Consider the following 140779-nt stretch of genomic DNA (forward strand, 5'->3'; position numbering starts at 1 on the left):
CCACCTCGAACGAACAACACGTATGTTTATACTACCCAAGAAACCCCCCAGTTTGTAGTTGCTCCTGCAGTCTCATTAATTATGACACTAGAGTCGCTTTTTGTGTGGTTTATACACAGATTTAGGGATTTACGCGGATTTTGAGATAACGGGGTTTTAATTTACGCGATTTACTTATCACTCGTGTTTATAGTTTTGACTGATAAAGGATGATTGCACTAGAATTATCATTCAAAGTTGTAACTTTTAATTCAATTCAGATGATAACAAAAGAAATAAAATCGATGAAGAGGAATCGATCAATGCAGTGACGCCTTTATGAAACTAATCGCGAAATATGCCAGGTTTTATTTTTCTCTTGTGTTATTCCAAATATAGTATATTAACAATATGATTCACTCTCACGAAATTCAGGCGACACCACATGTGGCGCCAACTTGCGTCCAAAAAGGTCGATACACGTTATAATTAAACTACCCAAAATATGAGGATCGTTATACACACGCACTTCAAAATGTCATAATGAAAAAAATAGGGATGCCGGATGTTTCTTCTGGGAAATTAATCGATTATTTTTTTTTGAATTCTATCCGACAATCAAATGTTGTAGCTGAAGTGTGGTAGCCATTATTTTTGTTAAAAGCTATATATATATAAATGAAATGGTCTGTGTTCGTATCCGCATAACTCGAAAACGGCTGGATGGATTTTCTTCATTTCTTCAGCAGATATGTTCGTTACCGTTTCCGACGGGTTTATATGACATTTCCTCATGCGAAAATTACACTTAAGGTTGTGCAAATCGTAAAAAACTAAAATTAGGATTCGTATGGAAATTTCGCATGGGCATTTTCGCCTACTACGCAGGACAACGTCTGCCGGGTCGACTAGTGTATAATAAATTTGAAATTGCTCGTTGAGCTGTACCCGACGGAATGGTACCACTGCTGGTGTACCATATCGAAGGCACGGTAAAACAGATTGCTGTTAAAGTTACCATTCTTTATTCACTTCTTGCATTGTAGTTGCTCTCTGCTCTTACACCATTTTGCTGTTTGCCTGTTTTGTTCCTATATCTGCAGCTCGCCTCGATGCAACACTTTTTTGATGTTTGAGATTTGATTTTTTTTAATAGTTAGAAGCATCAAATAATATGGTTCTTTGCGAAATTTGACTTTAAATAAGTCAAGGACTCGACTGGTACAAAAAATCTAAATATCGACTCGGAACACTAGGCGTGAGAGAAAAATCATGTAGCTGAATAAACAGCGACTGTCCGGTAAAATAATTGCGGAACAATTCGCTCATAAACTCGGCGAGCGAATCGAAAAACATCATTTTGGGGAGAATCTGAACGCATTTAAGGTAGCAAGTCCGCGAGGTGGTCAATACAAAAGCCTCAGAAGTTCTTGGTATCATTCATACTCTGAATTTAAATGATCTGGCAGAGAGAAACAAACGCCTCAAATCTGGCCTTATGGCGTCATATTCATACCTAGAATAAAGGGTGCAGTCTCGATTTACGAGATGTACGATCAACAACGATTGAAGCAAAATTGTAGTTTCTGCATTGCACAGCTTCATCGCAATATTTACAGTAGTGTTTGCATTTAACAAAGTCGATATTCCGGTAATCGATTTATTTAAAAATGTATGGACATCCCCACACTGTAAAATGTCATCGAACAAATGTGTGACTACTCACCGGAAGATGGCAGGAGGGTTTTCCCGCACAAGCTAGAAAAAAAACATGTTTAGATTCCTCTTTGCTCGCTAGATGATGTTGTTATCACCGGCAAATTGTTCGCCATTTCGATGTATGGGAAAACTCGAAGTGAACCATATTGTTAATATAATATATTTGGTTATTCTGAATATTTTTTTCTGCATGAAGCATATTTTTCCCTAACTGTTCAACAACCATCCGACTCTGCTTCATTTTGCCCACATGTAGCACATACTCCAGAAGGCAACTGAGAAAGGTTCATATTTACTGTCGATACAAAGAGAGTCAACAGAGAGATTAACAAATGGGTGGTAATGCCTGATCTGGGCACATATAAAGTATCGGAACAAATATCACTTTGCTATGCATATTTTGTAAACATTGAATAGAGGAGGTTGCAAAAAGACATTACTTAGAGGGAGTAAATCTTCGGCACTTTGCATCCTATTTATGTTCCGAACAATGAAGTTTTCACAAATCGCATTATTATAATACGTTTGGTGACGCTGGTAATAACAAGCACAAACTGGAAATCAGTCTAGAATACGTGTTGAAGTATTTCCATTTTAGTTAGTTTGTTTACAAATGCGAAAAAATGAGTAGCGAAGCTGCATTTTTTCGGATTTAATCGTTAAACGTTATATCGACACTAATATGCTGAATAGCGCTTCACTAGATGGAAATAAGGATACTGGGTACTCACTGTGTGGTTCCTTCCAATTTTGCAATTCCACTTTTTTTTAACATCAACTGAGTAGGGGAAGGGAGGGCATAGTGAAGCAAAGGCTGCTTCAATGTATCAGTCGTAATGATTTCCATGGGCATTATCGCCTTATGTAATAGTTAAACAACATAGCTAGCTGATGCTATCTTAGAATGATAGAAAATCAGTGCTAATATTCTGTTGCCGAAAAACTCACTAGACAAAACGTTTTTTAGCGGGCAGCTCTTAGAGAACAACGCATTACAACAGAGACGAGCCAGCCTAAGGTTGAAAGTCTCCTTAATAAAGACAATAAAAAAGCAACTCTTCACGCGTCAGCTAGTCATCATTTTGGTACGGACAGTGGGTGGAGGCGCGTAGTACATTGTAGGTTAGTCGTTTTGCCTCGCCTCGATATTTTATCCAAACGTGGCGTTATGGGGCCGCTTCTCCTAGAAAACATTAATATCACAGATCAACAGAAGTAACAGAAGAAGACAATGCCAATAAAAGGCGTCAATGTTAATGTTTAAGGTCACTCCTGACGGAATCCAATTTTCAAAGTACTCGTGTTTTCAAGGGCACACCATTCGATACGGAAGCAACGCACTACTGTCATTTTTGACGTAAACTACGTCTAAGGGAAAGACTCTGATACAGGGTGTAAAATGAAAATTTCAAAATTGGGGACCGTCACGAAATCATGTAAGATTTGTAACATTAATAAGTCCTTTATCTTTCAATAGATTTTAAAGATTTATATATCAATCGATTCGCAAACTCTTCACCAATTTGCCAGTAGTATTGAAACTTTTGAGTATCAACGCTAAACTATTGAAAATTTTAGTTCTTTCATGCATCATTCATCTCCTATGCAGCGCGTTCCCATCCTTGGCAATTGCCTATTTTTAGGGTATTATCAATTTTTGAACTGGGGTGGCTCAGCTGCTAGACAGTGGGGTCCCTACTCCCTCACAGAATGGGAGATGCTGCTAAAGCTGGGTAGTAGTGTCGGTGGGATAATTCCCTGTCTTCTATATGGATCGGAATAATTGGTTCAGTCTACTCCATTTGGTTTCACGTAGTTTACGTCGAGCGGTCGTGTCTTGTATACAACCAGGGCCGGATTTAACCGGAAGGGGGCCCCGGGGCCGGCAGTATGTGGGGGCCCCAAAATGTACGTCAAAAAAGTTGATTTTGGTACATAAAATTTGTGAGGGGCCGGGGCCACGGCCTCCCCGCCCCCCCCTAAATCAGGCCCTGTACACAACCCTAACATTTTTTATTTTTTCACGCATGCTGCCACGCAGCAAAGCTAAAAAAATAAAAATGACAGTTGTGCGTTGCTTCCGTATCGAATGGTGTGCTCTTGAAAACGCGAGTACTTTGAAAATTGGATTCCGTCAGGAGTGACCTTAACATTAAGATATACAATGCGCGCACCTCTGAATGTGGCCGTTTAACTTAATTTAAAACGGCCGTTGTATTTATGGTCGATGGGAATTTCTCCAGTGTAACGTCTGTTTGTCTGTGCTGATATTGTATATTGGCGAACATTAGTTGAAGCTGATGGTCGGCTCATTTCTAGTTCAGCGAAGATAACTAATGGAAAATTATACCACCAAGCCTGGAGCGAACCGATCAGCGAGAAAACACATTACGAATGCATCGGGGGCGGCAACCAAGACATAATTATCATCATCGTCAAAAGGGCCGATTTAATGAGCCCCCAATTACCTTGCAGCTGAGTCATGTAGGCATCGCTGTTTTGATTGTCGAAATCGCCCCCACCGCCGGTGTCGTGGTGGTGATAGGAAGACGCCGGAAATTGCTCGTACAGCGAGTGGACGTGGTTGTTCACGTTGAGGCCCACCGGTGATGCGGATGCTGATGCCAGCATATTGGGCCGCTCGTCTTCTAGGGTCCGCTCGGTGCGCTGGTCGTACACATTGTAAATTCTGGCGACGCACGTGAACTGCCGCAGCATCCGTTCGGGTGGGTGGTTTATGATGGCGACGATTAGTGGCCAGATGTTAGTTGGGGACAAGAAGAGAATTCATTAGGACAATTGTTATTATAATCGGGTGAAATGTAAATGGTATGAAAATTATGGTGATCTGAACCGTTAAAGCTTGTTGGGTGAATATCTTGAAAGTACACGCATTTCGACCTCAACTATTAAGTCTTCTAAATAATTACCTAAGCACTCGTAAGTATGATATTCTGAGAGTCAAAGAGTCAAATGATGTAGATGTAGGAGTATCTGTCAAACAAAAAAAATCATATTTGTCCTTCTGGTTGAAATGGCTTAAAGCAATTTTGTAAATGTAATAATAGGACTTTATTCAAAACAGTTATTATCCTAGCATCTTATAACTTGCACAAATTCACTAACTTTTCAGAGTATTGTAATAAAAAGCTGAAGGTTCCAACATTTGATAGGTGTGATTATATTGATCAAAAAGTCACAATAAAGCACTTCGTTGCTTAATTATACCAAGTTTAAAATTGAATAATTCTATTTTGCATCTTCTAATGAGTGGTCAGCAGCGTGCCCAATCTGCAGTCGGTTAAATTACCTTCAGCTTCGTGCGTCCCATATAGTGGTTTGTGACTTGGAAGAACAACCCGAGCGTGGATGTTTCCAGCCCATTGTCGGGATCCCGGACGATGGAATACAGGACCGTCTGTTTTGGACTGACCTGTGGAATGATGGATTCAAGTCTAGAATAATATGGAAACACGCATACACGCACACGAACATAGCTGCAGGGTTCCGATGAAATCACTGCAGTTGTAATTGTGATTAAAATGGAATAACAGCCTGCGCTAGTTGGGACGATGAGGAACACTCACGTACTTTACCTCATTGCTATTGACGAGCCACGTCAGATTGGCCGCAGGTTTCGAATAGTAAGATGTGCAGTTTCCCATTAGCAGGTCTCCTATCCGATAGTAGGGCTTCAGTCCCGATATGAGTGGTTTGCTCATTGGAATATCTGGAAAAGCAATAATGACATTGTATTAGCACACGGTTGCAGTCACATCATCATTCATCGTGGGACTAATGCCATACGGTGACGTTTATGTTGTAATGAATTTGTTGGTGCACGGATGTGGAATGGATTAGAAGAAATGACCTCAGGTTGTTACGTGAATTTACGTTTTCATAACCAATGTTTATATAACTTGCTTTCTGTTCAGTATTATGATATCTGATCATTCGATAATGTTTAAATTCCGTTGTATTGAATTATTTATAAATATTATCAAATAAACAGAATGATAGGTTGTGAAGTTACACTTACTTCAACTTTCAATATTTCATCATGAATTGGGAAATATTATTTTCCCTTTTTATTCATTTGGCATTTTTGAAGAAATTCAAAATATAAAACATTCTTGTTATTTTATGAAAAACAAGCACAAACGAAGCACATAGCACCAGTTAATGCACAAATGTAATTAGAGATTCTTGAAAAATCTAGTTTATCTAGTGGTTATCTTTCCAGTTTTAATTAAATTTCAGGAGATTTTTAGGCGATCTGAATTCCAATTCAGGTCACTGCCAACGCCTCTCTTCCTACCACTTACAAGAGGTCACGATGGCGTTATGATGCCGCCGAATGGGAATCCTTTGGTAGCAGCATTCGACACGCGTTGGAGCACACTACCCCGCTTGAGCTTCCCAACTTCTCCAAGGTCGTTCTCGACGCCGCTGATCTATCCATCCCATAGACCAGTTCTCGGCCAGGACGCAAAGCCCTTCGTTGGTGGTCGGACGAAAAACTCCGAGCTGTTAAAGCCAGACGGAAAGCCCTCCGCGCGCTCAGGAGGCTTCCCCCTGGGCACCCGAGAAAGGTAAGTGCATTGGAAAACTACAAACAAAAACACTATGAGTGCCGAACGGTTATCCAAGACGCCAAAAAGAAGCAATGGGAAGACTGCTTTGACTCCACCAATTCGGCCCAATCCACCGCCGAACTATGGGGGAAAGTCAATGCGCTTAGTGGCAAGCGTAGATCTTCCCCCATCCACATCGATTCGCAAGACAGTACTATTTCCGACCCGCTGGATGTGGCCAATGCACCCGGGGAGCATGTTGCATCATTCGCATCAGTAAGCGGCTACCCAGCCGATTTTCGAAGGCTCATAGCCACCAGGGCTCTGACGCTGCAGAACTTTCGAGTCCCGCCGGACTTGTTAAGTTCCCCAATAAACCAGCCTCTTTCGTTCGCCGAGCTTTCGTTCGCTCTTGCTAGTAGCAAAGGGAAGTCTTGCGATCCGGATGGAATAAGGTATCCGATGCTGAAAAACCTTCCCCAAACCAAAATAGTATTCCTTGATCTGGTGAATCAAGCCTGGACCAATCAAACTTTTCCCGACGAGTGGCGCTCAGCCACGTTATTCAGATATCCAGGGCCGGATTTAGGGGGAAGGGGGCAATCGGGCGTGGCCCCGGGCCCCCACAAATCTTATGTACCAAAACCAACAGAAATACGACTGGAAGATTTGGTGTTTTATTGTGTGGCTTTCTCAGTCTAATTTAGTCAAAACGTTTAGTTTTGTTTTGCCCGACGTTTCGGCCTGTATTTTTGGCCTTTTTCAAGGGTGAAACAGTCTACCTTTTTTGTTATTAACTTAATAACGAAAAACGGTAGACCGTTTCACCCTTGAAAAAGGCCAAAAATACAGGCCGAAACGTCGGCAAACAAAACGAATCGTTTTGACTAAATTAGACTGAGAAAGCCACAATAAAAACACCAAAACCAACTTTTTTTGTACATTTAGGGGCCCCCACATACTGTCGGCCTCGGGGCCCCCTTTCGGCTAGATCCGGCCCAGCAGATATCTAAAAACAATATCTCCTCCCGCGACGCCGCTGATTTCCCTATCTCGCTGACCTCCTGTGTATCAAAGGTCGTCGAGAGGTTGGTCAATCGTAGGCTGCGTGAAAAGCTTGAGTCTGACGGACGACTTGGTTTTCGCCAACACGCCTTTCGTATGGGGCAAGTTCGTACTCTGCCGGATTAGGAGACGTACTCTAAAGCGCTTTTGACCAAGGTAACCATGTCGATCTACTTTCCCTAGATATTTCGAAGGCGTTTAATCGCACTTGGACCCCACTAGTGCTAAAAGCAGCTGGTGGACTAGGGGTTCCACTGGTAACATCCTAGCTTTTGTGCACAACTTCCTCACCCGCTGCTCTTTCCGGGTCTTTATTGTCAATTCTGCCTCCAGAACCTTCCCAGGGGAAACTGCGATCCCGCAGGGGTAACCCTGTTTCTGGTTGCCATGAATGGGGTCTTCAATGGCCTCTCCAAGAACATCTACATCATCGTCTACGTGGACGACATCCTGCTTGTGGTAGTCGGAGACACTCCGGCGCGAACGCGTATCCGAACCCAAGTAGCGGTTAGTGCAGTTCACCGGTGGGCCTCGTCGGTTGGCATCACCATGTTGGCCGGAAAAGCGTCCGCGGACATGTGTGCAATGGACGGCACCATCTCTCCGGCACTAGTCTAAATTCCAAACCGGAAACTGTCAAGGTCCTCGGAGTCACCATCCTCATTTCCAAGCGGTCAAAGTCGGCTGCAAATCAAGGATCAACCTAGTTAAAACATTATCAAGACCGCATAGGACGAACAACAGGGCCACTCGGTGTCGTTTCGGCCAATCGCTGATTGACTGCAGACTGCTGTATGGACTAGAACTGACTTGTGTAGGACGTTGTGAGCTTGTCAACATACACCCGATTCTCATTTTCAAAATTCGAAAATCCGTGTAAAAAAAGTTTTATGATTTCTCGACGAATCGTGCAAAACGGAGCAACTTTGCAAAAAAATTGTATGGGATTTTTTTTACATGGCCGTGTAAAAAAAATCCGTGTAAAAACAGAATCGGGTGTACTCTCCCCAGTCTTTAACCAATACCTCCGCATAGCTTCTGGACTTCTTCCTTCCACACCCACTGAGGCTGCCTGCGCCGAAGCAGATGTCCTTCCATTTCGCTATCGTGTGCAAGTGGCTATTTGCCTAAGAGCTGCCGCATTCGTTTCCGTCACATCTGGAAACCATAGGAACCCTCTCCTTGTTCAAGGGGATCGGATCATGCACATGATGGCCGGTGTCGATCTCCCCCCAGTGGCTTGGGTCCACTGGCATGGAGCGAGGAGCTGGCACTCCTCCACATCCAACATAAATAGCTCCATTGCAAGGCACTTTAAAAGAGGGGACAACACGGAAGCTCTTCGAAGACCGGTAGTCGAGCTGCTACACACTGAGTTTAGGGACCATGAATATCGATACACTGCTGGTTCCCTTTCGAGAGAAGGGGTCGTCTTAGGCGTTACCGGGAGCAACTTAACGGTCTCGGACAGCCTTCCTGCTCAATGCAGCGCCTTCTCGGCGGAAACCGCAGCTCTGTTGATTGCCGCTACTCCTCCGACAAACCAGTCCTAGTTCTGACTGATTCCGCTAGTGCCATCGCTACGCTACAAAGTGGCCACCCGAAACATCCATGGATCCAGGCCATCATCGCTGGTGAACTACAATCGACAACCTTCGCCTGGATTCCCGGGCACTGCGGGGTGCCAGGCAACGTCACTGCGGACATTCTGTCTGGAGCCGGCCACCAAGGCCAGCGTTTCACAACAACGATTCCCTTGGCTGACGTTAAAGCCTGGATCAAAAAGATTGTCAGCCAGGATTGGGAAATCCAATGGGCTGCTTCCAGAACCACGCAATTGCGGAAGGTCGAGAGATCCACGGCACCCTGGAACGACATGCCCAATCCCAAGGACCAGCAAGTAATCTCCTGCCTCCGCACCTCCGGCCCTTTCGTACCGTTTGTGACACCTGCGGAGTACAAAACTCAGTGGAACATGTGATCTGCCGATGTCCAAAGTTTGACATTCCTCGCTCCAGCTACGGAATACCGACAAACATACGAGATGCCCTAGCTGACGATACCGCTAGCCTATCTGTCCTCATCTGCTTCCTCAAAGATGGAGGACTGTACCACCAGATCTAGATCCAGCTTGACTTTCCGGGCACCCCTACCCGGAAACAATTTCCACCCATGGGGAGATGCGAGCCTCCCTGGTCTTTCCAGGGCTGTAAGTTATCACGCTCCCCACAGTCCCCATGTCTGCGTTTCCTCTCCAACTTCGCTAACATCGTATCCTCATCTTGATACCAACCGACCAAGTCTTGTGTAGCAGGAATACGGAAGCTGTTGCTCTCAAAGCATGCCACGCTTTCACCGAAGTTTTGACGTAAACTACGTCTAAGGGGAAGACTCTGATACAGGGTGACAAATGAAAATTTCCAAATCCGAGACCGTCACGAAATCATGTAAGATTTTGAACGTTAATAGCGCATTCATCTTTCGATGGATTTTTGAGATTTATATATCAATCGACTCGGAAACTCTCCACCAATTTTCCAGTTATATTGAAACATTTGATTATCAACGTTAAAGTAGGGTATTGGACCATTTTGGCAGCACCTCTTTTTCCCGTTCGCAACGTGAGTCTCATTCGGCCGTCGTTCAGTGTAGGGGAAGAGGCCCCAAAACGCCCCCCCGATGCAAAACGCCTTTTGTGGTTTCCCTCATATTTACCGTCATTAATATGTCCGTAACAAAACTAGATCTAAAATTATGTAGGATAGGCGAAGAAAGTTTCAAAATAGTGCATGGGAAGGTCGGAAAAACCGAAGATTTCCACATTTTGAAGAAACATCTAACATTTTGGCGAGGCAAAACGCCCTAGTGGCAATAACCTACAAAGTACTTGCGTCTCCACGGACTATCCATACTAGAATGCTGATTTGCCGACGCGTGGTACTTTGTTCCCTAGGAGCCGCCAGCTGAAAGGCGTTTTGCCTCATGAGTTTTCCGGCAACAAAATATCACCACTTTTTTGAAATGTGAATATTATCAATATGATTGAGATTTTTGACAATTTTTGAATGGCATCAACTAGCTATCTTGTTTAACTGATGCATAATGTAAAAATACTCATGAATAGCGTTACAAATAAGACAATAGAGCAGTGTTTGCTTAGCTAGGGCATATTGCCCCTCCTTCCCCTAGTTGGTTTTTGGGCTCTTCTTTTTGTGCGGTGCTTCGCACCAGTTTGCCGCAAAAAGTAGGGCCAGAGCAATGACCGCAGTCGGCGATATACATACAAGCGCATATTTGTGCAAAGATAGGATGATCAATTGTTAGCAACGGCAATGCAATGTCATAATGCGATAATCGCAATGCAAATGAACAAACATGTTCGATTCAAAGATAACTTAGGAAAATGGTAAGCCATTTTATGATAAACTGCAAATTGTTAATTATATGTTTATTATTAAATATGCGCCAAAATCAAAAGATTTCAATTTTAATTCAGGAACTTTGAATGCACTTCAGATACTCTGTGGGTACAATTATGCGGGGCTTATTGTATACGGCTATAGCTTCGGAACGCATACTTTATTGAAACGGACTATAGGTTACAATAGAACTATTACTTTCTAGCTCCCGGATCTAAGATTCTTGCAATTATATTAATAATATGGTTGCACGAATATGTTATCCATAATGCCACTGCCAGATAGTGGGAGTTAGATTGTAATAAAATAGCACAAATACCCTATTCTCGTCCGCAGCGTTTACTATTCTGGCGCATCTCAACCGAATGGCTTGGTTTTTGGTACCGTTCTGACTCAAATCCCGAATATGACTCATATTCCGAACACTGACGTTTTAGCGCCCTAAAACTAAAACTGTCATTGGTTTTCCGCCCTGAAGATCAAGATAACAAAAGAATTCAAACTCCTGTGGAGAAAATTACACGAATAAAGTTAAAATGGGCTTTTAAAAGCTAAAGTTCGGAATATGAGTCATGTTCGGAATTTGAGTCAAAACGGTACATGGCTAGTATTTGTTGATTTCTAGTTGGCGCAACCGGGTTTTATCGACTCGCTCTTCTTTGTCGGACTCAACAATACAACTATCCCTTCTCTGCCAACTATTCCTGGTCACTCCAAATAACAGAAGGCGGAGATTCTGCCAAAGGTCCAAGGCTCGTATTCTTCCACCAGTCATCACTCGATGCTCTGACTACCATTGGACAGAGGCACCTGTTTGTCCGTAGCCAGAGCAGAGATTCTTCTGTCTGTCGTAAAATCGCTAAATCGTGGTACACGCACTCACCAGTATACACCCCCAGCAACAATCATATTGCACATCGATCACAGTAGCTTATATGTGCCCGAATTCTCTCACAATATGGTTACTGCAACAAGATTGGCTCAACGTTATTTTTATTTCAGAATAGTATTACACAAGATTTTGTTTTTACACGATTTTTTTTCGCTCGTATTTTTGATCGTGTGACTTCAATTTGCCACCAAACTCTTCGCAAAATGTTTCAAAAAATCCAGAATAAATCAAAGAAAAATCACATGATAATTAATATACGTTAAACATTTAGGATGAGTGGAAAATTGAGAAAATGTAAATCGCGTAAAAACAAAATCCAGTGTATTTAATAAACATACTCCACTATATCCACCTATATATTACTACAAATAAACTAGAATAGTGGTCGAAAATTTGGAATGAAACTGAATCCCTACTAATTTTACTCTAAGTCGAATGCAACAATTGGAATTGCGAAAAGCATTATTACCACTTAGGGTTTTAAAGTTAAAATTTTAAGTTATCGTACCGTCGTCGGGGATACAACGGGTCAAATGAAGGTGAGAATGGGCCACTGTTTCAACTAAATAGAATGCTTGTAGAATAGATTTAATGTATCTGAGAACAATAAAACTGAATTATAAGTGACTTTTTTGAACGATTTTGTTATCCTACCTCCAGACTGTCGGTGAAGGCTCGGACGTCACCCCTGACTACGGTATCCAACAATTTTTTTATATTTTAAGTTATGGTAATTTTGTTCTAAACCAGTGACATAAGTAATCGAATGAATTATCTTAAAATATGACTACATTCCTCAATGCACCAGACTGTTCTACGTAGTTTACGTTGGGCGGTCATGTCTTGTACATAGCCCTTCAGATTTTTTGTTTTATTTTTAAATACAATCTGAATTTTCTCTGAAGTGGGTTTGAGCTATTTTCGTTTCTTTTACCTTTGAAAAGAAATAAATTCACCCCTACAACACTCCAGTAAAATGCTAATATCTTTGCCTAACAAACTCTTATCTTCTTGCGATTTTCAACATAACATTCTGTATTTAATTCTACAAGAACTGAATGAGTATCATGGTTCTTGATCGTAAATTGTGCCGTCCAACTGAAAATCACTGTTTTTGGATGTTTCTGCATACATTTTTTCCATATAAACTTCAACGAGTTTAGCACTGCCCAAACGTTGACCGATTTGGCTGGAATTTTGTCCAGAGCATCAGGGCATCAAACAGAACCGAATAAAAGGGCGGCCCATCGAAAAATTTGAAAAAGTGTTTTTTGAGCCACCCTACTGTCTATAGATATTATTGACCCCCATACTTGTATGCTCCTAACTCCAGGCAAATGGAGTTCAAACGATAATTCTTTTGTAAACCTTTCCAAAATTGAAATTATAGATTAGAATCTATTGGATATCATTCAAATATGCGTCTATCGCAAAACAGTTGATCAAATTCTTATAAAGTACAGATGTTTAGTGGTCTCTTATAACATAACAGATATGCCTTTTCCAGTCTTATTGTTGAGATCGGAGAAAGTAGATCTGAACAGATATAAAGGTGTGGAATAAGTTTTTTAGATTAGAATAGTTTTTCAATTGACTACAATAGTTTTTTCTTTTATAGATTAGTTGAATGAATAGTAAAGAATTTTAAAAAATAATAAAGAATCACTCTATTTAAAAAAAAAGTTGAATGATGTCAAGATTTGTTCATTTCCCACTAACTATGCGTAATCACAGAATTTGATGAAAACTTACAAGAATTTCTCACAATATGTTCCCCTTTACGGATATTTCGGCTACTTCACGAGTAGTTTGCATGATGAGGCATAGATGTACACTACTTGCGATGCAGTTGCGACATCCGAAAATAAGAAGAAATTCGAATATCGGCAGGGCTCTTTTCGGTTTTCAGTGGAATAACAGTATCATGTTTATACACGGAATCTCATTAAAATCCGGTTCTCACGTGTCCATCATTCAATACATCAATAACACCTTCCGGAATCTCAATAACTATTTCAAAAATCCTTAAAATATTTCTAGAATTATAAAACAAAGATGAAATTTACAAAAATCTCACAGAATCTCGAAAATTAGGATTTTGCAAATATTAGGATTTTTTCAACTAGGTTTTTTATTTGGTAGGCTCAGTCGTGTATGACGCTTTGTGGAGCCGCAGCTCTTTAGTATGGAAATACAGTGAACTCTCTCTAACTCGATGTTTTCTCTTACTCGATGAAATTCAAAGTCCCTTGAATTTTGCATACTGCGTTAAGGTGCAGCGAGAAGTGAAGAATGAGACATTTCGCAAATCGCATAATAGGAAATAGGAAGTGAATAGTGAAAAGTGATAAGTGAAAAGTGAAAAGTGAGAAGTGTGAAGTAAGAATTGAGAAGTGAAAAGTGATAAGTTAGAAGTGAGAAATATGATAAGTGAGAACTGTGAAGTGAAAAGTGGAAAGTGAGAAGTAAAAAATAAGAAGTGAGAATTAAGAAGTGAGAAGCGAAAAGTAAGAAGTGAGAAGTAACGAATTCGAAGTGAAAAGTGTGAAGTGAGAAGGGAGAAATGAAAAGTGAGAAAAGAAAATTAAAAAGGAAAAAGTAAATTGTGAAAAGTGAGAAGTAAGAGTTAAAAGATTTATATTGTCATTACTCACTATAGTAGTAGGAATTACATGAAATGTGCAGCGAGAAGTGAGGAATGACACATTTCGCACATCTCATAATAGGAAATAGGAAGTGAATAATGAAAAGTGAGAAGTATGAAGTAAGAATTGAGAATTGAGAAGTAAAAAGTGAGAAAGGAAAAGTGAGAAGTGAGAAATTTGAGAAGTGAGGACTGTGGGTGAAGAGTGAAAAGTGAAAAGTAAGAAGTGAGAAGAAAGAAGTTAAAGATAAAAAGTGAGAAGTGACAAATTCGAAGTGAGAATTGTGAAGTGAGATGTCAGAAGCAAAAAGTGAGAAAAGAAAAACAAAGAGTGAAGAGTCAATTGAGAAGGAAGAAGTGTGAAGTAAGAAGTAAGAATTGAGAGATAAAAAATGAGAGGTCAGAAGTTAGAAGTGAAAAGTTTGAAAAGTGAGAGGTCAGAAGTTAGAAGTGAAAAGTTTGAAAAGTGAGAGGTGAAAAGTAAGAAGTAAATGGTGAAACATGAGAGTAGACAAGTGAGAAATGCGAAGTAAGAAGTGAAAAGTGAGGAGCGAGAAGTGCGAAGTGAATGGTGAGAAATGAGAAGTACAAAGCGAGTAGTGAGAAGTGAAAAGTGAGAACTGAGAAGTGAGAGGATCAAGTAGTGAGAAGTGAAAAGTGAGGTAAAAATAGGATTTTTCCAACTTAATATTTATTCATCATCATTCCTACTTCTTCCTTCCTGCTTTCCTTGAGAAAAAAGAAGTGAAATTTTCCTGAAATAAGAGTTGCGAAGTGAGAAGTGAAAGGCAAAAGCTGAGAAGTGAGAGATGCTGATTCCGAGCATTTCATTTCATACTTCTCAATTCTCACTTTTCACTATTTATTTCGAACATCTCACTCGTCACTTCACTTAATAAATATGCCCTTAACCATATTTCTACATGTTATGAAAAAATGTTTAATATTTTGGAAGAAAAATATAAATGTGTTCTCTATCGCGATACCTCCCTAACTCGATGGTCCCTTCAATACGGAGTAAGGGAGAGTTCACTGTATTAGGATTATTAAAATCTCACAATGATGGAGATAGCATTTATTTTTTTCATGAACCCCACAATATCAACAAATCATCTTCAGACTTTTTAAGTAACCGTCTCACCATATAAGATTTTCTATTCAAAATAAGGTTTTTATTTATATGGTGCACTAAAAGCCGAGTACAATGTAAAGAAATTGATCAGAGTACACCGACTGATGTGCTTACGTGTCGCGAGCGCATATCGCACCATATCATATGAGGCGGTGTGCGTTATAGCTGGAATGATGCCGATCGACACACTCCTAGAGGAGGATGTGGAGTGCTACAACGAAAGGGACTCGGTGCAAGTGCGACGTGTCAAGAGAGCAGCTTCGTTGCTCAAATGGCAAAGAGCATGGGACACCGCAGTCAAAGGTCGTTGGACCCACAGACTGATTCCAGATGTGTCCAACTGGGTTGATAGGAAGCATGGTCAAGTCAACTTCCACCTAACACAGGTGTTGTCTGAACATGGCTGCTTTAAGAAATTCCTACACAGGTTTGGCTTCGCAGATTCTGCGGAGTGTCCTGAATGTGTAGGTGAGGTAGAATCGGCAGAGCATGTGATGTTCGCATGCCCGCGATTCGAGGTAGAACGCAATACCATGCTGCTTATTAGTTGTATGGATACAATCCCGGACAACCTCGTCGAGAGGATGTGCCGGGAAGAAGCTATATGGAATGCGGTGAACACAGCATCTCAACAGATTATGTCGAAACTGCAGCGGTGGTGGCGTCTTGAACAAAACCAACGAGTGCAGTAAGGGCACCTGTGATGCAGTGAACACTTTGCTCACCCCGACAACCAACATGTCGCGGGTGGGCTGCGGGGACCTCAGTATGTAGATATAGAGGTCATTGCGGTTCGCGCGCGGTGGTTGTTGTCGGGGTGCTCGTCTCCAACGTGAGATTATGATACGGACCGCTAGGTTACTATCATAGCTTGCGATCGACAGGTGGTGAGGTAGCCACCCTTGAAGTCGATGTTGTGTGTATTGACGTCAAGTGCGTTAGCATAGGCGTGAGCGTTCTCAATAGTCCCCCCCTGATGTATTGCTTAATTGCGGGCCGGGGGTACGGACTGGCGAAAGGGTTTTGGTTTTAGTGGGTCGGGTAAGAGTTACATGACATACCCATCCCCACACTACCTGAGTACCTCCTCAGGTGTCTGGTTGCAGATTTCCGTTAACCCTTGCTCAAGAAAAAAAAAAAAAAAAAAAAACATGTAGTCGCACAGTCAAAAGTCATGACAATTTCCGTAGTCACTCCTTCACATAATTGATCGCACGTCACTATAGACGGACTACTTAAAAATAAAATGGCGTCTCAAATTAACAAATACTTGGAACACCGGTATCATAAATATATCGATAACATTTATGACGCCTTCATACGTTACTTCCAATTCATTATTATAAAGTTTTTAAAAAATCTTTGCTAAACAGCTGCCGCTTGAAGAATAAAAGTATGAAGTCTTCGTACTTCGATGTCGTCATGACGATTTGGTTGCGAGAAGATAGCTAATGTCGTGCGCGTCATCGACGATGCGACTAGTTGCAGTGAAGACCCTGCAACTCGTCACTACTGTGGCATTGCAGGCTGCTACGATGACTTTTGTGAGCAATGATTGGCAACTCATTTGAGTTGCATAATGGTCATTAAGGCACTCATTTCATTGGTATGCAAAAGTAGGCCGTTTTTATCAGTCAAACACGAACTGTAAATAAGGTATTATGATCAGGAATTGCAAAATAAAAAATGAATCCCCATTCTGATTCATCCATTTGAACACACATGCGAGACTTCTTCTTCTTCTTCTATGGCTCTACATTCCAACTGGAACTTGGCCTGCTTTTCAACATTCTATTAGCATTTCTTCAGTTATTAATTGAAAGCTTTTCTTTGCCCGCCATTGCATGACTATGTATCTTGTGTGACAAGAACAATGGATACACTATGCTCAGGGTGCCGGACCGAGAATCGAACTCGCCATTTCCGGATTGGCAATCCTACGTCTTTGCTCGCAAGGCTACCTGGAGATCCCCTTGCGAGACTACCCTATGAACGATATACCACGCGCCTCCACGCACACATATCCATGTCCTGCCAAATAAACTGACTAAAATGTGCGCCTCTTAATCCAGTTTAGGCTTTTCAAACAGTAAAATATTAATTAATCGTATTTCACTTGTCGTAAAACGAGTTAGTACTACTCCATAAAGTTCTACCACTTTATATCTTTACAGATACGTATTTCGACAACAACAGGAAGGCCGTCTTCAGTGTCTCGTACTTGAATCAACTTTATTAATTATGTGCATATATCGATACAGCTTCAAACATATTTTCATTTAAGGTTCGCATCAATTTTGTTTTTCTTCAGAGAGCTAATTCCATTGTATTGACCTTATACAGAGCGGAAATCAGCCCGTAGGGGTTTCAATTGCCTTACCAAAGTCGGGTCCATGTTTTTGTTGATTGATACGAGCTTTAGTTTGAAGAACAATAATGTCGTCGGCTCTGAAAACATGCTACGTAATCTGACCATCTCCATATGAAAATCTGAATTGAAATATTCGATGAAATAACAAGATTTTACAACAGAATCAGCATTAAATTTCCAATTCAACAATCTGCATTGTAACTACTCAGGAATGATAATTTATTGAATGTTCAATATCAATATCAATAACACATGGTCGCAGTTACGGTACTAGACTACAAACGGTCATGCGGACGAAACATTGCGATGACTCAAGGTACACTTTCAAACCCATCCAGTTAGTACGGTGCAATGTGGTAAACCTTCTGCTAACATTGGTAGGCAATAGTGAATAGTTGGGACACCACAGACTGCAAAGGTTGATATGAAGGCAGGCTGCTACCTGCCGGTACTAAATACTCACTCACTACTTCCATCTCGCTGGACACGATCATCGTGTGAAATGAGGGCGAATCTGCGGATACTTCACAGCTGTACTTGCCGGACATCGTTGGCTCCACTGCGGTCAGCGCCAAATGGCTTCCGTTGGACTGCGAACGCTGTGGGGCGATAGGAAATTGAGAAAACAACCAGAAGGTCAGTTGTTGTTTGCATTCGTCGTTGCGCTTTCATAGGTGGCTAACTGGTTGCTGTTATGTGTTGTGAGGACTGCGAAAAACTACCTTTGCATCATGTTGATAGGATGTTCTACATTTCTAATTAAGTTTTGCGTTTCTCGTACAACAAAACTGTACCGAAAGACTATCATTTCGATTTAAATGTGAACTGTTCATAGGTTGGCTCAGAGTCCAAAAATAGTTTTATTCACCAACCCACAATTGGAACATAAGCGTTCATGAAATTCAAGTAGATGGTTTCAAAACTTTGACGTGAATCTAAACTGATTAAGCTCAAATTTGACAAAGTGACATATTTTGAGCTAATAAACCGAAAAATGTCCGAATCTATTTTCTACTACAAAAAAAAAAATGGAAGAGAAAAGCAAAATAAGAACATCATATTTCGAAGTTTCATGCACTTTTAAGTCAGTTGACACCTAAAAAAATCGTTTAAAACTTATAACAAAAAGAGTGTACCACAAAGGTTGGTATCTTGGTGATTTACAAGAAACGAATAGTAATACTACTAGATGAATGCATTGGTGTTTAAACTAGAATCCGTATGCCAACAACACATTTTCCATTTTGCAGAATGATTTTCCAAATAAAAAAAGATAGTGCCTACGTTTCTGGGAGTTGTTCTAAAAGATAATATGGTGGGCTTTATTTAGAATGCTATTTAGAGAGGCTTTTTCTTTGAAAAAAAAAAATTGGGGGATTTTGTTGATTAACTGTTGTGTCACTCAATTTATGCCTTTCAACTAACTATTGTTCACAACGAACTACTTCAAGCGACAAACTTTATTAGTAGGATGCCAAAATGTTCCACACGTATTGTGATGGTATCGTCATCATCACCTTTGTTTAGGTTCACGGAATTGGTTTCTGGACGGTGTTCGCAATATATGTATGTACATGTCCCTACACTCCATGAAACAGATTCTCCTCCGTAGTTTCCCCATATGACTTTCGCTTGTTTATCTTGCCCTGACCCACACAAAATATGTTTCGAATATAAGCGGATGGAAGCCGACGGAGCGACAGAAAGCTGAAAGATGCTGTCGTCGGTGTTGTCCTCGCTTTCAGTTGTGAGCCTGTCGGCGTTGGACAGCGCAGTGGTCAAGGAACAACGATCGGATAACTGGTTAAAACCTTAAAATAAATAACTGCAATTATTATTATCTTTACAAATATATTTTTTACATTCCGAGAGCACGAAGCCGTATTTTTAAATATGTTTCGCGCCGGATTTACTCGAAAAATAGATTCCATTTCATGAGGTATTTTTGAACTTATACCTGAAGACTATACTTGATTAACTTAACTATTCAAAACTGTTTTCCTAATCACTTTTTAAGTCGTTTTCATTTTCTGTTTTCTGGACATAAAGACACATACAATTTTTGTGGTTTGGTTTCTGCTTCATTGGTTTAATGGATAACCTCTCTATACTCCTAGGCTAATCGAGGAGAAGCTGTAGAGTGGTATGACGGCGAATGTGAGCAGTTAGTGGAGAAGAAGAATGCAGCATGGGCGACATTGCTGCAACACCACACAAGGGCGAAGGAGGCATTATACAAACGGGCGTGCAACAGTCAACACAGAAGAGTTTTTTTTAAACTTATTATTGTGATGTTTTACACTTGAGATAAGTTCATCACATAGTTCTGTTATGTGCTACTTTGAGAAGATGAAGGCAGCCTACATCAGACTGAAGATAGAAGCTAAGCGAATCAGACTACTCGTCAACTTACTACTGATACTTGTTGAGCTAAAGCTCTTCCTCGATGAACTTACACCGAATGGAGTATTCTTTTTCTCCAATGGACTCGGTCCAGCCGCCCTGAACGTTGAGCCCTCTCAGGTCCTATTCAGCAGCAAAAAGCCATTGTGTACGAGGCCTTTCAGGAAGACTACACGGCCTCTTCCGGGTTATCCACTGAATTATTCGCTTGACGCAATTCTGGCATACGAATAACGTGTCCAGCCCACCGTACTCTGCCGAGTTGTATAAGCTAAACAATATCTAGCCCTTGATACACCTGGCATAACCTGTGATTCATGCGACGCCGCCAGATGCCGTTCTCTTGTTTATCGCAGCACTTATAGCTCAAACACTCCAAACGCTCTCCGATTTGCCTCCTTTGGCATCCATGTTTCACTGCCGTATAAAGCCACCAGAAGAATCGGAGTAGTATATAGCGCGAATTTTGCTGGTTATGAAGCCCGTAATAAGCCCTATTCGCAGATGTAATACGCCTTTTCACCTCGCGAGTAACATTATTATCGCACGTCACAAATGTTCTAAGATACACAAATTCTTCTACCTCTTTCACTTTTTTTCACCATCCAGCACCATATCACTATCACCACCAATAATGAACCCACGTTGATTACCAGCTTCGTTTCGCTGGTGTTGGTCGTGAGTCCAATCCTCGCAGTCTCCCTCTTGAAAGGGAACAATTTTTTTTCCACGGCAGGGGATAATGTGGGATAATGGTACCGCTTCTTTGCACACCAGCTCTCCTAATCGCTCCCTCGGGCGCTATATTGAACAGTGGATTCGAGAGTGCATCACCCTGGTTCAATCCATATAAGGTAACAAATGATGTCGAAATTTCATCCGTAATCCTTACACTTAATTTCGATCCGTCCAACGTTACACGAATCATCCGTATCAGTTTCGCCGGAAAACCATTTTCTAGTATAATTTGCCATAATTAATTCCGTTCACTGAATAGTACACCGCTTTGAAATCGATAAAGAGATGATGTGTCTGCAAGTTGTATTCCAGGAGCAGTTCCCCTATGACTCTCCATAAAGTTGGTTGAAATTTTCATTATATCGAACTCTTAGAGAGAAGTTTCCGAGCATCTTGAAAGGCGGCTTTCGAGCCATTTAAAACGAGCCTTCTGAGCATCTTGGAATGATGCCTCTTGTACGTTGGTTTCCAAGCCTCTAGAAAGATGAACTCCGAGCCATTTGAAGAGAAGCTTCGGGGTCTCTTTAATGGACGCTTCCGGGCCTCTTGAAAGGAGGCTTCGGGGCTTCTTGAAAAGAGGTGTCTGGGCCTCTTGAAAATATGTATCTGGGCCTCTTGAATAGAGGCTTCTGGGCCTCTTGAATGAAGGCTTCTGGGCTTCATGGAAGAAGTCTTCCGGGCCTCTTGAAACAAGGCTTCCGGGCCTCTTGAAAGGAGGCTTCTGGGCCTCTTGAAAGAAGGCTTCTGGGCCTCTTGAAAAAGGCATCTGGGCCTCTTGAAAGGAGGCTTCCGGACCTCTTGAAAGCAGGCTTCCGGGCCTCTTGAAAGGAGACTTCCGAACCACTTGAAAAGAGGTTTCTGAGCCTCCTGAAAGTAGGCTACCCAGCCTATTGAAAGAAGTTTTCCGAACCTCTTAAACAAAGGCTTTCGTGGCCTCTGGACCTCTTGAAAGTAGGCTTCTGGGCCTTTTGGAAGCAGTCCTCCGATCATCTCCGAGCTGTTTAATAGATGGCTTTTGAAGCAACAGAGCTTTTCGGAAAAAGCTTCATGTTTTTTAATTGGAGGCTTCCGAACGTGTAGACTCTAAATTTTAGTTCAGAAGCATATTCATATTCATATTCTTATCATTCAACATTTTGTTTCAATCAGGTAGATAGCATAGAAGATTTTTAAAATTTATTCATTCATCGTTCTGTCCTTTTGATCTTTTCTCCCACAGCCTTTCATCCATTACGTTGGTTGTGGAGGGAAGGATTCAATAGTCTTTGAGTTACTGATCGCCATGCATATTATGTACAAGACAAAATCTTGAAATTAAAAAATATATACATATATCAAAACTTTATCAATAAGTTTTGATTAAAATCCGACATTATGCATTTTTGTCCGAGGTACCCCCTGGACCGGCGAAGGTACCCCAGGTTGAGAACCGGTGCCCTATTATAAAGAGAGGGCAAATGAGGCCGTTCAACCAGCTAGCAGGCAATTCCTCGTCTTTCCATATGTTCGACATAATAAAGTTGGTTCTTCTCCGCAGCCTTATTGTTTTTCAGCTCTTTAATGGCTTTGCGAGTTCAAAAAATATATGAAAAAAAACAGGTAGATAAGTGAACGCACCAAAATCTAACGTGAAATCTGTACCGTTATACGTAAGTAAGTAAGTAAGTAAGCAAGGCAAATGGCAAGTGAAGGCAAGGGCAAGGCAAGTAGGCAAGGGCAGTGGGTGGCAAGTGGCAGGCAAGCAGGCAGGCAAGCAGTGGTGGTGTGGGTGTGTGGGTGGGGGTGAGTGGGTGGTGGGTGGCAGGTGGTGGGGTGGGTGGTGGGGTGCAAGGTGGGTGGCAGGCAGGTTGGGTGGTGGGTGGTGGGGTGGGTGGGTGGCAAGGCAGGTGGGTGGAGGGTGGGTTGTGGGTGGGTGGGGTGGGTGGGTTGGCGGCAAGGCAGGTGGGTGGGGTGGGCAAGGGCAAGTTGGGGTGCAAGGGGTGGGTGGGTGGGTGGGGGTGGGTGGGTGGTAAGGTGGGTGGGTGGGGTGGGGTGGGTAGGGTGGGTGTGTTGGGTGGGGTGGGTGGGGGGGTGGGGGGGGTGGGGGGGGTGGGTGGTGGGGGGTGGGGTGGGGTGGGTGGGTGGGGTGGGTTGGGTCAAGGTGGGTGGGGTGGGTGAGGTGGGAGGGGGGGTGGGGCGGGTGGGTGGGGTGGGGGGGGTGGGGGGTGGTGGTGCGGTGGGGTGGTGGGGTGTGGGGGGGGGGTGGGTGGGGTGGTGGTTGGGGGTGGGGTTGGGGTGGTGTGGGGTGGGTGGGTGGGTGGTGGGTGGGTGGCAGGTGGCAGGTGGGGGGTGGGTGGTGGGTGGGTGGGGGTGGGGGTGGGTGCAGGTGTGGTGGGTGGGTTGGGTGGGGGGTGGTGGGGTGGGTGGGGTGGGGTGCAGGTAAGGGTGGGTGGGGTGGGTGGGGTGGGTGCAGGTGCAGGTGGGTGGCAGTGGGTGGTGAGGTGGCAGGTGGGTGGGGTGGGTGGGGTGGTGGTGGGGTGGGGTAGGGTGGGTGGGGTGGGTGGGGTGGGGTGGGGTGGGTGGGGTGGGGTGGGTGGGTGGGGTGGGTGGGTGGGTGGGTGGGTGGAGTGGGGTGTGGGTTGGGGTGGGTGGGGTGGGTGGGGTGGGTGGGGTGGGTGGTGGGGTGGGTGGGTGGGGTGGGTGGGGTGGGTGGGTTGGTTGGGGGGGGGTGGGTGGCAGGTGGGTGGGTGGCAGGTGGGTGGGGTGGGTGGGTGGGGTGGGTGGGTGGTGGGTGGTGGGTGGGTGGCAGGTGGGTGGGTGGGTGGGTGGGTGGCAGGTGGGTGGTGGGTGGGTGGTGGGTGTGGGTGGATGTGGGTGGGGTTGGGTGGGTGGGTGGGTGGGGTGGGTGGGGTGGGTGGGTGGGTGGGGTGGGTGGGTGGGTGGGTGGGGTTGGGGTGGGTGGGTGGGTGGGGTGGGGTGACAGGGTGGGGTGGGGTGGGTGGGGTGGGGTGGGTGGGTGGGTGGGGTGGGTGCAGGGTGGGTGGGTGGGGTGGGGTGGGTGGGGTGGGTGGGGTGGGTGGGGTGGGTGGGGTGGGGTGGGTGGGTGGGGGGGTTGGGGTGGGTGGGGGGTGGGGTGGGTGGGGTGGGTGGGGTTGGGTGGGGGGGGTGGGGTTTGGGTGGGGGTGGGGTGGGTTGGAGTTGGTTGTGGGGTGGTGGGTAATTATGTGTAAGTTGGTAGAATACAGTAAGTAAGTAAGGGCACATACAGTAAGTACAGTAAATAATGTAAGTAAGTATACATGTATATGTAAGTAAGTAAGTACAATAAGTAAGTGATAAAGTAAGGCAGGTGGCATTCCGCCAGAAAATTCTTTGTAATTCTTTAGGTGAATATTTAAGGATTTTTCAAAAGACAGGTATCCCTTTGGACATTTCTCCGGTAATTTCTTCGAAAATCATACAGTAGGTAATTCCTCACAGAATTTCTTCTGAAAACCTAGAAAAAAAATCTTGGAATTTCGTCGAAATTTTAGTCAAGCATTTCTGCAAAACTTTCTCCAGGAATTTCTTTAGAACATTCTTCAACAATTCTTCCAGAATTTTTTCCAGGAATTCTTTCGGATATTCCTCGGCAAATACCTCCAGAACATTTTCCAGAAATTTCTATAGACCTTCGGAAATTAATTTCGGAATTCTTTTGGGAATCTCTTCAGAACTATTTTCTGAAATTATTTTAGGAATTCTTTGAAAACAAAACCTTCGGAAATTTCTTTTGGAAAATCCATGCGAAATTCCTTAAAAAATCTTGAGAAATTCCTTAAAAACTGATCTTGAATTTCCATCTGAAACTGTTTTTTTTATTTAAACTATTAATTATTCGGATAACTTCCGTCAAGAATTACGGTTAGAATTGCTAGAATTTTCAAATGATTTTCCAGGTGAACCGTCCGAAGAAATTTTTGGAGAAATTTACAAAAAAAATATATTTAGAATTACTGGAAGAGCTCTCGAAAGTTCATTTATGAAGGACTATCGGAGGGAGAACTCGAAAGGATTTTCGAAGAATTGCTAAAGGAATTTTCGAAGGAATTTCTGATATAACCTTTCAAGGAACTCCCGGATGCGATGCATTTCTAAAGGAATTTTCTAAAAAATGTTAAATGGAATTTCCGAAGAAATTAGAGATTTCTTCAGGAATTGCTTCGGGAATTACTTCAGGATTTTCTCCAGGAGTTCCTCCAAAAACTTTCTCTAAGATTTTCTTCGGAAGTTTCCCCGATTTTTATAAAAAAATGACGAAAAGTCACTTTTTATCAGAACTATCAGCGTGTATATGGGTCATGTGCACCATCTTTTTTTTAGAGGGATGAAGGCAAATTACACCTGAAATTATCACTGGAGTGGGGAGTGGGGTTGACAAAAGGCCGACCCACTAAATCCACCCAAGTAGCGGAAGGTTACTTGAGTTACCCTCTCTGCTAATACCCTGATTCCCCCAGTAACTACTGCCTCCCTGCTTTACTTCTGGAGTATAGATAGTACTTAATGTACTCGCTCATCCACGCTCACACAGGCACTCATCCCGTATGAGGGTTACTTGGGTGCTCTCTCTAACGGACCATCTGACACATACTGACACGCCATAGTCGACATGGCTGGCGAAGGTCAGCTTGTCGTCTATTACGACCCCAAGGAGCTTCAAACTCCGCTTTGATGCGATCGTGACTTCACCCACATGAATCACTGCATGTTGAACCGACTTGCGGTTGTTGACGATAACCACCTCCGTCTTATGTTGAGTGAGCTCCAGGTCTCTAGCGCTCATCCAATCCACCACCGTGCTGATCGCGTGTGCTGTGGTCAGTTCTACCTCTGGAATTGACCGTAGACCTTCAAGGTTACGTTAGTGGCGAAGCTGACGATCTTAACACCAGGATGGAACTTTAGCTTTATAATACCGGGCCCAGTATTGAACCTCCTGCGGTAATAGGAACGCTTCTCTGACCGGCATCGGTCTCGTATAATAGTACACGATTCTGGAAATAGCTTTTCAAAATCCGGTACAGGCCCACCGGCAGGCTAAGCCGGTGTAACGGGAACCCGATGGCATCCCAGCTTGCGCTGTTGAATGCGTTCGTCACATCAAGTGTCATTAATCCACAGTATCGAGTACCTCGCCTTTTCCGTTATATCGCTATCTCGGCGGTCTTTACCACCGAGTTAATGGCATCCAACGTGGACTTACCCTTGCGAAAACCGAACTGATTGCTTTCCATGCGGTTCGTACCCTCTGAGTACGAGGTCAGCCTGTTGAGGATAATCCTCTCTAGCAACTTGCCCGTCGTGTCTATAAGGCAGATTGGTCTATGCGCCGATGGGTCGCCCGGCGGCTTCCCGGCCTTCGGCAACAACACGAATTTTCTTTGTTCGTTCCCAGGGATTTGGCCAACGCGAGTAACTCTTCGTTCGTCACCGGAGCCACCATTTCGGCCGCACCCGCTGCCTTGCGGACTTGTGGCTCGGGACGGGAAGAGTACCTCGATAATCCTTGCCAACCTATCCGGGGACTGTCCGGGGGGTGACCATCCTGTCCCAGCTAAACTTCACCAGTGATAGTCGTCGTTTTTGCTTCTTTGTATTTGATTGCACATTAGTGGATTAAGTTGTGCTGCTTGCGACAACTATTGGCTCAAAAGTATAAGGGAAAGTATAGCTTTTTAGAACAACTGGCAACACTGCCCAATAAGCTCACTGTGTTTACATTCTGTGCTGTTTCAAATCATTGATTCATCGCCTTCGATCGCTTCCAAAATCCTCTGCTCACCGATACGCCTGCATATAAACCGCCCTCCAATCGCCGCTTCATTAAGTACAACAATTGTGATCAGGTAGGATTGTGAAATTAATATATTTCCGAGTCGGCTCGATGCGGAAGAATCACTAAAACCGCGCCACTTGCCAATATTCCCACCTCGCCGCTCTCCCCCTGCATCACCTGTCGATCAAGCTAAAACCCACCACCGCCAATCGCTTACTGCACCAAACAAATCATCAAGCTGCGCACCGAACCAAAAGCATTTGACAAATCTACCAACCTGCACCGCACCATCCAAACATCAATAAATGCTCCTTTTCGCTGCTGCTGTTCTCATTCATCCAAGCCGAAAACACCCCATATCCTGGTCATCATGCACAACCACCGATCGTGAATTGCCATCTCCGATCATTAGCAGCTTGTTTATATTTTGATCGTCGTCGCGCCGTGTTCAAAGTTAGCCATTCAATGTTACATGCGTTTTGTTGGCTGAAGAACATCAACTTATAGGTGAGATATAGTAGTGTGTGAACCTGTTAGTAGCCACTGTCATCCGCTAAACCTGTCATCGGGAGCTGTCTTGTCATCGCCTTTGAACTAGTGGCGCCATCTGGTTAGCCAGCATATGCCATTAACTTTTTAAGAGCATCTCCATCGTTCACTCTGTTTGGTCAAGTTGCATAAAGTGTAAGATGTCTCCGCTGGGAAGTTTGGTCATAGTTGCGCTTGCAGTTTGTCAACTGTAGAAGTTTCTCTTTGCGGTGGTTTCTGCAAAGCAACTTTCATTACAACTGCGCGGGCATTTCTGGAAGATCTGTACAAGGGAAATATGCGGCACATCTTCTATTTTCTGGATGTGTACAGGATGTCGCGACATAATGAAGGCAATGCTCGATTTAAAATCGCATTGGCATCTATGAATGCTGCCACGGTTGAACTGAAGGATACGTATCAAAAATCGTCGAAGAAGGGAAATAAAGAGTGAGATTAAGAGGACAGCCTCATCGCTGAGATCAGGCAAGAGATCAAAAGGTGGTTCAACAAGCTTTCGCCTGCGGTACTATCTCCCGTTTCAGTTGTTCAGGTTCGGTAAAAATAATACGCCGAAAAGAAGCCGTGATGACGAAGCTGCACCATTTGATCAATCAGCCCAAAAATTCTTTCGCGGTGCCGGACCGTCGAAACGCCAACGTATCATCAGCTTCTGTAGCATCGATCAACTGACTCAAGTTCTGGATCTATCTTTTGAAAATTTCACCCGATGTATCGGAAGCCGATGTCGAGGAAACTTGCCAAGGATTGCTTGAATGTGGACGAAGCTATCTGGTGAAATCTCCTGATACCGAGAGGCAAACAAGTGTCGACGAAGTCATTCATCTCTTTCATGGTAGAGTCAGTCTAGCATCAGAAACGAAAGCTATGGATCCTCTGTCGCTGGCCATACAGGGATCGAATTCCGTGAGTTCATTGACGATGATACCGCACTCCAGACTTTTGGAAACCAGCCCAGAACGTGGATACTGGGCCCTGTTATCAGCATTTCAGAAGCTACACCGTTCGTGAGAGTCTCTCCAATTGTCGTATCTATCCTTCCTCATTCCGCTACCACTTGTTCTCCGCTCACCGTCTACTACCAAAACGTCCGTGGATTGAGGGACAAAAAACAAGCACTCTACTCAATTCACTGCTGTCCTGTGATTTTGATGTCATCGTATTCACAGAAACACGGCTCCTATTCCGACATCTCCGAACTCCGAACTGTCAAGCCAACTACACCATTCATCTACCGGTGCAATAGAAACACTCGCACCAGTGTATTTCAGCGTGGAGGAGGTGTCCTAATCGCAGTGAGAGCCCAGCTGAATTGAAAGCCGTATTTCTTGAAGAAGCAGCGATGATCTTGAGCGTTATTGTGAAAGTTATATACTGGCTACCATAAGGAGTCAACTCTGTCTGTGTTGCATCTATATTAGACCGCGCAGTCCCGCCGATATTTATTACGCTAAGCACGGTGAATCCCTGACCCTCGTGAGGTCACCCAAGGATAGTCATGCGGGCGATTACAACCTTCCTAATTCTGGCCCACTGGGAATTCGATGATGAAGTACATGGGTTTCTGCCTCTCAACGTACCCTCGTCGGAAACAAGAACTTGCAGTAGTTGCGAGTCTTTATTACCCACCAGGATTGCAGCAAATCAATGAGTTTGGTTAATGCGAATGGTAGGCTTCTCGATTTAGTTTTCGTGCCAGTGATTCTGATCGAATTGAACTGCTGTTTGAGATCACCTGATGCCATTTTGAAAGTCGATCCTTACCACAAAGCCAGAATTTGTTGCTCAGAATGCAGGCCTCTGAAGCACTTGCAACTCCCGCAGTCAGAATTCAGCTGCACGGGAATGAATATAACTTGCATCGATGTGACTCTTGATGTAATCAACGCTAGATTAACTGCATTGGACTGGACAGTGTTTATCAAACCTCAGAAACGGTGGATGATGCTGTGGACTGTTATGTATGACAATGTTTACCAAAGTAATTCGTGACAATGTCTTCCGCTGAAGAAAACCCGAAGAAAGTCTACACAAATGCCAACAACCATGGTGGAACCCGCAGCTACTGCGCAGACTACGGAACCGTCTACGCAAGGCCCGTAAACGTTATTTTTCGTTCCAGGACAACTGAGAATAAGTATGCTGTTCAACTTGCGGAAGCTGGAGTACAACAGCGCGTGCATGCGAAGTTCGTTTCCGTGAGTATATTGAACAAATGCAACGGAACCTCAAAAAGAACCCTTCATCGTTCTGGTCTTTTGTGAATACTCGCAAAATAACGTCTTCTATGGTAACTGGCATAATTCTTCCGCCGCCAACACTTCTGCTGCAAATCTGTTTGCTGAGTTCTTTTCACCAGTGTGTTTCGGAGTCAGACGTATCACCATTCACCGCCACAACAATATTTTAGATGAGTTACAAAGCTTCCAACATCCATCTACCGCAGCTAAACCTCAGTATTGACACGGTTTTTGGACGCTCTTAATGCAAAGTTGACGTTTCGAAGGGACCTGGTCCAGATCAGATTCCACCGTCGTTCATAAAAACTGTGCAGCCACTTCACTGGCTGTCCCAGCCCCTGACAATTTTCAACCTGATCACTCGCGGATGGCGTGTTCCCCTGATGCCTGGAAGCACGCATCAATTACATTGATTTTCAAATCTGGCAACATACATGAAGCGTGGAAAATTATCCGACCCATTTCGATCCTGAACTGTTTGGCCAAAGTATCAGAAAGACTGTTGCATGAAGCAAAGAATGCTTTATCCAGCCGTGCCAAATCCGTTATATCTGAAGATTTCCAGCATGGATTCGTATGCAAAACACGTTCGACGATCTCTAATTTGATGAGCTTCACCAATAGTGTTATTGCCGATGCATCGAGAAGCGGCAACAAGTAGAGTGCTGTGTATATTGACTTTTCAGAAAGCATTTGAAGTTAAAGTTCCGCATGATCTTGCTATTTTGAAACTGAACCGTCTTGGTCCACCGTCGTGGATCGTCAACTAGATTCATTCGTACTTGACTTCAAGAAAAGCCTTACGTCGAAGGTTCGTGGACGCCAGTTCTGGATGAATTCGAAGTTCCAGTCTGGCGTCTCCACAAGGGAGTCACCTAGGATCTTTAATTTTTGCGCTATTTATCAACGACGTTTGCGATCAGCTACACTCGTGCAAGCTGCTTTTGCGGATGACCTGAAAATTTACCGAGTCGTGAAGTCAGCCTTTAGATTGCTGTGCATTTCAAGAAAGCCGACATTGTGCGCTTATCATCGTGGTGCGTCAGATAAACGGAATGTAAGCTAACGCTTTACCAAATGCCAGAATCGTGCATTACTTTTCCCTGTGTTCACTCATCAATCAGATTTGACTATTCGATGGGACCAATCACCGCTTATGAGAGTTAACTCCATAAAGCGATCTTGGCTCATACACCTTGGACAGTAAGCTTCGGTTCAACGAGCGTAGCATCTCAAAGACAATCTCCAAAGCTTTAACCAACACTATGCTTGGCTTCCTGGCGCCGCAACTCTGCACAATTCGATGATGTTTATGCTCTGGAAAACATTATACTGCTCATTGGTCCGAAGCATTCTTGAGTACGGAGTTAAAATATGGGCTCCTTACTATGCCCGGATTCATGCATCACGCATAGCAAAGCATCCAGAAAACGTTTCCTGTCAGATCTGCCATTACGATAGTGCCGCCATGGACCAATCCTGATAACCTGCTACCGTATGGAGCACAGATGTACGCTCATTGGCTTGGGCAAACACTCTCCAAACGCTGAACGTATTTACAACGACTTCATACATTTTTTACATGATTCGTGATAACATTGACTGCAGTAGCGTGCTCCGGGAAATCAATTTCCACGGCACCTAGCCGCCAAGATTACGCAATCCCCCAATTGCTTTTGGACCCCAGCGCATCGTGTACTTTTGCTTTACGGTTACAATACAGACCACCGATGACAGATGTTGTAGATTGTTTAACGATGTATGCGTGATATGTTTGATTATAATGTTAGTGTTTGTCTTCAAAAATAGGATTAAGATACTGTAGTCTGTGTGGTTTTGAACCAAAGATGAAATAAATAAATAAATAAATAAATATGTTTAAATAGGTTGTGCGAGAAAGGCAAACATATTATGTGCCAGTTAGACACGCCTCTTAATCATGCCCAAATATTAAATTGTAAACTTGTACAGTATAAGGATGCAACAATAGTGCAAATTCCTTCTTCAAAGCTTCTGTGCTGAACTTGAAAATTTTTTTTTTAATTTTACAAAAATAAGGTTTAAAAATCTTTAAAGCTTGTGGAAGTACTTGTCCCAGTTGTGCCCATATTCCATTCAGTTCCGACCACAGTACAATGATGGACCCAAAGAGCAAGTGTTTACCGCGAGTACACCTACACAAAAAAATGCAGTTCATATAGCAAGCAATTCCCGCTGGACCGCCTGAGCCAGTTCCCTGATTGCGTTGCACTGTTGGTTGACACAGAAGCTGGAGATTGGTCCGGTGCCAAACGTTGCTGGTTGCTACATATCGAACCACGGCTGTGGAAAGTGCACGTGAGGAAACGACGACGAGGCACGACGAAAAGATGGAATAACGCTGGACGGATGCTTCCGAGCTCGGTATGCGTCACTGTGGCAATATACGGTGTGGAGACTATAGGGAGTGGATTCAGCTGGGCTGGGTTTGGGAAAATATTTGAGGAAATGTGTTTTCCAAGTAGACATCTATGGCGAAACTGAACACAAACATTTAGGACAGCTTACGCTCGCATCGATGCAATGACAGTTGTATATGGGCTTTGAAAATTCATAAATCAACCGGTGTGCAGTGTGGTGATGTAGGAAATGTCTACGAAATTTGTTCAGGTTCGTAAAATCATAGGGTTTTTTTAATGAATAGGAAGGCTTCGAGTACAAATAGTTGAAAGGCTATGGGAAAGCAACACATACTTCTTAAAATTTTCGTTTGAAATGTAAGAAGACTGATTGATCCGTATACGTATGAAATTATGGTCTTGTTTGTCGGCTCTAGGAGGAATATCTATTTGCGAAGCCCCCTATTTTCATTTCCATTGTGTATTACTGTATTTCAACGGAATGATTTAATTTTTAATACATGGGTAGTAAACTGCTAATGATCGCATATTCGTTTCATCTTTCCTGGATTTCCTATTCTTATGGGACAAATATGCGATTGTGGGCAATACATCTGTTCATTGCTAGTGATGTATAAAAAAAATCAAGTCATTTAGTAGGAATGCGGTAATAACTGAAGATAGTCAGATCTTCATTCTACATAGTTTGAACATAACGTGATAGAGAACCAAGTTAATATTTGCTCTTTAACCCCGTTGACTTGTATGAAAAAATGATAGATTCTTATACGAATAATAGAAAAGAGAGTAGTTTTGTGTTAGATCCATTGATATTTGCCAACCAAATCTGCGCATATTATTTCGTTTCATGCTTCTTTTCGCTTTAGAACTTCATAGCTACATCTATTTTTTTATATGAACTGTCTCATAGAACTACAGAATTTGGCGCTCTATTATTTCATTTTAAGATGAGATGAGTATGTGAGTGTTAGATGGAAAATGAAAAAGTTCACCGAAATAAATCTTCAGTCAAACATTCAGCCTTGATAAGAACTGTATTTCAATAAGGTACTGATTTTATTTCCTAAAGTGTTAGGAATTTGTTGGAACCAAAGAATCTTTGCATATGCGAAACATATTTAACTTTTGCCGTCTGCTTCACTACCACTCTCAGCTCCAGTGTAGACTGATTTCTTGTTTGAAATTTTGCATACAGCCCGTTGCCGCCGGTTGGTCGTTGGTCTAGTTTATGTTGCTGTTGACTGGCTGTTGAATCGAGCAACAAGATTCATATAGTCGAGAAGTGGCACCTTTTTGCAAAGTCAGAGCAAAATGGGTTCTCCGCTCCAGAGTCGGGCCCGAGTGCTAGCCTCATTGCAGTCGAGTGGTAAAAATAGCACACTACAGTGCACACCAGTTCGTTTAGAATTAGTTTTGTGCCAGTTTAGCCATCAGTGTTTGTTAGGAAGGATGGGCTAAAGTGCTGCATTGTGAAACATCCGAAAGATACAATCAAATTGTAATTTTTAAATCCTTCAAGCTTTTAGCCTTTCTCGTATACAAAGTATACGCAAAGGCTATTTTTGAAACTAAACATCATGTTAAAATGATTAATGTTGAACAATTTTGCACTATTGGACTCAACTGCAAGAATTTAACACATATTTAACAGATAAATATTATTTTTAAGAAAACCCAATATGATGACTGTATTTTCAATTGATTTCATTTTAAGTACTTGATAAGTTTTGGATTTGGTGACGACTAATTACTGCATTCGAAAACTATGACGATAATGCTCAAAGAACTGTGTTCTAGCTATCGAGAAAGTCATCATTCTCGCTAGATGAATAAGTCGCGGTTTATTTCAGTTGGGTATTCAGACTGTGGTATTTTATTAAACTATCCTCCCCCAACAACTTATTCTGCGGAAAGTTTTTTTTTCACTTTCTCTAGTGTCGTCTCTGATTCATACACACGGTGTGCCTAGTCGGTGTGGTCAAGTGGTGGGTGTCAGTTTTGTGAACTTTTCTGAACCAGCCAGCGTCAGTGTTCCCCTTCCGCCCTTTGAACGATGTCGGTGGGTTTGTGAATAACAGAAAAACGAGATGATGCCATTGAGAGCATTGAAGAGGCCGTTGGTTTGCTGTAAACGATAGTTAGTTGGATGGGGCCAGGATTTTTCTCGAGTGTTCCTGGTACTGAACCGGGTAGTGGATGCCATATGCTGTTGTAGTCTTTTTTATGGTCTATGCAGGTGAATGCTTCCATGTGTTGCAAATGTTGTATTGTGTCGAAGTTTCCGACACCAGAGAGATATGTGGTCAGTACCTGTTGTTCCTTGCTGAATGGATTATTGGTACATTGGCTTTGTGGCAAGGCAAACACTGATACTGATTGCTTTCTAAGCGATTGTGTTGTGTTTTTTTATTTTGAAAATGTTGTATCCTTTTTTATCTTTTTCTACACTAGATTTATTAGACCATGCTCGAAGTGGCCAGAGCAGAATGTAGCAGTCATCTTCATTCGGACCGGTTTATAGTCGCATGTCGCCAATTACGCAGTCTACGTATACATAGGAAGGATTCGCATTTGTACACCACGTATTTTTAAAACATCGTCGGATCGCTGTCGAAATGTTTGCCCCTTAGCTGTTTGATTTTTGCAGTACAGAGAACAAGAGCCGATGCAAATAATGATAACCATTAAACACAAGCTGCAGCCTACAACAGAAGACACATAACTTTTTTTTAAATGTAACCAATTGTACCAAATGTACGTTGGTTAGGAATTCCTTCGGGAATTTCACCGGAAGATTCTCCAGGAATTCCTCTAGAAGTTTCTCCAGAACATCCCCGGAAGTTCATCCAAAAATTCCTCCGGGAGTTCCTCAAGGAATTCCTCCGAGAGTTTCTCCAGGAATTCCTCCGGAAGTTTATCGAGGAATTGCACCCGAAATATTCGGAATTCGTCTAGAAGATTATCCAGGAGGTTCTCCGGAAGTTCATCCAAAAATTTCTCCGAAAGTTCCTCCAGGAATTCCACCGAAAGTTCTTCCAGGAATTCCACCAGAAGTTCCTCCAGGTATCCCGCTGGAAATTCCTTCAGAAATTAAACGACAAGTTCATCCAGGAATTCCAGCGGAAGTTCATCCAGGAATTTCTACGGAAGTTCTTCCAGGAACTCCTACGGAAGTTTCTCCAGGAATTCGTACAGAGGTTCCTTCAGGAATACATACGGAAGTTCCTTCAGGAATTCCTCCAGAAGTTCTTCCAGGAATTCCTTCAAAAGTTCCTCTAGGAATTCCTCCAGATGTTCCTCCAGAAATTCCTCTAGAAGTTCCACAAGGAATTCCTCTAGAAGTGCTTTCAGGAGTTTCTCCAGAAGTTCCTCCAGGAATTTATCCGGAAATTCTCCAAGAAATGCCTCCGGAAGTTCCTCCAAGAATCCCATTAGAAGTTTCTCCAGGAGTTCCTCGGAAGTTCCTCCGGGAATTTCTCCCGAAGTTCCTCCATGAATTCTTCCGGAAGTTTCTCCCGGAATTTCTCTGAAAGTTCCTCCAGGAATTCCTCAGAAAGTTCTTCCAGGATTGTTTTTTTAGAAAATTTCTCCAGGTATTCTTCACAAAGGAATTGACTTTTCCCGTCAAAAATTGTATCTCGTTTTATTGTCTCAGTCGATTCTTTGGCTTATATAAGGTCAACTTTTCCAAAGAACCCATATTTTTTTAAGCCTCTAACTATTTAAAAAATCAAAAACAAAATCCGAAAAAGCGTTGCACGTGTGAACCGGCCTGAAAATTTCACCCGATGTTTGTTCAAAATCGGACCAATCTTAAAAAAAGCAGCACTTTTTGATTTTTGTTTTTAATTTGAAAAATACTTCTTCTTCTTCTTCGATGGCTCTACATTCCAACTGGAACTTTGCCTGCTTTTCAGCTTAGTATTCTACTAGCATTTCCTCAGTTATTAATTGAAAGCTTTTCTATGCCCACCATTGCATGAATATGTATCTTGTGTGGCAAGTACAATGGATACACTATGCCCATGATGTCGAGAAAGTTTCCAACCCGAAAAAAAAAATACTTAGAGGCGTCAAAACGATGGGTTCTTTGGGAGTGATCTTAAATAAGCCAAAGAATCTATTGAGCGAATATAACATTTTGACGGGAAAGGTCAATTCATTTAAAAATTAATTTTACGGAAATTTCTTGAGGAATTCTTCCAAAAATTTCTCCAAGAACTCCTATACAAATTCATTCGAATTCCTCTGGGAATCATTTAAGTAATTCTCCCGGCAATTCTCACGGAAACTTCTCCAGAGTTTTTCCAAGAATTGAACGGGAAAACCCTACAGGAATAAGTAAATTACTCCAGAAATCTCCCACTTTTTCTTTAGATACTTCTCTAGAAGTTCTCCCAGAATTCTCATAAAATACTCACAAGAATATCTCTTCCAGAAAAATCTCTATATGTGCCCCTGGAAATTTCTCTAGAAAAATCCTCAGGGAACTGCTGAGGGAAATTTCTCTTTCATGGAGAATTCATGACGGAATATTTGTGGGCGTAGAGGGAGGGTCGTTTGGCCGAAACCCATTCGGCCGAAAGCCACTTGGCCGAATGCCATTAGGCCGAACAAACCATTAGGCCGAAACCCATCTGGCCGAAAGTCATTTGGCCGAATAGGACATTTGACCAAATAGAACATTTGACCGCATAGGACATTTGGCCGAATAGGGCATTTGGACAAATAGGACAGTTGGCTGAATAGGACATTTGAAAAGTGAAAAGTGAGACGTCTCACTTCTCACTACTTATTTCTCACTTCTCACTGTAAAAAGTTAGTAGTGCGCAGTGAGAAGTGAGACGTCTTACTACTCACTTCTCACTTCTCGCTTTTCATAGTGAGAAATGAGAAATGAGGAGTTGTGTTACTTCTCATTTCGCACTACTCACTTTTTACAGTGATAAGTGAGAAGTAATGAGTGAGAAATGAGACGTCTCACTTCTCACTCCTTATTTTTCATTTCTCACTGTGAAAAGTGAGTAGTTCGGAGTGAGAAGTAAGACGAATCCTCATGAGACGTCTCACTACTCATTTCTCACTTCTTACTGAAGAAAGTGAGTAGTGAGATGTCTCACTTCTCATTTCGCTTTTTTCACAGTGAGGAATGAGAAATGTGAATTGAGTTGTGAGACGTCTCACTACTCACTTCTCACTACTCATCTCTCACTTCTCACTGTGAAAAGTGAGTAGTGCGAAGTGAAAAGTTAGATGTTTCGCTTCTCGCTTTTGATAGTGAGAAGCATGAAATGAAGAGTGGGAGGTGAGAAGTCTCACTTCTTCACTTCCTCACAAGTCATTTATCACTTATCACTTCTCAGTGCGTAAAGTGTGAAGAGCTAAGGGGACCGTAGTGATGATATCTTCAATATGTTGAAAAATCACTCAAATAAAGAAAAAAAGGGAGAAGGGAGACGCCTATCTTCTCATTTTGCTCCTATTCGGCCAAATGACCTTCGATCATATAACCTATGCGTCGAAATGACCTTTCCGGACAAATAAAAAAATTCTAAAAGTATGTAGACGTATTAATTCACAAAGAATTTCGAAAAAGATTGCTTAGTTTCCAAACAATTTTCAGACCGAAATATTTTAGTACGAACTTCTAGGAGGACACCTGAGGATAGTTCCCACATTTTCACGCCAAAACCATTAAATCTTCGCCATGCTACCGAAGTTCACTGCTTCGATTGGTGAACAGAAAATTCGATGAATTGGTTCAAAGCAGTAACGCCTTTATGATTCAAAGCGAGATATGGGATCTTAAGGTTTTTATTCTTAAATTCTTGAAATGCACAAATTAAAATACTTTAATGAATTAAAATCAAAAAAATCAAAGTTCCTTAAATCACAATATCTTAAAAATCTAGAAATCTAAAAATCTAAAAATCTAAAAATCTAAAAATCCAAAAATCTAAAAATCTAAAATTCTAAAACCTAAAAATTTAAAAATCTAAAAATCTAAAAATCTAAAAATCTAAAAATCTAAAAATCTAAAAATTTAAAAATCTGAAAATCTAAAAATCCAAAATTCCAAAATAATAAAAATCTAAAATCTAAAAATCTAAAAATCTAAAAATCAAAAAATATAAAAATCTAAAAATTTAAAAATATAAAGATCCAAAAATCCAAAAATCTAAAAATCTAAAAATCTAAAAATCTAAAAATCTAAAAATCTAAAAATCTAAAAATCTAAAATCTAAAAATCTAAAAATCTAAAAATCTAAAAATCTAAAAATCTAAAAATCTAAAAATCTAAAAATCTAAAAATCTAAAAATCTAAAAATCTCAAAATCTCAAAATCTAAAAATCTAAAAATCTAAAAATTTAAAAATCTAAAAATCTAAAAATCTAAAAATCTAAAAATCTCAAAATCTCAAAATCTAAAAATCTAAAAATCTAAAAATCTAAAAATCTAAAAATCTAAAAATCTAAAAATTTAAAAATCTAAAAATCTAAAAATTTAAAAATCTAAAAATCTAAAAATCTAAAAATCTGAAAATCTAAAAATCTAAAAATCTAAAAATCTAAAAATCTAAAAATCTAAAAATTTAAAAATCTAAAAATTATTCCCAAGGTACGCGAAGTACCAATGAATGTTGCGAATTACCCGGCATTTGCCATGCCATCATAAAATAAAAAAATTAAAAAAATCTAAAAAAATCTGCAAATCTAACTTTTTTTTAAATCTCAAGATCTAAAGATTTGAAAAACTTATAATTTAAAAATTGAAAAAAACTATAAGTTCCTCCAGGAATACCTCAGGGAATTTCCCCAGGAATTCCTCCGTAAATTCTCCAGGGAATTCCTCTGAAAATTCCTTCATAAATTTCTACAAGAATTCCTCCGGAAATTCCTTCAGGAGTTCCTCAGAAAATACTTCCCAGAAATTTTACGGAAGTGCCCTAAGGAAATTTTCCAGAAATACTTCCAGGGATTTCTTCCAGAATTTTTTTCAGAAATTCTTTTATTGGTGGGGATTCTCATCGATTTGTTTTCGGCGAAAAATGACAAAACAAAACTTTGCCAGACTGTCCGGACGTTTCGGTCGATTTACTGGCCTTCGACCATCTTCTGCGGACAAATCTTCCAGTCACTTATTTTCTAACAGACAGCCATTACTACTAACTACTAGTAACTTCCTCCAGTAATTCTTCTGCAATTCCTCTATAAATAATCTCAAAAAGATTCCTCAGGATATCCTAAAAAAACGCTCGAGAATTTCTTCAGGAATTCCCCTGAGATTTTTCTTTCGAGTGTTTCTATAGGATTTGATTTCCCGACAATTGTTCCAGGAATTCTTTCGACATTTTCTCCTCAAAATGATGTTTTATAAATTTTCTTGGAAATTTCTGCAGAAAATTATTCCAGGAACCATTAATTCCCCCAAAATATCTGCAGAACATTTCGCAGGAAATTCTTCCAGAGGTCATCCTGAATCTCTTCCAATATTTCGCCCGAAGATTTTAGATTTTTTTTTCAGAAATGTTTCCAAATCAAACTCGCCGTCTTTGGATTGGCAATTAAATATCCTCGTTTACTAGTCATACTTGAGATAAAAACCTATTGTGCCCTCAATTGGAAACTAGAAAATGTGGTGTGACAAAAACATGTTAAATAAAAGTTTTTATAGCTAGAAGACAAACAGAAGAACATTTAAAATACGGACTCCAGTAAAGCTGCCACAGTATTGAAAAGCATAATTTGGAAAGTAGGTAATATATTCTTTTTTCGTTTCTGGGTTAGTCAACTGTATAATCACCATTTATGAATATGATTTTCCTTTGTAAATTCCAAGATCCATTCATGTGAAAACAAGCAAACAAATAGCAGAAAACGGAAAATGAACTTTCTTTTCATCAGCCAGCAACCAGCGCACCAGCCAGTCGACAGTGATGAGTAATATTCCCCGGAAATCCTCTCTGCTTTGTCGGTTTAGGTACTGGCGCTGCAATCATAGGGCAGGTAGGTACATCTAGTATGGAGTAGCACTTACCTCGACAGTGATGCCGAGCACGGGGAAAGCTTTCAGCGATGGGTTCTCCTTCGGTGTGTAGCGGAAAAATTCCCGCTTTCCTTTGTACCACTTGACGGAGTAGAGCACGGCACCTTCCATATCGTAGTGGCAGATCAAATTTGCATTATCACCTCGGCGAATGGCTGCCGGCACGCTGACGCGGACGTCCTTCAGGGTGATCACGAAATCTGGGAAAATGACGAGAATGGAGACATGCATGAGAAAAGCGATTGCATCGTTGGTTTATGTTGGACAGGGCGGGCGGGTGTTATGGCTGTTTGTGATAATTGATTTTTCGGTAAAGGAATCGGATCGTGGTGGATTTAATTGAATAGCTTTCAACCCGTAAAACGCGAATGGTATTCACTCGAATAAAATGCACCTAGTAAGACAATTAACCCGAATGTAGCGCCAAAAAATTCCAATAGTAATAGTTAGATTACGAGGGTGAACAGTGAAAAAATCGAATATATTATTTTCTTGAACTATTTCAGGCCGAAAGATACAGTTTGAACAATTAAGAATTATTCGGAAGTGTTCATCCTTTAACACATATCATCAATGTCCAAAGACTCGTAGCTTTGATTATCTTAGGGATTTAGGAGCCTTTAATTTAAAAAGTGAGTATAGTCTCTCGATTTTTCAGTTCACATAAAGTAAATTTGACATGTAGTCAAGGTAGAATGGATAATTAAAAGCAATGCAAAAATGCTTAAAAGATAAAAGTCGCGTTTTTCATTTTATGATAATTATGATAGTCTCCTCCATGAATCGAAGCGGATTTCACCTCCCTGACTTTGGATTCCGTTCATCCACCGCTCCAATCATAGAGAAGGCTGACAGCTGCGCCTGCAACGTCTGATCCACCTACCAGCGATCGGTCGTAACTCCATCCACCCGGGCTCCACCTACAACAAGATGACCGACCTCTGCCCTCGGAGAAACCCGCACTTTTTCCACCCCGGAGCAGTTGGTTACAATCTTCAGCAAACTTGCGGCTTGCCTACGAAGAATGAAAGTCTCGTTTTTTTCTAAGTTCGTTTATTTGGTAGGCTCAGGCGTGTATAACACTTTACGGAGCCACGTTTCTTTGTGATATGTACAATCGATATAAGCTTTTAAATTAGTTAGAGAGGGAAATGGGGCCCTCCTTAGCCGTGCGGTAAGACGCGCGGCTACAAAGCAATACCATGCTGAGGGTGGCTGGGTTCGATTCCCGGTGCCGGTCTAGGAAATTTTCGGATTGGAATTTGTCTCGACTTCCCTGGGCATAAAAGTATCATCGTGTTAGCCTCATGATATACGAATGCAAAAATGGTAAACTGGCTTAGAAACCTCGCAGTTAATAACTGTGGAAGTGCTTAATGAACACTAAGCTGCGAGACGGCTCTGTCCCAGTAGTGTAGAGATGTACTGCCAATAAGAAGAAGAAGAGAGGGAAATAAGCCAACGTCAAGGAATTTTAGCAGCTCATCCGGTAATTTGGCGTCGGGGACGATGTGGTGTGACGTCGTGCTCGAAGAATGGTTCGAATGGGAGCATCTTCCAGACGACCAGAGCTACGGTGCTCTACGGGACAGAAAGACAGAGACAAAACACAAAAAAATTGAAAAAAAAGAAAAAAAAAAAACAAAGGTATTAGACTTTTATGTCAGAGGAATAAAGAAAACTATGTATGGCTTGCATATATACCACATCACGGCCCCCCAAAACACCTTTTATCTACTGGAAGGGTTGTTTACCTCGGACCACTAGGGTATCCAATAATTGCTCTCTGGAGACGTCGTTTTCCGAGCAGAACCAAAAAAGTCTCGTTTAGACCAGATCTACACTCTGGTTCTTCTCGTCATTGAAAATGGCTTCTAGTGTGGGGCTGGTCGACTTGAAACCCTTGCTCCCAAAATAATCGAGCTAAACGGAATCTTCATTGAGAAGCAAATCGAGGTAGCTTTCATCTCCAAAACCCATCTGAAATTCGAGCTAAATTAAACAATCCCGGATTTTAGACTGATGGGGTTGAAAGCATAAACTTCAGAGGGATTGGAGTGGCCATAGCCTTACGAAGCATTTGGTTGGCCCCACGCAAACCAAAGCTGGAACATCGAAAGATCAATGCCAGACATCAAGAAAGGGGCAACTCTCGCCATCCTTACCTTTAACAGTCACACAGTCATCACCACCATGGACCACCAGCGTCAGCCAAATGTCATTTGCAGGCACTTTCAGCGTACTGGGCTCGTTATCAAATTCAATAGTGTTCAACACGGCTTTGTCCCCTGTCGAATGCAACTTGTTGCTAGAAAATCGGTTAAGAATTACAATATCAAAAGGGGGTAATGTTTTTCGGTTTTCGTATGCACACACACACATACACACGGACCGACAGACATTTGTTCAGTTCGACGAGTTGAGTCGATTGGTATATAACATCATGAGTCTCCGAGACTTCTATGAAAAGTTCGATTTTGGAGTGAAATTATAGCCTTTCGGTACAACTTTGTTGTACGAGACGCTGACGCTGATAAGGCCCCAGACGCTGATAACAGTCTGAATCTCAGGTTTTGTAAATCTTTCCTTGATTTTTATCATTGCCTCCGACTCAGATAATTTCCAAGACGATGTAAGCCAATGTCACCCCCATCCGGAAGTCTAGGACCCAAACAGCTATCATCCTATCAGCTTTCTCTCAGGGTTTTTAAGCTGTTTGAACAGATGATTCGCCGCCGGTTGATTGAGTCTGTAGAACGAAATATCTTACTAGAGGAACAGTTTGATTTCCGTCGCAGTTGACTAACAACTTTGTCTCCAAAACATCCGTCATGGATTTACTCGATGTCGAAAAGGCATTCGAGTATGTGTATAAACTATGGAACAATCTTCTCAACGACTTGGTGAGTGTTGAGTCTACAAAGATAGAGTGATCAGAGCGCTGATTGCATAACTTTAACGAGGTCTGGATGTGATGATACGCTGGAAGATCTATAACAACTCGGTGAAGACCCAGGTCATCATTTTCCGCCACTCAAAATCCCCAAAACATGTTTCACCTGAGAATTGTTTGAAAAACTCTCAATGGCACAACTGTGGGATAGGTCATTGAAGCCGATTACCTTAGGTTGACTTTAGTGTCCAGACAGTGAGCTTATTTTCAGGCCACAGGTTGAGGAACCAATGATGAAGTTTTACATTTTATTAAAAAAAACCGTCGGTCGTTATTGTCCCTTAGAAAAAAAAGCTTGCTATTTATAAGCCAATTATCCTCCCTGTGATCTTATACGGCATGCCAGTCTGGGATAGCTGTACTAATACCCACCACCTGAAATTGCAAAGGGTACAAAATTAGTTCCGGAGAATGATTTTTAGCTTAGTTCGAACATCAGGTCATATGGGATTTGTTTCCCAACTAGGTTACCAATTATTCAGTTTGTGGAGAAGCTGGGTAGGTTATCAAATCGTTAGATTCCGAACTAGTCAGAACTCTCTCGATAATAAAAATAACAATAATAACAAATTTCAAGAACCGTATAACCCTAATATTCTAAATGAAGTGTCCAAAGAGCTGAACTTTGATTACAAATTGATTGTAAACAAAAACGAGAGAAAATAAATAAGGATTTTCTGCTACTTCCACACAATATCAAGCAATTGGTGCTTTGATGTTGCATGAAGAAGAAGAAATATAAATAAGCTTATAGAAGAATAATCAAATAAGCCAAACTAATGTTTAGAATTTTCAGTAAAATTCATTTCAAATTTCTATCAAACCCACCGTTAGTTCCCCAAACCTAATCAAGCTTAGATAATCAACAGCCCGAATAGAACAGAAGGGCAAGAAACACCCTAAATCAGATTTCCCTTTCTCTGTAGAAGCTATATAGATTTTTGCTTCAGGATTGCTGCGTAGGTATGATGCAGGTTTAATTGAACGGAATTATTTGGAGTGACTCTCCAACCATCAGTCGTCGCACTTCCGCCTCCGATCAGCAGAAAGAGGACCTTTTTCCTCCCTTTTGTCGCCGAATTTTTTGACATGCTGGGCGACGGAATGGCTGGATGATTTTTATATCCATTCTATGATTTTTTTTCCGCTCTCGTTTGTTTGGATTTGACAGAAACCATTGATTGCTTTCATCTTTTTCGATGGTGACTGAGTGTGCTTGTGCCCCAACGGATGTACGCGTCAGATGCAATGAGCAGTGAGATGGCGGCATATCAGGATGAGAGATTAAAGCCTTCGGTAGGATTTGTTTAAATTTGATATCCACATTTTATACCTACTAGAGTTCTGAATGATTCCTGAGTAGTTCATTGTTGGAACTTTTTGGATGCATCAAAAATAATAGTGATCCTATCTTTCGTGATGGATATCGTACTAGATTTTTGTATTATTAACATAAAAACTAATGTAGGGAGAATCTGTTTGAAAATAGTCGGTTGGGTAGAATGCATCACCTTTTTTTTGAAAATAACCCAAAATTTGTCACAGAATCGAGTCAGTCAAAAAACATTTGTAAGCTATGACATAAAAAAATCATTTTTAGTAAAATTTTGATAAACTAGGCTAGGTGTACCAGTTGTGGCTATAGCACCAGTTGTCGCACTAGTGCTTTATATGCCAAATGAGTCATTTGGCCATTTGAAATGACCAATCAAATCACCGCAAACCAAATTCATATCGATAAAGCATATTCATATGACACGATAACACCTTTGATTTCCTCCAAAACAAGCAAAGTATAATTGTAAAAATTGATTTTGCTTAATTTTCAACTTCCTTTGCACCAGTTGTCGCACTAGTGGTCCCAGTTTGGCCAGTCCCATAAGAAAACAATGGGATTTGCCAAATAAGGAACCAAAATTAAGAATAGTGCCACAACTGGTGCATGCGTTCCTATTATGAATTAATCAATTTTGAGGATAATAAAAAAATTATTGTGGTTTTCACAGCTGTTCTAAGGAGCAGGAAGTAAAACCTTTCGCTTGCATGAGCATGAGCATGAGCATGATTGACCGCCCACGGTTGCTACTCCGTTATTGCCAGGTCAGCTGTAATTACACAGAGAACCAACAGATCAAGTTTGGGACTAACATCATCTTCAATGTGTAAGAACTGGTGACCCAAAAATAAGCAATACCAGCGCCGGCCGTGTCCGAATGCAGGTCAATTAAGGAATGGGTAGGAAAATGTTGACATGATACTCGCTTTGGTAGAAGCCGACGAGTCATCTGCACTTCCACGAGAAATCACTGGGATGTTGGATATATGGGGTAGGTATTGTGGCAGCGTTCGTTTTGGTAAACGGTATGCCGTGTATAGCGTGTAGTTTGATCAATACAAAACATAGTCGAACGAACACTAATTATTTTAATTACCGACCGCACTAAGCAGAACAAAATTGTCGATGACCAGCCGATCTCTCTGCTAACCGCACAAAGCAGAACAACATTTTCGATCACCGACCGATCGTTCTTCTTACTGACGCGAACTGAGGGTCTGTCTCAATTGGATAATTAAACTGAAATTAAACTTAAAAGTGACATTTCAATAATTATCGAATAACCCTGCTCGCAGAGCAAGATTACTTTTGACAGATATCGAATCATTTTCTATCGATGTCCTATTGGAATTGCTGGGTAGCACCAGCCATTCTTCTAACGGGGTGATTTTTTAATTTTCGAACTGTCACTTTTAAGTTTAATTCTCCAAATGAGACAGACCCTGAATCTTCACTTTCTAATTAATCTACTCTCCTGCACAAAGCAGAACAACATTTCGATGATCGGGTGATCGTTCTGCTAACCGCACAAAGCAGAACAAATTATGTGATGACCGGCCGATCGTTCTGCCTACTAAATAAATCACGACTGTACGTAAACTTTGAATGCTGTACACTTGTCTTTCATGCAACAAACAAACATTATCTACTTTTTTCACTCAATTCCGACAGAAAATTTGATACTCCTAAATAAACGTTTCTGATGCATGTTTTCAAGTACAGTGTTGGATTACCGGACCCTTCCCAACATAGAAAATTGGATTTTACACTGCCGAACTGTTGTACAAAGGCCACCGTAATGTGTTCGGGGATAGGGTCATAATTGTTGAGTTTGTTTGTGATGCACTTGCGTTTATTTGTCCATTTCACATAAATACAATGTCCACATTTAGTTAAACGCACATTTATTCACATTTAACACTTAATACATAATTTATTACACTTATTTACATAGTTACACAAAACATAAAATCATTGTAGAGCTCTTTGACCTATTCTAGCTGCTAACCGAGAGCCTACTGGTCAGACCTTCTCGATAAATCTCATGTAGTCCTATTATGGGATTAATCCATCTTCGGCTTATCGTGAAGCTTCGTATTACCCTCTAAAATACGGAGTATGTAATTACAGAGAGCGATCCTTCTATCTACCTTCTCTTATAACCAATGCCGTAGCCAGAGTGGGTGGGTTACTCTCGAACATACAGCATTACGATTAATTAAATCTATTCACATATTGACCACACAAGCACATCAAAAGCTTCTGATTCTCGCTAACAATCTGCATATCTAATAAAAACGCACTTTGATCTATTTTCTTTTCAACCTAATAGGTATTAACATTTCTACCACTCTTCAATGAATCAGCTTTGTTCAAGGCTTGAATGTATTTTCTACTAACAAAATGGAAAGCGAGGAAGATAGTTGACAAAAGAGATATATTTGAAATTGGCATTGAGAAGGAAGATTTAAAGATAGTCAAAATAGAAGGCAAGCAAAGGCCAGAATGAATATATATTGTGAAATGTACCTTCGTAAATCGGATTTGTCTTGCTCCGATCCACATTCAATAATCTACTACATTCCGGCACTATATTTTTCGCGAATCGGGAAATATATCAGTCAATAACACAATGCACAATTATTCAATGAATGTACAATAATTAAAAATGACATATTAAAAAGAAAATGCAAATTAGATGATAAAATTTTAATTTGAGAGGACGATTTTTTTTTCTTTTCCGCCATTACATATTTGTCTTACCTGCAATCGTTATCTAAATTATTCCCGGCAAAAATTATGGATATCATGAAATATTATGAACATGATATAAGAAACAAAATGTATAAACGAATAGAAAGAACATAAAAGAAAATAGTAAAATAATTTTTAAACGAATATAAATGAAAATAAAGAAAAAAAAAATAAACCATAAAAAAAATTGTTACATTCAGACTTGAAGAGTAAAAGCACTGAGGATAACTTTACAACCGAGACTGAAACACGCATCCGTTAAATTGCAATCGATGCTTGGTGCAGCAACTTGTCTTCAAAAGATAAGTGAAGACATTATATTGAAAAAATAGTAATATAACTGTCTATTGAACCATGCGATATGTTTTGGTTCGGTGTCCTAATTAAAAAACCTCATAAACAACCTCATAGATTATTTCTAAGCATAAGTCAAATCATAGCATTAATTGACATATACATATAGGGTAAGACACCCAGAAATCACCCTCCCCCCAGCTTTCGCCCACCCATCTCAAAATCCCCATCTCTCGCAAACTAGTTGTTGAAAACAGCTACAGTTAAAGTTTTTCCATACAAGCATCCATCAATTATGAAAAAACCTGAACCTCACCTGTCTTGTCTTAGCACATGCACAGCCAGTATTGAAAAGCATCCTGGAAATGTCGGTTGTATTTCCGAGCATTTTCTTGTCTGCATTAATATTTGCAGCATATAATAAATATGACACAAGTATTAAAACGGCCAGGCCCACCGTGCAGGCTCGAATTTGGGAGATAATCCATAACTCCCCGGCAATCAGATTATCTAGTAATAAATAACATGATCAACGAAGAGTTTTGAATCTACGAAAGGAAGAAACGGGGACAGCCGTACCAACCGTTTCACATTCAGAGGGAAAGATGATTGACAAATCGTTGGGAGTGACTTTGCTAAGAAGATTATTGTACACTCCTTGGGTCCTCGACGTCTTGGGATGGGACACAGTTTTTAGTCTAGTGCCCTGGCTTACACACTGATGGGCAAAAGTATTCGCATAAATTCAGATAGATTACTATGAAAACATGACAAATACTTATGTACATCAATGTACACATAGGTCTAGATTTAAGCACCATTACTCGCTCTCTGGAACGAGAAAACAAGAAAAAAGAAAAAGAAACAAAAGCGATGAAAATCAAGCAAAAACTCATAAGACGATAAAATTATACCAAATTTTTACTTACAATCTCCATGTTTTCCATGCTTTTCTGTGGAATCGTTCTTTTTTAATTACTCCCGTCAAAACACAATTTATTAAAATCGCTTACCACAAGTTTTCGCGAAAAGTGAGTGAGGAGTAAAAATGAAGAAACGAAAATTGATGATTTTTGGATATCCTGACATTTTGTCATAAACAATATACGAAAATTTGATCATCAAAATAGTTTAGATATGTTGATATTGACAGAAAGATAAAGTCAAATACTTATTCCCAATCATCTCTTATATTCATACTATTAAAAACAGGGATATCCAATGCATAAAATTCCATGCGATAGACTCAATAATGGTTTGCCACAGGCGCTCCGTTTATATTTGAATTTCTTAACTGGAAAAGAACATTCTGATTTTTTGTTCCGGTTTCAGATGTTTAGTGTTTAATGGTATAATAGATATAATGCATAATTTAATATAAGTAATATATTAAATGTGCTGTAAAACAAATGAGTATAATGAATCAAATAAATAAAATGGTAACGAATCAAATCAAATACCTGAGACATATTGAAAGTATTATTATGAATGTAAATGTAATGAATATAACAAATAGAAAAAAATCATGTACCATATAGAATATAATGAATATAATATGAATGTGATTGTTCATAATTCATTCTCCGTTGGTAAACCACCAGAAATTACACTGCATCACACAATAGTGATGTTTTTAGTATTCGATTTCGATGAGCAACTTCTGGTGATCTCATAAGCAAAATAGTACATGTATCAGTCTCATCTGAATGCAATGAAAAATGAAACAACATTTAATGTTCTCCAGTTGATGCTTGTGATTACGTGTTTCAAAGTGTTACTAAAAAATCCTCGAAATTGATAACTAAAATAAAAATCCACTGCAATTCTTTCTACGTCATCATGACTTTACACAATCATTGTCTATATTTTTTAAATGGCTTCAGAGAGATTAAGATTTCCCTAGAGTGAACGGATTATTGCAATGGAACTTTTACGTATTGTTTTCAAGGTTATAAAAGCGGAATAGAAGACACAATTGGATACGACTCACCAAATACAGCTTCCTTCGGTGGATGGCCCGTATATTAGCAGCTACATTGATTGCTTCAAATGGCAGAGCTCACAAAGTTCCACAGATGAAATTTCAAAAACTTCCTTCTTTTGTCGGTGGTCCGAAAAATGCGTTGGGATCAAAATCAGAAGTCAGTCAATGATGTGCCCAAACTGTTACATTTCGCTCAGCATCAGTCCTGCACTCTGCTTCATGTTCAGCCATCCAGGACCAACCCTCCTCATATAGGAACACTACGTTTCACCCCATCAGCGTTTCAAAGAATGATGGTTCTTGTAATGCTTCATGAACACACACAAACTAAAGTTAACTTTGAAAATTAAACATTTTGAATATTATAATTTATTTTTTTCATTTTGACCAAAGAGTGAAAACTTTCGACTAGCGACAAATGTTAAATATAATAATAAATTTAGCAACTAAGAATGATGGCGTTGACTAAAAACGGAACACACAGGTTTAACAAAATTGGGTAAAAAAGTGTGTTTTTTCAATAAGTATTCAACAATTGGGATTATCCCTGTGCAACGTAACGCTCAGAAAGGAACCGGATTTGGTGAATTGCTAAACATAATATTTCCAGACGCTCAACTACATTTTTTAAGTGGACGAAGGGTTGGAATTGGCAATTTCCATACATTATTTCACAATATTTATCGCATCAATCCTGTATATTATCATCCAGCACCGTTTCCTCTACTCTTCATTTCTTCATAAAGCTACTCCTTTCCAGCCTCCGGAGAGAAGAGTATTGGAGCAAGGGACACGGTAGTTGGTGATGTTCCGCCCGGACGTTATCATGCTATTTCGTAGCATGCTATTTATCATAGCATTACCCATTTCGATTAGAAGGTGTTTGATAACCTCTTTTCCTATTAAAACCCGCTGCACATTTTCTTTTTTTTTTTCAAACCACTATTCCGAAGTGATTTTTTCCAAATAGACGTAATTATTTTTCATCATTTTTCAAGAACTTGTGCGAAAGTATGAATGCGATGTGCTATTTCAACAAGAATATTGATGCTTTTAATAAATTTTCAAATTTCAATAGGCACCAAGCCCTCTACTTCGCCAAAATATCTCGATATTCAAAATACATTTTCAATGGCAGGTTTCAACGATTATGATTACGCCTTCGTATTAAATTAATCGATGATTTTGATGCTGGCATCAGAAACATGGCCGCTTCGCATAGACCCCTGCGCACAACACAGCAGGAAAAATTTTCGCGTCCACTTTTTAGCGGACCTACTTCGACCCTCATAAAAAAAAAGAAAAAAAAAAAAAAAAGAAAAAAAAATCCCTGACAATAATAGAACAAGAAAAAACCTGAACATCACCTGTATCCAACAACTGGTCTTCGAGCAACGAAGGTTCCAAAATAGGCGGGCGAAAACTGGGGGGAGGGCGACCTCTGGGTGTCCTACCCTAATAAAAATTATGTTTTAAATTTTATTTTAATTAGCCGTCATGCATCTAACTATGGTGATGATAAGCCGGAAGAACACATTCACAACGCTACCGAAAAATAAATTATATCCGAACAGCGTATTCATTTCACGTTTTGTGTTCTTTGGTTCTACGTAAATAAATACTGCTCCTGCCATAAAAACTGGTGCTCACTAAAGACACTATATACAAAGACGGGAAGTCTGATCCCTGAACAAATAAATCACCAGGCAACTCTGCGTGCGCAACACTGCTGATGTTGGATATACTTTCCATATTGGTCTATACGAATTTCATAATTCAAAAATATTTTATTTGTATCGTGTTCAACCACCCAATAAAAAGCCACAATTCACTATAAACATGTTTAATTGATTTTCAACCACATACGAACAAATTTTTACCTAAATCCATCGAAAAATATTCAAATAATAATATAAACATATTTATTCGTGCTGGTTCAAATGAACCCTTGCCAAATGTTGTGCGCGATATTTTGGAATGACAGGTCTCTTGCTCGATTGGAATGACACTGACAGTAAATTTGGAATTCCAATTGGAACATTTCCCGTCTTTGTTTATAGTATCTTTAGTGCTCACCAGTTCTGCATCTGACTTCATCTCGTCCTGGGAAGCATAGACTTGAAATTTTCCCTCCAAGTAGCTATTTGAAAATGACATCTTCGTGTACGAGGAAGGCAAATAATTGTCCACTAACGCAATCTTCAATCTTCCGGTTTTCTCGTAAAGGTTGCCGGAATGAAGTGCGTTGGATGATCGGATGTCGGACGCTTGGCTGACATTCAGTTCTTCGTTTTTCATTAACTGTACAGACGCACGGAGACATTGCATTTCATTCTTTTCTCCCTCTAGCCAGTCATTTGTTCACGAGTGGTTTTTCTTGAAGTTGACTTGACTATTACCAAATAATAATAACAAGAATTTCAAGAAATTCTGAAGTCTTTAAAAGTTTTTTGACGTGCGCAAAACTTTAGCATCCGCTCTTGAACACGGCTTCCTGCGATCCTCCAGGAAGTAAAACCTTTCACTTGACATATAAAGTCCACCCACATGCCTTTTACTTATTTAAAAAAAAATAGTTGTTCTTATGTATGGCGACAATTGGTACACCGACCCTATATGCTTTTTTAATGCAATTATGGGGTTTGCTTCTTCAATGCTTTTTCTTTAGATACAAGAAAAATCCTCTTTATTGACATCAGTCGGGGAAATTGACCAACGTGAAGAATAGGACATGAAAATTATTTGGCTATGGGCTCAAAAGCTATGGCCAAAATATTTTTTTTATAATGCATGAGAAAGGCAACATTACCGACGGGGTTTTCGCTTTCACCTCGACAAAATTTTGGAATTTGACGAACGTATTTTTCTGAACACATCGTAGGTATTTATAAATCTTGTAAATTTAAATTTATGTGTAACTTTTATCTAAATGCATATAAAAAACTCATGCGTTTTTAAAATGTTAATATCTCAAAAAGTTAGATCGATATTTTTTCGATTTTACCGTACACCTAAAAGTAGCGTAACGAAGCGTTACGAGAAACAAACTATTACCGTTAGGTGAATTATTCAGGGTTTTTCAAAGGGGTGAGGCACAATTAATTGCAAAATTATAAAAACGTAGATTTTTTAAATTGAAATTGTTAACGACTGAAATTCTCATGGAAAAAATCAAATTTTCATAAATTTACAAGCGCAACGAGGTTCTATAACACATTTTTCTTGAAAGATGTAGAACTAAAATAATATAATGCGGGCGCCCATACTTAACTTCCCACCTTCCCACCTTTACCATCAGACTTCAGAAAAGACATTTAAGCAACGCCCAGTGATGAGTTTATCGCTTTATGACATTTGTATTCCTTAGTTGGCTGGGGCCCTCCTTAGTCGTGCGGTAAGACGCGGGGCTACAAAGCAAGACCATGCTGAGGGTGGTTGGGTTCGATTCCCGGTGCAGGTCTAGGCAATTTTCGGATTGGAAATTGTCTCGACTTCCCTGGGCATAAAAGTATCATCGTGTTTGCCTCATGATATACGAATGCAAAAATGGTAACTTGGCTTAGAAACCTCGCAGTTAATAACTGTGGAAGTGCTTAATGAACAAGGCGGCTCTGTCCCAGTGTGGGGATGTAATGAAGGGATGTAATAAGAAGAAGAATAAGTTGGCTGGGAATCAAATCCACATCCCGATGTTCGCAAATTCGTCTGGACGACTGATACCGTCAACCGCATGACCACGGAACTAATGAACAACATTTAAACGTGATAAAAGAGTCCTATTGCCTATTTCAGCCTGACGTTAGGATGAGCGGCCAGACCATTACTGAAGGTAGCTGAGTTCGATTCCTGGCTCGATCTAGGATTTTTTTTGTGTTAAAGGCAACTTTCCTGGGAATAAGAGTATCATTGGGCTTGCTGTGATCATTTAGCTATCTAGTAAATTGCTTAATGAACCGACCTTAATGTGGCCGACGGGGAAGTAAAACGCGAACAAATTTATTGGTTTTGTTGTTGCTGTTAAGTTACGGACGAAACTCTAATTTAGTTGTTTGTTTTGCGTTGATCTAACCATCTACTTACAGTGACACTTAGCTCTCGTATACCTGTCAGGTCGAGAGCAGGGTTTGCAGAAAACGCTCTCAATAGATAACTAACAACGATAAAAGAAAGGCAAAAACTGTTCCGATTCATAACAAACCATGATAACAAATTTATCAAACTTGTATACAAGTGCGAGAAAACAGATTCGGATAAGCAGCCACCAAACAGAAGTGATGATTTTCGCTCATTTTGTGTTGCGGTCGCACAGCTGAGTTTTTTTTTTCGAGCAAGGGTAAACAAAAATCTGCAAACAGACACTTGAGGAGGTTAACTCAGGTAGTGTGGGGATGGGATCCTCACCTCACCTCACCACCCGTCGATCGCAAGTAAGTATCTGTTTCCTATCGATTTGTGCTATCGGTCTGTATCATAAACTCGCATAGGAAACGAGCACCCCGACAACAAACACCGCGCGTGAACCGCAATGACACCTCTATATCTAAATACGGAGGTACCGCAGCCCACCAGCGATGTTTTTGTTGTCGGGGTGAGTATGGTGTTCACTGCATCACAGTTCAGGACGCCATCAGCGCTGTAATTTCGACGCTGTGTTCACCGCATTCCATATAACCTGCTCCCGACACATCCTCTCAACGAGGTTGTCCGGGGTTGTATCCCTGCCGCTGACAAGCAGCATGGCATTGCGTTCAACATGGAATCGCGGGCAAGCAAACATCACATACTCTGCCGATTCTACCTCACCTACACATTCCGGGCACTCCGCAGAATCTGCGAACCCGAACCTAAAGCTGTCATGTTCAGACAACAGCTGTGATAGGTGGAAGTTGGCCTGACCATGCTTCCTACTAATTCCATTCCATACCTCCGGAATCAGTCTGTGGGTCCAACGACCTTTGACTGCAGTGTTCTTTGCCCTTTGAGGAACGAAGCTGCTCTCTTGACACGTCGCACTTGTACCGAGTCCCTGTCGTTGAAGCACTCCACATCTTCCTCTAGAAGTATGTCTATCGGCATCATCCCAGCAATGACGCACGCACTGATTAATTTCTTAACATTGTAACCGGCCTCTAGTGCTTTGGACCATGCTGGTACGCCGTGCACTGTGCAGCGCCGCGGCGCGCCGATCCGTTTGATATCATTCGCGATAAAGATTTTATCGCCAATGAAGTCCTTTGGCATGCATAATCGACGTGGCTCGTAAAATTGAGCTTACCGTCGATCATCACGCCCAGATGCTTCAATGACCTCACGGAGTTAACTGTGCAGGACCCTAAGTTTATCCTTGATTGCTGCACCCCATTGTGGTTATGCACCACACAACCTCAGTCTTGTGATGTGCTAATGCTAACCTCTTTGAGTTGAGGCATTCTTTGACTCTGCTAATCACGTACGTTCTTTATCAAGACAGCTTGCGAAAAAAGTCTCTCGCGGTATGCTACATATCGTATATGTATACAGTGATGATAAGTTTTAATTCTCTTTTGGATTCAATCCGTGGTCGAGAACTGAGTGTTATCATTGGAGATGATCAAGCACCTCCACTCCATTCATTTCCACATCAGGCATCCCACAAGGCAGCCATTTGGGACCTTTGATTTTTCTCCTGTAGAATTGTATTTATTTTCTCAATAGAAGATTGTATTTTGCTTCAGCGACAGCTACTAGTTTTTGATGAATGGTATAAATTAAACCGTCAACCCGAAAAATGCTCGATGATCTTTTTCTCACGGAAGAAAGATTCCATCCAATTCAGCTACCGACTACAGGATACTTTAATCGAACGCATAAGCGAAGTGAACGACCTAGGAGTGATTTTGGACTCTCAACTAACGTTTAAACAACATATCTCACGGTGTGCATGTGACCGGTATTAACGAAAAAATGTCCATCTATTCTGAACTCGCCTTTTGAAAGATATAGTATCCAGGCGTCTGCAGTGAAAATTTCAAAAATAGTTCATCTAGGGAATCGAAAGTTATAGCAGTTACAAATTTAATGATTTTTGCGTTCGATATTTCACTAATATGTAACCATATATACCGTGAATTTCCTCCTGATTACATCCAAATAATTTATCATCAAATATGCAATTTGCAACCTCAATCAACTATAACCTAGTAACCAGCATTTAAGCAACAATGTGCATCATTTGTTGTCAGTTATTCAAGCATCATCCAGTTCGATTCAAACAGTGGTACGAAAACGAGTTGCATTTGGAAAAAAATGGGAAAGGCTAGATCACACGAGGAAAACCGCCTTTTCCGAGAACGGTAGACGGAAAACCCAACAAACAACGACAAGCTACAAATAAGCATCTAAGTTGAATTATTGTTTATTTGTAATCTTCATAGCTGAATAAAATGGATGCTGAATAATTCGCTAGACAGATTTCATCTCAGCATTTAATCCAACTAATATTCGACTTGGCCTATTTATTTGTTTACCACCTTTATTTGAGGTCGAACTAACGTTTTAGTTTTATCACATTTCAGCACATTGGGGAAGTTTATCAATGTGCTGAACTAATGATTTTTAAAATTCTCTGTTCGACTATGATGTAGTTCTCTAAAAGGGTGGTCGAATTAAGTTTGAATAGTAGATTGATAAGCAAGAATTAGACATTCTTCTTAACCGTTGTCCTTCTTAACCATTGGATTTTACCTTTGCCGGATTTATCGCACAGTGGAAGAAAACATTATAATAGTTTATGCTTTTTCCGTTTGAAAGAAAATCGCGTAGGCTTGAATTGATGATATTTGGATAAAATAATAATTCATTTTCAAGACATTGTTGGATTCATTGTCAAGAACACTCAGGCTTTTTATATTCGTGGGGCAATACACAATTGTTTCGTGACACATAACTAATTCCTGATCTAGGTATAAAGCTGTTGGAGACTACAACGAACAAAATTGCTGGAGCAATGGAGAAAATTCATGCAGTTGTTGTAAAGTTGTGCGGAAATGAACAAAAACAAACTCATGAAAATCGACCATATTGCATGTCTGTTACAGATTTCCTGTGTACTAGTTGTTTTTCTATATGTAAATAAATGTCGATATGTGTAGTTATTTTCTCGCTGCATGTGTGGTATTGATGGCACAATCATATCACAACCGGTTATTCAGAAATTCTGAGTAAGGTCGAACATAAAATCATTAAATTTTCATAAACCCCATCATTGCAGACGAATTTTATTTTATCGTTTTGACATTATTTTCTTATAGTTTTTCCCAGTGTTGAATGGCTGGCTGAACTGGCTGAACAATGGTTGAAATAAAAATCTTGTACAGTTATTAACAAACTGTAGTTTGACAGATTGACTTGTTGATTAAGAGTCCAATTATGATTCATATTCAGCCATACGGTTATTTATGTTTTGCATTGAGTAAGCCATAACTTACAAATCAAGGATGGCGCGGATGGCAACGTTACCGGCGGATGATCAAATGTCAGCAGTTCGAGACCCGATTTAGGAAAATTTTAAAATGATTATATGGAAATAGCAATTGATTCAAAATACGTTCAATGGAGATCTTGATGATGTTACTCTCAATGCGTTATTATTGAGCATGAGCATGAGCATGAGCATTATGACCGCACAATTCGTAGTTGCTACTCCGTGATTGACTAGAACTTGCGAAATTGTACAGAGAACACAATAAATGGGGCTTGGGACTAGCTACCCATTCTCAATGTACACGTTTCGGGAGCTCAAATATCTAAAGTAAATAACGGCGCCGGCCACGTCCTTACGGTCATATAGGAAGGGGAGGATTGTTAGTCCGACTCTCGTTGCTACTAGAGACCGAGAACACCTCTGCATCTCCACGATTGTCTTGGGATAGGATATCGTTTTAGTAACAAAGGATAATTTATCTGGATTCACTTCGGTAAGTGATGCGATCTATGGGATGGGAAATAACACTCTCGCTGTTTGAAACTTTCACTTTCTGATTTATTCACTCACCCGCGCAAACCAGAACAAAATTACGACGACCGGCCGATCGTTTTGCCTTCCGCACAAAGCAAAACTAAACTTCGACGACCGGCCGATCCGCTTACTGAAGAAACACGACCGGACAAGAAACAAACTTTCACTTTCTGATTCATTTACTCACCCGCGCAAATCAGAGCAAAATTACGGCGACCGGCCGATCGTTTTGCCTTCCGCACAAAGCAAAACTAAACTTCGACGACCGGCCGATCCGCTAACTGGAGAAACACGACCGGACAAGAAACAAACTTTCACTTTCTGATTTATCTACTCACCCACACAAAGCAAAACTAAACTTTGACGACCGGTCGATCCGCTGATTCGAAACAAGAGCCAACACGCACTGAACTAATTAACTTTACTACCGGCCGCGCAATGCAAAACACAAAATTTCGGCAAATCGCGCGATCGTACGGCCGTCCGAAACAAGAGCCAACACGCACTGAACTAATTAACTTTATTACCGACCGCGCAATGCAAAACACAAAATTTCGGCAAATCGCGCGATCGTTCGGCCGTCCGAAACAAGAGCCAACACGCACTGATCTAATTAACTTTACTACCGGCCGCGGAATGCAAATCACAAAATTTCGGCAAATCGCGCGATCGTTCGGCCGGCCGAAACAAGAGCCAACACGCACTGAACTAATTAACTTTACTACCGGCCGCGCAATGCAAAACACAAAATTTCGGCAAATCGCGCGATCGTTCGGCCGTCCGAAACAAGAGCCAACACGCACTGAACTAATTAACTTTACTACCGGCCGCGCAATTCAAATCTCAAAATTTCGGCAAATCGCGCGATCGTACGGCCGTCCGAAACAAGAGCCAACACGAACTGAACTAATTAACTTTACTACCGGCCGCGCAATGCAAAACACAAAATTTCGGCAAATCTCGTGATCGTACGGCCGTCCGAAACAAGAGCCAACACGCACTGAACTAATTAACTTTACTACCGGCCGCGCAATGCAAATCTCAAAATTTCGGCAAATCGCGCGATCGTACGGCCGTCCGAAACAAGAGCCAACACGCACTGAACTCATTGTCATTAATATGAACCATCATTCTATTTAAAATAATCTTTTCAAACAGTTTGCTTATTGAAGAAAGCAAACTGATTGGGCGATAACTAGAAGCCTCAGCTGGATTTTTGTCCGGCTTCAAAATTGGAACAACTTTGGCGTTTTTCCATTTATCTGGAAAGTATGCCAATTGAAAACATTTGTTAAATAAATTAACCAAAAAGGATGAAGAGCTCTCAGGAAGTTTTTTGATAAGTATCTGTTACTCTCAATGCGTTATTATTTTCGAAGAATTTACATGTAGCTGAATTAAGGCTGAGTAAAATGCTTATTAAAGGTTTTACGAATCAGGTAATAAAGATGTTTTTCAAAACTAGATGTTATAGCTGTATAACTTCTCCAAAATTGTGTGAACAATGCCTGAACAGAAGTTGCGATAAGAAATAGTACAGACATAATTCAACACAGTGCTGAACTTAATCATCACACTGATGTTAGTTAAACTAGTGAATGTTTGTTGGGAAAGCATATAGGCACCACTTCGGAACGTCTCAACAATTTAACTGACTTGTTGAACTAAGATGCATTTATTTTATAAATTAATGCATTTACTACATAAATTAACTGACACAGGGAATACTAGTATCCGAAGAGGGAAACCATCGCATTTCCATAAAGCCAGGTAAGAAAATGAGAGATTTTGAAAGACTGAAACTATTTAAAAAATATTTCACTGTCATGAGACGAGTTTAGTACAATTCCATTTCATTCCACCAAATCGTATTACTTTTACATATACGTATTTCGACCTTAACTGTACACACTTAGTTTTTATTTCTGCAGCTCGGCAAAAATCCGCACAGCCGTACGCCAGCAAAATAAAAAGTTGATATTCCGATGTTTGTTAGCTGGTTTTCGGCAAATCATTTGCTGATTTTCAGCACTAATAAAGATAAATGGCGGGCTGGATACGTGGTTCGTAACGTGGCCGGAAGAGTAACAAGCGAAGATAATACTCACGGTCTGTCTAATTTGGAGAAATAAACTCAAAAGTGACAGTTCGAAAATTAGCAAATAACCCGGTAATAAGAATGGCTGGTGCTGCCCAGCAATTCCAATTAGACATCGATGCAAAATGATTCGATATCTGTCAAAAGTAATCTTGCTCTGCGAGCAGGGTTATTTTATAATTATTGAAATGTCACTTTTAAGTTTAATTACAGTTTTATTCTCCAAATGAGACAGACCCTCAGTAGAGAAGCAGGAAGCGGCCTTAGGTTTTGTGGGAGGCCGCGTACACAATGCATTTTCGCAGTTGAGGAGGATCTGGGGGCGCTGAACGTTCAGGGCGATTTGAAGCGCTTGGCTCAGGACAGGATCGACTCCAGGGAAGAAGGATACTTCATTCGGCCTGGCTCATCGAGGGAGAGCTGTAGCTCATCAAGTATTAAGTAATGTTGTAATTAAACTCAATATTTGCTTCATTACACAATGCACAATCCAATCCTCCGATATTGAGTCAATTACATATATTAGCATAAAACAACGTTTATTATTAGCAATAAAAATCCATTTGATATCCGTCATATACAAATCTGCAATACGAGATTTTTTCTTTTTAACATCTTTTCAGAACACAGTTTTTTTTCAGCAAGTAAGTGTCACGCATTCAGCCGCGATGCAAGTACTTTTTATTTCATAATGGGTATACGTACCATCAACTCACAATAAAGGGAAACTAAGCCCGACGCGTATACCTTTTACAATGTAAACTCATTTGAGAAAGCATATAACCACGAGCTTTCATTTGTGCTTTGTGCATGCTGCAAAGTGCAATGGAAATGAGAACACTCACCGCTCGGCGTGGTGCAATACAATTTATAGGTTTTGTTTTGTTCATTTTTCATACTTTAGATCGCTCATACAAAAGAAGGAAATGCGATGGTTTCGTTTCCATTCTGTACGCCCTAAAATGCGACCAAATGCACCAACTGGGATACAGCCAGGAAACGGTGCCGCTGAATAAGGGTGTGTGTAGATATGTGCCCTCGTTGTGTATGAACGTACCGTGCGGGCTCTCTGTCTCCTCTGCTCCAGACTTTTTTCTAGATGGGGATAAACGCAATTAAATAGTACCCAGTCAGTATGGAGGAAAGCTTCAGCATATTTTCAAAAGCACTTCAAATGATCGTAAAAGCTGCATCAAGCTGAAATAAATTTAATTACGCTTGTGTTTACAAAAAGAAGGCGAGACTTTTTCATCGGTCGATGTTGGCGGTTAATGAGCCATTCTGACTGTAACGCAACTCAATGAAGAAGTTTGAGGTTTCTACAATGTAAAACTTTATAATTATATGATATTTGAGAGTTACTTAAAATTAGATTACAGCAATAAATTTTGCACAATGAGTGACTTACTCATCAAACTTAGTTTGTAGAATTGATATTTTGTGTATGTAGCTAATTCAACAAGTAACAAAAATGCTGAGATGACATTCTTTTGTAAATTACTGAACTAGTCCAGGACACTTTGGGTCTGAAAATATACACAAACAAATTGGAGCATGAATAAAACAAACGATTGGAATTAAATGTGGTTATTCCATTATGATTGACATCTCAAATATGGTAGCAGAATAAATGAGCTAGAATTGTTTTTGTTCTGGAAATTGTTCTGAAACAGACTTGAACGGCCCAGTACAAAAAAAAAGAAGAATCAATAAACACTTAAATTGCCCGTTATCAAAGCATATTTACTCATGCCATGTGCATGCTCAAATTGGTACCGTGCTGTAAAGTGCATCATCACAAGATTGTGCAAACTTTTCGCTTGATGAGGGTTCAATGCAGGTGCAAAATGGTGTTTTCTTTTGTTGGCAATGGCTGGGTAATCGATATCGTACGCGTGCAATCTTTCGTTGAATGCGCTCGTGATCTCGCCAATCTTTGCATAAATCCTTATACGTAGCTAAGCTATATCCATCCACTGAGCTGCAGCAGCATACAATTCAAATGCAAACACGAACCAGCATCAGCGTGGAAAGTGTTCCATCACGTAAACGGATTCCACCCGGTGCCGTCACGTGTACTCCCAGAAGCAAAGTCTAAAGTCTCGGAAGGATGTGCTCGGAAAGCTGAACTATGAGCTGCCAGTTATGAGAAAGTAAACCCCTTTCATCCGACTGGAGCTACTAGCTAGGAAGGCAGGTATTCTCCGCACCCACCTATCCGGGAGGAGGCGAATGGATTGCTCGGCAGGATGGAGAGGAGTGAAAATGCTGTGAAAAACTTTGCCACATCACTGAGCATTCATTTATGCAACATCAAACGAACATCGACTGACAGTGCCGGATAGGTTGGTAGGTATGTGCCACTTCATGCACCCCATGGTGTGTTTCCCTTCGAATATGGTACTTTGACTTTGGTGGAGGGAGTTACTATTTGTAGTCTAGCGAAAGAATGAACTCCAACATTTTTGATCAAGCAAGGGAAAGTGTAGAATAAGGCAAACGTTTCCTAGATTTTGTATCTGATATGATGTAGATACTAGTTTTTTGAATTTATTTCATTATGAATAATAATTAATAAATAGTAATTTAATTTTTAAAATTTTTGTTTTTGCTCAATTTTGCGTTTTTCAAATTGTTTACGACGAAAAGCTCTTGACGGATAACAAGTGATGTAAAATTCAAATCATTGACTCAATAAACGCAAGGAGTGTCTCCTGTTAACCTTGCGAACAAAGGCACAGGATTGCCAATTCAGAAAAGGCGAATTTGATTCTTAGCTTCCTTTGCTGGGCAATGTGTAATCGTTGTACTTGCCACACATGCAATGGCAGGCATAAAAATGCTTTCAATTAATGGCTGTAGAAAAGCACATTGTCTTCTCTTGAACCTCTTCCTATCATGTACTTCGACTTCGACGTGTTGATGACTAGTCCGATTCGCTTGGCTTCCCTCTTCAGTCTGATGTAGGCTTCCTCCAGCTTCTCAAAGTTACGTGTCATAATATCTATGTCGTCGGCGAAGCCAAATAGCTGAACGGACTTATTGAAAATTGTACCACTTGTGTTAATCCCTGCTCTTCGTATTACCCCTTCCAAAGCGATGTTGAATAGCAGACACGAAAGACCATCACCTTGCCGTAACCCTCTGCGGGTTTCGAAGGGACTCGAGAATGCCCCTGAAACTCGAACTCGATCCATCGTCGCTTTGATCAACCGTGTCAGTTTATCCGGAAAACCGTGTTCGTGCATTAGCTGCCATAGCTGGTCCTGATCGATTGTATCATATGCGGCTTTGAAGTCGATGAATAGATGATGTGTGGGCACGTTGTATTCGCGACAGCAGTACTTGGCGAATGGCGAACACCTGGTCCGTGGTGGAGCATTCGCCCATAAAACCCGCCTGGTACTGCCCCACGAACTCCCTTGCAATTGGTGCTAGTCAACGGCATAAAATTTGGGAGAGTACCTTTTAGGCGGCCTTCAGCAATGTGATTGCGCGGTAGTTGCTACAATCCAGCTTATCGCCCTTTTTGAAGATGGGACACACGACACCTTCTATCCACTCCTGCGGCAAAACTTCCTCCTCCCAAATCTTGGTAATGACCCTGTGCAGCGCTCTAGCCAGTGCCTCACCCCCGTGGTTAAATAGCTCCCCTGGTAGTTGGTGAACCCCATGGGCTTTCCCAGTCAACATTTTTATACTTATTGCTATTGATATAGGTCATCATATACACATAAGATATTATGTATATAATGCACCGAGTCGCTATATACCTACTAAGGTGGAGGCTATATACGTGCTAAATAAGGACTTTCTCGAATTTTCATGATCATTTATACGACTTAGTGAATATTTGAAAAAATAAATGGTAACAACCCTGTCTCGAACATTTGACCTCTGGAACTAAAGCCTGGTGCTCTACCCTTGCGCTACTCAGCAACTCTTGAAAAGCAGCAAAATTTTGACAATCATAATCTAGATGGAGATTTATTATTGACAAGAGTCTCAGTCTACGATATGAACTACATTGATACGATTCGGATGCCTTGTTGGTGAACGTACAAATGTGGCTTGAATCGTATATGATAACAACTTAAGATTATCCTGATAATGTTCGTACATAACAACGATTGCGCATCATTCCAAACGATTCAACCCACGTATAAACGATTCTGAAATGTCAACATCAGTAATGCCTTTCATCGTGTTAAATTTCGATATTGAGCGATAATGGTTGGCAGCACAAAATTACACCGGCAATAATCGGAATTTTGGCAGATCGAATGGAGTGAAGTAAGTAATTTTGAAATTAATTTAATCGGTAAGGTTCAGTGGTTCAGTTCTCAACACGCAGAAGGTGGAAGCTATATACGTACAACGCACATCGGTATATGATTTGCATGACAATATTTGTATACATAAACGATATTTCCGATTTGATCCGATAAAACTGATATTGTTTATACAGGTTTATGACTTTCATAAACGAAATCGTAAATATTGCATAAGCAGGTATCATATACAATATTATTCATATTTTAGCCATCTTTATAAGCAGTCATAAACGAATGTGAAAGAACATAGCAATATATGCGATACAATTTATCATTTCATATACGATATGTGGTTTACTGGGTTGTTGTTCTTCAGCCGGCCAATCTCCTCCTGGATTTCCTGGAGATCCGGAGCCGGTAAAATTATGTCCTGCGCGCGTTCTCCCAGGTCCATCACCATACCGCCATCTTCGTCTGCCACATCGCCATTCAAGTGCTCTTCGTAGTGCTGCCGCCACCTTTGGATCACCTCACGCTCGTTCGTAAGAAGGTTCCCGTTTATGTCCTTACACATATCAGGCTGTGGCAGGTGGCCCTTACGTAAACGGTTCAACTTCTTATAGTACTTTCGTGCGTTATTAGCGCGGTACAGTTGCTCCGTCTTTTCACGGTCTCGACCTTCCTGCTGGTGCTTTTTCCTCCGGAAAATCGAGTTTTGTCTGTTCCGCGCCTGTTTATATCGTGCCTCGTTCGCCCTCGTGCGGTGTTGCAGCAATCTCGCCCATGCTGCATTTTTCTCTTCTACTAACTGCTCACATTCGCCGTCATACCAGTCGTTTCTCTGATCCGGGGGCACCGTGCCAAGTACAGCGGTTGCGGTGCTACCAATGGCGGATCGAATATTTCTCAAACCATCTTCAAGAGACACTGCGCCTAGCTGCTCTTCCGTTGGGAGTGCCACTTCCAGCTGCTGCGCGTATTCTTGGGCTAGCCTACCGTCTTGTAGCCGCCCAATGTTAAGCCGCAGCGTCTGACTTCGACGCGTGTTGTACACCGTCGAGAGTTTTAAGCGCAGGCATACTGCAACGAGGTAGTGGTCGGATTCAATATTCGCACTGCGGTAAGTGCGGACGTTCATGATGTCGGAGAAGAATTTACCGTTGATTAGAACGTGGTGGATTTGGTTTTCCGTTTCTTGATTAGGTTATCTCCATGTGGCCTTGTGGATATTCTTGCGGGGAAAGAAGGTGCTTCGGACTACCATTCCGCGGGAGGCTGCGAAGTTTATGCATCGTTGGCCGTTGTCATTCGATACGGTGTGCAGACTATCTGGTCCGATGACCGGTCTATACATTTCCTCCCTTCCTACCTGTGCGTTCATGTCACCGATGACGATTTTGACGTCCCGCAGTGGGCATCCATCGTATGTCTGCTCCAGCTGTGCGTAGAACGCTTCTTTCTCGTCGTCGGGTTTCCCTTCGTGTGGGCAGTGCACGTTGATGATGCTATACTTGCCTTCAATGTTCAGCTTTGGTAGAAGGTAGCCGCTCGATGCCCGCTTTTCCACACTTTCTGTCCTGTCCAGCAAATTTCCTGCAGCGCCACGACGTTGAAGTTGCGGGGATGTAATTCATGCGGATACATGCAGCTTTTTATAGGAATTGAACAGGGCCCACTGTCAAACCCCACCACATCCTAGGCAAGCCCCACAACTCGCAAGTGGCCTGGGGAGGGATCGTCAAGACCTTGGACATAGTCCCTGCTGCCCGCCCGGTATCACCTTCGTAGAAGCCTGAAATAAATTGCAGAATTATTTATCAGCTGCCGAAGGATCCAACTAACGGGGAAATCCAACCTAAGGAGTGTTCAGTGCAAAGGGATACCACACTTCGGAGGCCTCTGAAAGGCCGCAGTTGGTTCTGCGAAAAAGCATTTCTTGAAGGCCATCGGCAAAAATTCAGTTTCACCTAAAGATTACACATCACTTCTCGTCCGGCCACTCACACCTATATCGGAGTCCAGAAGACTTTGATCCTTTGACACCAACGCATTTCCTTGTTGGAACGTCGCTTCAGACAATACCCGAGCCCAACCTTGAAGGCATTTTCCTCAATAGGCTTGATAAATATCAGCTCATTCAACGAAAACGCCATAAATTCAAAAACAACAAACTCCAGATGACACCGCCAAAGTTTTTGCATTTTTTCGATTTTGTCAACTTTTTACATTACGGGATGAATTTAATTAAAAAGGTCTCTATCTACCAAATCGCCTTCATATTCCTCTTATCGAGACACTCAGCTGTTTTCTTTCAATGGAGCAATCCGAAGATAAAGCTGATATTTTGTGTTCAGATGTTAAGTGAGTCGAGCAAAAACTTAAAGTGGTGGAAATAATCCCTTCGTGTTATAGTCGAAAGCAATTAGGGTCTGTCTCATTTGAGGCATTCCACGGGGGCATGTCAGACGATCCTGAGCGACCATTTCGAAAATATTTGAAACTCTGCACAGTTTTTCAATTTCATCTAAATCGTCATTTTTCGATATCAAATCTTCATATTGAGTCACGACTAACTTTTCAAAAGGGTGTATGTGAAAATGGTTCAAAAATATTTAAAAAGCTGCACAGCAAAAACGGAATGTTCGATTGTTATGATTTTTTCAGCAAAGTTAGACAACTAAATGGTGATTCTTAAGAAAATGTGCACAGTAAAAAAAAAATTTTTGCCTTTAAAAATATCATTTTGTCACAAAACTCAAATATCTCAAAACCCTATCTTTTTCGAACGTAATTTTTTAGGAAAACGGTCCATTATATTAGCTATCTACCATAAAAATTTGGTGATGGTAAACTAATAAACAAAAAGTTATGACATTTCAAACATTTCACAATTTTCACATTTAGTAAAAAAATTTTTTCTGTGTAAGTTATTTCGAGAATTGCAGTTTGATGCAGATTTTATTGTTAAGGGACGTGATTTAAACAAGTTGTTTTCATGATATTTTGATTTAATTATTCATTGCATCTATAAGAAACTTAGACACGATCCAGTGTTGTGATCAAAAGTATTGATAGTGTCATAATTTTCATTGCACGTGACTGGCGAAAAATTCTTTTAATAGTGTTGAAACCTGTTGATAATAACGTTGATAGAAACATATCAGAAATGTTATTTTTAAGACAAAAGCTGCAAAATCAAAGATTTATATACACGTGTACGTCTATAGTTTACCTGCAAAAAATATACCTCTTAGAGGATAGACTTTATGATCGGGAGGAAACGGGTATCTTCAACAACAACAAATGCATGATAGGTACATACCATGACAATGCTCACGAAAAAGCAAAAAAATTACTACTAAGGTTGTTAAAGATCTTATAGTAATTTTTTTCTTCAGTCAAGCAAATGACACCAAACTAGTCAGTAAAAACTTAAAAGTGATTTTGTTTATTGAAATATTACGAACAACATGAGTAGCCGCTTTCTCAACTGTTGTAGGCCGTATGATGGAAAAAAGTGTTCAAAAGAGTTACGAAATCTCACCGAAAGCACCATAGATAAACTGAAAGCGACTGGTTATGCTCCAATGTCCACATTGAATACAAATTTACGCATTTGCACGTCCTGCCGTCTAAACGTTGACAAAAGAGCAATCTGTATATCATCGGTTGAGCAGAGCGCAGGAAGTTCGAAAACGACAGCAACTGAGGAATTGCCAGATGTATCGACAACAACTGAGGAATTACCAGAAGTATTAAGTGCTGAGAGCCTTGCCACCGTACCATCAGCGAAATCTGTTTCAACAAATCAATCGGAAGATGAGTGTATCCAAAAGGTCAACATCGAACGCTTTAACGAGGGCATAGCTGGGATAAAAGTGACTCCGATTAAATGGAGTAAGATGGACTACGTTTATTACCCGGAGAAAAAATACCGTGAAATAAACGAAGCTGTACGAAGAAACCTCTTCAAATTAGGACCTGATGATGTGGAAAATACAGACTACGATGAGGTAATTATAAATATGAAGGAAAGGTTCTCGAATGCAGCCACGACAAGGAAAGAAAAATTATTGATTTTGTCGATGCTGCCAAGTTCGTGGTCTATTCAGGATGCCATTGATGAGTTCAAAACCAATAGAAATACAGTAAAAGAGGCAAAACAATTGAAGAATAACTGTCTTTCAACCAAAAATACTAGGTCTAGTACTGCATTAACAGATGAGACAAAAGAAATAGTAGTTCAATATTTTGAAGATGATGAGGTAAGTCGAGCTATGCCTGGTCAAAAAGATTATGTATCAGTAAAAAAAGATGGAAAGCGTCAAGCAATCCAAAAACGATTAATGATAACGACTTTGAAAGAAGCGTACACACGCTTCAAGGAAATTCACGATAATATTAAAATAGGTTTTTCCTCATTTGCAAGCCTTCGGCCAAGGCAATGTAAGCTTCTTTCCAATTCAGGAACACATAATGTGTGTGTGTGTGCACAACCCATGAGAATATTAATCTTATTTTACATAGTTTGAAAAGAATCAATTTAACAAAGGATATTAGAATGTTAACTGGTAGTCTTTTGTGTGAAAATACAACATCAAATTGCTATCTACGATCTTGTTCGGATTGTCCAGATTCTTCATCATTGGAAAATACTTTATTCGCTGAGTTTGAAGAAAAATATATTGATCAGTTATCATTTGAGCAATGGGTGACCACGGATAGGTGTGACATAGAAACTATTGTAAAACCTGTAGATGAGTTTGTGTCATATTTTTGCTTGAAATTAGAAAGTTTAATCCCTCACGATTTCATTAAAACAGAACAATCCAGCTTTGTATTGCAAGATGAAGTGCAGTCCCATCACTGGAACGTACAACAAGCTACAATTCATCCATTCGTTATTTATTTTAATGGAAGTACGCAAATTGAACACTTAAGTTTTATTATAATTTCCGAAGATTTAAGACACGATTCAGTATCCGTAAACTTGTTCATTGAAAAAATGATTAACTTTTTACGCGTTGATAAGCATAAAGAAGTCAAAAAGATATATTTCATGTCTGATGGAGCAGCGTCGCAGTACAAAAAATCGTAAGAATTTTTCGAGCCTATGTCAATTTAAATCAATGTACGGAATTGATGCAGAATGGCATTTTTTTGCTACATCACATGGCAAAGGTCCTTGTGATGCTATTGGAGGAACAATAAAGCGCATGGCTACAAGAGCAAGTTTAGCCAAAGAACGTGAGCATCCAATTAAAACTGCGAAAGAACTTTTTGATTGGGCAAATCGTAGAAAAGGAAAAGATTTAACCAAATTATCATTTTGTTTTACTACTACTGAAGAGTACGAAATAAACGCGACAGAGCGCAGCGAGCAATTTAATAACGCGAAAACGATCCAAGGAACCCAAAAGTTGCACGGTTTCATGCCATTTTCGGAAAATAAAATTAAAGCAAAACTATACTCAAACTGTGCTGATAATAATTCAAAAGTGTTCGATATTTTAAAATATTTGAATAAAAATAAATAAAAAATAAGTATTATTAAACTGTTTTCATGATATCATAACCCATACCAAAATTCAAACCCAAAACTCTTAGAGTTTCTATAACAACATTTTGTAACTGCCACATTTAATTTAATACTTAGGATAATATTAATTCATTTTTATTTATTTATACATATAATATTTATACATATAATATACATAATATCGATGAATACATAAATATGGAATATCATACAAACAACTTGTTTAACTCACGCAAGGCCCTTAACAATAAAATCAGCATCAAACTGCGATTCTTGAAAAAAAAAAAAAATACACGGAAATTTTTTTTTGTTTACTATATGTGAAAATTGTGAAATGTTTGAAATGTCATAACTTTTTTGTTTATTAGTTTACCATCACCAAATTTTTATGGTAGATAGCTAATATAATGGACCGTTTTCCCTAAAAAAATTACGTTCGAAAAAAGATAGGGTTTTGAGATATTTGAGTTTTTGTGACAAAAATGATATTTTTAAAGGCAAAAATTTTTTTTTTTTTACTGTGCACATTTTCTTAAGAATCACCATTTAGTTGTCTAACTTTGCTGAAAAAATCATAACAATCGAACATTCCGTTTTTGCTGTGCAGCTTTTTAAATATTTTTGAACAATTTTCACATACACCCTTTTGAAAAGTTAGTCGTGACTCAATATGAAGATTTGATATCGAAAAATGACGATTTAGATGAAATTGAAAAACTGTGCAAAGTTTCAACTCAATAGAAAATCATGAATTAAAAATTTTCTTAAATTTTGATGCTGTTGCTTGGAATCGCTCATTTGGAGAATTAAACTGAAATTAAACTTAAAAGTGACATTTCAATAATTATCAAATAACCCTGCTCGCAGAGCAAGATTACTTTTGACAGATATCGAATCATTTTGCATCGATGTCTTACTGGAATTGCTGGGTAGCACCAGCCATTCTTATCACTGGGTTATTTGCTAATTTTCGAACTGTCACTTTTAAGTTTAATTCTCCAAATGAGACAGAGCCTTAGAATTCTCAAAAGTTTACTGTATTCAAACAAGTATTATGAAGATGGAAGTAAGATTCATATACCCGCATATATTTCCAAATTCTGACTTGCCGAGACGGATTTTTGCATATGATTTTAAAACCTGGAAAAATCTGGAAAATCTAGGTAATTTTTTCCCGGATTTCGAGTAGACACACCCTGTCAAAAAATAAGGATCAACCAAGAGAATAAGATTACTAATCACTAATTATAGATACGAGCTTATTTTTTTTTAAATTATATTTGTTTTGAGTGCTTTTTTGGCAGCTTGCAGTGAGTTCAAAAGATGGTGATTTATTCTTCGCCACCGGCGAGCGACGATCCGTCCAGTGTATGCTGTCAGAACCGATAGCCGGCGACACTTAAGCTTCCCCTAGTTGTTTCCCCCTGTCCACCATATGGGGAGGTGCATCGAATGAACACAATGACGTTTGAGCGGTGCGCTTTTTACTAAAAATGAACACTCTTTCATACATCGAGTTCATTCAAAATGAATTTCGGCACCGCTCAAAAGTCAAATAGGGACACGGCAGGTATTTCCGTCCATCGTCATAGGGGCTAAACCATCGCAAGCAACATCCATTCGCTAGAGCTCCACTATAGCAGAACGTATTTATTTATTTATTTATTTATTTATAAATCGTATCTCCTGAGCTTAAGTTTTGATACGAATAAGTTTGTCAAAAAAGTGTCTCCTTCGAGACTATGACGAAAAGACGAGAATACCTGCTTTAACCCTAATGAAACTATGCACTGCCCCATTGCGTTTGAGTGTTTTTCTTTTCATTCTTTTTTACTCGTCTTTTCCTGTGTTCCCATTTATTATTTTGTGTTTTTTGTCCCTGTGGTGTCTAATGTATTGATTGTGTCTCGCTGCAGCAGCGCATTTCGTGTCCGCAATGCACAAAGACGAAGATGGCGGAGGAACTTCGAATCCCTTGTTAGATGTTTCGTTGCATTCTGGTGTAGCGAGTAAAAACAGAATGGATACTAGCAACGCAGTTATTTCCCCTGCGAACTCCCGCCACAAGGACTACCCTCCCGACTCTAGTAGGCCGTACGTTGTTTTCTTTCGACCCAAAGGCAAACGCTTGAATATCAGTAAAGATCTGGAAAAGCGATTTTCGTCTGTCACGACCATTGACATGGTTGGGCCCAGTTAGCTTCGCGTCACGGTCAGTGATCGCAAACAGGCCAACAAGATTGTCACCTGTGAGCTTTTCACTCTTGAATGAAAGCAGTGTTTGAAATCGCGGGGGTGGTGACGAAGTATGACATGCGACGATTTGAAACAAGGTTTCGGTCGTTTCAAGAACGTTTCTTTGTCTCCTCTTGCGATATTGGATTGCAAACAAATGTATTCGGTGTCGCAGGAGGGAGAAAAGCGGATTTATTCCCCGTCTGACTCTTTCTGCGTCACATTTTCCGGGTCCGCACTGCCCAACTACGTAGTGATTCGCAAACTTCGTCTACCTGTTAGGTTTTGGTACCTTAGGTACTGAATTGTGTTAATTGGAAGCAGCTGAGCCACATCGCTCAGTCCTGTTGCAATAAACCTCGCTGTGCATCATGCGGAGAAAAGCATGTGGTGGGCGCGTGCAAGACGGCACCGAAATGTGTCTATTGTAACGAAAGCCCTCCACATGCTCTTGAAGCTTGCCCAACGTACATACAGCAGCGAATCCACCAGAAGTGGTCTCTTCAGCAGCGTTCGCGGCAAAGTTACGCCGAAATGTTGAGGAAGACTGCTTCTCCAGTAGCTTCTGACACCATCTACTCGTCTCTTCCTTTGGACGATCAAGGTAGCTCTGACTCCGAGGTTGGAAATGGGGTTCCCTTTATTTTCAATGGCTCAACGAGGAAGAGAATAAAACAAATCCAGCGACCCTCGAAAAAGCCTAGAAAACAGCCTCAAAGTGAGCCCCAATCTAACATGGTCAAATTCAAAGCGGGTGGAAATACTCAAAAACGTTCAACTTTCGTGGTTTCACATCGGGGTGGTCGAGAGCTTCCACCGCTTCCAAGAACATCTAAAATCCCAGATGCCCCAATTTTTGCTTCCGACCCCGTAAAGAACATGGGTAAAACTGTTCTTCATATTCTGACTCCTTTCCGAAAGCAGCTGGCTTCAAAAATTCCCCTTCTCGAGTAATTTGCATCCTTCGATGGCTGACTATAAGGCAAATATGATTTCGATTCTACAGTGGAACTGTCGAAGTATTCTTCCAAAATTAGATATTTTCAAATTTTTAGTTAACAAATTGCAATGCGATGCTTTTGTTTAATGTGAAACATGGCTAACACTATATGTGAACCTTTACTTTCCTGATTTCGACATAATCCGCCGCGATCGGGCATATCGATATGAAGGGGTGCTTTAAGGGATCAAAAACAGCACTCCTTCTATAAAGCTGATGTCAGGCACCGAAGCTGTCGCATGTCAAGTGACTATTGAGCAAAAGACCACAGTATCGCTTCGATATATCTTTCTCCAGACACTGCGATATGTCGTAGAGATCTCTCACACATCTGCTGGGTTATGCTCAAGCCACGGTTGCTCTTGGGAGATTTTAACTCCCACGGAACAGGCTGGGGGAACTGTACGACGACAATCGTTCAACAATGATATACCTGGGGTAATATGCACCCCCGGGGCAAAACGACCTTTTGGCATTTTTAGCGTTGTTCCAGGAATATTTTCAATAATGTTTACTGCTGGATTGGTAGTTCAAGATCCGAACTACATACGCTGTAGTAAATACTCTGGAAAAACTGCTGAAAATGTACTCAAAAATTCCAAAGGGTCGTTTTGCCCCGGGGTGGGGGTGCATATTACCCCAGTTTCCCCTACGACCTCTGTGACGACTTCAATATGTCGATTTTGAAAACAGGAGAAGTTACACGAGTGGCCCCTCCAGCAAGAGATAGCCATCTAGATTTTTCCATTTGTTCGAGCTCATTATCGTTGGACTGGACTTGGATGGTGGTCCAAGATCCCCAAGGTAGTGATCATTTACCGTTCTAAGTTTCGATTTCCAATGAACATAATCAATCTGTTTCTATCGATCTCTCAAAACGGCCATTCCCAATCACCATGGCTTGGGTCCCTTCTCATTGTTCGATCCCGGAAAATGAGAAAGCGGACTCTTTGGCTAAGGTGGGCGCTATGGAAGGTGATGTTTCCGATCGGAAAATCACCTTCGATGATTTTTTCACATTGAAATAAAGCAGATATTGCACACTTTCATGCCCTGTCACGGAACAAATATTTTTTGAGATTTTTGTAGCATGCTATTCATTCTTTGCGTTTTTATAGATATTGAAAGGGGTAGATATGTAAACATCGTGTGACATTGAAAATGAGCACTGGATTTAACCATCACTGAAGCTAACTGATCCTATCACTTATAAGAAACCAAAATTAGTCATAATTGACTTGTTGCAACCAAATAGGGCTGAGCTTTGCTGTAAGTTTTTCAATCCGTTCGTTTTAAGTCCGAATAAATATAGACAGTAGCATAGTACATGTCTTATGTCTAGTACATGTCTAGTCTATATGCATGAGTGCGCGAGTGCGCTTGATTTGATTGGGAGTAAGCGTCCAAGTGATCCTGATTAGTACTTCCGGATTGAGGGATTCTAAGCCGAGAGTTTTGGGAACTAACTAAACTGTTGAGTGTCGCAGCATGCGTGAAATAATAAAAATGATAGTTATGCGTTGCTTCCGTATTGAGTGGTGTGTCCTTTAAAATGCGAGTACTAAAAAAAACTTTGTCTCATCCACCAGCGACTTAGCGACGGGCTCAGCTCTTCGCTTCGGGCTCCGATTCAAGTGCCGGTTCAACATCACAACCGAAAAAGAAGTGCTCGCTTGAGCTTGATTGACTGTCCGTATGTGCTACTCCATTATGACCAGACCAGCTGTTCTTGCACAGACATCCAACAATTTTTTTAGTCTTTATTTAAGTGGTTTTAAAACCAATAGATTTTTGCTTGAGATTAACTCTCATTTTCAATGTACTGGTGCTGGTGATCTTATGTGTTAGGTCACACTGGCGGCTGCCACGTCAAGTCAATGCAGGGAAGGGGGAGGTTATCCTGATGCAATCACTCGCCCACTGCAATATATATGTTCTGGAGCTCCCGGAGGACCAGTAAGTGGCCAGCGGGGGTGAATAAGTGGTTCTTGCATTGATTTTTCTCTGACATTGCTACAACAAACGGCCGCTGTCAAGTTGCAGCTTTCTGGGACGAATTGCAAAAAAATAACCATTTCCAGGGATCAAGCCAGAGTCACTCAGCATTGATTTTCCTGTTATATTGCTATTACGAAAGAAAATTTGGCTTATCGCTGGAATGAATGGATTTACGAAGTACGCACGTGTTCCTGAATCCGGATCATCCGGATGTAGCCAATGCACCTCAGGGAGCTAAATTGTCCTTCGTCCTAATGCACATAACGTCATAAACACATTTTTTGAAGGTTCCATAATTAAAAATGGAGAAGATCCGATGATACATTATCACGAATATAGGGTTGGGGTGTTGCAATACTTATTTTTGTGCTTACATACTTTTGGCGGGTAGTGCACCTCTGCACTTGCCACGAGTTCCTGCGGAGTTTAATGAAACTTTTGGGTTAGGTTTGAGAGACAGAGGTTCGTCTTGGTTAACGAGCTACTAGTGAGATTAGAAGAAAGCAATTAATGGAATTTCCAATTCTAGCAGTTCATTTATTTAGTTTACATCTAAACAGATAACACTGAGCAGTTACTAGTAGAATAGTTAAGTTTTTTATGGTATAGAATAGAAATGGAAACGATATGTACAATTTTGACTCAAATTCCGAACACCAGCTTTTAAATGGCCATTATTATTATTATGGCTTTATCTGTTTAATTTTCTCCACAGGAACTCAAAATCGTTTGTAATCTTGATCCTCAGTGCGAAAAACCGATGAAAGTTTTAGTTTTGGGGCGCTAAAATACCAGTGTTCGGAATATGAGTTCTTTTCGGGATTTGAGTCAAAACGGTTAGCCCATTTCCAGTTCTACTGATTTGGCTACAATTTTGTCCTAAGGGCATTGAATAGAATGGAGTGTAAAGTAAAATGGCTCATTTCAGGTTCATGTACATATATCAATCAGTGGATGTTGTTCACTAAATAGGTTAGAGTCGTGTCACTTGTGTCCTACTTGAAAGTAGACTTAAGACTAGGCATTATTACAACTTCCATTTGAATATCTACAGAGTTTTAGAGATCGATTTCTCTGTAGAACGCATTTTATTACAACCAAAAATCATAACAGTTTCCTCCCCATCACAGCTTTAGTACAAATTAGCACTCTCTTTCGGAAATGGCATCAATTATCATTGCCAACAATCTCATTTGTATTTAAATGAGCTTAACATGCTGATAAATTGTATGTCATTCTTATCTGACCCATTCATCTTTCCTGTCCTGTCATTGAATACAATGAATGCAACCAACGATCCGTGATTGAGATTCCTTTCTTTGTTGTCTCGCGGCATCGGAGGAACGGAGAATAAAGATATTTGAGTTGCACCCCTGGGGCAGCATTTGGGAAAAGCTATGGGCACCATGTCGCATTTTACCGCTTTACCATGAGTGTGAATTTTATTGATTTATCAATAATTGAAATAAGAGTGCGAAAACTAAATAAACATAGTATTTTTTTTTAAATTTACTGTTTTTACAGGATTTACTAAAAGTTCTTTTATTTTAGTGTATGAACATGAGATTGAGTTCAAAATCAAATCCCACTGGGACATTGTCGCTTCGCAGCTGAGTGTTCATTCAGCACTTTCACAGCACTACCATTTTTGCATTCGTATATCAAGAGGCTGGGGCTCTCCTTAGCCGTGCGGTAAGACGCGCGGCTACAAAGCAAGACCATGCTGAGGGTGGCTGGGTTCGATTCCCGGTGCCGGTCTAGGCAATTTTCGGATTGGAAATTGTCTCGACTTCCCTGGGCATAAAAGTATCATCGTGCTAGCCTCATGATATACGAATGCAAAAATGGTAACCTGGCTTAGAAACCTCGCAGTTAATAACTGTGGAAGTGCTTAATGAACACTAAGCTGTGAGGCGGCTCTGTCCCAGTGTGGGAATGTAATGCCAATAAGAAGAAGAAGATATCAAGAGGCTAACACAACAATACTTTAATGCCCAGGGAAGTCGAGAAAATTTCGAACCCAAAAGTTTCCTAGACCGGACCGGGAATTGAACCCAGCCACCTTCAGTATGGTCTTGCTGTGTAGTAGCGCATCCTACCGCATGGATTAGGAAGGCCGCAATTATAAATAACGGTTATATTTTTCTTATATTCTACTTGATATTTTATTTTAAATGCAAAAATCATAATATCAGTTAACGAAGAACGACAACATCGCTGTTAGCGGGGTTATTTTGGTTTTCGATTTACAGGGGTTGGACCAAAAAGTAGAGATAGGCAAAATTTTATCGTAATTTGCATAACTTTGGTTAGAATAATTCGATTTTGATAAAACCAGGACGCATCGGACGCAGAAACTATTCTAATATTCTGTCTCCATCCAAAATCTTATTTTGATCCTCGGGCACCGGCGATGTTCCGAGTTTTCCTCGGATATGTTAATTATGCATTTTGCTTCTGCTTTTCATTTTATGTGATGTTTACTTTTATCACTAGAACTAATACGCAGTCCAATGCTGACTATAGATAAAGAATCCATAAGGAATACGTATAGATATGACCATTCCAGTATTACCTATCCCGACCTCTTTGTCTAACCCACGTAGTTTCTTCCTTTGCATGTCATTGAATTCCTAACAGTTTAGCAATTTATTTGATGCGTACATATTCCAGTAAAAAACTAATCTGCTACATACATAGTACTTACCTATCGCTATGAAAAGCGTCAACATCAGCAAGGCTCGTAAATCTACCATGCTTGACAGGGTTCTATTGTCCACTTTTCTTTTGATCGTAAGCTCCTCGACGGGTTGTCAACACGAACCACTGAAGAAACTCTAGCAGCCTCTGAGACAGATGTCAGACATTTGGGCTTCCGTCTACGACCGTCTTTCTTCTCTTAGTAGTTCAACACACTCTCAGGTCTGATATTTATTAGCCATACACTGGAATGTAAATGAAAAATATTGCCCGAAGCACGCCAACACAACGGCGACTTATACTTTCTTCGTCAGACAACCAAACACTGTTTCACTTCTGCCTTCTTTTTCGGGATGCTGCTCGCTAGAGCACAAAGAGACTTAAGCAAACATAACGCAAAGGAAACTTCACTCAAACAGAAGGTTTATTTATTTCCAGTTCTTTCCATTCCGGAAAACAATCGCCTCCGGGCGATCGCTAAACTTTGTTTCCAAACACATCAATTCATTTTATTTCCATTTTTCGCCGCCATCTCGCACAGGCTCATTGTTTTTCTTCTTATCAATATCTTTGATGGGTGGAAAACGGTTTGTTTTTATTGCCTCGAGGCAACCCGCTGCCGGGGGTTTCGCAGTCCACGATTCACTCAACTGATTTCTCTCATGGTAATCTCCGCGGTACGTGGATTTTCGTAGCCTCCAACGATTCTAGGATATTTGTTTTTCCGTTTATGGACCTTTACTACCGTCGCCTTTGATGGTGATCCTTATTTATTGTGAGCTTAGTAAGCTCTTTTTACGATTTCTTGCTCCGCTCCGGTCCGAATCTATTTTGGATCGTGTCGATATCCGCTACGGGGTGGGAATTTATTGTCCCCCATGTCAGTAACAGCGTGTTCCTAAAAGAACATCGTCAATGAATTCAATGGGCTATCAAATGTGTTCGCTTCGTGTAGGTGTTCCAGTACGATAATCGCACTGCTTTAAACTGTATATGGGGAGACGGAGCCAATATGCAGTTTTAGAGAGAAAGGAGATTATTGTTATTGATTACCAACTGTTACGATTCTCATGAGTAATTTGACTCATCTGAGAATTTGAAAGAAATGCAACCTCTTGCCATCTAAAAATTTAAAAACACATCAAATGTTTTATAACTTTTGGCTTCAACAAAGCAGAATAATGATTGTTAACTGCTATTCTAAGGGAATAAAGCACCATGCGTCCGCTTGACTGTGTTACGTTGGACTTCTTTGGCTGGATATGTGGTATCCCCAGTAACATTCGGGTTTATAACGGTTTTATAAAAAAACCAAAAATGTTACTTGGGTATGGTATCTTTAACCCATTTTGGAATGTTATGTCAACTAAATAGAAACATTTCTGTTTATTTTCCCAATAAAATGTTTGTTTACAACTAGTATGTAAGTATTCTAAAATAACGATTCTCGATAAAGGGTATTACGGTGCATCTATCCCTACCATTTGGTGAAATAAAAGCTATAAAATCTAGGCCATCAAACAGGACAGATGAATGTTATGATTTTCTTCGAGGTTAGTTTATGAAATGCTGTTAAAGACCAAATTAGGGCTTATGAAGTAGAATAAAACAATTTCAATAAATTCTTGTCTATTTCAAAGCTCTAGTCGTATTTATCGTGCTTTGCTATGCGTCATGAAGAATTAGAATTCAAATGACAATCGCGATGCCTGTATATAATATTGAAATGAATAACTAGTTGCAATAATATTTTTTCTTTTCTACTCTACCCGAGCAGAATTTGGGGTAAGGAAATATGACTTTTTTACTGTTTTTACTGTCATTATATCGGCTTATGTACTTATGGGCATAAATGTGACACGTGATTGTATGTTGCAAAATTCGTTTGCAGACGAAGTATAAATAAGTAATCGGTACTTGGTAGATCAGCTTCAGTTAGCCTTGCGAGAAAAGGCACTGGATTGGTCATTTTGGGGATCTTCTTCTTCTCTTCTTCTTCTGGGGATGGCGAGTTCAATTCTCTGTCCGGTCCAGGATGTTTTAAGGCGGGAAACATTATCGGATATGGACATAGTGTATCCATTGTTCTTACTGCACAAGACACATATTCATGCAATTGGCGGGCACAGAAAAGCTTTCAAATAATAACCCAATCTGTACAGTCATAGCTGAAGACAAAGTGGTATAAATAAATCAAAACAGTAGAAATACTAATAGAACACCAAGTTGAAAAGCCGTCCAAGTTCCAGTTGGAATGTAGAGCCATGAATAAAGAAGATTTGCTGTATCGTACATTTTTATTACTCATTTCTGCTGTCAAAACAAGCATTTGGTGCGCTTTTTTCCTGTCTTGGACTCGTGGGACATTGAAGATGAGTAATCAATGTTTGGTATTAATCTTCGAGAAGCGTGAAATTTATTTTTCCCACTTCACAACATATAAGGTTTGCTTTTTTATAAAAGTTGTAGCAAAAGTTCTCCTGAAAAACTTTGTCAAAGACACCAAGTTCGTAATTCTGTTACTTTCCGAGATTTTTTACGTGTTATACTGACAACTTAACAATGTTTTTTTTCGTCATATCTATTTCATTTTTATTTCTATATTTTTTGCATGTTCTAGAAAGTTTTTGATAAATGCTTGATGGCTATTGCGACTTAAAAACTTGAAAAATATAAAAGTTATAACAATTTTATTGGATTTTTAGTCGTATTTGATTTAACTGCAACTTGACAACGGGCAAATTGTGGCAGTCAATCTCATACGCATGACAAAGTACACGAACTGTAGAGTTGTAAGCAAATGCGTTGAATGTTTTATTGAAAACTATTTCCAATTATGCAAAGCAGGAATCAATCTCCCATCACAAGGAGTTGATGAACCAATGCACCATGCGTCTCCATATGCTTGTATGCTTATACATCGAACATGTCCAAAGCTTGTTGCCATAGAAAGCAATAAATCTCCAAAAGAAATGAAATTACGAACTAGGTGCGTTCGACAAAGTTTTTCATGAGACCTTTTGCTACAACTCTCGCGTAGATATATATACCCTGCATGTTGTAAAATGGAATAAATAAATTTTTCATCTCACTTTTAGGGGGATTGATCATAAGACTGAGTACCTTCCCTTTTGGAGCGCATCGACTTACTGGTAAAATGCCTCGAAGACGCCAGTACGCTAAACCATATATCAAGGGTGCTATCAAATAAACGCAGTAAAAACACGATTTTAGCCACCGTGTGATGTTTGGATGTGAATTTGTGTGTGTGTTGTGTATGTGCGCGAAAAGTCTAGCTCACTTTTTGGGCACTTATCCTTAACCGATTTGCACACAACTAGTTGCATTCAACTGGGAATTCTTTTCCATTGTTTTGTATTGAAAATTGGCTGGATCGGGCGATGGGATTGGAAGCTATGGCAAAAATATAGTGTTTCAAGCCAAAAACGCGTAAAAAAGTTTATCTCATTTTTTGGGAACTTATCCTTTACCGTAGCGGTTCCAAAAGTTTTTTAAAGGGTACTTATTTGAACTTTTACATTCATTGAGGTACCCCCTATTTTTAGCTGTAAATGAAAATAAGCATAACTAATGAGATATATGAAAAATTGATCTGAACACTATCAGGATATAGGCAATCCAAAAAGTTGTTTGAAATTTTTCTGAATGCAAGTTAATTTTATACATCAAGCTATAAGACCTTGAGGACTTTTTGAGGCTTCGGAGCCTCTTGAACGGAGGCTTCCAAGCCTTTTGAAATGAGACATCCAAGCCTCTTAAAAGCAGGCTTCCGAGCCGATTTGAAAGCAGGCTTCCAAGCTTTCTGAATCGAGGTTTCGGAGCCTTTTGAAAGGATGCTTCGGAGCTTTTTGAAAGGAGGCTTCGGAGCCTTTTAAAATGAGGCTTCGGTGCGTCTTGGAAAAAAGGCTTCATATCCTCTTGACAGGAGGCTTCCGAGCCTCTTCAATGCATACTTCAGAGCTCTTGAAAGGAAACTTTCAAGCCTCTGAATTGAGCCTCTTGAAGGGAGGCTAACGAGCCTCTTAAAAAAATAAGCTTCCGAGCCTTTTGAAAGGAGGCTTCCGAGTCTCTTGAAAGTAGCTTCCGAGCCTCTTGAACGGAGGCTTTTGAGCCTTTTGAAATGAGGCCTCCGAGCCTCTTGAAAGGATGCTTCCGAGCCTCTTGAAAGGAGGCTATCGAGCCTCTTGGAAGGAGGCTGCCGAGCCTCTTGAAAGGAGGCTTCCGAGCCTCTTGAAAGAAGGCTTCCAAGCCTTTTCAATGCATACCTCAGAGCTCTTGAAAGGAAACTTTCAAGCCTCTGAATTGAGCCTCTTGAAGGGAGGCTAACGAGCCTCTTAAAAAAAAGCTTCTGAGCCTTTTAAAAGGAGGCTTCCGAGTCTCTTGAAAGTAGCTTCCGAGCCTTTTGAACGGAGGCTTCCGAGCCTCTTGAAAGGAGGCTGTCGAGCCTCTTGAAAGAAGCCTGCCGAGCCTCTTGAAAGAAGGCTTCCGAGCCTGTTCAACGGAGACTTCAGAGCCTTTTGAAAGGAGACTTCCAAGCATCTTTGAGGTAGGCTTTCAAGTCTTTTGAAAGATCACTTCTGGGCATGTTGAGAGGATGCTTCCGAGCCTCTTGAAAAAAGACTTCCGCGCCTCTTCAATGAAGACTTCAGAGACTCTTGAAAGGACGTTTCGGAGCCTCTTTAAAAAGACTTCTAGAGCCTCTCTAAAGACCACTTCTGAGCAGGATGAAAGCAAGATTATGAGTTGTTTCGAAGAAAGCCTTCTTACCACTAATATGGAGGCTTCCGAACCAGGTTCTAGATTATAGTCAATCGACGTTTTGCCCTTTTGATCATTTGTCCTTTCATACAGTATGCTAGTTGTTGTGGGTAGGATTCAATAGGCTTTTCATATACTGATCGCCATTTTATTTATTTATTTATTACCAGACCGCAGTCTGCGGAGGGTCCGCAAATCGTCCTCCATCTGATCGGACCACCTTGCCCGCTGTGCACTTCGCCTTCTTGTTCCCGTCGTATCGTTGTCGAGAACCATTTTCACCGGATTACTGCCCTACATTCTGGCTATGTACCCGGCCCACCGCAGTCTTCCGATTCTCGTGGTGTGACCGATGGTTGGTTCTTCCAACAGCTGATGCAACTCGTGGTTCATTCGCCTCCTTCACGCCATCTGCACCCCACCATAGATGGTACGAGCATCCATCGTCCTGGTCTCCTGTCCGTAGAGAGCGTTTTGTAGATAGTCAGTTTGGTACGGTGGCGAACTCTAATAGAGTCCAAAGTACTAAAGTTTTCCTGCCATGGTGCATCACCGAATTTCTCTGCTGGTATCGTTATCGGAGGTCACCAGTGAGCCCAAATACACAAATTCTTCAACCACCATGATTTCGTCATCACCAATACAAACTGGTGGTGGATGGCTTACGTTGTCCTTTCTTAAGCCTCTTCCTATCATGTACTTCGTCTTAGACGTGTTGATTACTAGGTCATATATCAGGCTGTGGCCCTTACGTGAATGGTTTAACTTCTCCTAGAACTTTCGTGCGTTATTAGCGCGGTACAGTTGCTCCGTCTCTTCACGGTCTCGATCTTCCTGCTGGCGTTTTTCCTCCGAAAAATCGATTTTTGCCTGTTCCGCGCCCGTTTGTGTCGTGCCTCGTTCGCCCTCGTGCGGTGTTGCAGGAATCTCGTCCATGCTGCATTCTTCTCCTCAACTAACTGCTCACATTCGCCGTCATACCAGTCGTTTCTCTGATCCGAAGGCACCATGCCTAGTGCAGCGGCTGCGGTGCTTCGAATGGCGGATCGAAAAACTCTCCAGCCATCTTCAAGAGACGCTACGCCTAGATGCTTTTCCCTTGGTAGTGCTTCTTCCAGCTGCTGCGCTTAGTCTTGCGCTAGTCTACCGTCTTGTAGCCGCACAATGTTTAGCCGCAGCGGACGACTCCGTCGCGTGTTGTACACCGTCGATAGTTTTGAGCGCAGACATACTGCAACGATCCAAGTAACCAAAAGTTCCTTTAAAGGCGGCTTATTGGGCCTGCGCAAACCTCCTGTCTCGTCGGAGGGCCATCGTGTCAGGTCTGTTTAGCGTCCCACCTAACACCAGGACTTGGGCTAACTGGTCGCCATGCATATTATGTACAATACAAACTTTGAGAATCCAAAATTACACAATTATCAAAAATTGATCTTTAAGTTTTTTAAATACATCCGCCATTACACATTTTTGTCAGAGGTACCCCCTGGGGCCAGCGGAGTAACCCCAAGGGATACATGTTCCCCAGGTTGAGAACCGCTGCTTCACCGAGTTGCATTCGATTGTCCTGTCCCATTGTTTTCTATTGAAAATTGGCCAAATCGGACTATGGGCTCAGAAGATATGGTCGAAATACATTTTCTTTAGACAAAAACGTGTGTGTGTATGTGTGAATGTGCTCAAATTTTGTAAGTAGACACACTTTTAGGAACTTAACATTGTCTGATTCCCTCACAACAATTCGACTGGGTATTCGGTCCCATTGTTTGCTATTAATAATTCCTCCACGAGTTCTTCCAGAAGTTCCATCAACAGTTCCTCCGGAAATTTCTCCATGAGTTTCACCGGAAATTCATTCAAAATACCTCCAGAAATTAGTTTTAAAGCATTATTGTGGAAATGCCCGGATGAAGTTTAGAGGAATTTCCGGGAGAAATCTTGGAGTAATTTCTGGAGAAAATTTCAGATGAATTCTCGAAATTGTTGGAGATATTACCGGACGAATTTCTGGAGGATCTTCCACAGAAATTCCTGAAGGTTTGCTGGGGGAATTTCCGAATGAATTCCGGGAAGAGTTCCTTAAGCGATGGCAGAAATGTTTTCATAAGGAATACCTGTAAAAGTTCTTGAAGATTTGTTTGGAAGAATTTATTAAGAACTGCCTGAAAGAATGCTCAAAGAAGTTTTTCGAACAATGCTTAGAAAAATTTAAGGACAAGCCTCTTGGATTCCAAAACTATATGTACCCGAGTATTCAAGGACACGCCTTTCAAAACGGAAGCAAGTCATTTTTATTATTTCACGCATGCTGCGATGCGACGCAGCAAAGCAGGAATAATAAAAATGACAGTTGTGCGTTGCTTTCGTAATGAATGGCTTGTCCTTGAAAACGCGAGTAAATTTGGTTTTGGATTTTGGGAGGCTAATTCTTAAGGCTAGTACGCTGCTGAAAAGCACTGTGCAAATAGATAGGATACGGAATGCTAATATCGCCTGCTGTGTAAAGTAAATGGAGCTGTCACTTTTCTTTACGGAAAAATATTCCGTACCATTATTCAGCTGTCAAATTTACTTTGGCAATTTGATCAAATTTTCCGTAAACCCATTCCGTATCAGCAGCGTACTAGGCTTAAGGAGGAATCCTGGAAGAAATTCCGAAGAAATTTCAGACAGAACTCCAGAGGAAAATCTTGAAAGAATTCACGAATAAATTTCTGGAAAAATATTCGAATGATTTTCTAGAAGTTTTGATATAATAAACAATAAACAATATAATGCCTGGATTACCTATGGAAAGAACTACTACCCACTCTCCAAACAATCAATGGGAGAACTTTCGAACGAATTCTCAATAGTTTTCCAGAATATCAACACTCGAGCAGCGCGTTTGCTGTCAAATCGATAGTTCCAATCAAGCACAAGATTTTTGGATGTATGGAATTGACTTTTCCCGTCTGAAAGTTTCGGAAAGTTGACCTTAAGGAATTGATTAAGCGACTTAAAATGTTGACGGGAAAGTTATGGTTTTGACATTTGAAGCATTGCTGTATTGGTGAATCCGGTGCTTAACGGTAAAACCGTACAGTGCGAACCTACGAGTTTTATGGATTAGGCTGGCGCAAAACGAAGTTCAACCTGTGTGAATAAAACAACGACAGCAGTTTATTTAGAGCTCCTCTCCACTCGTTGTGGATGTGAACAAAACAATGGAGTTGGAGATTGCGAGTGTGGAACTACGCGCCTAATGCTGGATATTTTATTTCACCAGTACCCGCTGAATTGCGGGATGTTTTAAGGGAAGTAATAATTCCCAGAGCTCACCTTTAGGAATTGCTTTACAATTTCCATAGTAATTGTCTTAATAATTCCTTTGAGAATCTTTTCTAAAAAAAATACTTCGGGAATTTCTTCTGAAATTTCTCCCGAAATTCCTTCGAAAATGGCAAAACGGTTTTTTTGCTCATAGATCGGAACAACGATCCATAAATGTTCAATACATTTTCAATTGTGTATTTCTTTCACATAGTACATTTATTCAAAATTATTTATCATGAGGCCTTCTTTTATCGATAATTAACATCTTTTGAGGGAATTTCGCTCATGATGTTTCGATCATCGTGCTAACTATCGAGAAATGTTTAGAGATCATGTGACGATTTTGGTGTTCAAAGTCGTTGAAAATTCCAATAGAAATTCTCTTGGATTTTTTTTCCAGAAATCCCAGGATCTATCAAAATTGGCCGAAAAAACCCTGATTAATCCACCTAGCGGTGATGGTGCCTTTCTCGTGCATTATAAAAATAGTATTTTGGCCATTACTTTTGAGCCCATAGTCCGATCTGGCCAATTTTCAATAGGAAACAATGGGAGAGTATTCTGCGTCGAGTGCAACATGTTGCGAGTAAATCGGTTAAGGATAAGTGCCTGAAAAATGAGTGACATTTTTTTACTCATTTTTTTAATAAAAAAAAGTGGTATTTTGGCCATAACTTCCGAGCCCATAGTCCGATCAGACCAATTTTCAATAGGAAACAATGGTAGACTATCCTGCGTCGAATGCAACTTGTTGCGAGTAAATCGGTTAAGGATAAATACCTGAAAAATTAGTGACATTTTTTACTCATTTTTTCTATAAAATTGTAGTATTTTAACCATAACTTCCGAGCCCATAGTCCGGTCTGACCAATTTTCAATAGGAAACAATGGTAGAGTATCCTGCGTCGAATGCAACTTGTTGCGAGTAAATCAGTTAAGGATAAGTGCCTGAAAATGAGTGACATTTTTACTTCTTTTTTATAAAAAAGTGGTATTTTGGCCATAATTTCCGAGCCCATAGTCCGATCTGACCTATTTTCAATAGGAAACAATGGTAGAGTATTCTCCGTCGAATGAATTTTATGTAAGTAAAGTAAATCGGTTAAGGATAAATACCTAAAAAATGAGTGCCTTTTTTTTGGGTGGGTGCGCACAGACACACACACACACACACACACACACACACACACACACACACACACACACACACACACACACACACACACACACACACACACACATACACACAGACATCACCTCAATTCGTCGAGCTGAGTCGATCGGTATATAACACTATGGGTCTCCGGGCCTTCTATAAAAAGTTTGTTTTTGGAGCGATCATATAGCCTTTACCGTATACTTAGTATACGAGAAAGGCAAAAAGATTTTTGTCAGACAGATTTTGGAGTGAATAATTCAAATTTCAGGGGAAATATTCAATTTGGTGGGTCACGTTCCCCATCGTGCTCCAGTTTAACTTCGCCAATCCACAATGAAAGATTGCATCCATCAGTGTTTTGCTCCTTCTTATTTTCGACAATTAATGTATGCATCGTTAATTTGTTTTGCGAGTGAGACCAGCTCCTTGCTCGCGATTTCGATTTTATTTTTTAAACAGAATCGTATCGTTTCACCAATTTGCCGAACAATGATTTCTCTCCAAAAAGCATTAATTGAGGTGCAATTTATCGTTTACACATGCGATGTTATCGCTGACCGGTTATTGTGTACAGAAATGTGAGAAACACTTTTTAATACTCATGATTGTGCGGTGTGCTCGTCAGAAGCTTCATTCAACGGCGAATTGGGACTATTTTTCGTAATTGATAAATTGACCAGTTCTGCCGCAACGATCAAGAGATATTTGTATATTGAGTAAAAAAATTAACAATTCCAGAAAAATCGGTATTGAATTAAAATTGCAAAAACAGAAATGTTATTTTTTGCCTTTCTCGTATACTAAGTATACGTAAAGGCTATATGTTCACTGCAAAAACAAACTTTTTATAGAAGGCTCGGAGACCCATAGTGTTATATACCAATCGACTCAGCTCGACGAATTGAGGTGATGTCTGTGTGTGTGTGCGTGTGTGTGTGTGTGTGTGTGTATGTGTGTGTGTATGTGCGCACCAAAAGAGCAAAAAGTTTAGCTCACTTTTTTTGCACTTACCCTCAACCAATTTACTCGCAACAGCTTGCATTTGACGCAGTATACTGCCCCATTGTTTCCTATTGAAAATTGGCCGGATCGGACTATGGGCTTGGAAGTTATGGCCAAAATACTTTTCCTCATAAAAAAGCGCGTAAAAAAGTCTAGCTCACTTTTAATGCACTTACCCTAAACGGATTCCCTCACAACAGGCTGCATTCGACGCAGTATCTTACTCCATTGTTTCCTATTGAAAAGTGGACGGATCGGACAATGGGTTTGGTAGTTATGGCCAAAATACTTTTTCTCATAAAAAAGCGCGTAAAAAAGTCTAGCTCATTTTTAATGCACTTACCCTGAACGGATTCTCTCACAACAGACTGCATTCGACGCAGTATACTGCCCCATTGTTTCCTATTGAAAATTGGACGGATCGGACAATAGGCTTGGTTGTTATGGCCAAAATACTATTTTTTACCGCACGAGAAAGGCATCATCACCGCTAGGTGGATTAATCTGGGTTTTTTTTGGAAAAGATGTAAAATTTCGATACACATTGATAAACTATTCAAGAAAGGTGTTTTTATGAGATATTGTGAAAAAATGATCCTACTACGGTGGCATCGTTATTATGTGTTTATGGAACATTGGCAGCTGTTGCATAATTGTAAACGTTCAAAAACTTTGTGTTATTGAAATGTGATAAGGCCGAATTATAAACAAAAATGAAGCAAATAATAGTGTTACCTAATCTTTGTTATGTTCTTCTGCAATGGCTCCGCATTCTAACTGGCCTCCTTTTGAACTTAGTAATCTATTCGCATTTCCAAATTTCAACAGTTATTTATTGATCTATTCCCAGCATTGCATGAGTATGTATCAGATGTAGTAAGCACCACAATGGATACACTATTCTCAGGGAATCGAGAATGTTTCCCACCCAAAAGCATCCTTGATCGAGAATCTAACTCCCCATCTCCGGATTGGCAATCCAACGCTGTTTCTCGCAAGGCTAACTGGATACCCCTTTGCTGCGTTACTGACTCTGCTGCGTTACTACTGTGCATATGTAATTTTGACGTGTGTTGAACTATAATTGAGATTTATGCCATTAATAACAAAGCGTGAAAAGCAGAGTCTACCATTTGTGGCAGCCCCTTTCTAGTTCTGATGTAGTGCTGCGTCATATTCCTAAAAAAAAAAGTTTTGTAAATACACAGACTAACAAGTGGACACACCTTCCCACAAAAAAAATCTTGATCAAGCTGTGATTCTGACATTGTCACTGATGCGAACTTTCCTGGTCACTACTAAGAAAATCAAATCAGAATCTGTCTCATTTGTACATATATTTTAATCCCAAACTTGGCCATCACAGTGAACCACACACAACGTCTCTACAGTTTCAACATCTTCTCATGACACCCACCGAAAGCACACACAAGTTTTCGTATCACATATCAGTCGGTAGCATTCTTCATTCTTCTAATCCTTATCTCCGGTTCCATACGAGAGTAGAGAGTATCGAAAATAGCAATCAGGCCACTAACTGCCCTCGGAATCACTTCTCCGAACGGGTTGTTGACATATAAATTGGATCGCTTCCGGGAACAATATTACATCCTGCTTTTGTTCCTGCTTCTCACCGCAACCACCAAGTGGCACACACTTCACATTATCTGTCGCTGCTGTGTCTTTTCTGGCTCCTCTTAGATATTGGAAAAGTATTTTCCGGCTTTGTTTGTTACCACAGCGTAGACGCCCACTCGGGGTGGACACTAGACACAATTAAATGCAACAGTTTCCATTCAACATTATTCCCATCCTAGCTGGTGGAGTGGCTGAACTGATGAAGAGGTTATCCACACTTGGAGCGACCAAGTCCCCGCGGAAAGAGAACCGAACCGACCGGATTGACTAATGGTAGTCAACTGAGAATTATTGGAAGCGGTTGCGTGTAGTTTAGGGATCTTGAAGATTATGGTTCATGGCGGTAGCTCAAAGTCTCGGACATCTTCGGATGGGTTGTGTCACGTGGAACGCTACCGCGAACCGATGAGTGCACTACCGAATGGATCAACACGTGGTTGGTCGGACTGTGTTTACAGTAGCAACAGGTGGTTTCGGGTGAGTTCGGGGATGAATTCAATGCTGAGTTCAGGCATGCGCACAGGAAAGTAATTATGTTTACGTTCATTTGTACTAGCTACCTGATTTATAACTAAGAAGTGAAAACATTTCATGGGAATCAGTTGTACGTGAGCTATCTACAGCATCACATAGAAAGCTTGGGATGTTGTCTCTCTGGAAGGGAAAGTTTTATATACAACCTATCGCTTTCAACAGTTTTGTACATCAGCGATTCCATAAAAATAGTTCTCCGATTTTGCTAAAAAAATCATGCGTCTCCATCACTTCAAAATGGTGGAACTGAACACTAGCGTGCACAGCGATCATATGAAGGGGGGGCACGGAATGACAAAGGTGCATAATAGTCCAAAGTGGTGGCGTGGTGCGAGGTGCGAAAGGTGCATAATGCAATAAAAGGTATATGGTAATAATAGCCTATCAGATGGTGTAAAAATGATCACACAGAATAAGGTGCAAGGAGATATTGATGAAAGAAAGAGCTTTTCGAACAAATCACCCCACCGCCAGAGTGTTCTGTTTAGTTTCACAATAATATTAAGGTGGTAAACTCAATCTACCTTGCTAAATATGTACAAAAACACCTTGCAAAATACCACCTGAAATGTGAAGCAGCAAAAGTTGGACCGAGGTGAATGCATCGAAGACTAAGTATATGCTAGTGAGCGGAACCGAGTGCGACAGGGCTCGTCTGAGAAACAGTGTTACGATAGAGGTGGTCTTCTTCTTTGGCGGTGTGCAGGAAAGTATGAACCACGAGCATGATCAACTCTACGGCGAACCCAGGGAAGGGTACGATGGGCAGGACATGTTGCAAGAATGCCAGACAGCAACCCTGCAAAGGTGGTGTTTTCGACCAACCCGGCAGGTACAGGAAGGCGTAGAACGCAGCGAGCGAGGTGGGCTGACTAGGTGCAGAACGGCTTGCCAAGCGTGGGGCGCAACCGTGGCCTCGAACCGTGTATCCAATTCTCCGCGAGCGGTAATGGCCGCAAGCTTGCCTGTGGGCTAGTCTCTGGAGGAACTTACATTTTTTTTATTAGACACTTTTTCGCGCAGTCTTTTGTACATGCTAAGGTTTTTTTTTATAATTGGTTTTGCTCCGTTACACTTTTTGTATTAAACCTTTAAAATTTTATATAGATCGCCACGCTGCTCGGAACACTAACCCCCCTCGCTCCCACTTAGAAGCGTGACGTACTTTGTGGATGATGCCTATTTCTTTTTCTGCAGCTTTATAATCAGACTAGAGCATGCTAAACAAATTTTCACGGGATATGGTTTATAATATTCACGGGTAATCTTTTTATTTTAATCAGGAAATGCTTTATTGGGATTCATTTATATTCACACAAGCAAACCCACAATAGTACTTCTTTGACTTTCTAAGGAAAATTATTTTTCATTTTAACGCGATTTTTTTCTGAATTTCCACGAAAATACTTCTCTGCACGCAGCACTTTCTTACTTGAATTTTCACTGAAAATGAGACTGAAGAAGAGATTCTACTAAAACTCCACGGGATTTTTCTCAAGTTGTCAAGGTGAATTATAACATTTTCAAAGAAAGTTCAAAATGTTCAACATTCTAATCAAGGAAAGGAAATTCTAATCAAATTCGTAAGAAACTTGTTCTGAACTTCACTGGATGTTCTCCAGGCATTTTTTTTTTAGATATTTTCATGAGCATTTTTTTTTCGATTTTTCACACGAAACTTCGATTTTTTAACGATTAATTTGTATTTATTTTCTAGTATTTGTTTTTAACAATAATTTTACATTCTAAGTTGTTGACCACATGGCCCTTGATCTTAAGAATTATAAATCTCTTTATATAATTAAAGTTTTCGCACCGGGGAAGTTAATCCTACATAGTAGCCTGAGCAAGGATTTGTTTAATGAAAAAATGACTTAAAACTAAATTTGATATTCTAACTATTCTATTTACAGTACGATAAAATTTGATAACTTTATTTGATACGAGCGCCCTAATTGCATCTTGGTCAGAGGAAAAGCAACAGACCCTAAACTTTTCTTTGTGCTCACCAAAGCGATCTTGCAATGTTTTAATCTCGGTCAGACGGTGGACCTCAGATGTTCTTTTCCTGGTGAGGTGTTCATGCAGGGTTGTTAATAGATAAATTATCATCGTTAATTTAACGTCCACTACGACGACGATAACGGTTGTACGATGATGCTTCGTTGGCGATAAAGTGAGCGTTGATTCAACGTTATCGTTATCGTGTATTCGTTGATTTATCTATAATTATCGAGTTAACGGTAACATGTACTACAGTTATTTTTAGAATTGCTTCGCCTCAAAATATTCAGTGACATCCTTAAATCATGGGGTTAAATTGGTAAGAAGAACTTCAAGAGAAATACTTCCGGAGAGAATTTCGGAGCAATATCCACAGGAATTTTCCGAGGAACTTCGGATGAATTTCTCGAAGAACTGCCGAAGGAAATTTTAGAGGAATTTCCATGGGGATTCTCAGATGAACTTCTGGGGGAATTCTTAGATGAACCTTTGAAAGAATTCCAAGAGAAACTTCCGTATGAATTTCCTGAAGAACTTCAATAGAATATATCGAAGGATCTTTCGGAGGGATTTTCGTTGTAATTTCCTTAGAAATTTCGGAGGAATTCCCAGAGGAAATTTTGTACGAATTTTCAGGGTGGAATTTCTGAAGGAATTCCCAAAGGAACTTTCAAAGGAATTCCAAGAAGAACAAAAGAATTCCAAGAGGAGTCCGGAACAGCTTCCATGGGAATATCCTGAAGAGCTTCTGGAGAAATTATAGGGGAATTTTACGGATGAATTCACGTAAGAACCTTTGGAGGTATTCCTAAGTGAACTTTCGTAGAGCTTCCCAGAGGAACTTCTGGATAATCTTCTGTAGGCATTTGCTTAAGAACTTCCAAAGGAATTTTTGAATGAATTTCCTAAAGTATGTCCGGAGGAATTACCGGAGGAACTTCCGGATGAATTTCTGGAGGAATTTCCTGAAGAGCACCCGATGAAATTTGCTAAAGAACTTCTGGAGTCATTTGTTGAGGAACTTTCGAAGAAGTTCACAGAGGAGCATTTAACGGAGGAATGCTGCTGAAATTTCTGGATGAATTCCCGAAGGAATTCTTTGAGGAACTTCCGAAGGAAGTCCCGGAGGTGCTACTTGAGAAATTTCCAGAATAACTTCCAGAAGAATTGCCAGAATAACGTCCAAGAAGTTCTAAGACGAACTTCCAGAAGAATTCCCAGATGAAATTTTAAGGGAATTCCTAGAGGAACTGTCGGAGGAATTCCCAGAGGGACTATCAATGGAATTCTTAGAGGAACTTCCGGAAAATGCCAAGAGGAGGAACTTCGGTAGGGATTCCCTGAAGAACTTAAAAATTCTCAATTCTCTGAGCAACTTCCGTAGAGATTTTCGTAGAATCTTCCGGAGGATTGTCTAGAACTTCCCGAAGAATTCTTGGAGGAACTTCCGCAGGAATTTCTAAAAAAAACTTCCAGAAGAATTCTAGAGACATTCCCAGAGGAAATTTCGTTGGAATTCCGAGCGGAATTTCCGGAGAAATCCACAGAGGATCTTCTAGAGGAATGCCTGGAGTAAATTCCGGAAGCTTTCAAATGAATTATTATAGAAATTCCCTGAAGAACTTCAAGAAATTTTCGGAGCAACTTCCAGAAGTTTTATTGGAAGAACTTCCTAAGGATCTACCGAAGGAATTTCTTGAGGAATTTTTGAAGAATTTTTTTTTAAACTTCCAGAGGAATTCCCGGAAGTATTCTTGAGAAAATTCCAGATAAACTTCCGGTGGAATTACCGGAGTAACTTCCATAGGCATTCCCGAAGGAACTTTTGAAAGAGTTTCTGGAGGAATTTCCAGACGAACTACTAGAAAAATTTGCGGAGGAATTCCCAGAGGAATGTCCGAAAGAATTCCAAGAGGAACTTCCGGAGAAATTGCTAGCGAAACTTCCGTAGTAATTCCTGGAGGGTCTTGCAGAGGAGCTTGCGCCACCAAGCGAATGAACTAAAAAATATCATGTTTTTTAATTCTTTATTACCAAGACTTTCATCCCGAGACTGGCTCGTCTCGAATAATATGTTCTTCATCAACAAATTTGATGAAGACGACAACTTTCTAAATATTACGGATTCGAACCAAACGAGTATTGCCATATATACTAACACCACCAAGCGGATAGGTTTCAAAATAATATATGGTTAATAAAATGGTTTTGAGCTGCTATAAAAATTGTAAATGACGGCAACTTTTTGAATATTACGGATTCCGAAATATTTAACTCAACGAGTTTTTTATATACAGTAGCCGTTCGATAACTGCAAAATGTTTACTTTTCAGTTATCGAATGCCGTTCGATAACTGCAATGCATTCTAGACGTCAAACGGTTGTCAATCGACGTCAGATGCAATAAAAGTGCATCTAAATGTGCAGCGCAATGCAGCTGTCATTGAGTCTGACATCAGTTTGAAGTTTAGTGGTCCGATAACTGCAAAACTGTTGCAACTATCGAATTGCAGTTAAAAAGCATTGCAGTTAAATGACTTGCAGTTATCGAACGTCTACTGTACACTATCACCGCCAAATGGACGAGTTCCGAAATAATATGATTTGCAACAGTATGGTATTGACCTCGTGAACAAGTTTGTAGAAGACGACACCTTTCTAAATCTATGGATTGAGAAATATATTACTAATACTATCATGAACATCAAAGGTCATTTTTGGTCCGATCGGAGGTCTCGACATCTCAAAAAAATCTTCACCTGTCATAAGACGAGTTTATACAATCCCATTGAATTCCACCACTTAATTGTATCTTGACAGATACGTATTTCGACCTCAAAAGTAAGGCCGTCTTCAGTGTCTCGTACTTGGCTCGACTTTGTCGACGAGTCGAGTCAAGTACGAGACACTGAAGACGGCCTTACTTTTGAGGTCGAAATACGTATCTGTCAAGATACAATTAAGTGGTGGAATTCAATGGGATTGTATAAACTCGTCTTATGACAGGTGAAAACATTCCACTAAAAAGCTCAAAATAATTTTCTTATCAAAAAAATCTTGATGGACGGGAAGATTTGTGAGTCCCAAAATTGTTCAAATCGGATCACTAACGGCTGATATGTATTTCGAATAATGGTCGTTCGTGAAAGTAAAACCTATCTCGGTCGGAGGAGTATTAATAAGATGTTTAATTACAATGTTTATTATAATACTTATACTATGTACTATCTACTGGTAATTTCAAAATACAAAATACAATTTTAGCTCATTTATAGGCTCTCCATTATTTCCGTTTACTAACAATTGTGCAGAGTGTATGTAATTAAGAGTGGCGACACTGTCAGAATTGGATCAAAATTCATCTGTCATTCCCATACAAAATCGTGTTCCAAACGAGCAGGAGACCTGTCAAATGCGGCACATGTCGCCACTCTTAATGACATACACTCTGGTAGTGTGTTTTAAATAATCGAAATTTATTTGTACCGTGTAGTTCGTGGGGAAGCGGCAGTTGAATGGTTTTTGTTCATACAGTGAACAATCGGAATTCATTAGCGTTGCGTAGGTAATTCGCGTTGTTACTCTTCGCGATAAATAGAATCATACAAAGCGAATGATGATTAATTCGGCAGTGCGTGGGGTTTGTTTTGTTTTAAATCGTTGCTTTCCGCGGCGGGAAAAAAGCAACGCATTTGTTTCGGTTGGGCTTTTTGTTTACGAAGTGTACACTGAGAAAAACATGTACCTACATAATGGATGTGTGGTTATAATGGTTATGTGTGCATCAGTTGAGTCGATGGTTTTTTGACAATAAAATTTTGTAGATTTTTGGTAGTGCCGTGAATTTTAGTGGTATTTTTTTTTCTTCTGCAGTAGTGATCGAAATTTAAGTATACGCTTTGCTTCGAGAAACCGATTGATTGAGCACTCATCCCATGATTAAGTACTTTTTATATGCTATCTCTTTTCGCTGCTGCGAAATTTACCCATTTTTATGTTCAGTGGTATAACTTGATGGCACAACTTATTAAACGAGCTATGCTATGCCTGAACTTAAAAAACTATGAGTTTACAGCAGAGAGAAAGGGATAGCAAAGAAAAGACCCATGGGTGACTTGAGTTTCAGCGTGTAAGGAAGGTAGTTGACGGGCTTCATGGCCGTGTGATTAGTGTTTACATGCAATCAAAAGGCATTGTGCTGCATTACCATTCGTGCGATAAGTGCGATTACCACCTCAGTCGCTATACATTTTGTAAGGAAACATTGTTCGGCAGAGCCAAAGACGTTATATGCTGGTAGCGTTGGTCCGTTATCTAGTGTGATGCTTCCTTTAAAGGGCGAAATGCTTATTGGTAGCAATAAAACGTTCAGTGTCTTCAAGAAAAAGGTAACTAATTTGGTATATAGCCCCGGAACATTAGCTTAAAATTGATTATGATAAATTCCTGAAGCCTTCTACAGTATTCAGGATATCCTTAGGATCTAAATAAATGAGTTTTTGGACGTTGAAGACAAATTAAAAATCGTAAATAATTCAGGGATTTACTGGAAATATGTGAGATTTTATTAGGATTTCAGAACATCACGAAATATACACACTCATGAGAATTTCTTTGCATTGGCATTTTTTAAATTATCTCTGTTTTTTTAGTATAATTTTAACAATTCCTTAATATTTTTGAAAATTCACTAACAAAATGGGTGGAAATTCCCTGTAGATATTGGGCGTTTTTGGATAAATATCAGACATTTTTTGGATATCGCTAAAAAGTTTGAAAATTTTTAAGAGACTTCTAAGAAAAAATGCAAATCATTATATTTTCCAGGAAATAAATCCCTTGTTTTTTTTTGCTCCAGAGCTTCCTTCTGGAATTCCATAACAACTTCCGAAAGAAATTTTACCGGAAGTATTTCCATTGATTCCAGCAGAAGTTCCTCTAAGAATTCCTCTGAAAGTTTATCCAGAAATTCCTCCGGAAGGTCTTCCAGGACTCCTTCGAGGATATTCTGCGGATGTTACTCCAGGAATTCCCCGGGTGTTTCTTCAAGAGTTCCTCCATGAGCTCCTTCAGAAATTCCTCCAGAAGTTTCTCCACGAATTCCTTCAAAAGTTCTTCCAGAAACTCCCCTGGAAGTACCTCCAAGAATTCCTCCAGAAGAATCTTTGGGCATTTCTCCGAAGTTCCTACAGTCAGAAATCTTACCAGTTCCTCTAGCAATATCTCCAAAAGTACATTTGAAAGTTTCTTAAAAACATCCTCCAAATATTTCTACAAGAATTCCTCCAGAAGTTCCTCTAGTAATTTCTCCGAAAGTTCATCCAGTAATTCTACAGAAAGTACATCCGGGAAGTCCTCAGAAATTTCCTTCTCGAACACTTCGAAGTCCTTCTGGCAGAATTTTAATGGAATTCCTCCACATTTTTTTCAAGACGTCCTCCGTAAGTTCATCCAGAAATTCCTACAAAACTTCATCCAGTAATTCCCCTAAAGTTCCTCCAGGAGTTCTTTCATAAGTACATTCTGGAAATACTCCGGCAGTTAATAGAAGAAATTTCTGTAAATTACTTCAGAAATTCCTAAACTGTGCGGTAAGATGCGGGCCTACAAAGCAAGAGCATACTGAGAGTGGCTGGGTTCGATTCCCGGTCCGGTCTAGGAAATTTTCGGTTTGGAAATTGTCTCGACTTCCCTGGGCATAAAAGTATCATCGTGTTAGTCTCATGATATACGAATGCAAAAAATGGTAACTTGGCATAGAAACCTCACAGTTGATTACTGTGGAAGGGCTTAATGAACATTAGGCTGCGAGGCGGCAATGTCCCAGTGTGCGATGTAATGCCAATAAGAATAAGAAGAATTCCTCTGGAACTTCCTCAAGGAATTCCTCCAGGATTTCCCCAGAAGTTTCTGCTGGGATTCCTGTGACAGTTGCTTCAGAGATTTATCTGGTAGTTTCAACAGTAATTCTTCATAGAATTTCTCTGGAAACTTCCTCCAAGGATTCCTCGGGAAATTCCCCCAAAAAGTCCTCAGGAAGTTCCTCCAGGAATCATTCCAGGAATTCCAAGGAAGTTTTTCCAGGAATTCCGCCGGAACTTCCTCCCGGAATTCTTCCAGAAGTTTCCCCAGAAATTCTTTTGATGAATTTCTACGGAAGTTACTCCAGGAGTTCCTCCGGAAGCTTCTTCATAAAGTCCTCTGAAAGTTTCTCCAGGAATTGTTTCGGAAGTACATCCATGAATTTATTCGGAAATAGCACCAGGAACTTCTCCGGACAGTTCCTCAAGGAATTCCTCCAGGATTTCCCTGAAAGTTACTACAGAAATTCCTGTGACAGTTGCTTTAGAAATTTCTCTGGTAGTTTCAACAGGAATTCTCCATAGAATTTCTCCGATAACTTCCTCAAAGAAGTCCTCCGGAAGTTCTTCCAGAAATTCTTCAGGAAGTTCCTCCACAAATTCTTCCAGAAGTTCCTTCAAAAATTCCACGGAAGTTCTGCCAGGAAGTTCTACCAGGAATTTCTGCCAGGAATTCCATGGAAGATCCTCCGGAGCACTTTTTAGAGAAATTTTCGAAGAAATTTTATAAACACTTCCTGTTTAAACTAATGGAGAAATTCCTGAAGTAACTGCCATAGGAATTCATGGAGTAACTTCTTTCAGAGGTTTCTGGAGAAACTTCCGGAGGAATTCCTGAAGTAACTTCCAGAAGAGTTCTTGAATGAACTTCCGGAGTATTTCCTGGAGGGAATTACGAAAGTATTCCTGGAGGATGTTCTGGGGGACTTTCGGAGAAATTCCAGGAGAATTACCATGAAATTCTTCCGAATAAACTTTTGCAAGAATTCCTAGAGGAACTTCAACGTTATATTTAAAAGAAATTCCAGAAGAATTCCTGGAGGTGCTATCGTAGGATACCATGGAAGAACTCGCAGAAATATTTCCAAAATTATCTTGTAGGATTCTCAAAAGGAGGATACTTTTCCGGAGGAATTATTGTATGGTTTTCCGTAGGTATTATTGAAAGAACTTGAGAAGGAGTTCCTGGGAATACTTCTGTAGAAATATCCCGAAGAATTCCTGGAAAAATTTAGGGAGGAATTCCTGGAGGAACTTTGAAGGAATTTTTGGAGAATTTCCCCAACCTTTTGGAACTCGCATAGTCCGGAACCACTCACTGCGGGTCTTGTGGTTTTTTGGAAAGTATTGTGATTTTTACAACGGAGTGAGTATCGAGTGGTCAATATTCTTTGGAATGAACTATCAAAAGAATTGCTACAGAGACATGGAGGTATTCTTGAAGGATATATCAGAGAATTTACCCCAGGTACAATCGGAAGCATTCCTGGAGGAACTTCCAGACATTTCTGGAGACATTTCTGGAGGTACTTGCCCTCCGTCTAGTCTTTTCTGGAGGAATTATTGCAGATTTTTCGGAGGAATTCTTGTAGAAATTTATGAAGGATTTTCTTAAGAATATTTCTAATGTACTTGAGGAATTATTACTAGAAGATCATCTAATATTTCCGGAGAAATTCCTGAGGGAACTTTAACAGAAATTCCTAGAGGTTTTTCATGGAGGAATTCAAGGAGGGATTTCCAGAGGGATTCCTGGAGAATCTCCAGGAGGAATTCATGGAAGAACTTTTGGAGGAGATCCTGGAGAAATTTTTGAAGGAATTTCAGAAGGAACTACTGAAGGAATTTCTGGAGGAACTTCCGTAGTAATTCCGGGATTAACATCCGCGGAATTTCCTGGACAATGTTTCGGAAGATTGATTGAGGGAACTTCTGGAGGATTTCCTGGTGCTTCCAAAATAATTGCTGGAGGTACTTGCGAAACAATTCCTGGAGGAACTACCGGAAGAATATCTGGACTAACCTCTGGAGTAACTCCTGGAGTAACTTCTGGAGGAATTCGTGGCGCAATTTCCGGAGGAATTCCTGGAGGAACTTCCGTAGGAACTCTTTAAGTATTTCCAGGAGGATCTTCCAGTGGAATTCTTGGCAGAACTTCCGAGGAATTTTTGAAGGAACTTCCGGAAAAAATTGTGGAGGAACTTCCTGAAGAATTTCTGGAGGAACTTCCGGAGGACTTCTTTGCGGAAGTTATCGGAGAAATTCTATGGAGAATTCCTGTTGAAACTACCAGAGAAATTTCTGAAGCAACTGTCACAGGAATTTCTGTAGTAACTTTCAGGAAAATTCTGGAGGAATTCCTTGAGGAACTGTCCGGAGAAGTCCTGGTGCTATTTCCGAATGAATTCATGGATGTACTTCCGAAACAATTCCTGGAGGAAATTTCAGAGGACTTCATGAAGAAGCTTCCGGAGGAACTCCTGGAGCAACTTCCGTAGAAATTCTTCAAAAGAATTTCTGGGGAAACTTCTGAAAGAATTCCGGGAGGAAGTTCCGGCGGAATTCCTGGAAAAACTTCCTTGGAATTCCTGGAAATTTTCCGGAATAATTCCTGGAGGAACTTCCTGAGGACTTCTTGGGATTCCTTCCGGAAATTCCTCCAGGAATTCCTCCGGAAGTTCCTCCAGGAATTCCTCCGGAAGTTCCTCCAGGGATTCCTCCGGAAGTTCCTCCAGGGATTCCTCCGGAAGTTCCTCCAGGAATTTCTCCAGAACTTCCTCCAGGAATTCCTCCAAAAGTTACTCCAGGAAGTTCCTCAAGTTGCTCCCGGAATTCCTACGGAAGTTCCTCCAGGAATTCCTGCGAAAGTTCCTCCAGGAATTCCTCCGGAAGTTCCTCCAGGAATTCTCCCGGAAGTTCCTCCAGGAATTCCTCCGAAAGTTCCTCCAGGAATTTCTCCGGAAGTTCCTCCAGAAATTCCTCCGGAAGTTCCTCCAGGAATTCCTCCGGAAGTTCCTCCAGGTATTGTCCCGGAAGTTCCTCCAGGAATTCTCCCGGAAGTTCCTCTAGGAATTCCTCCGGAAGTTCCTCAGGAATTTTCTCCAGGAATTCCTCAGGAAGTTCCTTCCAACATTCCTCCGGAAGTTCCTCTCGACATTCCTCCGAGAGTTCCTCCAGGAATTGATAGAACTTGCGTGTTTCGTGAGAACGGCACAGCTATTCCATCTCCTCCTCGCTTCTTCCAGATGGCGTTTCTTCTCCTGAAAAAGGCGGGTCTGCTGTCTCCGCTTATAACGTTCCACGTTCTGCCGGGTACCTTTCTCCAGGGCGACCGCCCGCGCTGCGTCCTTCTCCTTCAGAATCTGTCTGCACTCTTCGTCGAACCAATCGTTCCGTCGAATTCGTCCCATTTATCCGACGTTGTTCTCTTCTGCGTCGTTAATGGCTGCTTTGACTGTATTACAGCAGTCCTTAAGAGGGGCCCCATCGAGCTCACCCTCTTCCGGCAACGCTGCCTCGAGATCAGCCGGTGGGCGGTGAACTTCCCAATAGTTGGTCTCAACTCCTCCTCTTGGCCAACCTGAGCGTTCAAATCTCCAATGATGATTTTGACATCGTGGCTTGGGCAGTTGTCGTACTCACGTTCCAGCTGCGTGTAGAATGCGTCCTTATCATCATCAGTGCTTCCGGAGTGTGGGCTATGGACGTTGATTATACTGAAGTTGAAGAACCGGCCTTTGATCCTTAACCTGCACAGTATTTTATTGATCGGCCACCACACGAACACGCGCCTTTGCATAGTGATGGGCACTATGATCACTATGTACTTACGAAAGGCGGAGACGAGCCAGCCTTGGGCTGAAAGTCTCCCTAATGAAGACACACACAAAAAAACTTACGAATGAATTCCTGCATGAACTTTCTGCAGAATCCCTGGAGGAACTTTCGGGAGAATTCTTGGAAGAACTTTCGGGGAAATTACTGGAAGAACTTCCGTGGATTTCTTGGAGGATCTTCCGGAGGAATTCCTGGAGGATCCTCCTGCACTATTCTGGGGGACTAGTTGGCGAAACTTCCGAAAGAATCCTAAACAAAACTTTCGGAGGAATTTTCTTAAAACACTTTAGAATGTTTTTTGCAGGAATTGCTTATGGGACTTCCAGGCTTTCTCGAAGGAAATTTCAGAGGACTTCCCGGAGGAATTTACGCAGGAATTCCTGGAGGCACTTTCGGAGAAACTCTTGGAGGATCTTTCGGAGGAATTCGTGAGGAAATTTGCGGAGGAATTTCTGGAGAAATTATTGGAGAAACATCCACATAATTCCTGGAGAAACTTTCGAATGAATTCTTGAAGGAACATTCAGAGGACTTCCTGATGATACCCCCAAAACAATTTCTTCGAAGAAATTCTTGAGGGAACTTCCGGACGAATTCCTGAAGGAACTTCCGGAAGAATTTCGGGAGGAATTTTCGTACGAATTTCTGAAGGAACTTCCGGAGAAATTCCTGGAGGAACTTCCGGAGGAATTCCTGGAGGAACTTCCGGAGGAATTCCTGGAGGAACTTCCGGAGGAATTCCTGGAGGAACTTCCGGAGGAACTTTCAGAGGACTTCATGAAGAAGCTTCCGGAGGAACTCCTGGAGCAACTTCCGTAGAAATTCTTCAAAAGAATTTCTGGGGAAACTTCTGAAAGAATTCCGGGAGGAAGTTCCGGCGGAATTCCTGGAAAAACTTCCTTGGAATTCCTGGAAATTTTCCGGAATAATTCCTGGAGGAACTTCCTGAGGACTTCTTGGGATTCCTTCCGGAAATTCCTCCAGGAATTCCTCCGGAAGTTCCTCCAAGAATTCCTCCGAAAGTTACTCCAGGAAGTTCCTCCAGGAATTTCTCCGGAAGTTACTCCAAGAAGTTCCTCCAGGAATTCCTCCGAAAGTTCCTCCAGGAATTCCTCCGGAAGTTCCTCCAGGAATTTCTCCAGAACTTCCTCCAGGAATTCCTCCGGAAGTTCCTCCCGGAATTCCTCCGAAAGCTACTCCTGTAAGCAATTCTTGCAAAAATCATTCTCAAGTGTTTTAAGGTCACTCTGGACGGAATCCAAGTTTAAAAGTGCTCGCGTGTTCGGGGGCACACCACTCGATACGGAAGCAACTCACAACTTTAATTTTATTATTTCACGCATGCTGCGACGCAGCAAGACTTAATCAATAAAAATGACAGTTGTGCGCCGCCTTCGAATCGAGTGGTGCCCTCAACGCGAGCAGTTTTAAACTTGATACCGTCAGGAGTGACCTTAAGAAAATTCCTCCGAAAGTTTTTAGGATTTATTCGGAAGTTCCGCCAACCAATCCCCAGAATAGTGCAGGAGGATCCTCCAGGAATTCATCCTAAGATCCTCCGGAAGATCCTTCAAGAAATCCACGGAAGTTCTTCCAGGAATTCTGCCGAAAGTTCATGCGGGAATTCTTTCGTATATACATAGTGATCATAGTGAAGGGCGATATGCAAAGGCGCGTGGTGGCTGATGAATGAAAGAATGTGCAGGTTGAGAATCAAAGGCCGGTTCTTCAACTTCAGCATAATCAACGTCCATAGCCTACACTCCGGAAGCACTGATGATGATAAGGACGCATTCTACGCGCAGCTGGAACGCTCAGGATGGCCAAGAGGAGGAGTTTAGACCAACTATTGGGAAGTTCAGCGCCCACCGGCCGATCTCGAAGCAGCGTTGCCGGAAGATGGGGCCCCTCTTGAGGACTGCTGGAATACAGTCAAAGCAGCCATTAACGACGCAGAGGAGAACAACGTCGAGTAAATGGGACGAATTCGACAGAACAATTGGTTCGACGAAGAGTGCAGACAGATTCTGAAGAAGAAGGACGCAGCGCGGGCGGTCGCCCTGGAGAAAGGTACCCGGCAGAACGTGGAACGTTATAGACGAAAGCGGAGACAGCAGACCCGCCTTTTTCAGGAGAAGAAACGCCGCCTGGAAGAAGCGGCGAGGAGATGGAACAGCTGTGTCGTTATCAAGAAACACGCAAGTTCTATCAGAAGCTCAACGCATCCCGCAAAGACTTCGTGCCGAAATGTGCAGGGATAAGGACGGGAGCATCTTGACGGACGAACATGTGGTGATCGAAAGGTAGAAGCAGCACTACAAGGAACATTTGAATGTCGCTGAGAGTACAGGCAGTGAAAGTCAAGGCAGCGGAGGAGATGACTATGTCAGTTCAGCGGACGATGGAAGCCAACCAGCCCCTACCTTGTACTGGTAAGCTGGTAAGGATGGTATCGGAGATGAGCTCATCAAGATAGGCTCGGAAAAGCTAGCCACTTGTCTGCACAAACTGATAGTCAGAATCTGGGAAACTGAACAGCTAGCGGAGGAGTGGAAGGAAGGGATTATATGCCCCATCTACAAGAAAGGCGACAAGCTAGAATGTGGGACTTTCGAGCGATCACATCCGTAATGCCGCCTACAAAGTGATATCCCAGATCATCTTCCGACGTCTGTAACCACTAAAGAATGAGTTCGTGAGAAGTTATCAAGCCGGCTTCGTTGACGGCCGCTCGACAACGAACCAGATCTTTACTGTACGGCAAATCCTTAAAAAATGCCGTGAATACCAGTTTCCAACGCACCATCTGTTCGTTGATTTCAAGGCGGCATACGACAGTATGGACCGCGTAGAGCTATGAAAATTATGGACGAGAACAACTTCCATGAAAAGCTTACCAGACTGATCAAAGCAACGGTGGATGGTTTGCAAAACTGTGTGAAGATTTCGGGCGAACACTCCATTGCGTTCGAATCGCGCCGACAAGACAATACAAGGTGATCGACTTTCATGCATGTTGTTCAACATTGCGCTAGAACACTCAAAATAATTTTCACTTAAGAGTTACATGAAAACATATGCGGATATTTTCCATCTAGTTTCGTTTGTAGAAGTTAAATGATTTGTTAGTGATGGTACTCACTGCTCTCAATTCACTAAAAAATGTAATTAAATTTAAGTGAATTGAAATTTCAACAAACACATAGATTTTAAGTGAATTGGAATAATAGTTTGCGCAAAACCCGTGTGAGTGATAATAATTCCCGTCCACTAGAGGCGGACGGGACCAAAAATAGAGTTATGAAATAATTATTTCATACTCAAGACCTATTTTTGTAAATTGCTCTTATGATGTTTCTGCACAATTTTCCATTAGCGATTGATGCAAAACACAGACTTCGGTCTGAGTACCCCACTCATATATTTTTCATACATTCGTGACAAGTACTATTAACTAGAAAAGAATATATATATTGTTTTCTACGTTTTCATTTAAATTTCTCTACATTTCTTTCTGGTATGCATAGGACATGTGAGTAAGTTTTATTAGACACAAGTAAGGTCGTCATAAATGTAGATTTTTAAAGCCTACCTGATTTTTATAGTGGAAATTAAGTGACAATTATTTTGAGTGAAGGTGTCATGCGGAGAGCCGGGGTACGATTTTCAACAGATCCAGTCAATTTATTTGTTTCGCCGATGACATGAACATTGTCGGCCGAACATTTGCAAAGGTGGCAGAACTGTACACCCGCCTGAAACGTGAAGCAACAAAAGTTGGACTGGTGGTGAATGCGTCAAAGACAAAGTACATGCTTGTGGGCGGAACCGTGCGCGATTTGTAAGTAAAGTATTCCGCTCGGTGTTCCGGACGACGTTTCCCGTTATTTTTATAATCACAAACATCCGGATTGCACCCGGAGAATGTGCGGGTGACCCTCCCCGTGCTTCCCATAATCCTAAACATCCGGATTGTCTGATTCCTGCAGCGGAACAACAAATGCATTTTTGGAACTAACAAATTCCTGCTGAAAACATTAAAATTAACGCGAGCGGATTCCCCCTCCGTCACGCAAACTAACCGAATCTTTTGGATTGCTTTTTCGGTCTTTCCAAACATAAATCCGTCCAGATCGATCTGCCCCAGCACCGGAACACCGGACGCCTCCTGGAAATCAACAAATTTCTGTCGAAAATGAGAAAAAAAATCCCCCCGCGATTTGTAAACAAAATGTTCCGCTCGGTGTTCCGGACGGCGTTTCCCGCTATTTTTATAACCGCAAACATCCGGATTGCACCCGCAGAATGTGCGGGTGACCCTCCCCGTGCTTCCCACAATCCTAAACATCCGGATTGTCTGGTTCCTGCAGCGGAACAACAAATGCATTTTTGGAACTAACAAATTCCTGCTGAAAACATTGAAATTAACGCGAGCGGATTCACCCTCCGTCACGCAAACTAACCGAGTCTTTTGGATTGCTTTTTCGGTCTTTCCAAACATAAATCCGTCCAGATCGATCTGCCCCAAATTTCTGTCGAAAATGAGAAAAAAAATCCCCCCGCGATTTGTAAACAAAATGTTCCGCTCGGTGTTCCGGACGGCGTTTCCCGCTATTTTTATAATCGCAAACATCCGGATTGCACCCGGAGAATGTGCGGGTGACCCTCCCCGTGCTTCCCACAATCCTAAACATCCGGATTGTCTGGTTCCTGCAGCGGAACAACAAATGCATTTTTGGAACTAACAAATTCCTGCTGAAAACATTGAAATTAACGCGAGCGGATTCCCCCTCCGTCACGCAAACTAACCGAGTCTTTTGGATTGCTTTTTCGGTCTTTCCAAACATAAATCCGTCCAGATCGATCTGCCCCAGCACCGGAACACCGAACGCCTCCTGGAAATCAACAAATTTCTGTCGAAAATGAGAAAAAAATCCCCCCGCGATTTGTAAACAAAATGTTCCGCTCGGTGTTCCGGACGGCGTTTCCCGCTATTTTTATAATCGCAAACATCCGGATTGCACCCGGAGAATGTGCGGGTGACCCTCCCCGTGCTTCCCATAATCCTAAACATCCGGATTGTCTGATTCCTGCAGCTAAACAACAAATGCATATTTGGAACTAACAAATTCCTGCTGAAAACATCAAAATTAACGCGAGCGGATTCCCCTCCGTCACGCAAACTAACCGAGTCTTTTGGATTGCTTTTCGGTCTTTCCAAACATAAATCCGTCCAGATCGATCTGCCCCAGCACCGGAACACCGAACGCCTCCTGGAAATCAACAAATTTCTGTCGAAAATGAGAAAAAAAATCCCCCCGCGATTTGTAAACAAAATGTTCCGCTCGGTGTTCCGGACGGCGTTTCCCGCTATTTTTATAATCGCAAACATCCGGATTGCACCCGGAGAATGTGCGGGTGACCCTCCCCGTGCTTCCCACAATCCTAAACATCCGGATTGTCTGGTTCCTGCAGCGGAACAACAAATGCATTTTTGGAACTAACAAATTCCTGCTGAAAACATTAAAATTAACGCGAGCGGATTCCCCCTCCGTCACGCAAACTAACCGAGTCTTTTGGATTGCTTTTTCGGTCTTTCCAAACATAAATCCGTCCAGATCGATCTGCCCCAGCACCGGAACACCGAACGCCTCCTGGAAATCAACAAATTTCTGTCGAAAATGAGAAAAAAAATCCCCCCGCGATTTGTAAACAAAATGTTCCGCTCGGTGTTCCGGACGGCGTTTCCCGCTATTTTTATAATCGCAAACATCCGGATTGCACCCGCAGGATGTGCGGGTGACCCTCCCCGTGCTTCCCACAATCCTAAACATCCGGACTGTCTGGTTCCTGCAGCGGAACAACAAATGCATTTTTGGAACTAACAAATTCCTGCTGAAAACATTGAAATTAACGCGAGCGGATTCCCCCTCCGTCACGCAAACTAACCGAGTCTTTTGGATTGCTTTTTCGGTCTTTCCAAACATAAATCCGTCCAGATCGATCTGCCCCAGCACCGAACGCCTCCGAACACCGAACGCCTCCTGGAAATCAACAAATTTCTGTCGAAAATGAGAAAAAAAATCCCCCCGCGATTTGTAAACAAAATGTTCCGCTCGGTGTTTCGGACGGCGTTTCCCGCTATTTTTATAATCGCAAACATCCGGATTGCACCCGCAGAATGTGCAGATGACCCTCCCCGTGCTTCCCACAGTCCTAAACATCCGGATTGTCTGGTTCCTGCAGCGGAACAGCAAATGCATTTTTGTAACTAACAAATTCCTGCTGAAAACATTGAAATTAACGCGAGCGGATTCCCCCTCCGTCACGCAAACTAACTGAGTCTTTTGGATTGCTTTTTCGGTCTTTCCAAACATAAATCCGTCCAGATCGATCTGCCCCAGCACCGGAACACCGAACGCCTCCTGGAAATCAACAAATTTCTGTCGAAAATGAGAAAAAAAATCCCCCCCTGATTTGTAAACAAAATGTTCCGCTCGGTGTTCCGGACGGCGTTTCCCGCTATTTTTATAATCGCAAACATCCGGATTGCACCCGGAGAATGTGCGGGTTACCCTCCCCGTGCTTCCCATAATCCTAAACATCCGGATTGTCTGGTTCCTGCAGCGGAACAACAAATGCATTTTTGGAACTAACAAATTCCTGCTGAAAACATTAAAATTAACGCGAGCGGATTCCCCCTCCGTCACACAAACTAACCGAGTCTTTTGGATTGCTTTTTCGGTCTTTCCAAACATAAATCCGTCCAGATCGATCTGCCCCAGCACCGGAACACCGAACGCCTCCTGGAAATCAACAAATTTCTGTCGAAAATGAGAAAAAAAAAATCCCCCCGCGATTTGTAAACAAAATGTTCCGCTCGGTGTTCCGGACGGCGTTTCCCGCTATTTTTATAATCGCAAACATCCGGATTGCACCCGGAGAATGTGCGGGTGACCCTCCCCGTGCTTCCCATAATCCTAAACATCCGGATTGTCTGATTCCTGCAGCGGAACAACAAATGCATTTTTGGAACTAACAAATTCCTGCTGAAAACATTAAAATTAACGCGAGCGGATTCCCCCTCCGTCACGCAAACTAACCGAGTCTTTTGGATTGCTTTTTCGGTCTTTCCAAACATAAATCCGTCCAGATCGATCTGCCCCAGCACCGGAACACCGAACGCCTCCTGGAAATCAACAAATTTCTGTCGAAAATGAGGAAAAAAATCCCCCGCGATTTGTAAACAAAATGTTCCGCTCGGTGGTCCGGACGGCGTTTCCCGCTATTTTTATAATCGCAAACATCCGGATTGCACCGGAGAATGTGCGGGTCACCCTCCCGTGCTTCCCACAATCCTAAACATCCGGATTGTCTGGTTCCTGCAGCGGAACAACAAATGCATTTTTGGAACTAACAAATGCCACAATCACGCAAACTAACCGAGTCTTTTGGATTGCTTTTTCGGTCTTTCCAAACATAAATCCGTCCAGATCGATCTGCCCCAGCACCGGAACACCGAACGCCTCCTGAAATCAACAAATTTCTGTCGAAAATGAGAAAAAATCCCCCGCGATTTGTAAACAAAATGTTCCGCTCGGTGTTCCGGACGGCGTTTCCCGCTATTTTTATAATCGCAAACATCCGGATTGCACCCGCAGGATGTGCGGGTGACCCTCCCCGTGCTTCCCACAATCCTAAACATCCGGACTGTCTGGTTCCTGCAGCGGAACAACAAATGCATTTTTGGAACTAACAAATTCCTGCTGAAAACATTGAAATTAACGCGAGCGGATTCCCCCTCCGTCACGCAAACTAACCGAGTCTTTTGGATTGCTTTTTCGGTCTTTCCAAACATAAATCCGTCCAGATCGATCTGCCCCAGCACCGAACGCCTCCGAACACCGAACGCCTCCTGGAAATCAACAAATTTCTGTCGAAAATGAGAAAAAAAATCCCCCCGCGATTTGTAAACAAAATGTTCCGCTCGGTGTTTCGGACGGCGTTTCCCGCTATTTTTATAATCGCAAACATCCGGATTGCACCCGCAGAATGTGCAGATGACCCTCCCCGTGCTTCCCACAATCCTAAACATCCGGATTGTCTGGTTCCTGCAGCGGAACAGCAAATGCATTTTTGTAACTAACAAATTCCTGCTGAAAACATTGAAATTAACGCGAGCGGATTCCCCCTCCGTCACGCAAACTAACCGAGTCTTTTGGATTGCTTTTTCGGTCTTTCCAAACATAAATCCGTCCAGATCGATCTGCCCCAGCACCGGAACACCGAACGCCTCCTGGAAATCAACAAATTTCTGTCGAAAATGAGAAAAAAAATCCCCCCCTGATTTGTAAACAAAATGTTCCGCTCGGTGTTCCGGACGGCGTTTCCCGCTATTTTTATAATCGCAAACATCCGGATTGCACCCGGAGAATGTGCGGGTCACCCTCCCCGTGCTTCCCATAATCCTAAACATCCGGATTGTCTGGTTCCTGCAGCGGAACAACAAATGCATTTTTGGAACTAACAAATTCCTGCTGAAAACATTAAAATTAACGCGAGCGGATTCCCCCTCCGTCACGCAAACTAACCGAGTCTTTTGGATTGCTTTTTCGGTCTTTCCAAACATAAATCCGTCCAGATCGATCTGCCCCAGCACCGGAACACCGAACGCCTCCTGGAAATCAACAAATTTCTGTCGAAAATGAGAAAAAAAATCCCCCCGCGATTTGTAAACAAAATGTTCCGCTCGGTGTTCCGGACGGCGTTTCCCGCTATTTTTATAATCGCAAACATCCGGATTGCACCCGCAGAATGTGCGGGTGACCCTCCCCGTGCTTTCCACAATCCTAAACATCCGGACTGTCTGGTTCCTGCAGCGGAACAACAAATGCATTTTTGGAACTAACAAATTCCTGCTGAAAACATTGAAATTCACGCAAACTAACCGAGTCTTTCGGTTTTCTTTTCGGTCTTTCCATACAAAAACCCACTCATATCGGTATGCCCCTGCACCGGCACATCTTTTGTATTTTGGGAATGAACGAATTTCAGTTGAAAATAAAAAAATAAATCACCGGTCAAGCCAAGTGCCACTTTCTCACCCATGAACCATCTTGGTGCGATTTGACTATTTCCTGCACCACCCAGGAAAACCGTGCACCACTATGCCATCCCATCCACCATCTCGGTGCAGAATGCGCCACCCTGCAGAACCATGCACCATCTGGTCAAACCGTGCACCACTTTGCCATCCCATCCCCCATCTCGATGCTGCATACGCCACCGTGCAGAACCATGCAACATCTGGTCAAACCGTGCACCACTTTGCCATCCCATCCACCATTTTGGTGCAGCATGCGGCACCGTGCAGAACCATGCACCATCTGGTCAAACTGTGCACCACTTTGCCATCCCATCCATCATCTTGGTGCAGCATGCGCCACCCCGCAGAACCATGCACCATCTGGTCAAACCGTGCACCACTTTGCCATCCCATCCACCATTTTGGTGCAGCATGCGCCACCCCGCAGAACCATGCACTATCTGGTCAAACCGTGCACTACTTTGCCATCCTATCCACCATCTCGGTGCAGAATGCGCCACCCTGCAGAACCATGCACCATCTGGTCAAACCGTGCACCACTTTGCCATCCCATCCACCATCTCGGTGCTGCATACACCACCGTGCAGAACCATGCACCATCTGGTCAAACCGTGCACCACTTTGCCATCCTATCCACCATTTTGGTGCAGAATGCGCCACCCTGCAGAACCATGCAGTCATGCACCATCTGGTCAAACCGTGCACCACTTTGCCATCCCATCCACCATCTTGGTGCAGCATGCGGCACCGTGCAGAACCATGCACCATCTGGTCAAACCGTGCACCACTTTGCCATCCCATCCACCATCTTGGTGCAGCATGCGACACCGTGCAGAACCATGCACCATCTGGTCAAACCGTGCACCACTTTGCCATCCCATCCACCATCTTAGTGCAGCATGCGGCACCGTGCAGAACCATGCACCATCTGATCAAACCGTGCACCACTTTGCCACCCCATCCACCATCTTGGTGCAGCATGCGGCACCGTGCAGAACCATGCACCATCTGGTCAAACCGTGCACCACTTTGCCATCCCATCCACCATCTTGGTGCAGCATGCGGCACCGTGCAGAACCATGCACCATCTGGTCAAACCGTGCACCACTTTGCCATCCCATCCACCATCTTGGTGCAGCATGCGCCACCGTGCAGAACCATGCACCATCTGGTCAAACCGTGCACTACTTTGCCATCCTATCCACCATCTCGGTGCAGAATGCGCCACCCTGCAGAACCATGCACCATCTGATCAAACCGTGCACCACTTTGCCACTCCATCCACCATCTTGGTGCAGCATGCGGCACCGTGCAGAACCATGCACCATCTGGTCAAACCGTGCACCACTTTGCCATCCCATCCACCATCTTGGTGCAGCATGCGGCACCGTGCAGAACCATGCACCATCTGGTCAAACCGTGCACCACTTTGCCATCCCATCCACCATCTTGGTGCAGCATGCGCCACCGTGCAGAACCATGCACCATCTGGTCAAACCGTGCACTACTTTGCCATCCTATCCACCATCTCGGTGCAGAATGCGCCACCCTGCAGAACCATGCACCATCTGGTCAAACCGTGCACCACTTTGCCATCCCATCCACCATCTTGGTGCAGCATGCGGCACCGTGCAGAACCATGCACCATCTGGTCAAACCGTGCACCACTTTGCCATCCCATCCACCATCTTGGTGCAGCATGCGGCACCGTGCAGAACCATGCACCATCTGGTCAAACCGTGCACCACTTTGCCACTCCATCCACCATCTTGGTGCAGCATGCGGCACCGTGCAGAACCATGCACCATCTGGTCAAACCGTGCACCACTTTGCCATCCCATCCACCATCTTGGTGCAGCATGCGGCACCGTGCAGAACCATGCACCATCTGGTCAAACCGTGCACCACTTTGCCATCCCATCCACCATCTTGGTGCAGCATGCGGCACCGTGCAGAACCATGCACCATCTGGTCAAACTGTGCACCACTTTGCCATCCCATCCATCATCTTGGTGCAGCATGCGCCACCCCGCAGAACCATGCACCATCTGGTCAAACCGTGCACCACTTTGCCATCCCATCCACCATTTTGGTGCAGCATGCGCCACCCCGCAGAACCATGCACTATCTGGTCAAACCGTGCACTACTTTGCCATCCTATCCACCATCTCGGTGCAGAATGCGCCACCCTGCAGAACCATGCACCATCTGGTCAAACCGTGCACCACTTTGCCATCCCATCCACCATCTCGGTGCTGCATACACCACCGTGCAGAACCATGCACCATCTGGTCAAACCGTGCACCACTTTGCCATCCTATCCACCATTTTGGTGCAGAATGCGCCACCCTGCAGAACCATGCAGTCATGCACCATCTGGTCAAACCGTGCACCACTTTGCCATCCCATCCACCATCTTGGTGCAGCATGCGGCACCGTGCAGAACCATGCACCATCTGGTCAAACCGTGAACCACTTTGCCATCCCATCCACCATCTTGGTGCAGCATGCGCCACCGTGCAGAACCATGCACCATCTGGTCAAACCGTGCACCACTTTGCCATCCCATCCACCATCTTGGTGCAGCATGCGCCACCGTGCAGAACCATGCACCATCTGGTCAAACCGTGCACTACTTTGCCATCCTGTCCACCATCTCGGTGCAGAATGCGCCACCCTGCAGAACCATGCACCATCTGATCAAACCGTGCACCACTTTGCCACTCCATCCACCATCTTGGTGCAGCATGCGGCACCGTGCAGAACCATGCACCATCTGGTCAAACCGTGCACCACTTTGCCATCCCATCCACTATCTTGGTGCAGCATGCGGCACCGTGCAGAACCATGCACCATCTGGTCAAACCGTGCACCACTTTGCCATCCCATCCACCATCTTGGTGCAGCATGCGCCACCGTGCAGAACCATGCACCATCTGGTCAAACCGTGCACTACTTTGCCATCCTATCCACCATCTCGGTGCAGAATGCGCCACCCTGCAGAACCATGCACCATCTGGTCAAACCGTGCACCACTTTGCCATCCCATCCACCATCTTGGTGCAGCATGCGGCACCGTGCAGAACCATGCACCATCTGGTCAAACCGTGCACCACTTTGCCATCCCATCCACCATCTTGGTGCAGCATGCGCCACCGTGCAGAACCATGCACCATCTGGTCAAACCGTGATCCACCATCTTGGTGCACCGTGCACACTGCCATCCCATCCACCATCTTGGTGCAGCATGCGCCGTGCAGCAACTACCATGCACCATCTGGTCAAACCGTGCATCCACCATCTTGCCATCTCCATCCACCATCTTGGTGCAGCATGCGGCACCGTGCAGCAGCACCATGCACCATCTGGTCAAACCGTGCACCACTTTACATCCCATCCACCATCTTGGTGCAGCATGCGCCACCGTGCAGAACCATGCACCATCTGGTCAAACCGTGCACCACTTTGCCATCCCATCCACCATCTTGGTGCAGCATGCGCACCGTGCAGAACCATGCACCATCTGGTCAAACCGTGCACCACTTTTGCCATCCATCCACCATCTTGGTGCAGCATGCGGCACCGTGCAGAACCATGCACCATCTGGTCAAACCGTGCACCACTTTGCCATCCCATCCACCATCTTGGTGCAGCATGCGGCACCGTGCGAACCATGCCATCTGGTCAAACCGCACCACTTTGCCATCCCATCCACCATCTTGGTGCAGCATGCGCACCGTGCAGAACCATGCACCATCTGGTCAAACCGTGCACCACTTTGCATCCCATCCACCATCTTGGTGCAGCATGCGCACGTGCAGAACCATGCACCATCTGGTCAAACCGTGCACCACTTGCCATCCACCATCTTGGTGCAGCATGCGGCACCGTGCAGAACCATGCACCATCTGGTCAAACCGTGCACCACTTTGCCATCCCATCCACCATCTTGGTGCAGCATGCGCCACCGTGCAGAACCATGCCATCTGGTCAAACCGTGCACCACTTTGCCATCCCATCCACCATCTTGGTGCAGCATGCACCGTGCAGAACCATGCACCATCTGGTCAAACCGTGCACCACTTTGCCATCCCATCCACCATTTTGGTGCAGCATGCGGCACCGTGCAGAACCATGCACCATCTGGTCAAACCGTGCACCACTTTGCCATCCATCCACCATCTTGGTGCAGCATGCGGCACCGTGCAGAACCATGCACCACCTGGGCAACCCGTGCGCCACTTTGCTATCCCATCCACCATCTTGGTGCAGCATGCGGCACCGTGCAAAACCATCTGGTCAAACGCACCACTTTGCCATCCCATCCACCATCTTGGTGCAGCATGCGGCACCGTGCAGAACCATGCACCATCTGGTCAAACCGTGCACCACTTTGCCATCCATCCACCATCTTGGTGCAGCATGCGGCACCGTGCAGAACCATGCACCATCTGGTCAAACCGTGCACCACTTTGCCATCCCATCCACCATCTTGGTGCAGCATGCGGCACCGTGCAGAACCATGCACCATCTGGTCAAACCGTACCACTTTGCCATCCCATCCACCATCTTGGTGCAGCATGCGCACCGTGCAGAACTGCACCATCTGGTCAAACCGTGCACCACTTTGCCATCCCATGCACCATCTTGGTGCAGCATGCGGCACCGTGCAGAACCATGCACCATCTGGTCAAACCGTGCACCACTTTGCCATCCCATCCACCATCTTGGTGCAGCATGCGGCACCGTGCAGAACAATGCACCATCTGGTCAAACCGTGCACCACTTTGCCATCCCATGCACCATCTTGGTGCAGCATGCAGAACCATGCACCATCTGGTCAAACCGTGCACCACTTTGCCATCCCATCCACCATCTTGGTGCAGCCTGCGCCACCGTGCAGAACCATGCACCATCTGGTCAAACCGTGCCACCACTTGCCAGCCCATCCACCATGTGGGTGCCGCATGCGCCACCGTGCAGAACCATGCACCATCTGGTCAAACCGTGCACCACTTTGCCATCCACCATCTTGGTGCAGCATGCGGCACCATGCAGAACCATGCACCATCTGGTCAAACCGTGCACCACTTTGCTATCCCATCCACCATCTTGGTGCAGCATGCGGCACCGTGCAGAACCATGCACCATCTGGTCAAACCGTGCACCACTTTGCCATCCCATCCACCATCTTGGTGCAGCATGCGGCACCGTGCAGAACCATGCACCATCTGGTCAAACCGTGCACCGCTTTGCCATCCCATCCACCATCTTGGTGCAGCATGCGGCACCGTGCAGAACCATGCACCATCTGGTCAAACCGTGCACCACTTTGCCATCCCATCCACCATCTTGGTGCAGCATGCGGCACCGTGCAGAACCATGCACCATCTGGTCAAACCGTGCACCACTTTGCCATCCCATCCACCATCTTGGTGCAGCATGCGGCACCGTGCAGAACCATGCACCATCTGGTCAAACCGTGCACCGCTTTGCCATCCCATCCACCATCTTGGTGCAGCATGCGGCACCGTGCAGAACCATGCACCATCTGGTCAAACCGTGCACCACTTTGTCATCCCATCCACCATCTTGGTGCAGCATGCGGCACCGTGCAGAACCATGCACCATCTGGTCAAACCGTGCACTACTTTACCATCCTATCCACCATCTCGGTGCAGAATGCGCCACCGTGCAGAACCATGCACCATCTGGTCAAACCGTGCACCACTTTGCCATCCCATCCACCATCTTGGTGCAGCATGCGGCACCGTGCAGAACCATGCACCATCTGGTCAAACCGTGCACCACTTTGCCATCCCATCCACCATCTTGGTGCAGCATGCGGCACCGTGCAGAACCATGCACCATCTGGTCAAACCGTGCACCACTTTTGCCATCCCATCCACCATCTTGGTGCAGCATGCGGCACCGTGCAGAACCATGCACCATCTGGTCAAACCGTGCACCACTTTGCCATCCCATCCACCATCTTGGTGCAGCATGCGGCACCGTGCAGAACCATGCACCATCTGGTCAAACCGTGCACCACTTTGTCATCCCATCCACCATCTTGGTGCAGCATGCGGCACCGTGCAGAACCATGCACCATCTGGTCAAACCGTGCACCACTTTGCCATCCCATCCACCATCTTGGTGCAGCATGCGGCACCGTGCAGAACCATGCACCATCTGGTCAAAGCGTGCACCACTTTGCCATCCCATCCACCATTTTGGTGCAGCATGCACCACCGTGCAGAACCATGCACCATCTGGTCAAACCGTGCACCACTTTGCCATCCCATCCACCATCTTGGTGCAGCATGCGGCACCGTGCAGAACCATGCACCATCTGGTCAAACCGTGCACCACTTTGCCATCCCATCCACCATCTTGGTGCAGCATGCGGCACCGTGCAGAACCATGCACCATCTGGTCAAACCGTGCACCGCTTTGCCATCCCATCCACCATCTTGGTGCAGCATGCGGCACCGTGCAGAACCATGCACCATCTGGTCAAACCGTGCACCACTTTGCCATCCCATCCACCATCTTGGTGCAGCATGCGGCACCGTGCAGAACCATGCACCATCTGGTCAAACCGTGCACCACTTTGCCATCCCATCCACCATCTTGGTGCAGCATGCGGCACCGTGCAGAACCATGCACCATCTGGTCAAACCGTGCACCACTTTGCCATCCCATCCACCATCTTGGTGCAGCATGCGGCACCGTGCAGAACCATGCACCATCTGGTCAAACCGTGCACCACTTTGCCATCCCATCCACCATCTTGGTGCAGCATGCGGCACCGTGCAGAACCATGCACCATCTGGTCAAACCGTGCACCACTTTGCCATCCCATCCACCATCTTGGTGCAGCATGCGGCACCGTGCAGAACCATGCACCATCTGGTCAAACCGTGCACCACTTTGCCATCCCATCCACCATCTTGGTGCAGCATGCGGCACCGTGCAGAACCATGCACCATCTGGTCAAACCGTGCACCACTTTGCCATCCCATCCACCATCTTGGTGCAGCATGCGGCACCGTGCAGAACCATGCACCATCTGGTCAAACCGTGCACCACTTTGCCATCCCATCCACCATCTTGGTGCAGCATGCGGCACCGTGCAGAACCATGCACCATCTGGTCAAACCGTGCACCACTTTGTCATCCCATCCACCGTCTTGGTGCGGCATGCGGCAGCGTGCAGAACCATGCACCATCTGGTCAAACCGAGCACCACTTTTGCCATCCCATCCACCATCTTGGTGCAGAATGCGGCACCGCGCAGAACCATGCACCATCTGGTCAAACCGTGCACCACTTTGCCATCCCATCCACCATCTTGGTGCAGCATGCGGCACCGTGCAGAACCATGCACCATCTGATCAAACCGTGCACCACTTTGCCACCCCATCCACCATCTTGGTGCAGCATGCGGCACCGTGCAGAACCATGCACCATCTGGTCAAACCGTGCACCACTTTGTCATCCCATCCACCATCTTGGTGCAGCATGCGGCACCGTGCAGAACCATGCACCATCTGGTCAAACCGTGCACCACTTTGCCATCCCATCCACCATCTTGGTGCAGCATGCGGCACCGTGCAGAACCATGCACCATCTGGTCAAAGCGTGCACCACTTTGCCATCCCATCCACCATTTTGGTGCAGCATGCACCACCGTGCAGAACCATGCACCATCTGGTCAAACCGTGCACCACTTTGCCATCCCATCCACCATCTTGGTGCAGCATGCGCCACCGGGCAGAACCATGCACCATCTGGTCACACCGTGCCCCCCCTTGCCACCCCATCCCCCATCTTGGTGCAGCATGCGCCACCGTGCAGAACCATGCACCATCTGGTCAAACCGTGCACCACTTTGCCATCCCATCCACCATCTTGGTGCAGCATGCGGCACCGTGCAAAACCATGCACCATCTGGTCAAACCGTGCACCACTTTGCCATCCCATCCACCATCTTGGTGCAGCATGCGGCACCGTGCAAAACCATGCACCATCTGGTCAAACCGTGCACCACTTTGCCATCCCATCCACCATCTTGGTGCAGCATGCGCCACCGTGCAGAACCATGCACCATCTGGTCAAACCGTGCACCACTTTGCCGTCCCATCCACCATCTTGGTGCAGCATGCGCCACCGTGCAGAACCATGCACCATCTGGTCAAAGCGTGCACCACTTTGCCATCCCATCCACCATTTTGGTGCAGCATGCACCACCGTGCAGAACCATGCACCATCTGGTCAAACCGTGCAATACTTTGCCATCCCATCCACCATCTTGGTGCAGCATGCGCCACCGTGCAGAACCATGCACCATCTGGTCAAAGCGTGCACCACTTTGCCATCCCATCCACCATTTTGGTGCAGCATGCACCACCGTGCAGAACCATGCACCATCTGATCAAACCGTGCACCACTTTGCCATCCCATCCATCATCTTGGTGCAGCATGCGCCACCGTGCAGAACCATGCACCATCTGGTCAAACCGTGCACCACTTTGCCACCCCATCCACCATCTTGGTGCAGCATGCGGCACCGTGCAGAACCATGCACCATCTGGTCAAACCGTGCACCACTTTGTCATCCCATCCACCATCTTGGTGCAGCATGCGGCACCGTGCAGAACCATGCACCATCTGGTCAAACCGTGCACCACTTTGCCATCCCATCCACCATCTTGGTGCAGCATGCGGCACCGTGCAGAACCATGCACCATCTGGTCAAACCGTGCACCACTTTGCCATCCCATCCACCATCTTGGTGCAGCATGCGGCACCGTGCAGAACCATGCACCATCTGGTCAAACCGTGCACCACTTTGCCATCCCATCCACCATCTTGGTGCAGCATGCGCCACCGTGCAGAACCATGCACCATCTGGTCAAACCGTGCACTACTTTACCATCCTATCCACCATCTCGGTGCAGAATGCGCCACCCTGCAGAACCATGCACCATCTGGTCAAACCGTGCACCACTTTGCCATCCCATCCACCATCTTGGTGCAGCATGCGGCACCGTGCAGAACCATGCACCATCTGGTCAAACCGTGCACCACTTTGCCATCCCATCCACCATCTTGGTGCAGCATGCGGCACCGTGCAGAACCATGCACCATCTGGTCAAACCGTGCACCACTTTGCCATCCCATCCACCATCTTGGTGCAGCATGCGGCACCGTGCAGAACCATGCACCATCTGGTCAAACCGTGCACCACTTTGTCATCCCATCCACCATCTTGGTGCAGCATGCGGCACCGTGCAGAACCATGCACCATCTGGTCAAACCGTGCACCACTTTGCCATCCCATCCACCATCTTGGTGCAGCATGCGGCACCGTGCAGAACCATGCACCATCTGGTCAAAGCGTGCACCACTTTGCCATCCCATCCACCATTTTGGTGCAGCATGCACCACCGTGCAGAACCATGCACCATCTGGTCAAACCGTGCACCACTTTGCCATCCCATCCACCATCTTGGTGCAGCATGCGGCACCGTGCAGAACCATGCACCATCTGGTCAAACCGTGCACCACTTTGCCATCCCATCCACCATCTTGGTGCAGCATGCGGCACCGTGCAGAACCATGCACCATCTGGTCAAACCGTGCACCGCTTTGCCATCCCATCCACCATCTTGGTGCAGCATGCGGCACCGTGCAGAACCATGCACCATCTGGTCAAACCGTGCACCACTTTGCCATCCCATCCACCATCTTGGTGCAGCATGCGGCACCGTGCAGAACCATGCACCATCTGGTCAAACCGTGCACCACTTTGCCATCCCATCCACCATCTTGGTGCAGCATGCGGCACCGTGCAGAACCATGCACCATCTGGTCAAACCGTGCACCACTTTGCCATCCCATCCACCATCTTGGTGCAGCATGCGGCACCGTGCAGAACCATGCACCATCTGGTCAAACCGTGCACCACTTTGCCATCCCATCCACCATCTTGGTGCAGCATGCGGCACCGTGCAGAACCATGCACCATCTGGTCAAACCGTGCACCACTTTGCCATCCCATCCACCATCTTGGTGCAGCATGCGGCACCGTGCAGAACCATGCACCATCTGGTCAAACCGTGCACCACTTTGCCATCCCATCCACCATCTTGGTGCAGCATGCGGCACCGTGCAGAACCATGCACCATCTGGTCAAACCGTGCACCACTTTGCCATCCCATCCACCATCTTGGTGCAGCATGCGGCACCGTGCAGAACCATGCACCATCTGGTCAAACCGTGCACCACTTTGTCACCCCATCCACCATCTTGGTGCAGCATGCGGCACCGTGCAGAACCATGCACCATCTGGTCAAACCGAGCACCACTTTGCCATCCCATCCACCATCTTGGTGCAGAATGCGGCACCGCGCAGAACCATGCACCATCTGGTCAAACCGTGCACCACTTTGCCATCCCATCCACCATCTTGGTGCAGCATGCGGCACCGTGCAGAACCATGCACCATCTGATCAAACCGTGCACCACTTTGCCACCCCATCCACCATCTTGGTGCAGCATGCGGCACCGTGCAGAACCATGCACCATCTGGTCAAACCGTGCACCACTTTGTCATCCCATCCACCATCTTGGTGCAGCATGCGGCACCGTGCAGAACCATGCACCATCTGGTCAAACCGTGCACCACTTTGCCATCCCATCCACCATCTTGGTGCAGCATGCGGCACCGTGCAGAACCATGCACCATCTGGTCAAAGCGTGCACCACTTTGCCATCCCATCCACCATTTTGGTGCAGCATGCACCACCGTGCAGAACCATGCACCATCTGGTCAAACCGTGCAATACTTTGCCATCCCATCCACCATCTTGGTGCAGCATGCGCCACCGTGCAGAACCATGCACCATCTGGTCAAACCGTGCACCACTTTGCCATCCCATCCACCATCTTGGTGCAGCATGCGGCACCGTGCAAAACCATGCACCATCTGGTCAAACCGTGCACCACTTTGCCATCCCATCCACCATCTTGGTGCAGCATGCGGCACCGTGCAAAACCATGCACCATCTGGTCAAACCGTGCACCACTTTGCCATCCCATCCACCATCTTGGTGCAGCATGCGCCACCGTGCAGAACCATGCACCATCTGGTCAAAGCGTGCACCACTTTGCCATCCCATCCACCATTTTGGTGCAGCATGCACCACCGTGCAGAACCATGCACCATCTGGTCAAACCGTGCACCACTTTGCCATCCCATCCACCATCTTGGTGCAGCATGCGGCACCGTGCAAAACCATGCACCATCTGGTCAAACCGTGCACCACTTTGCCATCCCATCCACCATCTTGGTGCAGCATGCGGCACCGTGCAAAACCATGCACCATCTGGTCAAACCGTGCACCACTTTGCCATCCCATCCACCATCTTGGTGCAGCATGCGCCACCGTGCAGAACCATGCACCATCTGGTCAAACCGTGCACCACTTTGCCGTCCCATCCACCATCTTGGTGCAGCATGCGCCACCGTGCAGAACCATGCACCATCTGGTCAAAGCGTGCACCACTTTGCCATCCCATCCACCATTTTGGTGCAGCATGCACCACCGTGCAGAACCATGCACCATCTGGTCAAACCGTGCAATACTTTTGCCATCCCATCCACCATCTTGGTGCAGCATGCGCCACCGTGCAGAACCATGCACCATCTGGTCAAAGCGTGCACCACTTTGCCATCCCATCCACCATTTTGGTGCAGCATGCACCACCGTGCAGAACCATGCACCATCTGGTCAAACCGTGCACCACTTTGCCATCCCATCCATCATCTTGGTGCAGCATGCGCCACCGTGCAGAACCATGCACCATCTGGTCAAACCGTGCACCACTTTGCCACCCCATCCACCATCTTGGTGCAGCATGCGGCACCGTGCAGAACCATGCACCATCTGGTCAAACCGTGCACCACTTTGTCATCCCATCCACCATCTTGGTGCAGCATGCGGCACCGTGCAGAACCATGCACCATCTGGTCAAACCGTGCACCACTTTGCCATCCCATCCACCATCTTGGTGCAGCATGCGGCACCGTGCAGAACCATGCACCATCTGGTCAAACCGTGCACCACTTTGCCATCCCATCCACCATCTTGGTGCAGCATGCGGCACCGTGCAGAACCATGCACCATCTGGTCAAACCGTGCACCACTTTGCCATCCCATCCACCATCTTGGTGCAGCATGCGGCACCGTGCAGAACCATGCACCATCTGGTCAAACCGTGCACCACTTTGCCATCCCATCCACCATCTTGGTGCAGCATGCGGCACCGTGCAGAACCATGCACCATCTGGTCAAACCGTGCACCACTTTGTCACCCCATCCACCATCTTGGTGCAGCATGCGGCACCGTGCAGAACCATGCACCATCTGGTCAAACCGAGCACCACTTTGCCATCCCATCCACCATCTTGGTGCAGAATGCGGCACCGCGCAGAACCATGCACCATCTGGTCAAACCGTGCACCACTTTGCCATCCCATCCACCATCTTGGTGCAGCATGCGGCACCGTGCAGAACCATGCACCATCTGATCAAACCGTGCACCACTTTGCCACCCCATCCACCATCTTGGTGCAGCATGCGGCACCGTGCAGAACCATGCACCATCTGGTCAAACCGTGCACCACTTTGTCATCCCATCCACCATCTTGGTGCAGCATGCGGCACCGTGCAGAACCATGCACCATCTGGTCAAACCGTGCACCACTTTGCCATCCCATCCACCATCTTGGTGCAGCATGCGGCACCGTGCAGAACCATGCACCATCTGGTCAAACCGTGCACCACTTTGCCATCCCATCCACCATCTTGGTGCAGCATGCGGCACCGTGCAGAACCATGCACCATCTGGTCAAACCGTGCACCACTTTGTCACCCCATCCACCATCTTGGTGCAGCATGCGGCACCGTGCAGAACCATGCACCATCTGGTCAAACCGAGCACCACTTTGCCATCCCATCCACCATCTTGGTGCAGAATGCGGCACCGCGCAGAACCATGCACCATCTGGTCAAACCGTGCACCACTTTGCCATCCCATCCACCATCTTGGTGCAGCATGCGGCACCGTGCAGAACCATGCACCATCTGATCAAACCGTGCACCACTTTGCCACCCCATCCACCATCTTGGTGCAGCATGCGGCACCGTGCAGAACCATGCACCATCTGGTCAAACCGTGCACCACTTTGTCATCCCATCCACCATCTTGGTGCAGCATGCGGCACCGTGCAGAACCATGCACCATCTGGTCAAACCGTGCACCACTTTGTCATCCCATCCACCATCTTGGTGCAGCATGCGGCACCGTGCAGAACCATGCACCATCTGGTCAAAGCGTGCACCACTTTGCCATCCCATCCACCATTTTGGTGCAGCATGCACCACCGTGCAGAACCATGCACCATCTGGTCAAACCGTGCAATACTTTGCCATCCCATCCACCATCTTGGTGCAGCATGCGCCACCGTGCAGAACCATGCACCATCTGGTCAAACCGTGCACCACTTTGCCATCCCATCCACCATCTTGGTGCAGCATGCGGCACCGTGCAAAACCATGCACCATCTGGTCAAACCGTGCACCACTTTGCCATCCCATCCACCATCTTGGTGCAGCATGCGGCACCGTGCAAAACCATGCACCATCTGGTCAAACCGTGCACCACTTTGCCATCCCATCCACCATCTTGGTGCAGCATGCGCCACCGTGCAGAACCATGCACCATCTGGTCAAAGCGTGCACCACTTTGCCATCCCATCCACCATTTTGGTGCAGCATGCACCACCGTGCAGAACCATGCACCATCTGGTCAAACCGTGCACCACTTTGCCATCCCATCCACCATCTTGGTGCAGCATGCGGCACCGTGCAAAACCATGCACCATCTGGTCAAACCGTGCACCACTTTGCCATCCCATCCACCATCTTGGTGCAGCATGCGGCACCGTGCAAAACCATGCACCATCTGGTCAAACCGTGCACCACTTTGCCATCCCATCCACCATCTTGGTGCAGCATGCGCCACCGTGCAGAACCATGCACCATCTGGTCAAACCGTGCACCACTTTGCCGTCCCATCCACCATCTTGGTGCAGCATGCGCCACCGTGCAGAACCATGCACCATCTGGTCAAAGCGTGCACCACTTTGCCATCCCATCCACCATTTTGGTGCAGCATGCACCACCGTGCAGAACCATGCACCATCTGGTCAAACCGTGCAATACTTTGCCATCCCATCCACCATCTTGGTGCAGCATGCGCCACCGTGCAGAACCATGCACCATCTGGTCAAAGCGTGCACCACTTTGCCATCCCATCCACCATTTTGGTGCAGCATGCACCACCGTGCAGAACCATGCACCATCTGGTCAAACCGTGCACCACTTTGCCACCCCATCCACCATCTTGGTGCAGCATGCGGCACCGTGCAGAACCATGCACCATCTGGTCAAACCGTGCACCACTTTGTCATCCCATCCACCATCTTGGTGCAGCATGCGGCACCGTGCAGAACCATGCACCATCTGGTCAAACCGTGCACCACTTTGCCATCCCATCCACCATCTTGGTGCAGCATGCGGCACCGTGCAGAACCATGCACCATCTGGTCAAACCGTGCACCACTTTGCCATCCCATCCACCATCTTGGTGCAGCATGCGGCACCGTGCAGAACCATGCACCATCTGGTCAAACCGTGCACCACTTTGCCATCCCATCCACCATCTTGGTGCAGCATGCGCCACCGTGCAGAACCATGCACCATCTGGTCAAACCGTGCACTACTTTACCATCCTATCCACCATCTCGGTGCAGAATGCGCCACCCTGCAGAACCATGCACCATCTGGTCAAACCGTGCACCACTTTGCCATCCCATCCACCATCTTGGTGCAGCATGCGGCACCGTGCAGAACCATGCACCATCTGGTCAAACCGTGCACCACTTTGCCATCCCATCCACCATCTTGGTGCAGCATGCGGCACCGTGCAGAACCATGCACCATCTGGTCAAACCGTGCACCACTTTGCCATCCCATCCACCATCTTGGTGCAGCATGCGGCACCGTGCAGAACCATGCACCATCTGGTCAAACCGTGCACCACTTTGTCATCCCATCCACCATCTTGGTGCAGCATGCGGCACCGTGCAGAACCATGCACCATCTGGTCAAACCGTGCACCACTTTGCCATCCCATCCACCATCTTGGTGCAGCATGCGGCACCGTGCAGAACCATGCACCATCTGGTCAAAGCGTGCACCACTTTGCCATCCCATCCACCATTTTGGTGCAGCATGCACCACCGTGCAGAACCATGCACCATCTGGTCAAACCGTGCACCACTTTGCCATCCCATCCACCATCTTGGTGCAGCATGCGGCACCGTGCAGAACCATGCACCATCTGGTCAAACCGTGCACCACTTTGCCATCCCATCCACCATCTTGGTGCAGCATGCGGCACCGTGCAGAACCATGCACCATCTGGTCAAACCGTGCACCGCTTTGCCATCCCATCCACCATCTTGGTGCAGCATGCGGCACCGTGCAGAACCATGCACCATCTGGTCAAACCGTGCACCACTTTGCCATCCCATCCACCATCTTGGTGCAGCATGCGGCACCGTGCAGAACCATGCACCATCTGGTCAAACCGTGCACCACTTTGCCATCCCATCCACCATCTTGGTGCAGCATGCGGCACCGTGCAGAACCATGCACCATCTGGTCAAACCGTGCACCACTTTGCCATCCCATCCACCATCTTGGTGCAGCATGCGGCACCGTGCAGAACCATGCACCATCTGGTCAAACCGTGCACCACTTTGCCATCCCATCCACCATCTTGGTGCAGCATGCGGCACCGTGCAGAACCATGCACCATCTGGTCAAACCGTGCACCACTTTGCCATCCCATCCACCATCTTGGTGCAGCATGCGGCACCGTGCAGAACCATGCACCATCTGGTCAAACCGAGCACCACTTTGCCATCCCATCCACCATCTTGGTGCAGAATGCGGCACCGCGCAGAACCATGCACCATCTGGTCAAACCGTGCACCACTTTGCCATCCCATCCACCATCTTGGTGCAGCATGCGGCATCGTGCAGAACCATGCACCATCTGGTCAAACCGTGCAATACTTTGCCATCCCATCCACCATCTTGGTGCAGCATGCGCCACCGTGCAGAACCATGCACCATCTGGTCAAACCGTGCACCACTTTGCCGTCCCATCCACCATCTTGGTGCAGCATGCGCCACCGTGCAGAACCATGCACCATCTGGTCAAAGCGTGCACCACTTTGCCATCCCATCCACCATTTTGGTGCAGCATGCACCACCGTGCAGAACCATGCACCATCTGGTCAAACCGTGCACCACTTTGCCATCCCATGCACCATCTTGGTGCAGCATGTTTCATCTTCCCATTTCATGCACCTTGTTGCTACGTTCGCACGTTGGTAAACTTTGACACTCATTTCTATCACACGACTTAATATCCAACATGTAATTTCCTCTGATGAAGACACAATCCCTGTGTCGGAACGTGGCACAATATACATTTTTCGTAACTCGTCCATTGCTGCGTAGCCTTTTTTTAAATTATTTTTTTTTATACATATCTTAAATTATTTTATTATTCCCAAAACACTATTCGGGTAATTTTTTTTTTAATTATATTTTTATAGAAGGGGGGGCAACTGCCCCCCCTTGCCCCCCCCTGTGCACGCCAGTGGAACTGAATCAGTTGATTAAAGTTATTGACTTCCTGACCTGTCAGGAAAACAATGTAGCAGCAACTTTATAGTGACTAAAACTGGTCATATATAAGTTGCCGTAGCCCATGTGGAATGCGCGTGCTGCTAGGGTTGTAACTGAGCAAACATAATAAAGTTTTCACTGTTGATTTTATAATAGAATGTCCGTCAACATTACGCTGAGGAGTTGGATATTAAATTTAAATTTTAATCTCATAGCTACACTTTTACAAGTCCAGATTTTCTCATATTTCCATGAAATAAAAGTCAATATTTGGTTTAGTCAATATTCTTATTTCTACAAAAAAGTTTTTAAATTTAACGCACTTTTCTTCATCCGAAAACGAAACCGTTTCACGATAATGTAATGCTCATTATGAGGTTTAAAGTGATGATATGATTGTGTCCCAGGTATTATTTAGGTATTTTAATTAATTAAACATCTTAAAGCTTACTAATTTTCTCAAACGATTTTTTTTTAAATCTATAACTGAAAATCTTTTCATTCATGCCAAAAGGTTGCAAATCGGTCCATTGGTTTAAAAGTTATCTCTTTAATAAAGATATAATAAAAATAATAAGAACCAACAGATGATATTTGGGACTTATATCACCTTCAATGTGTAAAAACTGGTGACCCACATTCAAGTAATACCGGCGCCGGCCGTGTCCGAATGCAGGTAAATTAAGAAATGGACAGGAATTTGTTGACGTGATACTCGCAATAATAGAGGCCGACGAGTCATCTGCACTTCCGCGAGTAATCAAAGGGATTTTGTTATATGGGATATGAAGGTAGCGACGTTCGTTTGGTAAACGTTTTACCGCGTGTAATGTGTAGTTTTTCCTCAAAAATAACGCGAGTCACGAGCCTGTCTGCTCTTCCATTATATCAAGCTTTTACTGTAACGTCTTCACTTGTCATAAGACGAGTTCGTACTATTGAGGTACTAATAAGAACAAGACACTAAAAACGACCTTAGGTACTGTTGAGGACAAAATACGTATCTGTTAAAGTTATCAAAGTAGATAATCAATTTTAATGAAACAGGCAAATCTTGAAAATTCATTAACAAAAATAAAGGTGCTATTAACGTTTAAAATCTTACATGATTTCATGACAATTCTCAATTCTGAAAAATTTATTATACACCTTGTATCCTGTACGCTTTACCCAGCATTTTGCATTCATCTTTAATGTTCATGTTGTTTTTCCTTGATTTATTCAAGATTTTTTGAAACATGTTGCAATGATTTTGGTGGTAAATTGAGGTTACACGATCAAAAATACGAGCGGAAAAAATCGTGTAAAAACAGAATCCTGTGTAATTCGTTAAATTTTCATTGTAATCCCTCTAAATGCACAACCATATTTATACAGGCAATTCTAGACCAACATTTGAAAAGGACGCTAAAGCCAACTTTTGACGTAAACTGCGTCTAAGGGGAAGGTTATAAGACGGGTGCTTAGGATCATCTTTGGCGGTGTGCAAGAAGACGGTGTGTGGCGGGGAAGAATGAACCACGAGCTCGCCTAGCTCTACGGCGAACCCAGTATTCAGAAGGTAGCTAAAGCCTGAAGGTTACGATGAGCAGGGCATGTTGCAAAAATGCCGGACAGCAACCCTGCAAAGATGGTGTTCGCTTCCGATCCGGCAGGTACGAGACGGCGTGGAGCGCAGCAAGCGAGGTGTATTGTGGCGTCGGTGTTAACTGTGTAGATGTAAACTAGCAACCCTATAACCAGAGACCGGCGGAGTGGAAAACTGTCGAAATGGCAACGTATGAAAATGCATGAAATCGTGAAAATTATACTGGCAGCACTTGAACTTTTTGCTTGCTTTTTATGGAAGCAAAAAGTAAACAAATCGAATTGGAACCGCCGCTCTCTTATTCTAGTATTTCTAATGTAAACTAAATAAATGAAATGAAAACATATGAAAAATACAGCTTCTCACTCTTTCGATCTGGTTTGGAAAGCCCGATTTAGCCCAGAATTTCCAAAACTAAATCTTGTATGTTAAAGAACATTTCCATAGTACATTGTACGTAGAGGTGTGCGCCGCCGCGCCACGCCGCCGCGCCACGCCGCCGCCGCCGATAGTTTTTGGCACGCCACCGCCGCCGACATTTTTGCATCGGCGCGCCGCCGTTATAAAGTTGTTACGCCACTGATCTATAATTTTCCACGCCGATTCAAATTTTCAGTGGAAACTCCAAAGATTCAGTGCAATATCCATATAATTTCCTGATAGATCTCTACAACATCGAGTTCCCGTTGAAATTCAAAAAAATCTAATTGAAATTGCATTTTTGAACAGAAAAGAGTCGTTCGGCAGAAAGCCACAAGGCTGAAAGTTGTTAGACCGAATATGTCGTTTAACCGAAAAGACTATTTGGTAGAAGCCTTCCCGAGCAAACCAAGAACTTTTTTAATGTTGTGCAATTATCGAATATGTTTTACTAATTTGTTATATTTTTGGTCGTTTTAACGGTTAAAATAACAAAACATAATAGAAGAAATATCTTACTGTGACATTCAATCATTAACTATTCCTGCTGTCGATGAGAACAAATCGAAAACTAATTTTGATATTGGTTCCCGACAACAAAATAAGTACACAGTTTGATGTCATATCATTCAATTTAGTAATCTTCAGCGAAATGAGATTAAAATATGTAATCAATCATAATCATTTATACATATCATGAATTATGACTCAATTTGATGTCAAAATCAAAATATGTTTTCTATATGATCTCATTATGTGTTTAGACTTCGCTAGGATATCTAGCCTAAAGTTATTTGGCCGAGAATGTCATTTGGTTGAACAGTTCCTTTGGCTAAAAAAATCGTGAATATGTCCTTCGGCCGAAATAGTCGTTTGGTCGAAACGAACTTTCGGTCGAAAGTGCCGTTCGGCTGAATTGGTCATTTTTTATATTTTCAAGACAATAACGGGAGAATCTTTTGATTTTCGCCTCAAAATTTCAACAAAAGATTTCTAGTTTTTCCCGAATAGTTGTTCGAAAATTATTTTCAGATTTTCCACGGAAACTACTTTCATGTATCGAGAACTCTTTGGAATTACCAAGAGGAGCTCCTTGGATTTACCAAGGAAAGTTGTTTGGGATTCACATGAGAATCCCTTCAGATTTTTCGCGAGAAGTTGTTCCAAATTTCTATAGGAAAATGTTCGGAATATCCACGGAATGTTTCTATTGAGTTTCTGTTGAGTATTCTTTGAAATTCACACAGAAAATTGTGACTGGTAAAGGAGATGCTTTACGTTGACTTCCCCAATCTAGATTATATAAGACGATTAGTTTTTTTATCCTTTATTAGAGTGATTTGTTCGCAGGGAGATGTTTATCACTAAACGGCATAGCCAACTTTAAAACATCGAAAAAAATGCTCGGAATTTTTGAGGATTTTTTTTGGATTTCTTCAGAAAATTCTTTCTATTTTCGATTAGAAATTTTTGGTAAGTTCCATTGACCGAAAGCGACAGACGCCGAACTGGCAATTTGGCCGAAAAAGCCGTTTGCCGTACCAGGTTGTCCGGCCGAAACGATCGTTGGTCAAAAATGCCATTTTGCAGAAATAGTTTTTTGGCAGAATGGGCCATTTGGCCGAAAAAGTAATTTGGTCCAACGGGTAATACAGCCAAATTTCAATGACTGATCCTCGTACTGAACGGGTAATATGGTCAGAACTGGCCATTTGTTTGGCGGAATGGTATTTTTGTCTACTAACCATTGAATAAAATTCCGTGGCCTCTCTATTTTTAAGTCGATACTGGCCTTTAGGCCAAAAGACATCTAACCAGGTAATATTTAGCAAAACTAAACGTTTCACGGAAACTGTTATCAGGTCAAAATTGGTTTGACCGAAAATGTAGTTTGGCCGAAATCAATGGCTGTGGCAATGGCTAAAGGAAAATTTTGGCAGACTTGTAAAAAGTTGGTTACCCTAACTATTTGGCTGAATTGTCGTTTCACCGAATAGATCATTTGACCGAAAATGCCGTTTGGTAAAAAATGTCATTCTGTAGAAAGAGCCATTTGGCCCAAAAATGTACTTTCTGCAACCTTCTTTGAAAAGTGTTGTTCGGCTAAATTGATCATTTTGCCCAAAAGACGTTTATCCGAATATCAATTCGGTTTATCAATGTGATTTGGTTAGATGGCTTTTGGCTTAAAGGCCAGTATCAACTTAAAAAGTAGAGAGGTTATGAAATTTCGTTCAAGGGTCGTTTGACAATTAGCCTTTTCAACGTAAATGTTATTAGGCCAAATGGATGGATATTTTGGATTAAATTACCCGTTCAGTTATTGACATTTGGCCGTATAACCTGTTGGCCTAAACCATATTTTCGGACAAATATTCCATTCTGCCAAACGACCATTTCGGCCTTACAGCATTTTTGGGCTGATGATCTATTCGGCCAAACGACCTGTTAGGGTAAACGACTATTTGGGCCAAATTACCAGTTCGGCCGTGTGTCGCTTGCGGCCAATGGGATTTCCCAACAATTTCTTATGGACAATACATTAGTCGTTCGATAGCTGCAACATGTTTTCGTTTCAGCTAGCCAATGGCGTTCGATAACTGCGACGCATTCAAGACGGCAAACACCTGTTAGACGGCGTCAGAATAGAAGTGCACCTGATTGTTCAGCGCTATCCAGCTTTACACGCTCGGTGATGGCGGCTTATCGGTGTGTAAATATCAATTGGTCACTGTACTGTTTGACACTACTGCCGTAATCTGGAAAAGTGACGTAACAGTCATTTTACAACATGCATGTTTTCCATTTTTCTGTTAAAGAGCTCGACGAGTAGTACTCGTTAACACCATTTTTGGAAAATGGCGTATACGTCACTTTTTCAGATTACGGCAGACTTGCTGGAGGAAAGCCTACTGGCGTTCCTTGGTGAGGGGAAGGGAAAAAAGACCTTATTGACAGTGAGTTTCCCTCCAGCTAGTGTCAAACATTTCAGCAACCGATTGATTTCTACACTCCGACAAGCCGTCATAACCGAACGTGGAAAGCTGGATGCAGCTATCATCGACATTGACATCGTTTTGAAGCTCAGCTGTCCGATAACTGCAAAACTGATGTAACTATCGAAATGCTGTTAAAAGCATTGCAGTTAAATTACTTTCAGTTATCAAACGTCTAACGTACAAAGAATTTCCCGTAGAAACCCAATAATTTTAGAACAATTTTTCGTGGAGACATTTTGAACAATCCTCCGCGGGAATTCTAAAGAAGTTTCCGTTAAACTTACAGGCAATTTCTCCTGAACATTCCATAGATTTTTTTTATTGAAAGTCTCTATTATTCTTTCTAGACTGTCTTTATTACTCTAGACTAAGAAAACCAACGGTTAAACACCCATTCTACCAACCGCACTCTCCTACAATTATCAAGAATTTTCTGTGAACATTTCGAAGAATACTGAACAAAAATACAACAGGAACTTTTCGCAAATATCTGAAATTTTTCCTGTAGAAGTTAAGAACATTTTTTGGTGAAAATTCTGAAATTTCTCATGCAAATTGCGACGATTTTTCTGCTGAAATTCCAATCAATTTTATTTGGGAATAACAAAGGCCTTCTCTTGGTAATTCCAAAGATTGCTCGAAAATATTCTCCAAATTATGGAAAAACTTATAGATTTTTCTGGAGAAGTTTATAAGATTTTTCATGCGAAATTCAAAAGATTTTTCTTTTAATGTCTTCAAAATATCCCGAAAAAATGCAAAAAAAATATCTTAGAAAAACGTAATGAAAAAATCGCCACGCCGATTCACGCCGCCGCCGCCGCCGGCTAAAATGGCTTTCGGCGTGACGCCGAAAACGCCGCCGCCGACCAAAATTTTGACAAACGCCGCCGCCGACGAATATCGGACCGGCGCACACCTCTAATTGTACGATGATTAAATGGGCTTTTATGTAGTAAACTGCTGATTTACTAGGAGTTGGGTTGTTCACTTTGAAACTCATTGATTGTCATGATAAACGTTCGCAAAAAGCTGCTGTAAAAACATTAGCCAGATTCGTTAAGTCTGGGAAATTTTTTTATTAAATATATGGAAAAATGTAGGGGAAGGTGATCGGTTGTCGGCAACCTTTTGTTTTTGATTCAATACTTTCATCCAATTGCACAATGTGGTGATATTTGCATACCAATGGAAGCACATAGGCATAAGCTAATAACTAGTTTTTGCCTCTAGGTGGCGCTGTAGTCACTCTATCCCGCTCATTAGTGACAAGATCAAACGAGCTCGTGTTAGGACGCAGAGTATTCGCAAGTTTCGGGCTTATGGTTTATGTGGTCGATGAATAAATAAATTAATGCGAGATTGAACGAAAGGTATCAGGACGCAGAGAAGTCAAATCACTCGCAATCCATTTCTCAAGCCAACACTTCCGCATGTGTGTAGTACACTTTCACATTAGAGGAGCGCGAGTATTAAGAATGTCTGGCGGCTATACACATTCTTCATCAGCAACTGTACTGATCAAGTGGACAAGCTACATGTATCAGCATCTTGTTTCGTACATAAAACTAGTTAAAACATTCACTTTTACTACTAAGCATTCTAAAATGATGTAGCTAGCATGCCTATTGTGGCCACCCCTGGGTCCATACCCAAGTAACCATGAAGCTATATCCAACTTTCCACGCTCGCCATAATGGCGGCTGCTATAAAAAGTTTGACATTAACTGCTTCCAAACACTCAATTGTAATTTCTGTCTAAGCAAGCATTGATTTTGTTCGTTGTCAATAACAGCTAAATTGTTGTTTGGTTTTTATCAACAATAGTTACTGTTTGGAAATTCGAAACTTAAGAAAATTATTCTGTAAATCTGACTAATTTTTAATTCAATTTCAGATTTAAGGACCGTTTGAAGCTCTTCATAATCTTCAAATATATCAAACGTTTCTGATGCCACAAGAAATTATTCAAACTTTATGTGCCTGTTTGTGTGACACATTGACAAATAGGAGCCCCCCGAAAACTTATGTATACCAACATTTTACAAAATTGGGATAAATAGATGTTACATGATATCATGTACCGTGCTAATTCAAACTTCGGACGCTTAAGCACTTTTTGCTATGAACTCAGTCTGTTAAAACACATTTTAAGTCTCACCGTTCTAATTACCATTACAATCATAAAGTATATCACTTATATTTGTAATGCAGGATTAACATGTACGAATTATTGTGTAGAATCCTTGCGATTAATAAAACTGTCCGGCTTCTGTTATACTCAAACTCCGGACAGCAGCAACATTGGATTCATATTTCGGACACAACGTTTCAAACTTCGGACAACAAATTACACAATATTGAGAAGAAATATTGCAAATAATTATCACTAGCTCCGACTTACATTCAATTATTTCATCACATTGAATTAACATGGATTACTAGATTGAAACTATCCTAAATAAAGCTAAAACTATGAGCTGAATTGAAACAACTGGATGAAACATTTCAATGACATATTTTTGAAAACCTCCCATACAAATTGGAGTGTCCGAAGTTAAAGTATGTCCGAATTTTGATTATCCACGGTATCCGTTTTTTTGGAGCCAATTCCCTTTAATTGCATACGCAAGTCTAACTCGCCGTACGAGAGAGGAAAACCAAATTATATGTTGAGCTTCGTAAAGACTAAAATCTTTGATTTATAAAGTTCTCCCATTCAACTGGATCTAAATTGAATCAAACATAGAGTCTTTAGCCTTTTTGAGGGAGTTATTGACTAGATTTCCGACTATGGACGAGAGTGTTAGCTATTGAAGAGTTACATAAAGCTTTTTTGAATTCAAATGTAAGACAGGATAAAGCTAACACTAACTAGTTTACATTTAGGGGAACTGTACCGGTTTTGGCCATGTTCCTAATTTGGCCAATTTTGCGAATAACTCAAAAAATAAAGCAATTCGGAAGGGTTTTATTAGTTTCAACAAGAGATATATCCCTCACGATTCAACGCTGCTTTTAACTGATCGATTATTTTGGAAAAGTGTGTATTTTTCAGGGTTGGCCAAAATAGGCACTAAGTTGGGCAAAACCGGTGCACTTCCCCTATGGAATAATTTCCAGTATTGAATAATAAAATATCGGAAATATCCGAGTTCTAACTGCGTTTGAAGCCAAAATTCATTAGATAAAGCTGTTGGGCAGCATATAGAGGATAAATCTAAACATTTCTTGTATATACACAGTTCTCTATTTATGGGCGGTGTGTATTTATGATATATCAGGTAAGCTGAAGGCATAATAGCATGATTTTCCTCATTTTCTGGAAGATTGGTGACATCGCTCTGTTTCATTCCATTCTAGTGGAATGTAAGCAGATGGTACCGTCAACTGGGGGGAAGATGATCATTGAGGTGAAGATGATCATTTGATGTGTCAGTCAAAAGTGCCAAATTTTTTTATGAAACGGTAGACAACAATATTCTCCGTTCAAGTAATGTTACCGCTAGGTAGAAATCCGAGTTTGTTATGGAGATCCTGAAATATTTTCCGCGCCAAATCCGCGCCGACTAAAATCAAATCCGCGCCATTTCCGCGCGACATGAAATCCATTCCGCGCGAAATCCGAGCGACTTAGATATAAATTCTAACCCAATACACGGGAAATGTCAATTTTTTTAGTGAAAGTCATCTCCTCAAGTTCGTTTTTTATAATATTCTTATTCTTTAATGGCAATACATTCCAACTGGAACTTAGTCTGGTTTTCAACTTACGAACAACCGTTATTGTCAGTTGTTTTTTTGTTGATCAAACTTTATTGGCAATTAAAAGTGAGGTTAGGTTTCGAAAAATTTTAAAACTGGAATCAAATTTTACGCTCTCTCATCACTTCAATCGTAAAAATCAAAGCAAGGTTTGCATTATCAAACATTTTCTTCCATTTTAAACACAAGAGACAGTGCACAGAACGTGTCAATCATCAATTTATCGAATGATGATCCTTCGTTTTTAACCTCACTTTTATCTGCCAATAAAGTTTGGCACAAGATACATTGATATACAAATAATGTTCAGGTCAGATTTGATCAAAATTGGTCATAGATAAACTTGTTATTATGCAACTTTGTTGTAATTAATGATCACAAGACAAACTTGCGTAAAGATTAAGGAATTATACATTACAGCTCCGGTTTTAAACAAAACTTCTGTAAAAACAATTATTTGAATTCATGGTTGCTTATGCTCCGTTGATTTGCCAGTCAGAATCCTGATTTGTAGCGCAAGTTTCTCGGAAATTGCAGAGGAATATTTTCAGAAATTTCAGCATAAATTTGGACTAATTTTTGCTAAAGTTTACGCAAATTATTCTGCCAATAATTTGAGTAAACTTTAGCAAAAATTAGTCCGTTATAAGTATGTTACTTCTCCTTCAATTCTTGTAGCAAGTTTCTCTAAGAGTTCATGCATAAATTCCGACAACATTTTTAGTGCTAATTGATTTACCGTTTTTTCGACCGTTCTTTTTTTTTATTTTGACCGTACTGGAATTTTAGCCATAATAATAATTTGCTGTAGAGATAATGCAAAATAACGGGATAAAAAGTTAGTAGCCAAATTGTCTTCTTTTTTGTTCCTGACAAAATTTTTCGAATCTTTGTCATTATTATCTCCGACAAAACCAAAGGTTTGTCGTTGGTTCTTTTGTCGCTTGTTTTGCGTGCGCATCCAATAAAAATTGATTCCCTGAGTATAATACATGTCATTCAATAAGGGCTTGGACATATCCGAAAAATAATGTTAATAGCCTTCAAACGTAAGTTTTTTTTCTCAACAACATGTGCTAATGAAAGATCCAGAAAGACATAAAACTAATTTTTAAATAAACGTCCTTAGATCTAGCATTTTATTTATCAAATTTTCACCTAAAACTAAATCCGCGCCAAATCCGCGCGAAACCCTAAAATCGTTATGTTAATCCGCGCCAAATCCGCGAAAACCGCGAAATCCGCGAAAATCGCGAAATCCGCGTAGTCGTAACAACCCTGTACAAATAACCTAGTGTATTTTGACTACTAGGTCATACTGATTTTAGTAGAGCTGTCTTGATCAACTTCACCCCAAACCAGATTTCTCAAAAAATGTGTGATAATTTAATTTATTTTAATAAATGCGAATGCATTTCAGAAAACTAAAGTTGTTGATTATTGCAACGTATAGCAGTACATGTTTTGAAAATATTAGTTTCGATTTAAAATGTAAACACACATTGTAATTGCATGTTTTGTCTTAAAAATGATCATCTTCCCCCCAGTTGACGGTACCACTATGTCCATGCAGGAAGATTAAACAACAGTTTAATAGAACTCAAGGCATGGTCTTATGGTTTGGGGGTGAGCAACGTCTCATACGATTCCAGTCGACTGGCTGAAGCACCAATATCCACCTTTCCGAATAGCTTCATAATGTCTAGAACAAAATATTTGATTAAGTAATGCCGTAATGCCTAAACAAAATAGGTAATAAATTGAGAAGCACCGATGCGTTCCAATCCTTAGCAAATTTTCTTGTTGATAGAAAATGACAAGTTTGGGATGTCATTGGCAACGAAACACATCAATGCTTGCTAAGTGAAAATTTCAGTTCAGTGTCAAGAAGCAGTTAATGTCAAACTTTTTATGGTAACCGCCATTATGGCGAGCGTGGAAAGCTGGATATGTTTGAAATAAAACAGCAATTAAAGTTGACTTAAAGTGGAAAAAGGCCTTTCAACGACCGAAATGACTAAAATAAAAACTCCCCATAAAAATAGAAATTTCCCATTAAAAATAGAAAATTGCCAATAAAGAAATCAGGGTATGAGCAATAAATAAATATAATATTTCCACTGCCTATGATCGCATATTTGTAACAATCGACAAAAGTAGGCATGGGAGAAATGGAACGATGAAGATTGTGATATGGATGAGTATGCAAATCGCAATGATTTTATAAAAATTCCCAAAAATTACACAAACATTTTAACCAATTTGAATCTTCGGTAGAAAGATTACCACTCCTTGGTATTTAAATGCAATCGAATATTTTTATACACAGCACATAGCGTACCGGCAATAAAGTTTTCTAGTGTTACGGTTATGCGGTCACTTTGCTTAATGTTACAAAACAACTTGGTAGTTTTTTCGAGTTTTTGGGAACAAACTTTCTTATTTCACCTGGTCAGTTGGAAGAACTAGCAATTTGGTGATGATTCATGAGCTTATCTTAAAATTGACAAAAATGCAAATGTTACAAATATGCGATCATGGGCAGTCCACAAATAAAACAAAATTTCCATAAACAATTAAGAATTTTCCACAAATCAAAAATAAATAAGCACTTTTAAAAGCAAAAATTGCAATCATAAAAATAGAATTTTCCATAAAAAAATCAAAATGTTCCACTAAAAAAAATACAATATTTCTATAAAAAGTCAATATTAGCAATAAAAAATTACAAAATTTTCCACAAAATACATAGGGTAGAATACGGCATTGGCAGGGTGCGACAGTTGTTGGCACCCTCAACAAAATTTGCGTTTTCCAGCAAACATACACTATTTATGAACATAATTTTAATTCAATCATACAATTTCAAGTCTAAGCTTTCATGAATTATATCAAAAGTGATAGCAACACCGTAGTATTTAGCTCTTATGTGGCTGACAGGACCATTTTCCTTTTGCAACTTCAATACTTTCCAAGCACATAAAAAAATCATAACCATTCCCTTTCCTACATAGCGCATTTCAATCATAAATAATTGCCTACTTTTAGGGTATTATCTATTATTCAACTGTGAAACATAGTGTAAAGAACGGGGTGGCTCCAGCAGCGGCTGGATAGGACAGTGATGCCCATTATTCAACATATGAAGACTCACGAGGTGGAATATATTGTTAATATATTATACTACCAGAACCGATGAGCTTCGTTTCACCTAAAATTGATTAATTATATATTTTTTACATTATTTAAAAAAACGGTTAAGTATTCGAAATTTGTAAATTTGGATTCCATTTTTTAGATTAATTTTCGATTAAAGCAGAAATTTGTACTTCATTTGTATGGGAGTCCCCCTTCCAGAAGAGGAGGGTTCTTATACCATCATAAGAATTTTCATCATTCCCAAAAACCTGTACATACAAATGTTCATGCCGTTTCCTAGTCTATAAGGAGACAGACAAGACAGACAAAAATTTATTCTTATGTGTATAGATTTGGTTTTACGTAGTTTACGTCAAGCGGTCGTGTCTTATACACAACAACCATGATTTTTTTTTTATGAAACAAACATATCATGTAAGGACCGCAAAGAGCAAGTTGTATATTTGAAACTGGTTGATAGACTTTTGCTTACGCGTGTAGACTCTAAGGCATTACAAAAGACAAAAGATGTAAATCTTGGCAGCGAACAAAAAGCATATAAGTTCTCTTCTCCAAAATGGCCAACATTATTCAAATAGGTTGAAAATGGTAAAAGTTATGAAAATGTCAATATCTGGATACACGGGTACTCTATCTGCCATTCACGTCTGGTTTTTGTTGGCCGCATAAGGGTTAAATTTGTTTTACAATGTGTTTAAATGCTCTTGCCTATCTGTCTACATGACATAAAATTGATGCCAAGGCTAAATTCATGTTTTGTTTTAAGCCAGTTTTGATAATTAATAAAATTTGTTCCAAAATGAGTGAAGCGAGATGAGCGTGCGGCCGATTAATATGAATGAATTTTACTACTGGAGGATATAAACAACCAGCATCTGGCACCAATACATTACTAGTTTTCTACTTCCGTGTCTAGTTGCTGAAGGGAGCAAAATCATTGCTGATAATGGAAATGGCTATGCCAATAGAAGAAACGTTGACCTGTTACTTTATATTAAATTTACTGAGTTTGTGGTAAAAGCTGTTATATTTAGTGAACACCAATCATCAAAGAAAGAGCATACAAATGCATACCAGTTAAACTGTACCTGTGTTTTAGTATAATTATTCATTATTTTTATCATTCAATTTGGCGAATGTCTTAGACTGCCAAGAATAGGTATTTTCCCCTATATTTTTTCCAAAAAAAAAATTAAAAATTTCCACAAAATGATCAATAAATAGCAATAAAAAATAAGAAAATTTCCATAAAGAAATATAAAAAAGCAATCAAACTGTACTTTTTGTTTTCCATAGATGACCCCTTCTTTAAAAGCATTTTAATTTCATGTAAAATTTCATCAGCTTTATTGCTTTCTTGTATTTTTTTTATGGAAATTTTCTAATTTTTTCATTGCTCTTTATTGATTATTTTGTGGAAATTTTTCAATTTTTATGGAAAAAAAAATATTTATTTTGTGGAAAATTTTGTAATTGTTTATTGCTAATATTGATTTATTTATGGAAATTTTGTATTTTTTTCGTGGAACATTTTGATTTCTTCATGCATTTTTTTTCTTTTATAATTGCAATTTTTGCATTAAAAAGTGCTTATTTATTTTTGTTTTGTGGAAAATTCCTAATTGTTTACGGAAATTTTGTTTTATTTG

At 42.3% G+C, this 140779-nt stretch overlaps 1 pseudogene; it reads right to left on the reverse strand.

The window, feature by feature from the left end:
- Positions 1 to 4178: 4178 nt before the first annotated feature.
- Positions 4179 to 89284, reverse strand: LOC134216816 (uncharacterized; annotated as a pseudogene).
- Positions 89285 to 140779: the final 51495 nt, after the last annotated feature.

This window comes from Armigeres subalbatus, chromosome 2 (assembly GCF_024139115.2).
Source record: "Armigeres subalbatus isolate Guangzhou_Male chromosome 2, GZ_Asu_2, whole genome shotgun sequence".
In the NCBI taxonomy this organism is placed as follows: domain Eukaryota; kingdom Metazoa; phylum Arthropoda; class Insecta; order Diptera; family Culicidae; genus Armigeres; species Armigeres subalbatus.